At 38.0% G+C, this 144,179-nt stretch overlaps 2 protein-coding genes and 1 non-coding gene across 12 annotated transcripts in view; all 3 read left to right on the top strand.

Annotated features, from left to right (window-relative positions):
• Positions 1–334: 334 nt before the first annotated feature.
• On the top strand, positions 335–523 carry LOC111558617. Its single transcript, XR_002739707.2, has one exon. It is a non-coding gene; the product is annotated as a U2 spliceosomal RNA (small nuclear RNA).
• Positions 524–7,503: 6,980 nt separating this feature from the next.
• DPY19L4 (dpy-19 like 4) lies at positions 7,504–76,412 on the top strand. 8 transcript variants are annotated; one of them, XM_023248143.2, is made up of 19 exons: positions 7,504–7,661; positions 12,391–12,501; positions 20,752–20,876; positions 23,080–23,170; positions 24,024–24,145; positions 24,246–24,391; positions 34,181–34,304; positions 37,468–37,602; positions 40,284–40,415; positions 40,512–40,610; positions 41,046–41,119; positions 46,362–46,520; positions 47,171–47,290; positions 53,190–53,310; positions 55,795–55,851; positions 60,205–60,287; positions 64,460–64,592; positions 71,848–72,006; positions 72,267–76,412. In XM_023248143.2, exons 1-19 carry the CDS (start codon positions 7,646–7,648, stop codon positions 72,429–72,431), a joined length of 2,172 nt encoding a protein of 723 aa, XP_023103911.2. In that variant the 5' UTR covers positions 7,504–7,645; the 3' UTR covers positions 72,432–76,412. The 8 variants fall into 8 exon arrangements, with proteins under 8 accessions (XP_023103911.2, XP_023103913.2, XP_023103912.2 ...); XM_023248145.2 differs by having other exon boundaries at positions 23,080–23,107; XM_023248146.2 differs by lacking the exon at positions 7,504–7,661 and adding an exon at positions 7,773–7,874.
• Positions 76,413–95,608: 19,196 nt separating this feature from the next.
• Positions 95,609–144,179, top strand: part of INTS8 (integrator complex subunit 8) — a 53,691-nt gene continuing 5,120 nt past the window's right edge. Inside the window, exons 1-26 of one of the 3 annotated variants that reach the window (XM_019822905.3) lie at positions 95,609–95,906; positions 97,214–97,388; positions 99,490–99,654; positions 99,982–100,053; positions 100,978–101,029; positions 103,063–103,245; positions 106,736–106,843; positions 108,223–108,378; positions 109,828–109,928; positions 110,369–110,510; positions 115,817–115,887; positions 116,244–116,419; positions 118,273–118,406; positions 119,876–119,986; positions 124,939–125,140; positions 129,095–129,216; positions 134,146–134,330; positions 134,739–134,772; positions 136,016–136,072; positions 136,166–136,227; positions 138,817–138,935; positions 139,767–139,870; positions 140,635–140,685; positions 142,654–142,727; positions 142,808–142,872; positions 143,005–143,048. In XM_019822905.3, the coding sequence (XP_019678464.1) occupies positions 95,777–95,906; positions 97,214–97,388; positions 99,490–99,654; positions 99,982–100,053; positions 100,978–101,029; positions 103,063–103,245; positions 106,736–106,843; positions 108,223–108,378; positions 109,828–109,928; positions 110,369–110,510; positions 115,817–115,887; positions 116,244–116,419; positions 118,273–118,406; positions 119,876–119,986; positions 124,939–125,140; positions 129,095–129,216; positions 134,146–134,330; positions 134,739–134,772; positions 136,016–136,072; positions 136,166–136,227; positions 138,817–138,935; positions 139,767–139,870; positions 140,635–140,685; positions 142,654–142,727; positions 142,808–142,872; positions 143,005–143,048 (2,895 nt within the window). In that variant the 5' untranslated portion in view covers positions 95,609–95,776. The remainder of the gene's footprint in view (positions 95,907–97,213; positions 97,389–99,489; positions 99,655–99,981; positions 100,054–100,977; positions 101,030–103,062; positions 103,246–106,735; positions 106,844–108,222; positions 108,379–109,827; positions 109,929–110,368; positions 110,511–115,816; positions 115,888–116,243; positions 116,420–118,272; positions 118,407–119,875; positions 119,987–124,938; positions 125,141–129,094; positions 129,217–134,145; positions 134,331–134,738; positions 134,773–136,015; positions 136,073–136,165; positions 136,228–138,816; positions 138,936–139,766; positions 139,871–140,634; positions 140,686–142,653; positions 142,728–142,807; positions 142,873–143,004; positions 143,049–144,179) is intronic. The other 2 variants (XM_003999983.5, XM_019822907.3) reach the window with 2 other exon arrangements.

A 144,179-nucleotide genomic window follows, 5' to 3' on the forward strand; every position in this document is an offset into this window, starting at 1 on the left:
ACTTTGGCTCAGGTCATGATCTCGCGGTCCATGAGTTCGAGCCCCGCGTCCGGCTCTGTGCCGACAGCTCAGAGCCTGGAGCCTGTTTCAGATTCTGTGTCTCCCTCTCCCTCTGACCCTCCCCCTGTTCATGCTCTGTCTCTGTCTCAAAAATAAACATTAAAAAAATTTTTAAGTAAAAAACAAAAAAAATTTTAAAAATTAAAAAACATCAATGTAGGAGTTCCTGGCTGGCTCAGTCAGTGGAGCATGCAACTCTTGATTTCAGAGTTGTGAGTTTGAGCGCCACGTTGGGTGTGGAGGAGACTACTTAAATAATCTTTAAAAAATATGAATTGCTTCTCAGCCTTTTGGCTAAGATCGAATGTAGTATCTGTTTTTATCAGTTTAATATCTGGCATGTCCTATATCGGAGGACCATATATTAAATGGGTTTTTGGAGTGGGAGATGGAATAAGAGCTTGCTCCATCCACTCCACCCATCGACTTGCTATGCAGTACTTCCAGGAACGGTGCACCCCCTCAAGGACAACAGTAGGGAAAAAAAAAGAAAATCAATGTGAAATTCTTGGCTTGCTCTGCTTCTGGCCTCCCTTGTGATTCATCCTTCCCTACCTGGAGGTGTTTTTCATGGTTCCTTCCTCAGCTACCTTTTCCATCCATTCATTCTCTGAGAAAACTCATTTTCTTCCACACACACAGGTGTGCCACAGACTTCTATACTCAACACTATAATGGACATTTCCATTTGGACATCTCCCTGGCAATTCAAATTCAACATGCTTAAAATAGAACTTATCTATAACCAAAAACCTGCTTGTACTCTTGCATTCTGGTTATACTCCTTGTATTCTTTTTACTTCAGGAAGCCGTGTAGCGTACCACCAAATGTTAAAGTTAAGAAAGTCATTCTTGGGGTGCCTGGGTGGCTCAATCGGGTAAGCGTCCGACTTTGGCTCAGGTCATGATCTCGAGGTCCGTGAGTTCGAGCCCCGCGTCGGGCTCTGTGCTGACAGCTCAGAGCCTGGAGTCTGTTTCAGATTCTGTGTCTCCCTCTCTCTGACCCTCCCCCGTTCATGCTCTGTCTCTCTCTGTCTCAAAAATAAATAAACATTAAAAAAAAAAAGTCATTCTTTAACTTCCTCTTTCACATGTTTTTGCCTCAATACTGGAGTCCTTGCATCAAATTCTGCTTTTCTCTCTTGGCAGAATGTTTAAAAAAAAAAAACAAAAACCACCTTTTAAATTAACACAGATCTGGGGCACCTGCATGGCTCAGTCAGTTAAGTGTTCAACTTCAGCTCAGGTCATGATCTCTCTTTGTGAGTTCGAGCCCGGCATCGGGCTCTGTGCTGACAGCTCAGAGCCTGGAGCCTGCTTCACATTCTGTGTGTCCCTCTATCTCTGCCCCTCCCCCTCTCATGCTCTATCTCTCAAAAATAAACATTAAAAATAAATAAAGACAGATCTGATTACATGTTCCTTAGAAAAGCACTTATTGAGGTATGATTGAGATACAAGAGCTGTACATATTTAATGCACACAACTTGGATGAGTTTGGAATTAAGTACACACTCACCACAACTGATGTCACAAACATCCGTCGCCTCCAACACGTTCCTCCTGGCATCTTTATTTTTTGTATGTGTGTGATAACACACAATGATTATATACTCCTAAAATCTTTTTTTAATAAATAATTTTTTAAGTTTATTTATTTATTTTAAGAGAGAGAGAGAGAGCATGAGCAGGGGAGCAGCAGAGACAGAGGGAAAGAGAGAAAATTCCAAGCAGGCTCCACACTGACAGTGTGGAGCCCAACACGGGGCTCGAACTCGCAAACCATGAGACCATGACCTGAGCCAAAACCCAGAGTCTTTAACCAAGAAAAAAACAACCGAGCCTCCAGGTGCCCGTTAAAATCTTTTGATTAAATGTTCCCATTTGCTATTGGAAAAAATCGACACATGTATGACTGCATGGTATTGCATGGGATGCCTCCTGCTGCTTCTTGAGCCTTTTTTTTTCAGGGCACTCTTCCCCTCGTGTGCTACATTTTGTTGTTTTTTCTAGCTTTTTGTGGGTTTTGTCTGAAATACCCTTTTTCCCCCCTCTGTTATTCCTCTTTTCACTAACTGCTACTCAGAAATATTTTTCTCAGGGAGGTCTTTTCTGATTCACTGAGATCAACTGCCTAAATTGTAACTTTCATTCCCAGTGTATCGTTAGTGACTAGCCAGTTTTGAAATATGTACACAATAACTGTTGAATGAAAAAGTTTATGTTCATTCCTAAAGAGGAAAACTAATGTGATTCTTTTAAAAAAAAAAAAAAGTAATTCTATACAGTTTTAAGAATTTTTATAAATTGAAGTGTTGCTAAACAGCGGCACCTGGTGGCTCAGTCAAGTAAGCATCTGACTTCGGCTCAGGTCCCACAGTTTGTGGGTTCGAGTACTGCGTCAGGCTCTCTGCTGTCAGCATGGAGCCTGCTTTGGATCCTCTGTCTCCCCTCTCTCTGCCCGTCCCCTGTTCACACTCACACACACACACACACACACACTCTCTCTCTCTCTCTCTCTCTCTCTCTCTCTCAAAAATAAGTAAACATTAAAAAAAATAAAATGTTGCAAAACAGTAAAAATTGTTTTTCTTTAGCACCATTAAAAATGTTTAAATGTCAGTATTAATGCAGTTATTAATGGTACGCTTTTTATTTTGAAGTAAAAATTCAGAGAGTCACTTTGTACATTGTACACATCCAAAGTACACATCCAAAGTGACAGTTTTGTTTAAAATTTACCTAAACATGACGTTTTCGGCTGCTTCTGCCATCTACTGGACATATAGTGCTACTGGATCTTCAGAGTCCTATTCTCAGCCAGAGTGTTTATTCAGGATTCCAATAGGATTTTAAAAATATATTTGTATTTAAATTATGTCATAATTGATTTCTTCACGGTACTTAAAAATATAGGGTCACTTCGGTGGCTCAGTTGGTTAAGCGTCCGACTTCAGCTCAGTTCATGATCTCACGGTTCTGGTGAGTTCAATGAACCCCGCATCGGGCTCTGTGCTGACAGCTCAGGGCCTGGAGCCTATTTCGGATTCTACGTCTCCCTCTCTCTTTGCCCCTCCCCCACTCATGCTCTGTCTCTGTCTCTCTCACTCCAAAATAAGCAAACATTTAACAAATAAATAAATAAATGCTTTGGCAATTTCTCTATTACACATGAATTGTTATGTTGCTAAGTCATAATTTTGAAGAGAAGCAGTTTCCCCCACAAAATCATTGTGCTCTTTTCGATTTAAGATACGTATAATTTGGAAGTGTGATTAGTGCCCAGCAGAGCAGGTCTTGAGATGCCTGGTAAATCATCTGCACTGGCTGTTTGAGAAGTAGTTCAGTGGTAGCTCCAGGACTGGACTAGGCCCATCCAGGTCTGGCCTGAGCCAGGATGGCAAAACAGCAGAGCCAACTTCATGTGCTGGGGCTTTAGAAATGACAGATTTTTTTTTTTTTTTCTGAATTAGTTCAATTGAGGTACTCAGAGTCCACCTGCTATCTAACTGCCTTCCCTCTATCATAAGAAAGAATTTAATCTGTTAATTACACATTCCCAGAGGCCTGAAAGCAGTCAATGCTAGATTGGCTTCAAATGGGGCCGTCTCAATCCGTGTAAATAGGGCTACTGGAATTAGTGGAAACAAAACACCAAGTCAAACTGAATAAAAAAAAAAATCAGATAATTAAATGGGAATTTCAAATAAATAGATAATTTTTATTAAATATGGCCCAAATAATACATGAGACATAGTTATACAAAAGTGTTCTGCATTTTATCTGGCACCTTTAATATATAATTCAATTTCACAAATATTTAGAGAGCATACTATCTGAAAGAAAAGAGGAATGGATCTTGAAAGTCAGCAAACTGTGTCTACTAAAACAGAAGTTTGCTGGGGAAATCTTCAGTAATAGACCACTAAATGCCAATAATGTTTTGCTTTAATTTAGGAGTATTTTTTCATATGACCAATTTGGTCAAAAATCTCTTTCTAGAGGAGTTTTAACACTAGAAAAAACTGAAGTTTAGAAAATGTCCTAAGATATCTAGTTAAAAAATATTTACTTACTTTGGAACACCTGGGAGGCTCAGTCAGTTAGGCAGCCAGCTGTTGGTTCCAGCTCAGGCCATGATCTCATGGTTTGTGAGTTGGAGCTCCACATGGGGTTCTGTGCTGACAGTGCAATGCTTGCTTGGGATTCTCTCTCCCTCTGCCCCTCCCCTACTTATTCTCTCTCTCTCTCTCTCTCTCTTTCTCTCTCTCAAAATAAATAAAGTTTTAAAAATATATATCTATTTATTTACTTATTTTATTTTCAGGAGAGCAAGAGTATGCACATGAGTGTGGGAGAGGGGCAGAGGGAAAGAGAGAATCCCAAGCAGGTTCCATGGTCAGCACAGAGCCTGATGTAGGGCTCAACACAGGACTTGACACAGGGCTCAATCCCACAACCCTGAGATCATGAACTGTGCTGAAATTGAAAGTCGGATGCTGAACCTACTGAGCCACCCAGGTGCCACAAAAAATATTTAAATGTAATATAGATTGTTTAATGTATCTCCCTTGGGAGGACTATAGCGTTCACAATTTGACTCTGTTGGTTTGTATGATTGTAGCCCCTCCTGATCAGTGGAAGAGGAAGACAGCAAATCCTTACAATGAGTGACAATAGAGAAAATGTATTCAGGAGGCGTGGAAGCACAGCTTCAAACAATGAGGAATAAGTGAGGCCTCTGTGAGAAACAACTGAGGAGCAACTGAGAGTGTAACCCTGATTCCCTTTCCTTTAAAAAAAAAACTTTTTTTTAATGTTTATTTTTGAGAGACAGAGAGAGAAACAGAGCACAAACAAGGGAGCAGCACAGAAAGAGGGAGACACAGAATCCGAAGCAGGCTCCAGGCTCTGAGCTGTCAGCAAAGAGCCCGATGCAGGGCTTGAACTCATGAACTGCGAGATCATGACCTGAACCGAAGTCACATGCTTAACCAACTGAGCCACACAGGCACCTCAACCCTGAGTCCCTTTTAATGAAGAGGTACAGGGGGTAAAATTTCACACTAATCCAAAATCACAATCAGAACTAGTGAACAAAACAGCTTCAAATCAAGGGATAGTTCTCATGGATAGTGTAGAATACACAATTTATGTTGGTCTTCTAAGTCACACCCACAGCTAATACTTGCTATTATCAATAACTTTTAAGTCAATTCCCAAAATATTTGTCCACAAAGTGTTTTCAAAGAGTTGAAAGTATGGGGATCAAAATGACCAAAATACAAGCCAGAATATAACTGTGATCAGGGTGCTACATGTTTCAAAAATGAATTGATCCCATTTGGTTAAGAGGTCATAAAGGAGACGGTGTTTGAGAATAATATAAACGTGTTGTTAACCAATGTGCAGTTGAGACTTTATTATATAATAAAAACAAAATTCTGTATCTTTAGGAGAGGAAAAGCTGAACTTACACAAGGATTTTCTATTTCTGTTGTTCCTAATAATAAGATGAAGCCTTTGACAGAAGAATGTTGATGAAATAGACTTTGCCTGTATCTGATTTCAAGTAGCTAAGTCCTCAGGGGCTTTTTTTTTTTTTTTTTTTTCTGAGTTCATTTATTTTGAAAGAGAGGGAGAGAGTGTGCTCATGAGCAGGGGAGGGGCAGAGAGACAGAGGAGGGGTGGGGGGAGACAGAGAGAGAGAGAGAGAGAGAGAGAGAGAGAGAGAGAGAGAGAGAGAGAGAATCCTAAGCAGGCTCCACACTGTCAGTGCAGAGCCTGGGGGCTTGAACTCGAAGTGATCTTTGGACCATGCATCCATACCCATGCCCATTGCCATCTGGAAGCAGCTGGTATTAGAGAATAATGGATTGGCCTTCTGAAAACTCAGATATAATGCCTACTGCAAGGCAACATCTTGAGCAGTTAGGGTTCTATCTTTTCAGATTATGTATATATTTTGAATACAAAATGGCCCATTTCTCTCAAAGCAAAATGAGAGATGGAGGGGAAATAGAATGCTCCATTCTCATTACCCTTATGTGGAGGTTTTAGGGTTCAAGGGAAGAACAATGTTTCTATCTAGGAAACAAACACAATCATGATTCCACTGGTTATCTATCTAAAGATTGAATAATGATCTTTGTTCTTTCATATTTTCATTTCATTTTAAGAAGCTGTCTTCCCTTTCTATCCACTACTGTTTAGAGCAGGTACATTTGTAATTAAGCCCATCAGTCACCTTGAGGTGATTATGAAGGAACTATAGGAAGAATGGTCATCATCACCTCAAGACTCTCAGAAAAACTGTTTTTCCATGAGATGGAACTCTTGCAATGAAGCTCATCTAATAAGGAGAGCACTCTGGTATCTGCTGTCCATGGCATGGGCCCTGCCATAACTTCAGGTTTTCAAGGACCATACATTTTGTTCTCCGTCCTTTGATCTGGGTCTTTTCTGGTCCACTGGCAACCTCCACCGTGTTCCTAACTCCTGGTCCAGAGTTGTTTACGGGCAAGACTTATGTATAGGCAACCAAAGCCATAAAAAGAGTTCTTGGAACCGTTCTTGCTCAGCACTGAAAAACGCTAGCTTCTCTCCAAATATCCTAACTTGACAAAGGCGCTATTAGGCGAATCTTCATGCCTGCTATGAATGGGATGTTCATAATTACCCCATGACTTCAGTGAGTTCTTGTGCTTCTTTCTCTCGCTCTAAAATGAGCATTTTCTCATCTAAATCTACTTCTGGGTATTGTTGGGGGAAAGTTCCTGGCATTTGTTGGAGAATGCCAGCCGTAATACAAGCAAAGATATAAACAGTGTAACAAGTTAAAACTATGTTCGGCTGCTGTGGAATATCTGAATGTATCCGCTCCCCACACTGACCATCGTATTACTGTTTCGTTAAATATCTTGAAACGCAAATGCATTTGTCCAACCAGTTTGGGGAGTTAAAAACAAAGTTCCAAGCACAAGCTTTCTTGTAATGAGCACGTGGCCTACTACACCGAAGCGCCACCCAGAGCGTTTTACCGCTGCCTGAAATCAGCCGGCACGCAGGTACCGAGAGGAGTTCGGAGCCCTGGCTTCCAGATGGCCTCCAGTCCATCTCGGGGGCCTCAGCTTCCTCTCTGTAAAATGGGGCGCGGACGGGGTTCAGATCTGGAAGATGTGGCCGACGCTATTCTCGGACTGAGTCGGAAGACAAAAGCCTCGGCCAGCCCCCTGCACTCCCACCTTTCGGAAGGGGCGGGCGAAGGGAGGGGCTTCGGCAAACGGCTGGAGAGGGCCCGGAGCGAGGGGTGTGGGCGGTGCCACCCGCGGCGACTCCCCTTCCTGCCCGCGCAGGCCCGGGCACGCCCGCAAAACGCTCCGGCTGCCCTTCGCTCCCGGCTCTCTGGTTCCCGCGCCGCCCGGGGGGACGCGGTTGGCGGCGACACCGGAGGGGGGCGGGTCAGGAAGTGGGGGCGCGGCGGCCGGGAGCTGTCCTGGGGCTGCCGAGGGGCTCGGCGACGCTGAGGACCGGCGACTCCGGGCCGCGCGGGAGCCTGAGGGGCGCCCGGACCTCCGCGGAGACGATGGCGGAGGAAGAAGGTGACGGCCCCGGGGTCCAGTGCGCCAACTGTCGCTCGTGGTCGCGGGAAAGAGGGGCGGGGCGCGAGGGGCCCAGAGGCCTGGGCTGCGGGCGGTCAGTGGCCGCGGCCGCGCGGGGTGGGGGGCGGATAGAAGCGGGGCGGCGGCGGCGCGGGGACATTTAGGAGCGGAGTGAGTGGCCTGAAGTTTTGTCCGCCTCAGTGGGAAGCAAAGGTGGAGCTTAAAGTTGGGAATCGGGCTGGTAGAGAAAAAGCTGCGGGTGGGAGGAGTGCTTGAGAGGGGAGGCCACTAGCAGATAATTAATGGGGTGGGGAGCATAGTTTGGTTTAGAAGATGGAGGCTTGGGCACTGAGTGCATATTTGAAAGTGAGAGTGTTTAACCAAATGCCCCTCATTCTGAGTGCCCTCTTTAGAGGTCTGTGGAGGCTGATAAATACGAAGTCACAGGGCGAGAGGAGCCGCACGCCTAGAGTGTAGAAAGAGGCGGGTGTTGGGGAGGGGAAACTGAAGAAGGCCTGGTCACTTACAGGTTAGGGGGAGGTGGCAAAGGCTGAAGGGTGTAAGTATTTGGGGAGGATTAGGAAGCCACGAGTGCTTTGAGGGTGAAAGTGGGTGGGCCGGAGAAAGCTTTCCATGCCCCCACAGGGCCAATGTTAAGAAAATTAAGCCCTTCAGTAATATTTAAAATGATAAGTATGAGAGACAATTGGGGAGTTGGAGGAATTGATCAGCTAGTGATAGATATCACAGGAAGCATTCATGGCTAACAACTTCATAATACCTGTGCTAGTGTCAGGAACAGGTCTATTTGATGGTGTCGCTTGACTGAGCAGTTAGATTTTGCATCCTGATGGGAAACATGACTTTTTACTTCCTTGAGTGCGGTTGTGAATGTGATCTCATTTAGACGTAAACCTTTATTGAACCAAGAGTGCAAGGAGGGAATTTCAAGAATTCGGTGGAAAGTGATATTTAAAACATTGTTTATTGCTCTTTGGCTTTCTGCCTTGTCTCTGTCTATGCTCACACTGACTTCATTATCTGCCTCCTCTTTTTTGAGTTCTCAGAGTGTTAAAGCTGATCTAAATTTAAGACACTCTTCCTAATATACAACTTCAAAAACAGTGCTGTTTGTAGTTGATAAGGGATAAGTAATTCCATTTGTTACCTTGGTTTTATTTTTGGTTGCAGTAGTTTAAAACATTTCTTGATTTTTTTTTTTTTCCTTTTCTGACTACTTGCAAATCTGTGGAGTAGGTTGATAAGCTAGCTTGTATGTTTCCATGAGCCCTTTCATGCTTAATCTAAAGCAGGAAAAAAGTACTGCAATACTAAAAGTCTTTCATATTTTGCATCATGCAAAATGAGAAATTGCTTTAGGATATTATGGTTACACTTAATTAAATCAATACCACACTATTCTGTAAAATTTACTCATGGGATAAAAAAGGAAAAATGATTTTTCATTGTAGAATTACAGATAAGCAAATACATGTTAAATGGAACAATTAATGGATTGAAGTTTTCTTAAAATATAGTTTCATTCAACAAATTTTTCAATTCTGTGAACATTTGGTGCCTACTATGTTAGGTGCTGGGATATAATAGTCAGCAATGAATAATTATATTCTTATTTATTAAAATAATGCTAGTAATGATAATATTTATAGCAAACATGTCTGTGTGCTAGGCATTATTTTGTGTGCCTTCCGTTTATTTGGCCCTCTAAATTTTTTCAAAATACATATTATCTTAAAATTAGTCTACATGGTGTATTTTACTTGTATCCGTATCTTCCCTAGATCCCTTTTTTGTTATCATTCACATTCACTTGGATCCTTTTCATTGTCCCACTGTTACTCCACGTACATAATTTTGAGAATCTCATCTTATGAAAAATGTCTTTCTTGATGCAGTAGAGCCTCAGGTTGTTCATACTTAAGGCTTCCTGAAAGAAATGTTAGAACAAACAAGTGACAACTTTGAATACAGCAGTATTAACACTTCATGTGGAATAGTTTGGATGGACATTTGCTGGCCTATTTGTAGCTCTGCTCACTATCTCATGTGAAGGTCGCTGGACCAGAGACTGAAATACTGGGTTATTTTTGTGGCTATGTTGTCATTTTCGTTTTATTTTTTAAGTTTATTTATTTGAGAGAGAGTGTGTGTAAACGAACCATGGGGGAGGGGCCGAGAGAGAGGGAGTGATAGATAACCCCAGGCAGGCTCTGCATTGCACTGTCAGCACAACGCTGGATGCAGGGCTCGAACTCCCTAACTGTGAGATTGTAATCTGAGCCTGAGTTGGGTACTTAACCAACTTAAGTGCCCCTTTATGTTATCATTTTCATTTAGTTTGACTTTAAAAAAATATGTATTTGTTTATTTTGAGAGAGAGTGCATGTAAGGGCAGAGAGAGAGAGAGAGAGAGAGAGAGAGAGAGAGAGAGAGAGAGAGAAAGAATCTTAAGCAGGCTCTGTGCCGTGACCGCAGAGCTCATGGTTCATGAGATCATGGCCTGAGCTGAGATCAAGAGTTCTATGCTTGGGGCACCTGGGTGGCTCACTCAGTTAAGCGCCTGACTTCAGCTCAGGTCATGATCTCACGGTTTGTGGGTTTGAGCCCACGTCGGGCTCTGTGCTGACAGCTCAGAGCCTGGAGCCTGCTTCGGATTCTGTGTCTCCCTCTGTCTCTGCCCCTCCCCTGCTCACGCTGTGTCTCTGTCTCCCAAAAGTGAACAAACGTTTTAAAAATTTAAAAAGAGAAAAGTTTTATGCTTAACTGACTGAGCCACCCAGGTGCTCCTAATGTTTTTGAGACGGAGACAGAGCACAAGTGGGGGAGAGCTTAACCGACTGAGCCACCCAGGTGCCCCTTGTTGGGTGCTTTTAACTTTTCTTTTATCACAGAGCAGGGGAAAACAAATTTTTTTTTAGTTTAATTTATTTTGAGAGAGAGGGAGAGAGGGAGAATCCCAAGCAGGCTCCGTGCTGTCAGCATGAACCATGAACATCATGATCGGAGCAGAAACCAATAGGGGCACCTGGCTGACTTAGTTGGAGGAGCATGCAGCTTTGTTTCTCAGGGGCATGAGTTCAAGCACCATTTGGGTATAGACATTTAGAAAAAAATAAATTAAGAAAATGTGTATTTGTTTTTTCATTTTCCACAGTAAAGCTAGAGGATTTTTTTAAAGGAATTTTTAAAAGTTTTATTTATTTAAGTAATATCTGCACCCCACATGGTGTTCAAACCCATGACCCCAAGATCAGGAGTCACGTGCTCCTCTGACTGAGCCAACCTGGTGGTGCCCCTCCACTGAGAACCCTTCATCTGATCAACAGTAGCTGATTCATTTTCCTTTTGTGACTTGTCTTTTTAGGCTCACATTTCATAGCCTAAAGTCATTCCTAAGAGAAAAGAAAACTCTCCTCTGCTCTGTTAAGAAGGAAATAAATTCTTTTTTTTTTTAATTTTTTTTTTCAACGTTTTTTATTTTAAATTTTTTTTTTCAACGTTTATTTATTTTTGGGACAGAGAGAGACAGAGCATGAACGGGGGAGGGGCAGAGAGAGAGGGAGACACAGAATCGGAAACAGGCTCCAGGCTCTGAGCCATCAGCCCAGAGCCCGACGCGGGGCTCGAACTCACGGACCGCGAGATCGTGACCTGGCTGAAGTCGGACGCTTAACCGACTGCGCCACCCAGGCGCCCCCCAACGTTTTTTATTTTATTTTTGGGACAGAGAGAGACAGAGCATGAACGGGGGAGGGGCAGAGAGAGAGGGAGACACAGAATCGGAAACAGGCTCCAGGCTCTGAGCCATCAGCCCAGAGCCTGACGCGGGGCTCGAACTCACGGACTGCGAGATCGGGACCTGGCTGAAGTCGGACGCTTAACCGATTGCGCCACCCAGGCGCCCCAAGAAGGAAATAAATTCTTGAACCATCTTATAAGGTTGGGAGGACAGTCTGCACCTACACGACAGTCATAGTCGATTCTATAAGATAATTAATTCTAGGAAGGAAACGTAGTTAGGTTGAATATAGTAAATTCTTGTTTCATTCGGAATTTAGTTTACTAGTTTGGAGGTACTTTTTGCTTTACATTTTTTATCAGACATAGAAAGGGTAGTCTAACATTGGGAAATTTTCTGACAACTTCCCACATATAGGGATATTTATAGGTTCAGCCTATTTCTAACACCTAAATCTATAAAACAGTCTATTACAATGGCAATACCATAGCACTGTGAAATTCTGCAGAGCTTGCAGGATTATTTTAAAAATGAAGTATAATTTTATGATCAATGTATTTTATTATATTCAAATTTAAAAAAAATGGTTAATCCTTGAATGATGAATGTGATACTCTCAGGTAACTAGAATATTATGCTAATGTATTAAATAACACCTTGTTCCCCAGTCATTCTAGAAAGGAGTTTACTTATTTTGGGATATTTTGAAAATAACATCTCAGGAGAAGAGCTTGTTGATTTATCACTAGGATTCTGAAAGCACAGATGGCAGACAGAACCTAAATTTTTTTGTGTGTGTGAAAGATTGTTTTTCAAGAAGTGCTAAAATAATTGTGGAAAAAAGTTATCTTCGAAACTAAAAGATCTCTATGTGACTCATTGCCCTATTATAATAAAAGTGAATTCGTTTGGATTACAGATTAGAACAGCTTGATACACATGTTGCAATAACTTCTTAAATATTTTAAGGACCAACTGTAGAACTGCGCCAGAGAAGAAAGCTGAAGTCTTCAGAAAATAAGGAATCTGCCAAAGAAGAGAAAATTCGCGATACTCCAATGCCTGAAAGAGCTCCAAAACGTAAGTTAGATAAATTTGTTTTCATGCTACTATAAAAATGTTTTTTTATACATTAGGTAGTATATTTTATATTAATGTTTTAAATGTTTATGCCTATTTTGAGATTAATTGTATGGTGTTGGCAGTCAGCTTTCATAGGTTTTGTTGTAGAACAAACCCTAAATCTCACTGGCTTACAAAAGACACTTATTTCTGACTAATGTTACGTGTTGTGGCTGCAGGTTGGCTGGTTTAGCTTCATGTATCTTGAAGGAACAGCCCCTATTTGGGATATGGTTTTCTTATGGCAGAAGAAAAGAATAGGAGAACAGGCAGAATCATTCGGTGTCTCTTAAAGTTTCTGTTGAACTGGCACATCGTTACTTGTAGTCACATTCTGTTGACCCAAGTAAGTCACATAAGTCACATAATTAATCCAGACAATGAGATGGAGAAGTATACTCTGACTACAGGGATGCATTGCAAGTCACATGGTAGTGGGCAGAGATGAATAATCTTTTTATAAGAAAGGACAAAATAAGTGGGAATAATAATAACAGTCTACCACATTCTGTCCTTTTAGTCATAAATATTTGCTTTTCTCCGTCAGACAAAATACTCTCACTACTTCTCTGACCCAGGAAGACACTCAGTCTAACCCGGTCATGGCATCAGTCTTGAGGCCCAAGGTCTTGTTCAGGGCCAGCTATGATTCATTCTAGTCCAGAGACCCATGAATTAAAAAGATAAATTATGTGCTCTGTGTCAGGGGTCTCCAAGACCACCCCCGTTTGGTGATGAGCTAGAAGGACTTACAGCCTCAGAATATTTACAGCTGTGATTTATTACAGTGAACAGTACAAAACAAAATCAGCAAAGGGAAAGGTCTGTGGGCTAAAATCTGTAAGATCTAGGCATAAGCTTCCCTGATTCCTTTCCTAATGGAGTTACACAAGATGTGCTTAACTCCTTCAAGCATCAAATTGTGACATTTGTAAAGTTTTGTCTATCAGGGAAGCTCGTTAATGGCTCTGCACAGAATGTGTGTGTGTGTGTGTGTGTGTGTGTGTGTTTTAATTTATTTTGAGATAGAGTGCGAGTAGGGGAGGGGCATAGAGAGAGTGAGAGAGAGAATCCCAAGCAGGCTCTGCACTGTCAGAGCAGAGCCTGATGCAGGGCTTGAACTCACGGATTGTGAGATTGTGACCTGGGCTGAAGTTGGACACTTAACCGACTGAGCCACCCAGGGTCCCCTGCACAGAGTTTTTACTGTTAGCTGGTCGCCATACCTTTTCCTACCACATACCCAAACTAGATTCCCGGAAGGAAAGCAATGAGCATGAACCACATTGTTTGTACAAACAGGTCAGGTACAGTAAACTAACATGAGAGAATGGTGATAACCCTCCTGAAATCCAAGTTCCCAGATTCCAGCAGAGTTTACCTTGCAAGCAGACCTTTCTTGGCAAAGTAATTGTAGAGCTGCTATGCTATGTTAACTTTTCTTTCCTCAGAGGAAGAGAGACGTACATCAGCCACTGGTTCATAGCAGTTTTGAAATCCTACAAGATAAATATGAGGTCTTACTCTGGTGTAGGGATGTTTCTTGATTAGGCCCCAGTTGTTTACCTTGGGAGCAGCTTCATTATTCTTTGTGGTCCTTGAGTCCACCCTCTAGAGGTCCTTCCTTTTCTGTTATCCTGCTGAACCATATATGAAGATGGCTTTGGAGAACATGCCATCCTTAGGGACTGAAATGCCTTCTCAAATTGCTTCTTGCCCATAAAGAGTCGAAGGCACGTTTATATATTTCTTCTCAAATAAGGTAAAGGCAGTGGGTCATCTATAGAGCTAGTTTAGGGGCTAGCAGCAAGAAAATTTTTTGGAAGCTGGAAAAATAATAATCTATGTTATGCAGTGACAAAACATTTGTATCTGTTTCCTGTGAATAGTTACAATTTTAATACTAAATTTTTTTATTATTTTAGGTAACAAGATTATAAAACAGAATGTTACTAGAGTGCCTTGGTTATCAGCTGCATTTGATTACAAGAAAGATGAATTTAAAACATTTGGCCTATTTGCAAGTGGGAATGAAGAGAAAAAGAGAATCCAAAATTTCTGGGACTTGTAGTGTTGATTTAGAACTGTCTATTTCAGCTAGTAAAATCGAGAAAATTGAGAAATACTTTGAGTAACAAAGGCTGATTAAGATGAATCCTCAGGGCAATGACTAAATCAGGGGCATGGCTGTCAGCACATAGTTTGTTAAAATATATGAATGCATTAAGGTATTTCCTAGTAAATCCTTTCAGTTGGATAAAGTAAGATAGAGTGTGGTTCTACAAAAGCTCAAATACATGTAGTTAAACCTTGCCAAGACTCATCTAGAAATAAAATTGTGGTTACAGTAGTCCCCCACCTTATCCAGTAGTTTCAGTTTCCATGGATTCAGTTATCTGGTCAATCAGAGTTTGGAAGCAGATGATCTGCTTTCTGACGCATTGTCAAAGTATGTACTGTTAGCAGTGTAATACTATGTCACACTCACAATGCCTTGTCATTCTTCTCACTTCATTTCATCACATGGGAATTTTATCATCTCCTATCATCACAAGAAGTAAAGTGAGTACAGTACAATAAGATATTTTAAGAGAGAGACCATGTTCACATAACTTTTATTACAGCATATTGTTATAGTTGTATTTTATTATTAGCTATTATTGTTAATCTCTTACTGTGTCTAATTAATAAATTGAACTTTATCCTAGGTGTGTATGTATAGGAAAAAACATAGCATATCTAGGGTTCACTACTAGAATGCAGTTTGAGGCATCTGCTAAGGATCTTGGAATATATCCCCCACAGACAGTGGGGAGGGGGACTACTGTGTAGTTGTTGGAACATGGAACTGAATAGAATCAAGTAGGTAAAAAGCTAACAAAATTGTTTTTTTCTTTGCAAAAATAAGTGATTTAACTGTTAAAAATTAAGGTACAGGCATACTGCCTTTAATTGTGCTTCATGTTGTACTTTGCAGATTATCTTTTTTTTTCTGTTTTGTTTTTTTGTTTTTTTTGTTTTTAAATGTTTATTTATTTATTTTTTTAACATTTTATTTATTTTTGAGACAGGGCGAGACAGAGCATGAACAGGGGAGGGTCAGAGAGAGGGAGACACAGAATCTGAAACAGGCTCCAGGCTCTGAGCTGTGAGCACAGAGCCTGACGCGGGGCTCAAACTCACAGACCGTGAGATCGTGACCTGAGCCGAAGTTGGCCGCTTAACCGACTGAGCCACCCAGGCGCCCCTTTTTTTAAAAAAAACTTTTTTTAACATTTTATTTATTAAATGTTTATTTTTGAGAGACAGAGCGTGAGAGGAGCAGAGAGAGAGGGAGACACAGAATCTAAAGCAGGGTCCAGGCTCTGAGCTGTCAGCACAGAGCCCGATGCGGGGCTCAAACCCACAAACCTGAGCTCATGACCTGAGCTGAAGTCGGAGGCTTAACCGACTGAGCCACCCAGGCGCCCCTGTTTTTTTGTTTTTTTAATGAATTGAAGGTTAGTGGCAAGCAAGTCTATTGGCTCCATTTTTCCAACACCGTTTGCTAACTTTATGTCTCTGTGTCACATTTTGTTAATTCTTGCAGTGTATTATTGTATTTCTTGTGGTGATCTGTGATCAGTGATTGTGACTCATTGACAGCTCAGGCGATGGTTAGCTTATTTTAGCGTTAATTAAGATAGGTATGTTGTTTTTATAGATGTAATGTTATCGCACACTTAATAGGCTACAGTATAGTGTAAACATAACTTTTATATATACTGGGAAACCAAAAAAATTAATTTGATTCACTTTATGACAGTATTCACTTTATTATAGTGGTCTGGAACTGCACTGAGGTATAGCTGTATAGTTAACATATTAAAAAATGCCCAGAATCTTAGGTGTTTTATTAAATGAGTTTTGACATCTTAGTCCAATTAACAAGATACAGAACATTTCCGTTATCCCAGAAAGTTTCTTTGTATCCCTTCCAGTAGATTTTCCCTGTATCCCCTAAGACACCCACTCTTCGGATACTTACCAATATTGATTAATTAGTTTTGCATGTTGTAGAATTTCATGTAAGTGGAATCATACAACATGTGTGCTTTTGTGTCTGGATTCTTTCACTTAGCATTTTATCCTTTAAAAATATAATCATTTTGGGGCGCCTGGGTGGCTCAGTTGGTTAAGCATCCGACTTCGAAGGGCTCAGGTCATGATCTCGCGGTCCGTGGGTTCGAGCCCCGCGTCGGACTCTGTGCTGACAGCTCAGAGCCTGGAGCCTGTTTCAGATTCTGTGTCTCCCTCTTTCTCTGACCCTCCCCTGTTCATGCTCTCTCTCTGTCTCAAAAATAAATAAATGTTAAATTAAAAAAAAAAAAAATATATATATATATATATATATATATATATATATATATATATATAATCATTTTGAGATTCATTGATGTTGCTGTAATTTTCTAACGATTTTCTTGTTGGACATTTGAGTAGTTTTCAGTATTTAGCTATTATGAATAAGGCTTCTGTGAACATAGTTCTACAGATATTTTTGTGGACATTTGTTCTTTTTTTTCTGTTAGGTAAATATCTAGGAGAATTGCCTGCTAAGCTTTTGAGAGATGTACTGTTTTGTTTTTTTGTTTGCTTTTTTTTTTTTAACGTTTTTCTGTTTTTTGAGAGAGAGAGAAAGAGAGAGGGAACGTGAGTGGGGGAGGGGCAGAGAGAGAGAGGGAGACGGAATCCAAAGCAGGCTCCTCACTCTGAGCTGTCAGCACAGAGCCTGACGTGGGACTTGTACTCACAGACCGTGAGACCATGACCTGAGCCAAAGTTGGACATTTAACTGAGCCACCCAGGCACCCCAAGAGAGATGTACTATTAAAAGAACTATCAGCCTAAATTTAAGAGGATGCAACTATTCAGATCTTAAAATGATGTATACATGCAGGAAACAAGCTGAATAAGCTGCTCTTAGGATGTTTTTCTTGAAAAGCAGTGAGAGTGTTTTGCCTGGGCAGGAAATGAGTGTTTGTGATGAGTGGGGCAGACCCTGGTGGACTCTTTTACTGTTCCCAAATATTTGCTCCCTTCCCTAAAATGAATTATCCATTCCTTTCCATTGCCATGTGATTTGGAGCGCAGTCTCTGAAGCAGTGTTTACTTCACTACCTCATTGTCAGGCTTATCCACGTGACTCACGTGGACCAATGGGATGTGAGTAGAAGCAACACTGTACTAGTTTTGACCAGAAACTGTAAGAGGCATTGTATGCTCTGCCTGTTCTCCTGCTCTTTTCCTCATGAGAATAGCATGTCTCAAATAGGGATTGACCCCAATCTGGAACTCTGAAGAAGATCCAAGAAGAACCACAGCTAATCTGAAGTCTGGAATTGGGTGGAGAGTCACTGCAGACCCAATACCAACAAGTAGCATAAGTGAGAACTAAACCTTTATTTTGTAAGCCACTAATAATTTGGGGTACCTTTTTTTTTAATCACAGCAAAGCTTACTAATAGAGTGGTTATTTAAAACATTTTGGAAAATACAATATAAGAAAGATTAAATTAAACAATCTAGAGATAACTACTATAAAATAGTATTTTCCCCTGACTACAAAAATATATTTTTAGGGCAGAAAATGTGGAAAATGGAGAAAAGTATAATAAAAATAAAATATATGAATAATGCCAGTAGATGGAACTACTCTTAAAAGTTTTGGCAAGTATTGCTTATATTTTTTTCAATGCAGTTATACTTTTCCTTTTCTTTCCTTTTTTTTTTTTTTAACTTTTTGTGAAATTGAATCTTACATTTCTTTTCCTAACATGTTATTAGATTTTTCGTTAGCTTTAAATATTACCTAACTATGACCTGTGTTACTGATACAGACATTTATGTAGTGCTCTTTTTTTTATTCCATTTTTGACTCTTCACAAAAAACTTTGAAAACAGCATATTTAGTATTAAGGTAAGACATTTATATGTAGGATTTGGTTTACATACTTTTTATAATAGCCCCAGATAATTAGGGTTAATTTGCCATTATCTAAGACTTAATGAAAAAAACAGGAAGAGATACATGTTTAGAAACTTGGAAGAACTTTTGTTAAACTGCCACCATTGATAAGTTCCCTTACCAGTTTTTTATAGTTCATATTATGTCAACATTGCTTTAAATGACTATCTTATATATTTTTGCACATATATTTCAACCATAATAGCTAGTATTTACTGAGCTCTTAGTATGTGCCAGGCCAAATGCTTTACACATGCTGTTGAAAACAGTAATTTTATTTATTATTTTGAAATGTTTATTTATTTTGAGGGCCAGAGAGCAAGCAGGGGAGGGGCAGAGACAGAGGGAGAGAGAGAATCCCAAACAGCCTCCACACTGTCAGCATAGAGTCTGATATAGGGCTTGAACTCATGAATTGTGAGATCATGACCTGAGCCGAAATCCAGAGTTGGACGCTTCACTGACTGATCCAGCCAGGTGCCTCTGAAAACAGTAATTTTAAAATGATTTTGTTATACTGATACTAATATTTGATTTATTGAGTAGTGTTTCTAAAGCATTTTTTAATAAAATTTTTTATTTATTTTTTTAACGTTTATTTATTTTTGAGACAGAGAGAGACAGAGCATGAACGGGGGAGGATCAGAGAGAGGGAGACACAGAATCTGAAACAGGCTCCAGGCTCTGAGCTGTCAGCACAGAGCCCGACGCGGGGCTCGAACTCACGGAGTGCGAGATCATGACCTGAGCCGAAGTCGGCCGCTTAACCGACTGAGCCACGCAGGCGCCCCTCTAAAGCATTTTGAATATAATTCTCATAGACTTACTGATATCTTTTTTAAAAGTAATCTCTATACCTAACATGGGGCTTGAACTCACAGCCCTGAGATCTAGAGTCCCATGCTCTACTGATTGAGCCAGCCAGGTGCCCTGACTTAGTGATATCTAACTATTTAGTCTGCTTAATGTCTCTAGTATTATATGAAAACTAGTATTTATTAAATAATATTTTGAAAATGGTTAAGATTTTAGTTTAGCTAAATGAACAAATCAGCAAGTTGAGTTTTTTACAGACCTGTCAGTCATTCAGTAACAGAACACTGGACTTTGGGCCCTTACGCCTTATTATTCCTAATAGCTATAGCAGGACCAAATCATCCTGTGTGTAGAAAATCCAAATGTGTTTTATGTTGTTTCATCCAGAAGTAGTTATATATATGTAACAGTTGTATATGATGTTTTAAATACATAATCATCAAAGATCATTGAATTATATATTTTAAATGGCTATATAATATGTAAATTATTCCTTAAGAAAAAAAACTCCTTGATAAGGAAAAGCTATCAATAGTAATTCTGAATGAACCCCTATCTTTCCTTTAGATATTTCGTAGTACATTACTTTTATTCTTTCTTTTGATTAATAGATTTAATTTTTGAAACCTTTTTTGATTTATAGAAGAACTGAACAGATAGTGTAGAGTTCCCTTGTTATACCCTCCCTCTGCCCACACAGTTTTCCCTCTTATTAACATTTTATATTAGTATGGTATACTTGTTATAATTAACAAACCAATGTTGATACACTTATTTTTATTTTAATTTTTAAGTTTATTTATTTTGAGAGAGAGAAAGCAAGCTGGGGAGGGGTGGGGGGGGGGAGAGAGAGAGAGAGAGAGAGAGAGAGAGAGAGAGAGAGAGAGAGAATATGAATGAGAATGAGAATCCCAAACAGGCTCCACACTGTGTCACAGAGCCCGACGCAGGTCTCAAACTCATGACCCATGAGATCATGATGTGAGCCAAAGTCAGAGGTTTAACCAACTGAACCACCCAGGTGCTCCAATACAGTATTTTTAACTAAAGTCCACACTTTATTCAGATTTGTTTAGTTATTACCTAATGTCCTTTTTCTGTTCCAGGATCCTACATTACATTTAGTTGACATTACATTTAGACTCCTCTTGGCTGTGGCAGTTTTTTTAGGCTTTCCTTGTTTTTAGTGACCTTGACAGTTTTGAAGAGTACTGGTCAGGTATATTTAGGATGCCCCTCTATTGGAATTTGCTGTTTTTCTCATTAGATTAAGGTTCTAGATTTGGGGGAGGAAGAACAGAGTTAGAGTTGGTTACTTTTTAAAAATAGAAGTGCATAAATATAAATATCATCTACATCTGATTACTTTTAATATGCTTTTTCAGATGTATTATTTCAGCGCTTTGCAAAGATTTTCATTGGCTGTCTTGCAGCAGTTACTAGTGGTATGATGTATGCTCTGTATTTATCAGCATACCATGAACGGAAATTCTGGTTTTCCAACAGGCAGGTAAGAAGAAAGAATTTTGAGCATATGGAAGTTGTTTTAGTATTTAATTTTAACTTAAGTAATGTGTTTTACAGGGAGCCAAAATATATGTATGATAAGTATGAAAAGTGCTTTCTTATTTACAGCCATTAGAAACAAAATGGTGTAGAAGCTGTTTTAACATAGTCACAGGGTCAACCTTGAAAAATGTAATACAATATATTTCAAGGCCGTAGAATAGAGACTATGGGTTTCTAAACTAAGGGTGCTTTCCTTCATGTAATTAGCTTATCAGGAGTTTTTGAAGACAGTGAAATGTTACAGTTTAGTCAGTCTTTTAGTTTATGGAGTTTACATTTCAGAAACAGTCTATAGAAATTTCAGCAGTAAAATATTTTAATTTTTAGATGACATGATTAGAATGTTTTGGGGGGATTGGAAATGATTAACATGCATGACAGTATTTATTAAGTTGTCTCTTACATATTAGTATGATTAATGTTTGGTTTTAAGTCATGTGCATTTCACAGACTCTTTAGGCCCTATAGTTACTTAATTCATAATTTAGCCTTTGAATAAGTTTGTTCTCAGACTTAACTTCGCAATCAGATACATCTTTAATATGCGTTGACAAAGTTCACAGTGTTATCACTTGATTCTGGCGACTTTTCTTTTTTGGTCCAAGCTGTTTTGTAGTAGTAGTAGTCGTCGCCTTCGTGAAACTGACTAAATGTTTTTAAGCCGTTGATTGACCTAATCCCACCAAAACATTTAGCTGAATAATTATTTGTATAGTCTTGACAAAAGCTACTACTGTAGTATATCCTCTGTTTCCTTGAAAATGTTATGCAGATTAACCATTAGTAGTTCTCAATACTGGATGTACAATAAAGTCATCTGATGAGCTTTCAAAACATAACCTCCCTCACAGACTCTCAGGTGGGGTACTGGGGAGTGTCTGGGATCAGTATTTCAAAATATTTCCAAGCAGTTGTGTTATTATAGGCAGAATTGAGAACAACCAAAGGTTTGAAAATATAGAAAGCATACATCAAGAACCTTGTTTTTTAAAACATTGTATATGAGCCAGGAACATTGACAATACCTGGGAGCTTTTTCAGAATCGCAGATTCTCAGGCCCTACTTTAGAATCAGAATCTAATCAGAGATCTTTTAATAAGATCTCTAGGAGTTTCATATACACATAAATCTGAGAAGCATTGATCAAAAGTTTACATCTTTGAAATCTTAGAAACAAATTGTTTCCATTCATAAAGAATCATTTTAAGGAAATATATTTAATGAACTCCAAATGAGGGAGAAAAATTCACTGGTCAAATAGATATGGGAAAGGTTTTCTCTTTTGAGATTCACCATGCATAACATATACTGAAACTCTTAAAAGTCTTGCAGTAAAGAAACCCACTAATTTTCTTTCATGCAACCTTTTCACAACTCATTTAACCATAGAACTATTTTATTTACTTATTTTTTTAACTATAGAACTCTTACGTAACACTCATTCATATCTTAGCAAGTTCTGTTGATCAGATCTTGGGGAAGCTGGTCTGATATCTTTTGTATTAATTGATAAATATTCATGAAAATAAAGAAGTTGCATTTTCAAAGACTATAGATTTATGAAACCTTGATTCATCTTGAAATGCACAATTTTTCAGAGTTTTTGAATTACCTATATTCTTGGCTCTGTATAGCCCAATTTTAGGAAATTTAAGATTTACTTACATTACTGGAAGTTCATTTGAAAAGCACTGATTAGGTGTCTGCTGCTCTTGAAAATACTAGTTAAGAGTTTGCAATTCTGGATACATAAGGAAGTGAAATAGCAATAGAAAATACTGGTTTCTTCTTAAACTTATCTTTTTCTTATGCACTTTAACACCTCAACCATCATTTTTTATTACCTGCCTTACTATTCTTGCTGTCCTTAGGGCATTTTTCTGCTTTTCCTTGTATGTAATAGGTAAATGACTTATACCTACAATCCATTTTAAACCTTAGGTGTTTCATTAAAATGATTGCCAGATTATTGAAAAGTTTAACCTCCTTAATGTGACTACTAATGATTAAAGGAAAATTCAAACATGTCTTTGAATGAAATGATAAATACATAGCATTAATTTAGAAGACGAGGAGAGAAAAAGAAGATTACAGTTGAAATTTAGGACACTGGTATTTAAATAATCATTTCATTTTCTTTTAGGAACTCGAACGAGAAATCACATTTCAAGGTGACAGTGCCATTTATTATTCTTATTATAAAGATATGTTAAAAGCGCCCTCATTTGAAAGAGGTATGATAACCACATTTGTATCTTTTTAAATTACACTCTGCCTCCAACATGGGGCTCAAACTCAGGAACCTGAGATCAAGAGTCATACGTTCTACCAACTGAGCCAGCCAGGCACCCCTCACATTTGTATTTTTAATAACAATGTTTTCTAGGGGCGCCTGGGTGGCTCAGCTGGTTAAGCGCCCGGCTTTGGCTCAGGTCGTGATCTCGCGGTCCATGAGTTCGAGCCCCACATCAGGCTCTGTGCTGACAGCTCAAAGCCTGGAGCCTGCTTCCGGTTCTGTGTCTCCCTCTCTCTCTCTGCCCCTCTCCTGCTCATGCTCTGTCTCCTTCTCTCAAAAATAAATAAACATTAAAAAAATTTTTTTTTTAAATAACGTTTTTCTAAAATAAAACATTGTTCTATGTGTGAGCACTTGAATGTGGAAAATTGTCTCAGAATAGAAGTATTACTCTTTTGGGGCGCCTGGGTGGCTCAGTCAGTTAAGTGTCCAACTTCAAGCTCAGGTCATGATCTCACAGTTTGTGAGTTCGAGCCCCGCATCAGGCTCTGTACTGACAGCTCAGAGCCTGGAGCCTGCTTTGGATTCTGTGTCTCCCTCTCTCTCTCTGCCCCTCCCCTGCTTGCTCTCTGTTTGTCTCTCTTTCTCTCTCAAAACTAAATAAATATTAAAAAAATTATAAAAAAAAGTATTACTCTTTTTTATACTTAATAAAGACATTGGAAAAATGAGGCACAGTGTATTGTATTTTGAGATTTTTCTTAATAACTTAAAATATTTAATGACCTCTGACATGTTTAATTATTTTAAAGCAGAATAAATAATCTGGAGAAAAATTTTTCTGTCTCTAGGTGTTTATGAATTGACACACAATAACAAAACTGTATCTCTGAAGACTATAAATGCAGTGCAGCAAATGTCTCTATATCCAGAACTTATCGCCAGTGTTTTGTATCAAGCAACTGGTAGCAATGTATGTTTTCTTTTGACTTTAATATTTATTTTCTTACATGTTTATGAATCATTAAAATTATTTAATGTTCTATTATCTTTTTTTTTTTTTTGCCAATTAGGAGATTATTGAGCCAGTATACTTCTATATTGGCATTGTTTTTGGATTGCAAGGAATATACGTTACTGCTTTATTTGTTACAAGTTGGCTTATGAGTGGAACATGGCTAGCAGGAATGCTTACTGTTGCATGGTTCATTATTAACAGGTAAAAGATGTTTTCTTAATTAAGTTTTACAGTTTTTTATGGCTGTGGTATTTGGTTCTAAAAATGCCATCCCCCAAATATTCTACATCCTAATCCCAACCTGTAAATATGATGAGATATCATTCCTGGTTATGTTATGTTACATGGCACAGTTGACCTTAAGATACGAAGATTACGTGGTGGACCTGATACAGTCATATGAGCCCTTAAAAGTGGAGATCTTTCTCCACTTGGTGCAGAAGGGGAGGTCAGAGATATTTGAAGCATGAGACAGGTTGCCGTGCTGTTGCTGGATTGAAGTGAGGAGGAAATGAATTTTGCCAGCAACCAGCGAACCTGTGAAAAGACCATAAGCGCTGCATGAGTATGGCGGCCCTGGCAGGTGCTTTGATTTTAGCTTAGGGAGTCCCTGAGCAAAGTATCCAGAGAAACTGGGGTAGGTTTTTTAGCTAATTTGTGTTGTTTTAAGCCTATACATTTGTGGTCATTTGTTATGCAACAATTGAAGACTAATAAACTCACCTTGTATCTCTGTATTTTCAGACGTAGTAACATTGGCATATATGGATGTGCCTTTTCTTTCCCTACTTATTTATTTTAAGTTTTTATTTCTTTTGAGAGAGAGAGAATGCAAGTAGTGGAGGGGCAGAGAGAGAGTGAGAGAGAGAGAGAATTCTAAGCAGGCTCCACACTGGCAGAGCGGAGCCCAGTGTGGGGCTCAAAGTCATGAGCCTTGAGTTCATGACCTTAGCCGAAGTCAGATGCTTAACTGACTGAGCTACCCAGGTGCCCCTTTCCTCTTTTATTTAAAATTGATGACACGATTTCATGAAAAGAAGGAAGAGGCATCAGATAGATCACTATTTTTTTTTTCAACATTTATTTATTTTGAGAGAGGGAGAGAGAGGGAGAGAGAGAGAGAATCCCAAGCAGGTTCCACACTGTCCTCGTGGGGCCCAACACGGAGCTTGATCTCACAAACCTCAAGATTGTGACCTGAGCCAAAATCAAGAGTCAGAGGCTTAACCGACTAAACCCCCTAGGTACCCAAGATATATCACTATTAAGTTAACCACCACAGATAAGGATTCTATGTTAATCTGTCACAGAGTGCTTTGAATTAGTAAATCCATCCCTTTTGGTGATCAAAGCAGTCTCAGTTCTTTAATAGTAAGTAAAAAGAGAATAAGCAATGGGGTTTCTTTGAAATGGAGGGCTGATTTGAGACATAAAAATTTTCTTGGCATTGGTCAGTGTCAAAAATTTAATTCTGAATTATGGGTATTTTTTCTCTCCATAGCACTTTTCTCCCCTAACATTTATCATGACTAAATTTTTATTTTTTATTATTAAAATTTTTTTTAACATTTATTTATTTTTGAGAGACAGAGCACGAGTGGGGAAGGGGCAGAGAGAGATGGAGACACAGATTCCGAGGCAGGCTGTAGGCTCTGGGCTGTTAGCACAGAGCCTGACGTGGGGCTTGAACTCACAAACCATGAGATCATAACCTGAGCCAAAGTTGGATGCTTAACTGATGGAGCCACCCAGGTGCCCCATCATGACTAAATTTCTAAAAAATGAAACATTTCTTCTGTTACAACATTTTCTTTTGGCAATTCCCAAATAAAAAATATGATACTTTTCAAGTTATTGAGACTCAGCATTAAGGGCTATATCTCTTACTGGGCTTTGTTTATATTTAGAGTCATATGCTGCCAATAATTTGATATAAAGCATATTTTAAAAATCTTCCTTAGAAGTTTTAAAGTATAGCTGTTCAGCTTTATGGCTTAAACCTATTTCTTCTTATTATTTTTATTTTTATTTTTTATTTTTTTAAAGTACTATACCCAACATGGGGTTTCAATTCACAGCCCCGGGATTGAGTCGCATGCTGTACTGACTGAGCCAGCCAGGTGCCCCTAAACATATTTCTTCTTAAAAACAGGAATGAACCAAACTTTATTATTACAAAAACAGTATATGTCTGTTATGGAAAATTAAAACCAGCAAAAACAAAATAATAACTTTACATTCCCACCACCTGGAGATCACTCGCCATTGTTTATACCTCGGTGTCTATACTTTTGGATCTTTTTCTATGTGAGTATGTATATGTGTATATAGTGTATTTGTGTATTTTTTTTGTCAGAATGAAATATATTACACATACTGTTTTATATGCTACTTTCTTTATTCAGCAGTCTACCTTTCCAATAACTTTTTTATTTTAAAGTAAACTCTATGCCCAACATGGGGCTTGAACTCACAACCCAGAGATCAAGAGTCATGTACTGTACCGACTGAACCCCTCCACTTCAATAACTTTTTTTTTTTTAAGTAGGGTCCACACCCAATGTGGGGCTTGAACTCAGGACCTTGAGATCAAGAGTCAGATGCTGTACTGACTAAACCATCCAGGCAGACACCCCTCAATAACTTTTTATCTTACCTCTTACCCATGTTGACCTCAGAATACCCCAAAAAGCTGGTTTGTCCAAACCAGCATTTAATCCAGGACCACATATTGCATCTGGTTGTTATGTTCTTTAATTCTTTTTTTCAAGATTTAAGAAAAAAAATGTTGATTTATTTTTGAGAAAAGAGAGAGAGCGGAGTGAGGGGGTGGCAGAGAGAGAGGGAGACAGAGGATCCAAAGTGGGTTCTGCACTGAGAGTGGAGAGACTGATGCAGGGCTCAAACTCATGAACCTGTGAGATCATGACTTGAGCCAGGGTCAGATGCTTAACCGACTGAGCCAGCCAGGTGCCCCTCCTTATTTCTCTTTAAATCTAACGTAATCCCTTTTTTCTGTTGAAGAGACCAAGTCAGTTATCCTACAGAATATCCCACCTTATGGATTTCTCTTGTTGCTTCCTGTGGTGTCATCTAGCTTTTCCCTCTATTCCTTGTGTTTCTATAACCTGGAAGTTATATCCAAAGGCTTGATGAGTTCAAGGTAAACAGTTCTAGATAGAATATATCATAGGTGGTATGTTTTTCATGTTCCATGATATTTAAAAGTTACAAGGTATTTACTTGGCCTGCCCCTAGTGAGTCTGAGATTGCTGCTTTGGGGAATGACAGTCAGATTTCTTCATTGAATAGTGTGACTGGAAAATAATCTGTGCCCTTTTCAATGTTAACCATTTACCTAAGGGTTGTAACTCTAGTTGATAATCTGCTGAAATTAGTAATTACATTAGGGTTTATTAAATTATATGTTTCTATTTTCATTAGCTAGATTCTTAATTATTCAAAAGGTAAAATTTTTCTTTATTAATGAAGGTTCTTTAGTTACCTTTAAATACAGTTACTATTAGAAAGTCAGGGGGCACCTGGGTGGCTCAATCAGTTAAGTGTCAGACTCTTGATTTCAGCTCAGATCATGATCTCAGCGGTCATAAGCCCTGGTTGGGCTCCACGCTGAGTGGCTCCGTGCTTAAGATTCTCTTTCTCTTGGGGCGCCTGGACGGTTGGGCAGCCGACTTTGGCTCAGGTCATGATCTCATGGTTTGTGAGTTCAAGCCCCATGTCGGGCTCTGTGTTGACAGCTCAGACCCTGGAGCCTGCTTCAGATTCTGTGTTTCCATCTCTCTCTGCCCCTCCCCTGCTTATGCTCTGTCTTTGTCTCTCTCTCTCTCAAAAATAAAAATAAAATAAAATAAACCTATAAAAAAAAAGATTCTATTAGAGTTCATTCTATTCAGAGTTCATTCTATTAGAGTTCATTGTTAGAAATTTAATAGCCCACTCAAAGTATTTTAGAACTCATAGACTAGGTCTAGAAAGTCTTGCTTTTTAGAATGAAATGTATTTAGTATAAAACTAGCATTATTTAAAATAATAAAAGGATTGTTTTCTTCATTATGTGATGTATTAGTTATTGCTGCATAAAAATCACCCTAAAACTTAACAGCTTAAAACAAACATTATGTCACAGTTTCTGGTGGTCAGGAATCCACAGTGGCTTAACTGGGTGGTTCTGGTTCAGGGCCTGTTATGAGGGTGCAGTCAAGAGTTGTTTAAGGGTATAAACATTTGAAGGTTTGACTGGCCTAGACCATCTACTTCCAGGCTCATTCATGTGACTTTTTACAAGAAACCTTGGTTCTTTAGCTGGTTGTTGGCCCGGGAGACTTTAATTTTTCAACACACAAGCCTCACCATAGGGCTGCTCACAGCTTGGCTGCTGGCTTTCTTTATAGTGAGTGATCCAAAAGAGTGTGGAGTGAGTGTGCCATAGTGGAAGCCAGATATCTTTTTTTTTTTTTAATGTTTATTTATTTTTGAGACAGAGAGAGACAGAACATTAACGGGGGAGTGTCAGAGAGAGAGGGAGACACAGAATTTGAAGCAGGCTCCAGGCTCTGAGCTGTCAGCACAGAGCCCGACGTGGGGCTCAAACTCACAGACTGTGAGATCATGACCTGAGCCGAAGTCAGAGGCTCAACCGACTGAGCCACCCAGGCGCCCCTCCAGATCTCTTTTAAAACTTAATTATCAGAAATGATAGGACTTTACTCTGCCATATTCTGTTGATCATGCAGACTAACTCCAGTGCATTATGGGAAGTAACTACACAGGGTGTTAATACTAGGAGGCAGGGACCATTGCAGACCATCTTGGAGACTGGCTACTACAGGCAGGGAACTTTTTGTTTTTTAAGTAGGCTCCACGCCCAGCACAGGGCTCAAACTCATGACCCTGAGATCGAGAGTCATATACTCTACGGACTGAGACAGCCAGGCACCCAGCAGTGAACTTTTAATATTCATTTTGTTTAATTTCTAGATCTATCTTTATCTTCATCAGAAATTTGAAGACGGGAATCCCAGGCAATTTTTCCTTGTAAAAATAATGGCATTAAAGACTCCTTGCCACATGTTTAAAGTTCATTTGTTTATTTTGAGAGAGAGATAGAGCGAGCAGGGGAGGGGCAGAGAGAGAATCCCAAGCAGGCTCTGTGCTCTCAGCGTGGACTGAACCACCCTGGTGCCCCCCAAATAAGAGTGTTTTAGAGCTCTTAGTGAGAATTGTAAGGAAATTGCCTTATTTAATGACACATTGTATCCTGGGTACCTAGAGCAGGAGTTAGGTAGACAATTTGTGATATATTCTGCTAAAATGTATCTTTTGGTAATTAAAATATTCTTAACAAGTAGCTTTTATTTGTTTTGCATTTCATTCATTTTTTATTGACATATATTTTATACTGGAAAATATATTTTAATGCTATGAAAGATAACTTGCTTTTTTTTTATTCAGCAGCTTTAGAGTTTATATATGAATACCTAGAAAAGTATAAAAAGGTATTAGTCATTCCATTATAGTATGATTATTCGTAGTGTTCTTAGTTGTATTTTGTGTTACTTGTTTCTTAACACCAGAAGGGAAAAGAAGTATTCTAAAACTAAAAAATGTAGGCATACTAGAAAATTTGAGGAAATTTTAGGAAACAGCACTGTATAGACAGTAGTGAGGGAAAACTCAGTGGCGAATGACTCCCTCTTAATAGACGTGATCACCAAAATAGGGTAACCAAAACCAGGCTTTACACATAAACAATATGGAAGAGTCCTACTGATCTTCTCATCTACAAATATATACCTGGGTATCACTTTCAGTAAAAACATATTTATATTTGAAGAACAAAGAAGAAATGTGTAGGATTAAGTGTACTACTGGGTGGTTCAGTCAGTTGAGTGTCCGACTTCGGCTCAGGTTATGATCTTGTGGTTTGTGGGTTCGAGCCCCACATCTGGCTCTGCGCTGACAGCTTAGAGTTTGGAGCCTGCTTTGGATTCTGTCTCCTTCTCTCTCTACCCCTCCCAACTCACGCTCTGTCGCTCTCAAAAATAAATAAACCTTAAAAAAAATGTATGTTAAAGTTAGTCTTTGGCCCCCAAAAAAGTAATTGTACATTGGTAATAATAAAGAGGTTAGGTGCAAGGAAATATCCATGACGTAGAGGTACAGCTAACGGAAAATAACGGTAACATATGCTGGTTCTGTTGTGATGGTATTGGTATACTCAGAATGCTCATGGAGGTATAAGCTTTTTAAATTTTAGGTGGTAGTCTTCCCCAAGAATTCCATTTTATCACAAGACAGTAATCCAGAAAAGGAGGGAAATAACATGAAAAATTAGAAAACCATCTAAATATAGGAGAATGGTTAGGTAAATTGTAATACATCAGTGCAAGGCAATATGCTGCCATTGGAAGTTATACTGTGTAAATGTTTTTCATCTTTCACACATTATACATTGACATACCAAACTGTTTTATATGTTATCCAACTCAGCATTTCTTGGACTTCAGTTCTGTATATTTAAAACTTAATTCTCATGGATTCCATGTACTGACATAAATAATTTGAATTCTGTAATGCTACTTACATATAAAACAAAACTAGGTAATGCTCCATATACTTAAAAGCGCTTATGCTACTATAAAACTGAAACCAATCGGGGTACCTGGGTGGCTCAGTCAGTTAAGCATCTGACTTCAGCTCAGGTCATGATCTCACAGTTTGTGGGTTCAAGCCCCACATCAGGCTCTGTGCTGACCGCTTGCTCACAGCTTGGAGCCTGCTTCAGATTCTGTGTCTCCTTGTCTCTCTGCCCCTCCCCCGCTCACACTTTGTCTCATTCTGTTTCTCAAAAATAAATAAATGTAAAAAAAATTTTTTTAAATAAAACTGAAACCAATCTATTAATGAAATAATGAGCCAGCAAAATATTAACTGAAAAGATAAATTTAACATAAAAGATATTTTGCTAAAACCAGATTTCTATTATCTGTATAAATATGGTACCATTCCAGCAGGTTCTTTTGAATATGGTAAACCTACACAGCTGGGTACTGTGAGATGACTCACTTCTCATCATGTTGCTCTCTTGTCTACTATGGAATCTTTTTTTACCATAGTGATCATGACATCGTTTTGTTTTTATTTGACAGTATATCATTTAGTATTACAGTCATCTCTCCCCCCCCCCCCCCGAATTAACTCAAGCCAATTGAAGTAATGCTATATTGCCAACTACATTGTTAACACAAACACGGAAGCGAGTACTGAAATCCAGATTAGGCTTATACCATGACGTGTCTAAAATGAAAATTCAAAGGGTGCTTGGCTGGATCAGTTGGTGGAACATGCGACTCTTAATCTCAGGGTCATGAGTTCAAGACCTACATTGGGTGTAGCGATTACTTTAAAAAAAGAAAGAAAATTGAAAATGAAACCAGGGCTTCCTGATTTCTGTGAATGTATCAATAGGCCTATGCATCCTAGGTGATTTAACGAGTTATTATTTTAAACTACTGGTTTGTGCTGCTCTAGACTCTGCCACTGGGGGAGAAAAAGTGGGTCTCATCTGATTTAGTCACTTACTTCCTACTATTAGCCTTCTGTTCCTCACAAGGACCAAACATGGTAAAGGCAAGAGAGAGTAGCTCAGGTGTTCAGCAAGGTAGCAGTGGGGAGGCTTGTGTAGGTGAAGAGGGTAACTGGCAGAGATCCTACTCAGTCTGTGTTGCAACAACTCCCCTTCTCCAGTGCAGAGTTTTAAAGATTTTCACTGTACTGATCTGTGATTTAGGCAGGGATAGTGAGTAAACCTTCAGAAAGGTGACTGCTGGGTCCAGCTTCCCAATTCTGGGCTGATGGAGTGGCTGATAGATATCCTCTCCCTCCTCCCCACGTCCTGCCTTATGACACGTGAATCTCTTATTTGTCTTTAGAGAGTTAACTTCCATAATTTCTCAGAGATAATATTATATGAGAATAGATGGTCTTTAAAATACATGATATTCAGTAAATGGTATTGGAATAATCATCTGGAAAAGAAATCTTGTTGCATCAATACTAAAGTAAATTCCAATGGATTAGAGTTAAAAGTAAATAGTGAAACCAATAATTACTATACAGAAACATTGGTTCATGTTTTAAAATTCTTTGTAAAAGATAAGATCTGAAACAATGTAAGTGTATGACAATAGAAATTGGTTATGTTAATAATAAATCTATACAATGATGTGTCCTGGCCATTAAATATTCTTGAACTGTATTTATTGATATATATGTTATGGAAAGATGCTCATTAGATATTAAGTGAAAAGTGGTCCATTACAGAATTATAAAAGAGCCAAGATCTAATACCGTTTACTAAGCTGTAGATATACTGCTAAGTTAATATTTACAGCTTTTATTTTGATCTTCATGTATGATCCTGTTTTTTTCATATATATGTATTCAATCACATATATATTCATAGACAAGTTTTCTTATAATACTTTTTAACTGTTTTACTGAGGTATAACTGTCATAAAATGTACATATTTAAAGTATACAGTTTGATCAGTTCAGGCATTTAGACACACTCTTGAACCCATCAATAAAATCAATGTAATAAACATACCTATCACCTCCAAAAGTTTCTTTGAGCCTCCCTGTAATGCTTCCTTCTTTCTTCTTCTTACCTCACCTCTACTAACTGTTCCATTGTCCCCAGAAAACCAGGAATCTGCTTTCTGTCACTATAGTTTTCATTCTATAGAATTTTAAATTTATTTTTATTATTTTAGAGAGAGAGCGAGAGTGGGGGAGAGGGGCATAGAGAGAGAGGGAATCCCAAACAGGCTCCACACTCAGCATGGAGCCCAACGTGGGGCTCAATCTCATGACCCTGGGATCAATCTTAGCCGAAATGAAGAGTCAGACACTCACCTAACTGAGCCATCCAGGCACCCCTCATTTTCCAGAATTTTACTTAATAAAGTCATATAGCATATACTTTTTGGTCTTTTTTTTTTTTTTTAACTCAGCATAATTATTTTGAGACTCATGTATATTGGGCATATCAATAGTTCATTCCTTTTCATTGCTAAGAAGTATCCTATATCACAGTTTGATGGAACTAACTTACATGCAAATACATTCACCTCTATTATTTAGGAGAATTAATACAACAATTTTCACAAAAATTTTAAAGCAGTAGCACCTTTGTTTCTGTGTAGAAAAAAAACATTGAGCGTGAGTCCTAAATTTGGTGATTGTCGGAAAGGTAATTCTCTTGAGGTGTGAGGATATGCCCAGGAGACAACATGCTCTAGCGCAGATTGAGAAGAAACCTAGGAAGAGCCTGGAAAGACATTCTGTATTCGGCATTTAAGGGTTTCTGGATATATCACGTGAAGGATTACTGTAATGGTAATTCCTGGGAACTGCTGATTGAAAAGATTATTAAACTAGATATCAGAAGATGCATTGTAATCCCAGTTGTGCCAGCTGTATGACATTGATTAAGTCACATCACCTCTCTGAACTTCATATTCTTTACATAAGGGAGGATAAGAACCTTGGGCCTGTCAGGCCTGCTAATTATGTAATGCAGATTGTATTCTAGAGAAGAGTAGCCATCTATCTCATTAAGGGAAGAGAGGGTAGGAGCTGAAATCTAGTGTCCTCTACGACAAGTTGTGTGCCTTAACATGAGGCGTATCTGCTCAGAGCAGAAAGCCTTTTTCAGATTTTCACAGTTGCCCATCTATTCACCAAGCAGTGTACAACCACACTGAGTCTTCCTAGGGAGGAAAGGGGGGTTGAATGAGATGCTTAATTTGCTCCAGGTGCTGTATAGACTGTAGTGGCTCTGTCTATGTCTACCTCACAAGATTGTTACAGAGAACAATGAGATGTGTGTGAAAGTACTTTGAAAAGTACAATGTTACATAAATATAATGTCTTGATATTTTGCTCTTCATCTGTGGTTTACTTTAGGGTAGATACAACAAGAATTGAATACTCCATTCCTTTAAGAGAAAACTGGGCACTGCCATACTTTGCATGCCAAATTGCTGCACTTACAGGCTATTTAAAAAGCAACCTAAATACTTACGGAGAGGTAAGATACAAACTTATTTGTCACAGTTAATTTTGATGTATTGCAAATGTATATAATTTTAAAGTTAGTCATATTAACAGGTCAGTGATATTCAGTGAAGCCTAATTACTACATAATAAAGGATATATTTACAGAGTCTTACTATAACATTATTAGTCTAGTCAGATTGACGGGTAAATTATTATTTTTTTAAAGTTTATTTATTTATTTTGAGAGAGGCAGAGACCGTGCCAAGTGAGGGAGGGGCAGAGAGACGGAGAGTGAGAATCCCAAGCAGGCTTTGTGCTGCCAGCGCAGAGGCCCACATGGGGCTTGAACTCACGAAACCATGAGGTCATGACCTGAGCCAAAACCAACAGTCAGATGCTTAACCAACTGAACCACCTAGGTGCCCCTGATGGGTAAATTATTTTTAAGAGAAAGGAGATGTTGTATCGTTTCAGTGCAGTTACTTGGCAAATAAGTGAAGAGTTTATTATTTTGAAAATTAATCTCTCATTATTTTACCATTTCTTTTCTGTAATATTGATAGCTTTTAGTCATTGCAAGTTAAGAAAATATTAATGAAGATGTATAGAGTGACTACAAATGGCAGCAGTGTTATCTTTTATGGTAGCACCGCATATTTTCTGTTTTTCTGGCAACCACTGCTCTAATTTTTTATCACAATGATTTTGTTATTTTGAAAGGTTATACAAGTGGAATTATATAGTATGTTATCCTTCAAGATTGGCTTTTTTTCTTTTTTTTTTAAATGTTTATTTTTGAGAGAGAGAGAGGGAGAAAGAGAATGAGCAGGGGAAGGGCAGAGAGAGAGGAAGAGAGAGAATCCCAAGCAGTCTCTGTACTGTCAGCACAAAGCCTGACATGGGGATCCATCTCACCAGCTGTGAGATCATGACCTGAGCCGAAATGAAGAGTCGGAAGCTTAACTGACTGAGCCACTCACGTGCCCCAAGATTGGCTTTTTTCATTTAGCCTAATGCCCTTGACATCCACCTAAGTTATTGCATTGTGTCAATAGTTTACTTATTTTCATTGCTGAGTAGTATTGGAATAGGATGTGTATTTTAATCACATATTTGGTAGTTTGCTTCCCATTCTTGAGTCTAGATCTTGTGATCCCTGTTGCATCAGGCTGTCCAAGCTCAGATCTTTGTGCAGTTATTTGGAGCTATGTAGACATATCTGTGGTTGATTACTAAAATACATTTAATGTGTCAAGTAATATGTGTAAAATAGTTAACAATAAAGGCATAGTTGAAAATGAAGTGAGCAGGGTAAAGGATAGACAAAAGTGCATAGAATTTTGAAAATGTTCAGAGAAAGGAAAAACAGCTAATTGTGCAGATTGTGTTTGACATATATTTTTTAAAAATCTTTTTTTTAAGTGTTTGTTTATGTTTAAGAGAGAGAGCGTGCATGAGCAGGGAGAGGCAGAGAGAGGGAGACAGAGGATCTGAAGCAGGCTCCACACTGACAGCGGAGAGCCCGATGTGGGGCTCTGAACTCATGAACTGTGAGATCATGACCTGAGCTGAAGTTGGAGGCTTAACTGACCGAGCCACTCAGGCACCCCCCCCCCCCCGCCCATATATTTCTATCTTATTTCACACTGTATATCCTTTAAAGTAGTTTGAGGGTAAACCCGTGGCATGAGTAATTTGCTTCATTGTACTGTAGCTTTTTCCTAACATCCTTGAAGTAATCTCCATATGCCCAGTAGGTTAGTTAGGCCGGATCTAGACCTGATTTCTGGTACTGTTTTCTCAGGGGATGATGGTTTCAGGTCTGGTTATTAGAGTTCTGGTTGTTCCATGTTAGAAGTTTCCAGAACACTTTCTCTTAAAGCTATGGTGATATGAAGAACAGAAGCTTATGTGTTCTATCAGTGCTAAGCTCTCTAGGCCTTGCAGTTGGTATTCTTTGACCAACTGATAGAATTTTTCCATCTCTTACACTTTGTTTTCTGGTCTTAATCTTATTCAGGGTGCTGGAAAATCTTTATATGTGCTGACGGCCTGAAGTATTTCTCATTTTGGAATCTATTATTTTTTAATTTTTAAAAAGTGTGTGGTTTTTTTTTTTGTTTCTTTTTTTGTTTTTTTTTTGTTTTTTTTTTAGAGAGAGAGAGAGAGAGAGCGTGAGCAGGGGAGGGGCAGAGAGAGACAAAGAATCTGAAGCAAGCACTAGGCTCCAAGCTGTCAGCACAGAGCCTGATGCGGGGCTCGAACTCACGAACTGTGAGATCATGACCTGAGCCAAAGTTGAATGCTAAGCCAACTGAGCCACCTAGGCACCCTGGAAGACTTAGTTTTAGAAGAGAGCATGGCTATTAGGTTTCTTGACTAGACTAGACCCTTATTGCCTTTCTCCTTTGCTATTCTTATCAGAACAAAGGCATGTGATACCATAGCTGATGGAGGAATTGGCAATAAAAATACAGATCCCTGGAGGAAGTAGAGGTTGTTAGAAATATGCTAAGGAACAATGGATTTGTCAGACTTGGGTTTCTCACTAAGGGATCACTTGGGAGATAACATTTGGAAAGACAGAATTGATTTTAGCCAGGCAAGGACAAGAAGTCCTTGTGTTTAGTATGTTAGCAGAGGAAAAAAGAATTTTATATGATTGACAGTACAAGCATTGGGGAAAGGCAAGGGCACACATTTGCTGAGAAGTAATGAAAAAAGAGCAGTGGGCTTTTTTCCTTGGACTGTGGAATAGGCTGAGACATAAACAGACTGTTTAAATGGAAACTCTTAGGGAAGTTTGGAAGTGAACATGTTTTTTAGAGTGAATGGAGTTACTTTCACAATACAAAAGCCCATCGCCACGTCTAGCAAAAACCACCGTTGTCTTATATTTATTACTTTACCTCTTGTGATAAAAGAAAAATGTACTGACTTTTTTCCCTTTGTCTTCCTGAAATTCTCAATATGGTTTTGAACTTTGAGGATTTATTTATCTCTGTGTTTTATTTAAGATCTTATTGTTTATGTAAGGATTTAATAATAATTATGTGACTTAAAAACAAAATTTCTAGAATTATATAGCTTAAAGTTGAACCAGTAACAGGGCTGCAACTTTGAGGTAACATCCTCATGGATTTTTATAGTAATGAAGCTACTGTTATTTAGTTTCTTTCTTTTGTTTTCCCTAGAGGTTTTGCTACTTGTTGATGAGTGCTTCAACTTACACGTTTATGATGATGTGGGAGTACAGCCACTATCTCTTATTTCTTCAAGCAATATCTCTATTCTTGCTAGATAGTTTTTCACTGGAGCAAAGTGAGAAGGTACTTTGAATTTTAAAATTGTGGTTTTAAATCCGGAGAATAAATATTTTTATAGTGTCGTATCTTTAGGTAATTTGGCTTCTAAGCTTTATTTTGAAATTTTTGTTGTTTGGGTTTTGTTTGTTTTGTTTTGGGGGGCAGCGGTGGGATTATTTTGAAATGTTTTAATAGGCTCTGACTTCACACTTGTACTCAAAAGATTGTTAAACTCATTCTCCCAGCCATTTAAGAAGGACTTAGAAATTCCCTTCAAGACAGCCTACTTACCCAAAGTCACCATGTGCTTTTGCTCTTTTGAGCCATTTCTCCTTCCCTTTCTATTTCTTTAAACAAACAAACAAAAAAAAGTGAAATATAGAATAGACACAAAAGAGTGTATATACGCTGTGTAAATATACTATATGGAATGAAACATGACTGTTTGACCATCCAGGCCAAGAAATAGAGCATTTGAATACCCAGAAGTCCCGCTTTTAACTGCTTCCAGTCACATCTTGCTCCCTCCCCAACAGAGGTTCACTGTCCTGAGTTTTGTTAATCCTTTCCTCCTGTTTCCCTGTGGTTTTTACCACCCATCTATATATTCCTTAAAACATGCTGAAAATAATGTATTGTTTACTTTTGTCTGATTTGCTTTTGAGATTCATCCTTGATGATGTACAGACCTACATTTCTTTCATGTTTATGTATTTACACATTCTATTGTTGATGAATATTTCAGGTTTTTTTCCAGTTTATTGTCCATATGACCAATGCTGCTATAAGCATTCTTACCTGGGACATAAGTGTAAGATTTTTCTAGAGTATACACTTCATAGTGGAATTACAAGTCAAAGGATATATGCATATTCAACCTAACCACATACCAAGCCTTTGTCCAGAATGGTTCTATCAGTTTATATAACTGCCTACAGTGGTTAAAGGTTCCCATCAGTATTTGGTTCCTTTTTTTATCTTTATCTTTTTCACTCTTTTCTTACCTTTTATTTATAAACATTTATTAAGTATTTAATATGTTGTCCAAGCCAGAAACTCGTGGGTCTTCTTGCTCTTTCTTTTCTTCATCCTATATATTTAGGTGATCCAGAATCCTGATGACTATCAACATTTAGGTTAATTGAATTGAGGGTGTTTAACATAAAGAGTCATTAATCAAATACAATGCCATTATCTTATTAATTGAAAGGGTAGTAAGAACCCAAAAGCATCATACAGGAAGCAACTGCAGGAAGCAGTTACCACCACTAGAGTTGAGGGAGCAAAGGAGAGAAATTGGAGTTTTTAAAACTTCAAAACTTAGAAGAGGAGCCCCTGTGGAGCTGAAACTCAGGCTTCTAAGGAGGGGCTGCCTCCCAGCTTTGCTGGAGTCTCTGAACTGGAGAAATGGAACCCAGACTTCTGAGAATGGGGGCTCTGTCCAGCTGGCCCTGGGGTCTCTGGGGCAAGAGAATGTGTTAACGCTGGTCTGTCGAGTGTTGGAGAAGCTGCACATGCATTTAGCTGCTTTAGCTGGAAGGAATTGCTCTAGTGGAGTGAAGAAGTATTGCTGATATGATACAGGAACTGCAAAGCAGACAGGAAGCCACAAGCTCCTCCCTTCTTCTTCGGCCTTATTATTTCTCTCTAGCATTTCATATTGGCAGAGTTTAATAGGGAGCCAACTGGAAAAGCAGAGACATAGAAAGCAGAGTCCTCAACCCCAGCATTACAAGACAGTGGGTAGAGGGATAGGTTTGGAGCTAAGAGACAGTCACTCAATAACTAGCACACATCTCCAGAACCAGCATCCAAAATCAGGAAGTAGAATTTTTTTAGCACCTGGAAGATCCCATTGTGCCTTCTCCCAGTCAATGTTTCAGCCTTCCTACAGTGAGGTATTTCTTTTTCTTAATGGCTCTGGCCTTCTAAGAGGCCAGATATTTTTTTTCTGTTTTTCTTTTTCTTTCTCTTTTTCTTTTTCATTTTCTTTTCTTTTCTTTTCCCTTTAATACTCTGTCTTTTGATTTCCTCCCCTAACTAATGTCAATATTTTGTCTTAGTTTTCCCTTTCCAAAAGGAATTAATCTTATGGTAGAGAAAATTACTATATTATTGAATTTTAGAAAAGAAATTTTTTTTTTTTTTTTTTTTTAGAAAAGAAATCTTCTAAGACAAACAACTTTCTTGGGAGATCTTCTATTAGGATATTGAATTTGACTTTCTTATGCTCACTTAAATGGACCAAATCTAAAAATACTGGTCTCTGGTGCTACATTTCATGGCAATGTTTTTACTAGGTGGTGTTTGGGAACTGCTGCTAAAGATTATAATTTTTGATGTATGCAGTTTGATGATGTATAGATGGATTTTAATAACAGGGCAAGCAAGCCAAGTAAAATTAAATCAGAGCCTAGGACTAAGATTTTTTTCAGTCTGATTTAGATGTCCTTGGTTTTAAAGCTTTTTACTTTGCTTATAAGAGTTATTTCTAAGAAAATAAGAAATTCATTTCATACCATAACATTAAAAATACAGATTAAACATTTGTATAATATATCCTAAATTATAGTAGAGCATTTACTTTATAATTGGATTATAATATAATTGGATACTAATAATTATAATCTACTCTAAACAAAACCAATGAAAAGATGTACAGTAAGATTCATTTTATTCTCATTCATCTTATTTTGTTTCAACAGGTTCATGAAGTTTATAAAATCTATATATTTTCTCTCTTTCTGGGATATTTACTGCAGTTTGAGAATTCAGCTTTATTGGTGTCTCCTCTATTAAGTTTAGTAGTAGCCTTAATGCTTGCTAAGTGCCTTCAGGTAATAAGAATTGCCTTTTTATCATTCTTGTGGTAAATTTTTTAATTGTTCATTTTTCATGCCTCACTTCTTTGTTCATGGTTGTTTTCCCCACAGCTGAATGTGAAAAAAGGAACTTTTATAGCCAAAATAATGAAAGTGATTAATTTTTACTTGGTGTGTACTCTGACAGTGACACTGAATATTATAATGAAGGTAAATAACTCTGGGTCTGAAATTCATGTAGAAGAGCAAGTTGAATAATGAAAGTACGGGGCTAAATTTTAATAAGCATGATAACATAGCATGGTAATAAAGTTTTTACAGTAAAATTACAAGTTGAACAATGATCATTCTTTCATGAGAATATAGGATTCTGATTCTTTTCTAGATACGCTTAAAAGATACACCTTATTTTCCATTTCATTTAAAATATTAAGTAATATATGGAGTAAATTGAGATGAGTAAAAGTGTTCAAAAGAGTATGTCAAGTCTCCTTGCTTCATAGTTATAGCATGTATTATTTAATTCCTTTTTAATTCATATTTTTTGTTTTATAGTCTTGCTGTGTTTTCAATTTCTAGACAGAAACATATTGCTGTGAGCATAGCTAATAGTTCTTTGTTGTAACTAGTGTTTTTTACTTCCAGATGTTTGTCCCACACAAAGAAAATGGGCACATGCTGAAATTCCTTGAAGTAAAATTTGGATTAAATATGACTAAGTAAGTTTTATTAATTTTTTTAAGTTTATTTATTTTGAGAGGGAGAGAGTGCATGCACAAGTCAGGAAGGGGCAGAGAGGAAGAGAGAATCCCAGGCAGGCTTGGTGCCATTAGCACAGACACTGACACAGGGCTCAAACCCACAAATTGTGAGTACATGACCTGAGCCGAAACTAGGAATTTCGGCTGAAATTGACTGAGCCACTCAGGCACCCCAGTAAGTTTTAGATTATATAAAAATTTATCTAGGGGCTCCTGGGTGGCTCAGTTGGTTAAGCATGTGACTTTGGCTCAGGTCATGATCTCCTGACTCTTGAGTACAAGCCCCGTATCAGGCTCTGTGCTGACAGCTCAGAGCCTGAGCCTGCTTCAGATTCTGTGTCTCCCTGTGTCTTTCTTCACCCCCCCCCCACCGCCCCCCATGCACGTGTGCTCTCTCTCCTTCTCTCTCTCTTTCTCAAAAATAAACATTAAAAAAATTTTTTTAAAAATTTGTCTAACTCTATACCACTTAGAAAATATAGAGCAAAAATAATCCAAGGGGTGGTAGACACTTAATTACATACCACTTAGAAAATAAATAATTTGGAAAATTACAATATCTAGGAGAAATGTATTAATATTTTTTCTCATTAAAAAAATCTCATTTAGGGGCACCTGGGTGACTCAGTTAAGTGTCTGATTTCAGATCAGGTCACGATCTCACGGTTTGTGAGTTCAAGCCCCACGTCAGGCTCTGTGCTGACAGCTCAGAGCCTGGAGTCTGCTTTGGATTCTGTGTCTCCCTCTCTGTCTCTGCCCCTCCCCTGCTCATGCTCTGTCTCTCTCTGTGTCAAAAATAAATAAAAACATCAAAAAAAAATCTCATTTAGGTGTTTTATAAATTAGATGTACTTAAACCCTAATAGTGTGACAGCGTTTGAGAGTATTTTTTCTCTTAATGCAGAACAATGATACAGTCTAAAGTCAGAATAAATTAAAGATATAAAATAAATAAAGAACCAATGTAATTTAAAAATTTTTTTTTAAATGTTTATTTTTGAGAGAGAGCGAGCGAAAGAGAGTGAGAGAGAGAGAGACAGCATGAGTGGGGGAGGGGCAGAGAGAGAGAGGGAGACACAGAATCTGAAACAGGCTCCAGGCTCTGAGCTGCGGGGCTTGAACTCAGGAACAGCGAGATCATGACCTAGACTGAAGTCAGACACTTAACCGACTGAGCCATCCAGAACCCCCAAGAACCAATGTAATTGTAACCACTAAAAATGTTTGCATCAAAAAGAGGTGGGCAGTAAGATACTTATTTCATAGCAAAGAAATGAGATCATAATAGTGGATTAGATCAGAAGCTGACTTTTAAATTCAAGAATAATGTACCTTTTGTTTGTTAAATGCATTTTTTAAATCTAAAGTGAAATAAATGACTTATGCACTGATGGAGTCCACTTGCATAACAGAAAAAATATTTACACATTTTTCTAGTTCTTCTAATATACCTTAGAACCTTATAATTCACTGTGATTACATGGGATTTCAGATGCTGTGCATGGAATTTCATGTGTGTTATATCACAGTTAATAAAGCTTTTGACATGGTTTAAACACTTCAGAAATCTTCTGAAGTTTGTTAAGTCAGGTATGGATATCTACTGAGGTAAAATCCTGTAAGAGGCCATATGCTCCGTAAGGGCAGGGATCATGTCTTTTTCAGGGATATTTATAGGCCTGACACTTAGCAGGCAATTAGGAAAAATTGGTTATAGATCTCCATAATTGACTAGCCTTTCCCCTGACTTTTTCTTTAACCTTGGAAAACTCTAGAGTTCACAAATAGGATTAAGGGCTGCTTTTGTCTAGCATTTCTTAGTTGGTGTTATGTAGTGCCCCTTTCTTCAGCATGTCAGGTACTAGATTTGTTTCACTGGGTAATATAATAGGTATTTTAAGAGTAAGGTAGTGTCTCTGTCCTTAAGAATATTGACATCTCACTTGGTAGTTTTTGTACAGTTAATAACATGGGTGGTATAAATAGTAAATGCCTTACACTCACATGTGCCAACTGGGTATTAGGATTTGTAGTTCACCAGAATGTCAGGAAACATTTCTTTTTTTTTTTAAATATATATTTTTTAATTTTATTTTTTTTAATTTACGTCCAAATTAGCGTATAGTGCAACAATGATTTCGGGAGTAGATTCCTTAATGCCCGTTACCCATTTAGCCCATCCCCCTTCCCACAACCCCTCCAGTAACCCTCTGTTTGTTCTCTATATTTATGAGTCTCATCTGTTTTATCCCCCTCCCTGTTTTTATATTATTTTTGTTTCCCTTCCCTTATGTTCATCTGTTTTGTCTCTTAAAGTCCTCATATGAGTAAAGTCATATGATACTTGCCTTTCTCTGACTAATTTTGCTTCGCTTAATACCTTTTAGTTCCATCCATGTAGTTGCAAATGGCAAGATTTCATTCTTTTTAATTGCCAGGTAATACTTCCTTGTATGTATAAACCACATCTTCTTTATCCATTCATCCATCGATGGACATTTGGGCTCTTTCCATACTTTGGCTATTGTTGATAGTGCTGCTATAAACATGGGGGTGCATGTATCCCTTCGAAACAGCATACCTGTATGCCTTGGATAAATACCTAGTAGTGCAACTCCTGGGTCGTAGGGTAGTTCTATTTGTAATTTTTTGAGGAACCTAGATACTGTTTTCCAGAGTGGCTGCACCAGTTTGCATTCCCACCAGCAGTGCAAAAGAGATGCTCTTTCTCCACATCCAACATCTGTTGTTGCCTGAGTTGTTAATGTTAGCCATTCTGACAGGTGTAAGGTGGTATCTCATTGTGATTTTAATTTGTATTTCCCTGATGATGAGCGATGTTGAGGATTTTTTCGTGTGTTGGTTGGCCATCTGGATATCTTCTTTGAGGAAGTGTCTATTCATGTCTTTTGCCCATTTCTTCACTAGCTTATTTGTTTTTTGGGTGTTGAGTTTGATAATTTCTTTATAGATTTTGGATACTAACCCTTTATCTGATATGTCGTTTGCAAATATCTTCTCCCATTCCATCAGTTGCCTTTTAGTTTTGTTGATTGTTTCCTTCGCTGTGCAGAAGCTTTTTATTTTGATGAGGTTCCAATAGTTCATTTTTGCTTTTGTTTCCCTTGCCTCTGGAGACATGCTGAGTAAGACGTTGCTGCGGCCAAGATCAAAGAGGTTTTGAGGAAACATTTCTGTTGAGACAGATTTTCAAGAACCAGTAATGAAATGTTAATAAATATTGGATGTGCACGATACTAGGCCAGGTATTCTGAGCTATTAAAAAATGACTATAATCTTAAACTAGCAAATTGTATTAAGTGCTATAATAGAAGGATAAGTAAAGTGCCATGGGAATATGGGGAAGGAAAGATTGAGACTGGGTGACATGGAAGAATATTCATGAGATTGAAATTTGAATTGGATCTTACAGAATTAGTACCTTTAATAGGCAGATAAAAAAGACATGAATTCATCATACAATCATATATACAAGACAGTTGGATAGCAGCCTCTTTGATACAGTTGTATTGCTGCTTGACACATTGTGAAACTTTGACCTTTAATTCTAAACCCAGTGATTTGTGAAGCAGGCATTCTCAGGCCACCCATGAGCTCTCCCGAAGATCACTCCATCTCTTAGCTCCTTTCCCAGGGTTAGGATTAAGGATAAAATGGTGGTTGGAGATGGGTCAGATGTTGAGAATGCAGATAAAACTATATATAAGCAGGAGCCTTGTTAATCATATTTAGCTTAGAGTCAAAAGAAGTTTATCTTGATTCTTATAGCTTGAAATGTTTATGTGTTAAGTCTTATGACTTCTGTCGTAATAATTAGGTTACTCTCTTAAAATGAGTCCTGTGGGGCACCTGGGTGACTTAGTGGGTTAAGCATCCAGCTCTTGATTTCAGCTCAGGTCATGATCTCATGGTTCATGAGTTTGAGCTCCATGTCCAATTCTGAGCTGACAGCATGGAGCCTGCTTGGGATTCTCTGTCTCCCTGTCTCTCTGTCCCTCCCCGACGCACTCGTGTGCATGCTCTCTCTCTCAAAAATAAATAAACTTAAATATTTTTCAAAATGGGTCCTAGTTGAATTACATTTATCCATATAAAACAGGACTGTCCAATAATATAATGTGAGTCACATATGTAATTTTCTAGGAGCCACATTAAAAAAAGTAAAAAGAGGGGCACGTGGGTGGCTCAGTCGGTTGGGCGTCCGACTTCGGCTCAGGTCATGATCTCACGGTCCATGCGTTTGAGCCCCGTGTCGGGCTCTGTGCTGACGGCTCAGAGCCTGGAGCCTATTTCAGATTCTGTGTCTCCCTCTCTTTCTGACCTTCCCCCGTTCATGCTCTGTCTCTCTCTGTCTCAAAAATGAATAAACGTTAAAAAAAAAAAAATTAAAGTAAAAAGAGGGGTACTGGGTGGCTCAGTTGGTTAAGCATCCAACTTCAGCTCAGGTCATGATCTCACAGTTTGTGAGTTCGAGTCCCGCATCGGGCTCTGTGCTGACAGCTCAGAGCCTGGAGCCTGCTTCTGATTCTGTGTCTCCCTCTCTCTGCCCCTCCCCGGCTCACGCTCTTGCTCTCTCTCAAAAATAAATAAACGTTAAAAATTTAAATGAAGTAAAATAAATTTTAAAAAAGGTAAAACGAAACAAGGGAATTTTATTTTAATTATAAATTTATTTAATCTGATTTATTAAAATATTTTAATGTGCAAACAGTATAAAAATTACTAATGAGCTATTTTGTATTCTTTTGTCCTTTTTCATTTTCTTTTATGTTTGAAATCCGGGATACTTAAAGTAGATCTCCATTTGCATTGGCCGCATTTCAAGTGCTAATAGCCCCATTGTAACTAGTAGCTACCATGTTGAGCACTGCAGATGGAAGGGTTGGACAGCTGAATTTTTTGTTGTTTCCAGATAAAAATAGAAAGTGAAACTCTGTTGAAACCATATTGAATTCTAGAGATGGTCACATTACTGGATAATACAGAGCAGCAGTTTTACATTTATTAGGGCAATTTGTTGAGAAGAGTTACTAATGCTATTATCTTCATTATAAAGGGTACTGTTACAAGTGAATTTAGGAAATGTGTTTTGTGTTTTATATTTTTATTGAGATAATACTTTTATGTTCAGTAGTTTATAACATCTGTGATTTTAACATCATGCTTTTGTTTTCTCAAGGAATTTTACAATGAATTGGCTCCTGTGTCAAGAATCCCTGCAGGCACCATCTCAAGATTTTTTTTTGCGATTGACACAGTCTTCTTTATTACCTTTCTATGTTTTAGTGTTAATTATTTGTTTTCTTTCTATGATGCAAGTTATTTTTAGGAGAATTAAGTAAGTACCTATGAGAATCATCACATTGCTAACTAATACCTTATGGAAATATGTAAACTATCAATTTTTAGTATCCTTCCAATATTTGTGTATTTGTTTTAGAGTTTCTAGTTCCATTCTCTTGTTATGAACATGTACAATGTCGTTATAACTTAACCAGATAATATTCAAATTTGTTTATACATCTAAATACATGATGTACAAATTTAATGTAGGAATAATATTCATTTAAACTGTTAGACTCCTTCACTAATTTAGTCATATTTTTACTGAACGTAAGAATAATTTTTGTAACCTAAATGAAGCTAGTAATGTAAGTGATTTTAAATTATCAAGACTATTTTAAAATATTTTTGTCATGGCTGAAAGCAATAACTAGTTAAGTGATAATCTTGGAAAAGGAACCTAAAAATCTTTTTTGTCATATTTCCTGAATTTTCATATTTAGTCTTCACTGAGTCAGTGTCTTCAGGTTCTTAAAAGCCCTTTCAAGGACTTGGAGATGTATATAAGTTAGGCATTTGACTATCAGAATATACTTTCAGATTTCAAGAACCACCTGTATTTCTTTTTTTTTTTTTGAAAAAGTTTAAGACCTTTGATTATTTAAAAATGTTTTTTCAATAGTAAAAAACATTTCCTTTGTGTAGTGGCAAGTCCTTGAAAGAAACTATTACGCTTGAAGATGGACGAATTGGAGGAAGGCCAGAAATAATTTATCATGTGATTCATACTATTTTATTGGGCTCTCTTGCAATGGTTATAGAAGGGTAAGTGTACTTTATTGGAGCTATTTGTTTTTACAAACAGTTGTCCTTTCTAATGGTAATAAATGGATACTTTCAAGAATATATTTATGAGGGACGCCTGGGTAGCTCAGTTGGTTTATGTGTCTGACTCTAGATTTTGGCTCAGGTCATGATCTCATGGTTCCTGAGTTTGAGCCTGGCATTGGGCTCTGCCCTGACATTGTGGAGTCTGCTTGGGATTCTGTCTGTCTGTCTGTGTGTCTCTCTCTCTTTCTCTCTCTCTCTCTCTGTCCCTACCCTGTTTGCACTCTCTCTCAAAACAAAACAAAACAAAACAAAACAAAAACAAAAACACTTAAAAAAGAATATATTTATGAAACTATAAAAACTCAAAATCTACAAACTTTCTTAATTTATCTGGAGTTTACAGAGGTGCTTATAGTACAGTGAACTGACATTTATTTATTCACTCATTTGTTCAAAAACTATTGAATGTTTTCCAAGGACCAGGCATTGTACTAGGTGCTGAAGGTACATTGGTAAGCAAAAGTGGACATACAGTTTCTAACCTTATGTGACTGTGGCCTAATGGAGGTGACAGATATTAATCACACAAAAATAAAATTACAACTTTGTTAAATGAAATAGAGGTAAATCGTGCTGTGAGGTTAAGAGTTCAGTAAATGAGGGGCGCGTGGGTGGCTCAGTCGGTTGGGCGTCCGACTTCGGCTCAGGTCATGATCTCACGGTCCGTGTGTTTGAGCCCCGTGTCGGGCTCTGTGCTGACGGCTCAGAGCCTGGAGCCTGTTTCTGATTCTGTGTCTCCCTCTCTCTCTGCCCCTCCCCCGTTCATGCTCTGTCTCTCTCTGTCCCAAAAATAAATAAAAAAACGTTGAAAAAAAAATTAAAAAAAAAAAAAAAGAGTTCAGTAAATGATACCCTTTAAAGTTTGGACTCAGATGTAAAATAAGACACATGGGTATAAAATGATTTTGAATACTCAATTTCAATTTGAGGAGGGGCTTTTCCCACAGTAACAACAAGCAATTGTCCAGGTACCAACTGAATGTCCTACACTTTGACTTAATTCTGGCACTGTCCACCTAGAGGTTGCATCAGATTCCACAGTTCAAGATTGCCCCCAACCCACTTCATGTGCCAGTTGCAAGTCCAGGTTATTACCTGTGCTTCTGACCAACTGGCTGTAAATCAGAAGTTCTTAGATCCCCCTCCTCAGGTTCAATTAACTTGCTAGAACAGTTCACAGAACTCAGAGAAACATTTTACTTACTAGATCACTAGTTTATTATAAAAGGATATAACTCAGGAACAACCAGATGGAAGCTCGGCAGAGGGCAAGGTTTGTAGGAAGGGGTCCGGAGCTCCCGTTATCTCTCTAGGTGTACCACTCTCTCCAGGTCTACATGTGGTCGCCAACCCAGAAGCTCTCCAAACCCTGTCCTTTTGGGTTTTTATAAAGCCTCACATAGGCATGATTGATTAAATTATTGGCCATTAGTGATTGAACTCAACCTCTAGGCCCTTTTCCCTCCCCAGAGGTTTGGAGTGGGACTGAGTTCCAACTCCCTAATCACATGGTTGGCTCCACTGGCAACCAGCCCCATCCTTGAGTGTCTTCCAAAAAGTTACCATTAACATTAAAAAAGATACCTTTCCAGTTTCATCACTTAGGAGATTCTAAGAATTTTAGGAGCTGTGAGCCAGGGACTGTACAAAGACCAAATATATGAGAAATACATTTCAATCATCTGAATGATTCTGATTCTATAAAGGTTGCATTGGAGACCACTTCTTCATGTGTGAACAAAGGGCTTCTATTTGCCACCCCAGATTGACCTTAGTCCTCAGACTTTGGGCTTTCCCTCTTTAATGGGTAGAGCCTTGGTAAGTTTATGCCCCTGTCTACACCTACCTTGCAAAAGGAAGATACAAAATATAGATGCCTAGAATGTTTAAGCTGGATATGCTCAATTCTCCCTCTTAAGACACAAATCAGATAAATCACTGCCATGAAGAGGAGCCATTAAGATTCTGAGGTAGAGGGATAAGAGGGGAAGTAGGGAGAGATGAAAAGTATTGATCCTTGTATAAGATTTCTCAAGTTAAATTTTCTTTAATTATGAATATAGATACTGAATCACAGTCCCGTGGTGCTTTTCCAAAAAGAAAGCTTAGCTGCTTTCAAGTATTATATTAATTTTTTATCTTGAAATACTATATACATCACAACCTCAAAGTTACAGTTATTATTGGGCCTGCATTTAACATCTTAATTAATAAGCACAAATGTGCTATATTATAAATCTATTATTTGATATCAGTATTTCAGCATAATTGGTTTCCTTTGTAGACCTATGTACTTCATGCATTTAAAAACATTTTCTTGGGGTGCATGGGTGGCTCAGTCGGTTAAGCGTCCGACTTCGGCTCAGGTCATGATCTCGCGGTCTGTGAGTTCGAGCCCCGCGTCGGGCTCTGTGCTGACAGCTCAGAGCCTGGAACCTGTTTCGGATTCTGTGTCTCCCTCTCTCTCTGACCCTCCCCCATTCATGCTGTCTCTCCCTGTCTCAAAAATAAATAAACATTAAAAAAAAAAAATAAAAACATTTTCTTGGGGCATCTGGAAGACTCAGTTGGTTAACCGACTGACTCTTGATTTTGGCTCAGGTCATGATTTCACGGTTTGCGGGTTCGAGACCTGTGTTAGGCTCCACACTGATGGCAAGGAACCTGCTTGGGATTCTCTCTCCCTCTCTCTCTGCCTCTCCCCCGCTCGCACACATGCATGCTGTCTCTTAAATAAATAAACTTAAAAAAAAAAAAGCCATTTTCTTATAAGTCATCCGTACACTTTATCAGACTGCCAAACCCCTGACCAATGGGAATCTTTTACTGAAATATTGAGAATAGTGGTTCACACTAATAGTTAGCATTCCATAATGCCTAGTAAGTGGGATGAAGAAATGTGTTAAACCATGAATATTCTAAGTGATTCATGTTTTGATTCTCATCTCATTGCCTTGTAGTACTAGAATTTTGGTGCATGGGTTACCTTTTTCCCCCTTTGTACTCTCTCAGTTTTATTTCTCTCTGCAGAAGAACATTTTATTATCCTCACCATTCTTCATTGTTGGATCTACCATTTTCAGTTCAAGGTCCTGTTTTTGAAGATGTAATATGCATTATTCTTTCACTCATCTTTACTTCTTTAATTTATTCACTAGGCCTATAATACTGTGACCACCTGTTCATGCAAATAATAAGCATAGTCACCCAGAATGTGCCAGGCACTCTATTAAGTAGGCAGTAGGGATTAAAGAAATACAAAATCTACTCTTTTGCTTCAAAGAGTAAGTAAACCAAGAGTTAGAATAAAGTAAGTACTATGAGAAAGGTATACAAAGGGTGCTTTAATCACTCAAGAGGAGAGGTACTAACTCAATTGTAGAGGGTGGACAGAGGAAGTAAATTTAAGGAAGATTTCCTAAATGGGGCAACAGCCTTCAGAGATAAATAGAGGTTGGCCAGGCTGTTCATTTTCTTGTGTGTTTGTGTGTGTGTGTAATAATCTGGACAGAATAAATGTCAGGGGTGCTTAGGTGGCTCAGTTGGTTAAGCATCCGATGCCTAGTTTCAACTCAGGTCATGATCTCACAGTTCGTGGGTTCAAGCCCCACATTGCACTCTGCAATGACAGTGCAGAGCCTGCTTGGGATATTCTCATTCTCTCTCTCTCTCTCTCTCTCTCTCTCTCTCTCTCTCTCTGTCTGTCTTTCAGAAATAAATAAACAAAAATGTTATATCAGATTTGTTTTTAGTAAGATCTCTCTGGCAGCAATAATTGAGGAAAACAAGATTAAAGGAAGACAGGCTGGTTAAGAAGGTGTCATAATAGAATATAGAAAAGAGTAGCCATAGAGATGGAGGAAAGGGCCAAAACTAAAATATTTGGGAATTGGAAACTGAGTAAGTAGCAGTAGGGACTGTGGCAGAGGGACTTTAGGAGGAATTGCAACTCAGAAGTCAAAGGAGTTTTTAAAGGAGTACATAATCAGAGAGTAGAAGGCAGGAAGAAGTGGTAAGCATGGACCTCAAGGGGTCTGGCTATAAAGGGAATCAGAGCCTAAGGCAGCACTAGACGAGGATGGATGGGCTTGTATCAAGAAGGAGAAACTTATGTGCATTATGGAATGGAACACTTGAGATTGTTATGCAAACTCTGGCTAGAACACTAATCATATTTAGGGAAGTCCTAGGAGAAAAACTGAAAAGGTGCATCAACACCATATTTTTGAGGGCCCTGAAATTTAGATGAGTTTTCATTTATTTCAGTAGATTCTGGGGAACCACTAGAGACTATAACAAAAAGTGTCTTGTAATTATGTTTGAAGAAGGTTCATCTGGCATTTGGTTGAAGGAGAGTCTAAAGGTAGAGATGTAGGGCACCTGGCTGGCTCAGTGGGAAGAGTATTCAACTCTTGTTCTTGGGGTTTTAAGTTCAAGCCCCACATAGGATATAGAGATTACTAAAAAACAACAAAAGGTAGAGATGTTAATTATCAGGCTGTTGCAATAAAATGGTAAGGAAGAGATAGATGCAGAGAAATCATTGGACTGGACATAGTGGTCTAATCTCTAGAGCAGTTAGTTGGTGTTCTAGGGAATGTTACGTACATATAATTCAATGTGAATGGTGTCTCCTGGAGTTCTAAACCAGACTCTAGTTTTGATTCTGGGTGACTTGAAGAATAGCAGGAATGGGGGTAATTAGGAGGAAATATTGGTTGACCAGAGGAAACTAATACAGTTCCTTTGTCTTAGCAATATGTATTCTATATACACATACACTACTTCTGTCAAAGTCCAAGTCAGTTTTCATTTTTCTTAAGATTTTATTTTTAAGTAATCTCTATACCCAACATGGGGCTCAAACTTACAACGCTGAGATTAAGAGCTGCATGCTCCACCAACTGAGCCAGCCGGGTTCCCCTACATTTTTTTTAAATCGCCAAAAAGCTAGGGTAGCAGTATAGTACCTGCAATTTTACATTTTGCTTTTATATTTTTCATAACTATTTAATACCTACTGAAGGACAGGTTTCTAGTTTTTTTTCTACTAAAACAACATACTGCAGTTAAAACTTTTGTATCTTTATATACGTATACTAATATATCTGTTAACTAACTTACTAGAAATGGGGTTCTCTTGGAGTACTTAAAATTTGTCTAGGTTTTGGGGTGCCTGGGTGGCTCAGTCGGTTAAGCGTCCAACTCTTGATTTCAGCTCAAGTCATGTCTTGCAGCTCGTGGGTTCAAGCCTGTTGTCGGGCTCTGCACTGGCAATGCGGAGCCTGCTTGGGATTCTCTCTCTCTTTTTCTTTCTGCCCCTCCCCTGCTTGCATGCTCGCTCTCTCCCTCTCAAAAATAAATAAACATGAAACAAACCAAAACTAAAAACTTAAAAAAATTTTTTTATAGATTTTGCCAAATTGCCTTCTGGAAAAGTATAGCAGTTTATATTTTCTCCAAGAGTACAATCTTACTACACTCTCATCTATATTAATGCTCTTATTCCATCCTCATTTTAGTAACCTGCATGTTTTCTTGATTATTTAAGAAATGAATAACAATCTGTTGCTGAAAGAGGCTAAGCTTTTCATTTTCCCTTAACATGTGGTATTTTCATGGGTAGTAGGAGAGAACTGAGAAAAGAGAAATTGGGTTGCCTGGCTGGCTCAGTCAGTGGAGCATGTGACTAATGATCTTGGGGTTATGAGTTTGAACCCCACATTGGGTGCAGAAATTACTTAAAAAAATAAAATCTTTAAAAAAAGATAGAGAAATTAGATAGTAATGAGGTTCATGGGATATCTGATATGTGACTCCCATTCTTTTCTAGCTTGAAATACCTCTGGACTCCTTATGTATGCATGTTAGCAGCATTTGGTGTATGTTCTCCTGAACTTTGGATGACACTTTTCAAGTGGCTTCGATTACGAACAGTACACCCAGTGTTATTGGTGAGTCGTTGTTATTTTGTGTTAAGTACTTGTTTCTCTTTCAATTACACAAATGGAAACTACATTGAATACAATTGAAATGGTGTGAGTAAAGGATATTATGACTTACAAGTGAAAAAGAGATCCCGGGGAAAAATTTTTTTTTAGAATTTCTGATTTAAATGCAGATAAGTAAAATAGAAGGTAAAAATACGAGTGAATCAATAATGTTAGAGGCTATCAAGAATTAATTTTTAGGGGCACCTGGGTGGTTCAGTTGGTTGAGTGTGTGACTCTTGGTTTCATTCAGTTCAGGTCATGACGTCACGGTTTATGAGATCAAGCCCCACGTTGGGCTTTGTGCCGCCAGTGTGGAACATGCTTGGTATTCTGTCTCTCTCCCTCTCTCTCTCTCTGCCCCTCCCCTGCTTGCATGTACTCTTTCTCTCTCTCAAAATAAATAAACTTTTAAAAAATTTATTAAAAAAGAACTAATTTTGAGTGGTTGGGCATCTGACTTCAGCTCAGGTCATGATCTCATCGTTTGTGAGTTTGGGCCCCCAGTCAGGCTCTGTGCTTGCAGCTCAGAGCCTGGAGCCTGCTTCGGATTCTGTGTCTCCCTCACTCTCTGCCCTTCCCCTGTTTGTGCTCTGTCTCTCAAAAATAAATAATGAAACATTAAAAAATAAAATAAAAAAAAGAATTTTTATAATATCATTCTTGATTTGATATGGAACTATTATATGTTTTCTTTTTTGTTGTTTAAACAAAACTTTTTTTTTTGGTTTTTTTTTAATTTAATTTTGAGAGAGAGAGAACGAGCAGGAGAGGGGCAGAGAGAGGGAGAGAGAGAATCCCAAGCAGGCTTTGCACTGTCAGCATAGAGCCCAATGTGGGGCTCAATTCCACAAATTGTGAGATCATGACCTGAACCAAAATCAGGAGTGGGACACTTAACTGCTTAACCAACTGAGCCACCCAGGCAAACTATTGTATGTTTTCAATGTGAATACAACATTTTCACTGTGCCTGCTATGTGCAGTGAGCTTACAATGCAAATTAATTTCATCAGGTAGATTACAGTCTCCTATTCATAAAAATAATAAGTATTGACAGGGTACTGTTAGAACACAGAGTAGGGCTACTTAATTCAGTCTTGTTAGGGATTCAAAGACTTTTCAATCTGAAATTTGAAAGATGATGAATTATTACTTGGATGGATGGGAAAGAAAGGGTGGGCATTCATGGTAGAAGGAATAAACATAGATAGGCAAAGAACATGTTGTAATCAAAGGGAATAAAAACAGTGGCAAAGAAAAAGCATGATATATTTACTTTTCTTGGCACATGAAATGTGAGATAAGAGTGGTCAAGAAATGAGATTGGGGAATTCAAGACGTGTAAGGTCATGGAGGCCTTTGAATATCATGCAGTAACACTTGGTCTTATCCTATAGGAAGTGGAAAAATCATTGAAATGTTTATGTGTGAGTGTGAGAGAGTCAGACTTCTGTTTTCTCTCAGTTCACACTTACAATTCTTTGAAGGATAGACTTGAGGGTGACAAATTCAAGCCAAAAAGGTAAGGTACTGGCCATGGTGAATGGAAGTGATAAAAGCTTCAATATATTGAGTGTTCACCACGTGTCGGGTACTGTTTATAAAATACTTTATGTGCTATTCAATGCTTACAAAGGCCCTAACAGCTAAGTTTTATTGTCTGTATTTTATAGACAAAGAAACTAAGGGTTAATCTGGTTAAATAACTTGCTTGAGATCACACAGTTTATAAATGTGGAAATCATGATTTACACCCAAGTTTTTCTGACTCTGGGGTCTATGAAAAAAATTAGAAAAGAAGGTTAGTGAGACTTGGTGCTTCAACAGTATGGAGAGACAAATCATAGATATTTCCTAGTTCTCTAGTTTGTGTGACTGTGGATTTTAGGGTTACCAAAATAGGGTTATGGACATAGGACAATAGGAAGAACAGGTTTTGGCAAAGGGATGATGAATAATTATCTTTAGTAATAGTCATGTTGTGTTTTGCTGGTCTTTTTCCAGAGGAATTTATATGTTTTTGTTTTAGCATACTTGTATATTGATATGTACTGGTGTTTTTCTTGTGTTAATTCATTGCCTTTTTGTTGCTAGCTTTTTAGGTAGCACGGTGCAGTGTCCTTTTAAGCTGTTCATAACTTAAATTCCTGGCAGAATTGTCAAATATTGATTTATTATTTGAAATACTACCATAAGTGTTACCTTTTTTCTGTTCTGTCTTAAATTTATATAGTAAATATGTATGTCTCACTTTATCTCCTGCTTAATATGTCTTAAATTCGTTAATCTTCACCCATTTCACTCTGTGAAACTAGCTTCCACATTGACTTCAGTTTCTCTGAAATTTTATAACTCTAAAAATCTGTGATTGATCATGGAGTCAATGTCTAGTACCTCCAGTACATTCTGAAATGTATCCACAATCATTTTTGTTTTAATATTTTAGGCTCTTATTCTGAGCATGGCTGTGCCCACTATAATAGGTCTCAGCTTATGGAAAGAGGTAAGAAAGGTTTTTATATTATGAAAATGTACTTTACAAGGTAGTGATAAATTTACATGTGTGTAGCATATTTATATTGAGATACTATTCTAACCAAATAAAGTGTGATATTCTTAGTATGCCTAATTTTTTATCATTAGGAGCACAATACAAGAGTTAAAACATTTTTAGAATGCCACATGATGCAATTTTCTGTGGTTTCCTTATTTATTTATTTATTTATTTATTTATTTATTTATTTATTTATATTTAAATGTTTATTTATTTATTTTGAGAGAGAGCATGTGCATGTGTGTGCGAATAGGGGAGACGGAGAGAGAGAATCCCAAGCAAGCTCCACGCCTTTAGTGGGGAGCCCATCGCAGGGCTCAGTCCTATAAACCCAGGCGCCCCTCAATTTTCTACAGTCTAATTCTGTTACTAATTCAGTTTATAATTGGCAAAGGCCATTACTGAATAAATAGGTGATAATATTAAAAAGCAATTTGGGGGGCGCTTGGGTAGCTCTGTCAGTTTGGGTGTTTGACTTCAGCTCAGGTAATGATCTCGCGGTTCGTGAGTTTGAGCCCTGCATCAGGCTCTGTGCTGACAACTCAGAGCCTGGAACCTGCCTCAGATTATGTGTCTCCCTCTCTCTCTCTGCCCCTCTCCCGCTCACACTCTGTCTCTGTCTCTCTCAAAAATAAATAAACGTTAAAAAATTTTTTTTATTAAAAAGCATTTTGTAATGAAAAACCCACAACTAACATCGTACTCAGTATTGAAAAACGGAGGTTTTCTTCTAAGGTCAGGAACAAGACTGACTCTCACCACTTTTATTCAACATAGTACTGGAAGTTAGAAGTCCATAGCAGTCAGACCAAAGAAAGGAATAAAAGGCATCCACATTGGTAAAGAAGTAAAACTTTTGTTATTTGCAGATGACGTGATATTATATATAGGAAACTCTATTGGAGCACCTGGGTGGCTCAGTGGGTTTAGTGTCTGACTCTTGATTTTAGCTCAGGTCATGATCTCACATTCGTGAAAATGAAAAAAGAGGGACACCTGGGTGGCGTAGTTGGTTATGCGTCCCAACTCTTGATTTCAGCTCAGGTCATGATCTCATGGTTTGTGGGATTGAGCCCCACATTGGGCTCCTCGCTGTCAGCATGGAGCCTACTTGGGATTCTCTCTCTTCCTCTCTGTCTGAGCCTCCCTCATTCATCCTCTCTCTCTCTCTCTCAAAATAAATAAATATGAGAAAGAGAAGTTAAACAGCAGAAAGAAATTAAGAAAACAATCCCATTTACAATTGTACCAAAAATAATAAGATACCTAGGAATAAACCTAACCAAAGAGATGAAAGACCTGTACTCTGAAAACGATAAAACCTGATGAAAGAAATTGAAGACAACACAAAGAAATGGAAAGATGTCACATGCTCATGGATTAGACAAACAAGTATTGGGGGCACCCGGGCGGCTCAGTGGGTTAAGCATCTGACTCTTGAGTTCGGCTCAGGTCATGGTCTCACAGTTTGTGAGTTTGAGCCCTGCATCAGGCTCTGTGCTGATGGCATAAAGCCTGTGTGAGATATTCTCTCTCTCTCTCTCTCTCTCTCTCTCTCTCTCTCTCTCTCTCTCTCTCTCTCTCTCTCTTTCTCTCTCTTTCTCTCTCTTTCTCTCTCTTTCTCTCTCTTTCTCTCTCTCTGTGTTCCTCCCCTGCTTGGCTCTATCGCTCTCAAAATAAAAATAAACTTATTAAAAAAAAAAACAAGAACAAATATTGTTAAAATGTCTATATTACCCAAAGCAGTCTACACATTCAATGCAATCTGTATCAAAATACCAGTAGAGGGGCGCCTGGGTGGCGCAGTTGGTTAAGCGTCCGACTTCAGCCAGGTCACGATCTCGCGGTCCGGGAGTTCGAGCCCCGCATCGGGCTCTGTGCTGACAGCTCAGAGCCTGGAGCCTGCTTCGGATTCTGTGTCTCCCTCTCTCTCTGCTCCTCCCCCGTTCATGCTCTGTCTCTCTCTGTCCCAAAAATAAATAAACGTTGAAAAAAAAATTTAAAAAAAAATACCAGTAGAATTAGAACAGACATTCCTAAAATGTGTATGGAACCAAAAAAGACCCCAAATAGCCAAAGCAATCTTGGAAAGCAAAACTGAAAGTATCATGACCCCAGACTTCAAGTTATATTACAAAGCTATAGTAATCAAAACAGTATGGTACTGGCACAAAAATAAACACATAGATCAATGGAACAGAATAGAAAGCCCAGAAATAAATCTACAATTTTATGGTCAATTAATCTTCAACAAAGGAGGCAAGCATATGCAATGGGAAAAGGACAGTCTTCAACAAATGCTGTTGGGAAGACTAGACAGTTACATACAATACAATGAAACTGGACCACTTTCTTACACCATACACAAAGGTAAACTCAAAATGGACTAAGGACCTAAATGTGAGACCCGAAATCATAAAAATCCTAGAAGAGAACACAAGCATTAATTACTCTGACATTGGCCATAGCAACATTTTTCTAGGTATGTTTCCTGAGACAAAGGAAACAAAAGTAAAAATAAATTATTTGGGACTACACCAAAATAAAGAGCTTCTGAACAGCAAAAGAAACAATCAACAAAACAAAAGGACAATCTACTGAATGGGAGAAGACGTTTGCAAATGACATATCTGATAAAGGGTTCATATCCAAAATATATAAAGAACTGATACAACTCAACACCTAAAAAACAAATAATCCAATTTAAAAGTGGGCAGAAGACATAATTCTCCAAAGAAGATATACAGATGGCTAATAGACACATGAAAAGATGCTCAGCATCACTCATTATCATAAAAATGCAAATCAAAACCATAATGAGATACCATCTCACATTGGTCAGAAGAGCTAAAATAAAAATTACAGAGACACCTGGGTGGCTCAGTCGGTTGAGTGCATGACTTTTCTGCTCCCGTCTGGATCTCATGGTTTGTGAGTTTGAGCCCCACATTGGGCTCCACACTGACAGTGCAGAGCCTGCTTAGGATTCTCTCTCTGCCTTTCTCTCTCTCTCTCTCTCTCTCTCTCTCTCTCTCTCTCTCTCTCTCTCTCTCTCTCAATGTAAATAAATAAACTTAAAAAAAAAACTAAAGGGGCGCCTGGGTGGCTCAGTCGGTTGAATGTCTGGCTTCGGCTCAGGTCATGATCTCACCGTTCGTGAGTTCAAGCCCTGCATCGGGCTCTGTGTTGACAGCTCAGAGCCTGGAGCCTGCTTCAGATTGTGTGTCCCCCTCTCTCTCTGCCCCACCCCTGCTTGTGTTCTCTCTCTGTCTTTCAAAAATGAATAAACATAAAAAAAAAACTAAAAAACCAAAAATAAAAAACCAAGTGTTAGTGAGGATATGGAGAAATAGAAACACTCATGCACTGTTTGTGGGAATGCAAATTGTACAGCCACTGTGGAAGACAGTATAGAGGATCCTCAAATAATTAAAAATAGAACTACCTTATGATCCAGCAATTGCACTACCAGATATTTACCCAAAGAATACAAAAACACTAATTCAGAGTGATACATGCACCCCTATGTTTATTGTAGCATTATTTACAATAGCTAAATTGTGGAAACAGCCTAAGTGTCCATTGATAGATGAATGGCTAAAGAAGATATGTGTGTGTGTATATTATATATAATAATATATATGTATAATATACACACACACTTATCTTGATGAGCACTGAGTAATACAGGGAATTGAGTAATATAGGGAATTGTCCATTGATATATGAATGGCTAAAGAAGATATGGTGTGTGTGTGTATATTATATATATATATAATATATATATTATATGTATAATACACACGCACTTATCTTGATGAGCACTGAGTAATATAGGGAATTGTTTAATCAGTATATTGTACACCTGAAAGGAATATAATGCTGTATGTTAACTACACTGGAATTAAAAAAAAGTGTTTTGGCAACTCCAAAATTTGAATATTTATAAAATAATATAAATTCTTTAGTTTATTGTAGTATAACATGAAACTAATTGCCAATAAACCTGTTAAATTAATTGTGTGTTCCTGAAAGATGAAACTGATGATTGTTTGGTAATGATAAAATTATTTATTGAGTCTAGGCAGTAAATTAACCATAAAATAGATTATTTAGATTATTTGGACTGAGAAGAATGAGCAGCTCACTGAAAGAAAGTAAAAAGATCCGTGATATTTTTTCCATGAGAATGACGTTATAATATTGTTTGTCTTACGTTAGTCTCGTAGTAAATACTCTGGAGCAGTTTTGAACTTTTTGGATACTTATACATATTTTTGGGAATTTTGTTTTGCATTTTAGTTTTTTCCAAGATTAATGACAGAACTAATGGAACTACAAGAATTTTATGACCCAGATACAGTGGAACTTATGACCTGGATAAAGTAAGAATTGAACTGCTTAACACTTTTGTTAAACCATTGTTGCATGCTATCTCATCAATTCAGGGGAAATAATAAATTAATCCTTTTCCAAATTGTTCTCATAAAACTTAGAATTTTGCCCCATGCTTTTAGGGATATTTAGTTTTTAATTGACTTATAATTCTGATTTTCTAATTGAACTCCTCTCCATTGGAAATACAGCATTAGGTCACCTGGGTAGCTTAGATGGTTAAGCATTTGACTCTTGATTTCAGCTCCGGTCATGATCTCATGGTTTGTGGGTTCAAGCCCTGCTATTGGGCTCTGCGCTTACAGTTTGGAGACTGCTTGGGATTCTCTGGCTCCCTCTTTCTGCCCCTCCCCTGTTCATGTGTGCACGTTCGCTCTCTGTCTCAAAAATAAACTTAATGGGGCGCCTGGGTGGCGCAGTCGGTTAAGCGTCCGACTTCAGCCAAGTCACGATCTCGCGGTCCGGGAGTTCGAGCCCCGCGTCAGGCTCTGGGCTGATGGCTCAGAGCCTGGAGCCTGTTTCTGATTCTGTGTCTCCCTCTCTCTCTGCCCCTCCCCCGTTCATGCTCTGTCTCTCTCAGTCCCCAAAATAAATAAACGTTGAAAAAATAAATAAATAAGTAAACTTAAAAAAAAAAAGAAAGTAGCATTCAGGGGCAACTGGCTAGCTCAGTCAGAGCATGTGACTCAGGGCGCGTGGGTGGCTCAGTCAGTTAAGCATCTGACTCTTGATTTCAGCTCAGTTCATGATCTCAGGGTCATGAGATTGAGCCCAGTTTTGGGTTCTGCACTGACAGCACAGAGCCTGCTTGGGATTCTCTCTCTGCTGCTCCCCTGCTCACAAGCGTGCGCACTCTCTCTCTCAAAAATAAATAAATAAACTTAAAAAAAAGCATGTGATTCTTGATCTCTGGATTGTGAGTTCAAGCCCCTTACTTAAAGAAATAAAAAGCTAATATATATAGCATTGATAAGTTTGAGATTTGAGACTCTTTCTGTGCTACACCTAGAAATGTAGAATATAAAGAAACAAATATTCCTTTATTTAGATAGTCAAGAGGTTGTTTCTTTTACCCTGGCTTGGATAAGTGGTGGATTACTAGTCTTGTTAATGAAGTTTACCAAAATTTAAGATTTTAATTTTAATAGCCATACATATTTTATTTTATTTATTTATTTTTAAATTTTTTAATCTTTATTTATTTTTGAGAGAGGGAGAGAGAGAGACAGAATGTGAGCAGGGAAGGAACAGAGAGAGAGGGAGACACAGAATCCAAAGCAGGTTCCAGGCTCCAAGCTGCCAGCTCAGAGCTCGACCCAGGGCTCAAACCCACGGACCGTGAGATCATGAATCTGAACCGAAGCCGGCCACTCAACTGACTGAGCCATCCAGGCGCCCCTAATAACCATGCGTATGTTAAAACCCACACAGGACAGAAGATATGGTCTTTGGCCTATGGATACAGGGAATTGCAATTGAGACCCCGTTTTCCCTCTCTCAACACACACATATGACTAAGGGACGCTCAGAGGACTACACTATCAGTGATAGAATAGACCCACAAAATAACCATCCAGTGGTAGGGAAAGCATATCTTCCTTGGCCTCAGCTATTAGTCAAACAAAAGTCTCTCCTCTGAATTTGCAGCAGTGGATCTGAATTCACACGGGTTTGCGGTTTGAAATTATACTTGTCTAATCCAAGAAACCCCCAGTCAAAAAATTATCATAAAAAGTGGTCCTGTGTGGTTTAGAGTGTCTGATATATTCTCAACCCAGGCTACACAGGTTTCCACAAATAGGACTTCATGAAGATGAGCTCTAAAATTAAAAAACACATGACAAAACGGTCCAACACAGTGAGATCAGCTGTTGTTTGTGATAAACAACAGAATTAGATCTCTAACAATTTTTCTTTTTCTTTCTTTTTTTTTTTTAGTTTACTTACTTACTGAAGTAAACTCTATACCCAATATGACCCTGACATCAAGAGTCACATGCTCTTCTGACTATGCCAGCCATGTGCCCCAGAGCTCTAGAAATTTCTGATAATAAAATTTATGTGAGTTGGTTTCTGCTGCATAATAGACTACCACAAAAGTTAGTGGCTGCAAATAATAAACATTTCTTATTTTTCACTATTTTGGCAGTCAGTGAGTGGGGGGTGGGGAAGAGTCTTCTGGTCTGGGCTAGCTGCTCTGGGACTGAGTGGTCAGGCATGGCCTCTCTCACATGTCTAAAGGTTGGGTAGGTACCAGCTGGGGGAATGGAATTGACTTGGCCACAGGCCTCTCATCCAGCTCAGGTAGCCTGGGCTCATTTAGAAGATAGTGGTTATAGAGTTCTTAAGAGTAACAAGAGAGGGCAAATCTCAATGTCAAACATTTTAAAAGTTTCTGCTCACATTATGTTTCTGTTCTGTTGGCCAAAGCGAGTCACATGACCAGGACCACTGTTTGCTCTGAGAGCATAGGTATGAGGTAAGAATCATTGCAGCCATTTTACAACTAGTCTACCCTGTGGGTAGACACTATGAAATAACTACACTGAAAAATGTTTAAGACATAGAAGGAGAAAATAAAACATGAAAAAATGAAACACTATCAAAAAACAGGAAAATATGGGGGGGGGAACAAAAATGTTTCTATAAACGAGGAATAGGTATATAGAAATGAGAATTGGTGTTATTACAAGTTTTGTTACTCTAAATACACATTTCATATGTATAAAAATTGTTTTCTTTAGATCACCTTTATTGCCTATTAATATTTTTTGTGAATTGTGATTACCATTGTAGGACACTGACTATATAGCTTTGCATTGTCATTAACAAAAGATGAAGTTAAATCTGGGTGTGTGATTTATCACATTATTTTTAAGCATAGGGGCTTGAACATTGGACATTGTACATCAGGCAGTTAAATATATTACTGTGGTATAATTATCCTGTTTCATGTTTGTTTCCCCATTACTGGGTGCTCCCTGAAGACAGTGGCTGTGTGCCATCTTTTATTTCCAGAGCTTGGCATTGACTCTAGCGTGTAGTAAGTGGATGCTGAATGTTGAATTGGTTGGATTGGTTAGTGAAAACATTGGAGCAACCCTTTGGGATCTGCTTTTAGGTTTCCTAGTCTTGTAAGTGACATCTTTCTGGGGCTTTGGATCATCGTTCAAAATGGAGAAGTCCTACATGTGTTATCTGCAGACAGGTACATGGTAAAGGTAGGGAAGAAGCAGGAGATGGATGGATTGGGAAAGATTTGGGTTGTGGTGGTTAATATTTTCAGAAGGATAAATTTGAGAATTCACACTCACCATTGAATTGATTACACTATATAAAGTAGTAAATTCCTGTCATTATATATACCCTGCATTATTTTTTAGTAGTAGTATTACCACCTGGCCTATATCCCTCCCATCTCTCTCAAAAGCCAGGAACCTTGGGGTGCCTGGGTGGCTCAGTCGGTTAAGTGTCTGACTTTGGCTTAGGTTATGATCTCATAGCTCATGGGTTTGAGCCCCGCATCAGGTTTTGTGCTGACAACTCAGAGCTTGGAACCTGCTTCAGATTCTGTGTCTCCCTCTCTCTGCCCCTCCCCGGCTCATTATCTATCCCTCTCTCAAAAATAAGTAAACATTAAAAAAATTTTTTTTGTTTTAATTAAAAAAAAAAAGAAATGCCAGGGACCTTGTCTCCACACCACCTTTAAATTGTTTTTCTGTATTAGGGCACCTGGGTGGCTCACTCATTTAAGCATCCCGACTCTTCATTTTGGCTCAGGTCATGATCTCATGGTTCATGGGATTGAGCCCCATGTCAGGCTCTGCACAAACAGCCTGGAGTCTGCTTGGGATTCTCTCTCTTCCTGTCTCTCTGCCTCACCCCCACTTGCTCTCAAGTTCTTTCTCACTCTCTCAAAATAAATTTAAAAATGAAAATAAAACTTAAAAAATTTTTTTCCATATTTTCAGCATTCAAAATAGTTCCTGGCACTTAGTAGGTGCTTATTTTTTTTTTAATTCATCAGTGAAACAAATGCTGATATAGAAATTCAAGTATACAATACATGATTGGTTGCCTGCTGTTTCAGAGTTGATATAAATCATTGATCTAAATAGTACACTTACCTTTTCAGTGTGTAAATCTTTATGTTTCTTTACAGAAGGCAAGCTCCAGTTGCAGCTGTGTTTGCAGGGAGTCCACAGTTAATGGGTGCGATTAAATTATGCACGGGATGGATGGTGACCAGCTTACCTCTTTACAATGATGATGATCTTCTCAAGAGAAATGAAAATGTAAGGCATTTTAGATTACATATTTAAATCTTTTAAACATCCCTCTTCTATTTTAGTATAGCTCTGTAATGATGCATGTGTTCCTGGTTAGCTAGGAAAATCCAAACAATTTTAGAAAGAGTTGATTATTAGCTTTAGTCTTTGAAAAGCTGTGTAATATATTTAACCAAGAGGAGAGCCAAAATTAAAATACTAAGTTCTTTATTTTATGAATGGTATTGATAAGTTTCTAGAAGAAACATTTAATTTTCCACAAAGTTTCAAGGGAACTCATATGTAATATTTCACAAAGAGAAACATTCTTTGGAAAATACGATTGTTCTCAATCAAATTACCGAAGGCAGGCAGACTGTCAGTTAATGTCTTGATACACTTTGTATTTCCAAGCTAAAGTTCTGTCTCACTGTGGTTTATTTTTCAGTATGGGCTGTTATTAATAACTTAGTATAACATTACAATATCTAATAATACAATAGAATGTATTATTTTGACTGGTCTAGATGTAAATGTTAACTTCGTATCTGGAAGCAGTGACCAACTGAACCTAAATTCCAAATATTCTGTTTTTCAGTTTGAGAGAATTTTATGTAGTTTTTAAGTATGCTGTAAGCTAAGGAGGTAATATAGCAATATAGAATTTAAACTGTAAGAAGAAGACTCTGGAATTAGAATACCTGGATTCAAATGCTACTCCTGCCATGTGCTAGCTCTGTGACCTTGAACAAGTTTGTTTTCCTTTTTTTTAAGATTATTTTTTAAGTTTTTATTTAAATTCCAGTTAGTTAACATACGGTGTAATATTAGTTTAAAGTGTACAATGTAGTGATTCAACACTTCTGATCTCTACACCTATCTTGGGGCTCAAACTTAAAACCCTGAGATCAAGAGTCATATGCTTTACCAACTGAGCCAGCCAGGAACCACCCCCCCCCTTTTTTTTTGTATTTCCACAATTCCTGTTTTATTTAAAAAAAATTTTTTTTAATGTTTATTCATTTCTGAGAACAGAGAGAGACAGAGCATGAGTGGGGGAGGGGCAGAGAAAGAAGGAGACACAGAATCTGAAGCAGGCTCCAGGCTCTGAACTGTCTGCGCAGTCCCCCATGCAGGGCTCGAGCTCACAAACCATGAGATCATGACCTAAGCTGATGTCGGATGTTTAACCGACTGAGTCACCCAGGCGCCCCACACAATGCCTTTTTAAAAAAATTGAGGTATAGGTGTGCCTGAGTGGTTGAGTCAGTTAAGTGTCTGACTCAGCTCAGGCCATGATTTCACAGTTTGCAAGTTCAGGCCCCACATTGGACTCTCTGTCAGCACAGTGCTACTTCAGATCCTCTGTCCCCCTCTCTCTATGCCCCTCCCCTGCTCTCTCACTCTCTCTCAAAATAAAAAAAACCTTAAAAAATATGGTTAAAAAATTTTTACAATAAATAAATAATAAATAATTGAGGTGTAATTGAAATATAACATTATATTAATTTCATGTGTACGATGTAATGATTTGATATTTGTATATATTACAAAATGATTACCACATTAAGTCCAGTTAACATCCATCAACATACATAGCTATAAAAATTTTTTTCTCATGATGAGAACTTTTAAGATCTACTTTCTTAGCACCTTTTAAATGTGCAGTACGGTGTTACTAACTGTGTCATTATGCTCTACATTAGGTCTCTATGACATACATTTTATAACTGGAAGTTTGTAGCTTTTGACTCCCTTCACCCATTTTACCCACCTCTGGCAACCACCAGTCTGTTCTCTGTATCTGTGAGTTTGGTTGGTTTTGGTTTTGCTTTCAGATTCCACATATAAGTGAGATCCTATAGTATTTGTCCTTCTGTGTGACTTACTTCACTTAGTATAATATCCTCAAGGTCCATCCATGTTTTTGTGTGTGTGTGTGTGTGTGTGTGTGTGTGTGTGTGTGTGTGTGTGTTTAAGCTTTATTTATTTAAGTACTAATCTCTACACCCAGTCTGGGGCCCGAATTCATACCCCCAAGCTCAAGAGACACATGTTCTGACTGAGCCAGCGAGGCATCCCAAGGTCATCCATATTGTTGCAAATGGCAAGATTTCATTCTTTCTTATGGCTGAATAATTTCCTATTTATAAATACACACACACATATACTACATTTTATCTATTCATCCACTGATGGACATTCAGGTTGTTTCCATATGTTGGCTTTTGTAAATAATGCTGCAGTAAACATGGATGTGCATATATCTCTTTGAATTAGTGTTTCCATTTCCTTTGGATAAATACCCAGAAGTGGAATTTTTGGGTGATATGGTAGTTTCATTTTTAAGTTTTTGATGAACGCTTAATACTGTTTTCCATAGTGGCTGTATCACTTTACCTTCCCATCCCCAGTAAGAGGGTTCCCTTTTCTCCACATTCTCACCAGCATTTCTCATTTCTTGCCTTTTTGATAGTACCCATTCTAACAGCTGTGAGGTAGTATCTCTTTATGGTTTTGATTTGCATCTCTGTGATGATGAATGATGTTGAGCACCTTTCATGTACCTGTTTGCCATCTGTATGTCTATGTTGGAACAATGTCTATTTAGATATTTTGCCCACTTTTTAATCAGATTTTTTTTCTCTTATTGAGCTGTATGAGCTCTTTATATATTTTGGGTGTTAACCTCTTATCAGATATGTGTTTTGCAAATATTTTCTCCCATTCAGTAGGTTGCCTCTTCATTTTGTTGATGGTTTTCTTTGCTGTGCAGAAGTTTTTTAGTTTGATGTAGTCCCACTTGTTTATTTTTGCTTTTGTTGCCTCCACTTTTGCTGTCAAATCCAAAAGAATAATCGCCAAGACCATTATCAAAGAGCTTATCACCTGTGTTTTCTTCTAGAAGTTTTATGGTTTCAGGTCTTACATTCAAGTCTTTAATCCATTTCAGTTAAGTTTTGTGTGTGCTGTACTATAGTAGTTCAGTTTCATTCTTTTGCGTGTGGCTGTGCAGTTTTCCAACATCATTTATTGAAGAGATTGTCCTTTTCCCATTGTATTGTTTTGACTCCTCTGTTGTAAATTAATTGACCGTGTATGTGTGGGTTTATTTCTGGGCTGTTTTATTCCACTGATCTATGTATCTGTTTTTGTTTTTAACGTTTATTTATTTATTTTGAGAGAGGATGGGGGAGGGGTAGAGGGAGAGAGAACCCTAAGCAGCCTCCGCACTGTCAGCACAATTTCATGAATTGTGAGATCATGACCTGAGCTGAGATCAAGAGTTGGACACTTAACCGACTCAGCCACCCAGGTGCCCCATATGTCTGTTTTTATCCTGATACCATACTGTTTGGATTACTATAGCTTTGTAATATAGTTTGTAGTTAGGAAGCATGATTCTTCCAGCTTTGTTTTTTCTCAAGATTGCTCTGACTATTCAGGGTCTTTTGTGGTTCTGTACAGATTTTAGGATTGTTTGTTCTATTTCTATGAAAAATGCCATTGGAATTTTGATAGGAATTGCACTGAATCTGTAGATACCTTTAAGTGGTATGGACGTCTTAACATTCTTCCAGTTCATGAGCACAGAATATCTTTCCTTTTATTTGTGTTTTCTTTAATTTCTTTAATTTTGAGCAAATTTCTGAATCTGGTTATTATAATAAGTTCTTATCTTCTGGTTGTGAGTCGGGATGCTTAAATGAGTGAGCCACCCAGGTGCCCTAATACAGAAAAAAAATTTTAAAGGTGGGGTAGAGACAAGGTCCCTGGCATTTCTTTTTTTTTAATTAAAGCAAAAAAAAATTTTTTTTAATGTTTACTTATTTTTGAGAGAGGGATAGATAATGAGCCGGGGAGGGGCAGAGAGAGGGAGACACAGAATCTGAAGCAGGTTCCAAGCTCTGAGCTGTCAGTACAAAACCTGATGTGGGGCTGGAACCCACTAGCTGTGAGATCATGACCTGAGCCAAAGTCAGATGCTTAACTTACTGAGCCACCCAGCCTCCCCTAGAAGTTTTTTTTTTTTTTTTTTTTAATGCCCCATGAGTGTGTTACACCTTCTTAAAATTTAAAGTAAGTAAAAAATGTATGTGAAAAACAATAAATAGATACAGGCTGGATAGAAATATTTCCATTGAAACCTATTTAGCAATTAAATGAGATAATGCACTATGCCTGAAACATAGTAAGACTTAAATATTAGTTATTATGTTCTGATTTACTATTAAATTGTATATGTACACACATAGAAACATAGAAAGTACAAAGAGGAGCACAAAAGCAGGAATAATTGGGGCACCTGTCTGGCTCAGTCTGTAGAACATGTGACTCTTGACCTCAGGGTCGTGAGGTCAGGCTCCACATTGGGCATGGAGCCTTCTTTAAAAAAAAAAAAAAAAAAAAAGGCAGGAACAATCCATTCTGCCTCTACAAATCCAAGTCTTCATAAAAGGCATTGGCTTGATCTGGGCTTTGAAGGACTAGTAGAAACATGATTGGAAAAAGAATGCATTGATTCCAGGATGAAAAATGACATGAGCCATGAAATTTGTATAGCCATGAAACTAAAAAAATAAACTAGGGCCAAATTCTAAAGGACCTGGAATGTCATGCTGAAGAATTTAGACTTACCCTTGAGGCATTTGGGAGTTATCAGAGACCTTTAATAAGCCTGGGAATGGAATGCTTAGATCTGTTTTAGAGAGTTAATTATGGTCACAGCAGAAAGAACATATTGAAGCAGGGGAGAGGTCAGAGATGAGGAGATCTATCTGGGTGTGATTTACCTGAGAGACAACAGCTGCCTTTGTCTAGTATTTGCTGCATTTTGAAAAGGTACAGTCGCCTAGAATGTAGATGTACATAGCATATTCCTGAACTTTTTTTTTTTTTTTTAGTTGTTGTCTTATGATTGGTCTTTTCCTAATACAGAATTTCAGAATCACTTATAATTAGGTCAGACTTTTAATTAGGTTCTAGTTAAATTTAAACATTTTAGAGTTTTATGTTTCATGTGATTTAACTATGAGAATAGGAACCATGTTTCTTTTCAAAACTTTGTCTTTCTCTTTGGTGTCTAGTGCACAGCAAGTACTGACTGAATAAATTTGTTGTTAAACTGAAATTCAAATCAGACTCCATAAATGAGACCATATCATTTGAATTGCATTCTATCTATGATTCATGACCTGTGACTAATCTTCGTATAATTCCTAGGCCAGTAATTCTCAAACCTGAGACTATTATGCTCCTAAGGGACATTTGGCAATGTCTGGAGACATACTGATCATCACAACTGTAGGAGGAATTCTTCAGGCATCTAGTGGGTAGGGACCAGGAATACTGCTGAACATCCAACACTACACAGAACAGTCATCCTCTGTCCCAACAAATAATTCTCTAGCCCCAAATGTCAATAATACTTAGATCGAGAAACCCTGTGTTGTTGCCACTGCATAGAAGTGGTTTTCTTGTGTGTATGTTTAAAAAATGTTTATTTATTTATTTTGTGAGAGGGAGAGGGAGAGAGAGAGAGATTATGGGGGGGGGGCAGAGAGAGGGAGAAAGAGAATCCCAAGCAGGCTCCATGCTGTCTGCACAGAACCCAATGTGGGGCTCTACCTCACAAACCATGAGATCATGACCTAAGCTGAAATCAAGCAGACGCTTAACCAACTGAACCACCCAGGCGCCCCTAGAAGTATTTTTTTTTTAATGCCCCATGAGTGTGTTACAGCTTCTTAAAATTTAAAAGTAAGTAAAAAATGTATGTGGAAAACAATAAATAGATATAGGCTGGATAGAAATATTTCCATTGAAACCTATTTAGCAAAGAGAAGCGTTTATTAACATTCTGTGTACCACAGAATATCAGTAAGTACCTCTATCATGTTGGTGGACATTGGACCTGAAGGTGCCGGAATGACAGAAATCATAACATGTAGGAGGTGGCTGCTGAGTATCAAATAGGTTGGGATCTTGTCCAATCTAGATATCAAATCTCAGTATTTCCAGGACAAATAGCATGTGATACTTTTGGCCTAACATTTGTGATTCTCTTATTTTGTATTTTGTAACAAGAGCTAGTCCAATGTTAGCATCTCAGAAAAACTGAACAAGCTTATTATTTAATAAGATCCAGAACTTATTATCTTATAAGTTCAGCAAAATTGTAATGGAAAATACCATGGAATCAGGAGTTTTAAGCATTCTTGTTTATTTAGTATTTTGTAACAGTGGTCAAACTATGTTTAACCTTGCTAACTTTATTTCATGTATAAGTGAGTATAAAATACACTGTATGTGGTATAAGATTAAAGGACCTATTATAATTCAATAATAAAAAGACAAGTCAGTTAAGAAATGGGCAAAGCCCATTGCTGAGTGAAATAAGTCAGATAAAGACAAATACTCTGATTATCATTTACATATGGAATCTAAACAAGCCAAACTCATAGAGAGTAGAGTGGTGGTTACCAGGGGCTAGAGGGTAGGGGAAGGAGGAGTTGTTGGTCAAAGTGTACAAACGTCCAGTCATGAGATGAATAAGTTCTGGGGATCTGATGTTACAGTATGGTGATTATAGTTAATAATACTATATTACATACTTGAAAGTTGCTGAGAGAGTAAATCTTAAATGTTCTCACCAGAAAAAAGAAATGGTAATTATGTGACACAGTGGAAGTGGCAGCTAATGTTGTAATGGTAATCATTTTGCAATATTTAAGTGTGTCAGATCCACAGGTTGTACACCTTAAACTTGCACAACATTGTATGTCACTTATATTTCTTTTTTTTTTTTTTAATTTTTTTTTCAACGTTTTATTTTTATTTTTGGGACAGAGAGAGACAGAGCATGAACGGGAGAGGGGCAGAGAGAGAGGGAGACACAGAATCGGAAACAGGCTTCAGGCTCTGAGCCGTCAGCCCAGAGCCTGACGCGGGGCTTGAACTCACGGACCGCGAGATCGTGACCTGGCTGAAGTCGGACGCTTAACCGACTGCGCCACCCAGGCACCCCTGTCACTTATATTTCAATAAAGCTGGGGGGAAATGGCCAAAGGACTTGAATGGGCATTTCTCCAGAGAAGATATTCAGTGGCAAGTGAATGAATTATGAATATAAGCTTCCTAAGGGCAGGAATCAAGGCTTAGTGAATATCTTTATTTTCCATAGATAGTGCTTTATACCAAATAATAGTAGATGCTCAATGTGTAGTTTCAAATAATACATTTTAAATGTTTTGACATCACTGTTTTAATTATATTCTTCCAGATCTATCAAATCTATTCAAAGCGATCTGCTGAAGATATTTATAAAATACTGACATCCTACAAGGCTAATTACCTAATTATAGAGGATGCTATCTGCAATGAGGTGGGAACCATGAGAGGCTGTAGGGTTAAAGATTTATTAGACATTGCAAATGGCCACGTAAGTAATCATTTGAAAAGTTAAATCTTTTTGACAAAAATGACTTTTTAGTTTAGTTTAATCTTACTCTTTTTAAAGTTTATTTTTTTATTTTGAGAGAGAGAGCAAGCACGCCCAAGCGGGGGAGGGGCAGAGAGGAGAGACAAAATCCCAAGCAGGTTTCACGCCATCAGCGCAGAGCCCAATGCAGGGCTCAAACTCACAAACTGTGAGATCGTGACCTGACACTTTTTAATATGGTGTTTCATACCTTTTGACAGGTGGTTTGCGAAGAAGGTGACAAGTTGACCTATTCAAAATATGGGCGATTTTGTCATGAAGTCAAAATTAACTATTCTCCATATGTGAATTACTTCACTAGAGTATACTGGAACAGATCCTACTTTGTATATAAAATCAACACTGTGATATCCTTTCAGTCTTGAAAATAGCAGAGTCTTCATTTCAAAGACCTATCACTTGAAGTAAAATGTGATTTTCTTCTACTTACATGGTGTCTTTTGGAAATCAGAGGATGGACATTTGAAATGTTGCTGCTGCTTTTCCCCTCCTGCTGTTAACTGGATCCAGAGTTCTGCAAGAATAGAACATCAAGCATTACTGTCCTTTGGTAAAATGTCAAATCTGCCACAATATTCCAGTCAGGTGTTTTCCTTATCATTACATGGTCTTTGAATACTTTATCTTTTCAGTTATTATAAAATTGCCCTCATAAATCTTCATTCTGTCATAACATAGGTCTTGAATTTGAATATGTTCAAGGTCAGAGTATATTTCCCAGACATAACATTTAATAAATATACCATTTAATGTCATAATTATGGACTAGAAGGGAAGAACTCTTCTTACCCTTGAGGCAGTTTCTGAAGGTATTTCATGGTTTATAATAGAACTGAAATATTACAATAAAAATTAATTTAAATGTTAGCTGAAAATATGTGACATTTAAATGAAAATGTGTAAATTGTGTAAAGGAACATGATTTTGAAGGATATATATAAAGATATATCCAGATTTTCCATGATACTGCTCTCCTCACCTGCTGCTTATATAAATGTGCACTTTCTTAGTAATATAGAGGACATAATATTGCATTTTATTATTTTATGACTATTAAGTGGTTAGCTTTTTTCACTTATACCCATAAATTTAATACCAATTTAATCATGATAAAACAGTGTAACTCTTGTTACCTAAATATTTTTGAAACATTTAAAAGAATGTTGTTCAGGTTTTTAAAGGGGTAGAATGGGGTATACAGTCTATTCACATATTTTCTACTGACGTATTAAATAAAAAATTGTCTTTATCAGAATGAGAATATTCTGATATTAATGACTAAAATGACAACACTAAAACGAACAATTTCCTGAGATGGGGCAGAGGCTATTAAACATACTTCTTCATGCAGATATGTTTACCATAAAGCACAAATGCTGTTATTTATGAAACTATAGTACAGTCTTCAACATTAAGAACAAAATGACAATTCTAATAAAATTCACAACACAGTTTCACAGTCTAAATGCTACGTTCCTTTAGGTTAAATGTTTTCATATTTTTAATCATTTATTAAAAGAAATTCTTAAATGATTCATTGGGGCATATAAAGAGATTCAGGATAGATGTATCATTTTAATAAGATGGGATGCATGTTTAGTTTTACCTTATGCATATGTTTAGTGAATAGATTTTTAAAATTTTCACTTGTTAGAGTGTTGTAAAAATTGCAGTTTCAGCACTCTGAATTACTACTTTAGAAGGGAGTATCTTTTCACTATCCTTATTTTCGGGTATATATATGTGGGGCTTTTTTTTTTTTTTTTAAGTGCAAAAGCACATGCACTCTTAGACTAGCTTGAGGATGCTTTGCTTTTTTAGAGCTTCAGAATTAATTGTTTGATGGCAGTGTCATATATCTGGTGTACTAGTTTTATTTGGTTCTCATTTCATGCTTTTATATAATTTTTAACAATTAACATATTTCAAGGCAGGGCATTTCAGGTTCTCTGCATTAATAGTGAGTCATTAGTATTGAATTTCAAGCCTTATGAAAATATTACGGTGGTTACCTAAGTACACAGCAAAGGGTCACCTGGTAGTCCTTGTGATTAGAGCATGTAAAACAATGTAACTTCAGGGTTAGCTTGCATATGTTGAAAGGGAAATAGAATAACCTATGTAGCGTGAAATATTTAATTGAATTTGTATTGATTTATATTATCAAATAAGCTGAATTCATTTTGATGTGTGTTTTTTGACTTTGTTTTGGCTTTTGACATAAACATATTAGTGAGTCGCTTTTGCTTCTGCCAAAGCAAATTTATTTATTTCTTAAATAAAATTGATTTGGAGAAGCTTTTAATTTAATTTTTTAAATGATAAGTTCATTCAGCATCAGTTGAAAAGGAAAATGTGAGCTTTATTATAGAAGTAATAATATTGGATACAAGAGATTAGCTTCTATTTTAATTATAGTTAAGACAGTAGTAGTAGGAAACTTTCAGGAACATTTTATTAATTTCCTTGCTTATCTGTAGGGTAAAAACTGATTAAAAGTTCTGTAAGTAATTCCATTTGGGTAACTTACAGTTGTTAGATTTTCATAGGTTATAAAAACCTATGAAAGGAGCAAAGTTTACGGTTTTAGGATGAAAGGAATTTCTCAAAGAAATACAAAACATACTTTGCCCTTGATGTTGCAAAACCATGGAAATAAGTGCCTTAGCTTCTTTATTTCTCTTTACTTTTTATTTTCAAAAACTATTATCTACTTTTTTCTATAATTTGGTATCTGTTTCCTCATCATTAAGCACAGAGAAAAACTCCTCACTAGGCTATTTTTAGTATTGACTTTAATTCGTTAATAAGCAAATCTTTGGTAAGGGTAGCGATGGGATTTTTAGCCTGCTAAATTAATTTATTTAGCTTCCCAAATGCCAAACAGTCTAACAAATAAAACTTAATTGATATGGTTTATGATATTGACTTTGTGCTGGTTTATATTTTTTCCCACTTTGGCATCTTGGTGCTTTTTGTTAGACTGGTGGGGTTTTACAGCCTAGGAAGTATGCATTATACTTTAGAACTAACTGTTTTCTTCATTACTTTCTGTGTATATGGACAGCATATTTTTTCAGAACATTAACCCAAACTTCACATAGCCTCAATGTTGTGGCACTCTTCCATACACTCCAGGTTGGTTTAAGGAAAAGCAGAAATGGAGGTCAAAGTGTGTTACAAGTTGGGGCTGGAAAATAGACTTTAAAAAAACAGGTTCTTAATTTCTTGAAGGGCACAGTGATGGCCATCTTACTAAAACTGTTTTGTTTTTGAGAAATCAACTGTTTTTTCGCCCTGTTTTTGAACTGTTAAAACATTTTATTGCCTTTAGTGGATAGATAAAAAGTAGTGCCTCTCTTTATAAAATTGGTGGGGTTTCTAAAAGTTGTATGTAGGTCAATCTTTTTGGTAGATTTATTTTAAATGCATGAATATTTAAACATCACGTGTTATGAATTCTGTATATTTAAGAACCTTTTGTAAAGCAAATAACTACTTCCTGTACATCTCAATATAGTCTCACTTCAATTGTCCACTTTTTAAATATATAGTCTCTATTGTTGCTATCTGCTAATAGTTTTAGATCCCAATATGTGTTAAAATTACAACTTTGAAAAGTGCAAGTAAAGTTAAACAATTCTTATTGAAATAATGGCTCGTTATTAGCTTTTTGAATGTTTAGAGTTCACACTTTAAGTAAAATTAGATGTGCAAATTGCAAAGAATATATTTAACTCAACTATTTTCCATCTATTAAGGTTTCTAAAATTATACTTGTTTTCTGTAATAAAAAAGGGGCATTGAAGAATCAGATTTGCTGAATTTAGCATAAAGTCATCTTTGAATCACTTGTTTATGTCTCTTAGAATTTGCAAAATTTTAATCTTGGCTTCTGTAATCCTATGTGCAGTTCTATAAGAGATACACTAAACATCTGACCACTGTATTTAGTGGAATAATGGTATCAGATAGAAACATGCATTCCAAACTTATAGTTTGAAATATCTCATAAACAACTTTTTAATATTTTAAGTGAATAGCTTTGTACAGCTATTTAGCAAAGATGAATACAGCTGCTTTTATGTATGTTGACTTCTGAGTCATAGTACCTATAACAATGTATACCAGATTAAATGTGTTCCTCTTGTAACTGTTACATCTTTCCAAAAGAATAAAAGTTAATTTCAATAAATAGAAATCCTTTAAAAGAGTTGGGTTATAAACTAGTTTACTTCAGATTTTGTAACATTAAATATACTTTTATCAAGAATGAAATTATTTATTTCATGCTTAATTACACTCCTTGTTTTGTTTCTATAATAAAACTCTTTTTAGAATTTTAAGTTGTCTCTTATTTCTATCTTTTTTGTTGTAGCTTTATTGGGATATAATTTATGTACCACACAGTTCACCCATTTAAAGTGTATAATTGATCAGTTTTTAGTATTGAATTGTGCAATTATCGCCACAGTTTTAGAATATTTTTATTACCTCAGAAACCCCAAACCTTTTGGCTATCACCCCTAACCACTCTATTCTTAGGCAATCCTTAGTAATATACTTTCTGTCTCTATATTTGCACATTCTGGACATTTCACATAGATGGATGGATATACCACATTTTGTTCATACGTTCATCGGTTGTTGGACATTTGGGTTTCCACTTTTTGGCTATTATGAACAATACTGTGAGCACTCGTGTAAAAATTTGGGGGTGGATATATGTTTTCATTTTTCTTGAGTATATGTCTAGGAGAATTTCTGGGTTCTATTAGAACTATAGTGAGGAACTGTCAGAGTGATTTTCAAAATGGCCGTACCAGTTTAACCATCCCTCCAATAATGTGTGAGGTTTCCAATTTCTTCCTATCCTTTTCAGCACTTGCTTATTACCTTGCTTCTTGATTGTAGCCATCCTACTTGATGTGAAGTGGTATATTATTGTGGTTTTAACCCACATTTCCATCATGGCTAATGAAGTTGAGCATATTTTCATGTGCTTACTGGCTATATGTATATTTTCTTTGGAGTAATGTTCATTCAGATTCTTTGCCCATTTTTAAATTGGGTTGTCTTTATTATTGAATTGTAAAGGTCTTTATATATTCTAGATATAAATTCCTCATAAGATAGATGATTTGGAAATATTTCCTTACATTCAGTGGGTTTACCTCACTTCCTTGATAGTGTCCTTTGAAGCACAAATGCTTTTAATTTTGATTGCATTGTTAATCACATTTGATAACTGATAAAGCATTTTTACTATGATGTGTTTGAAGTAGTTCTTGCATGTATCCTACTTGGAGTTTGTTGAGCTTATTGGTTGTATACATTAAGAATTTCCTTGGGGCGCCTGGGTGGCTCAGTCGGTTGAGCGTCCGACTTCGGCTCAGGTCATGATCTCACAGTCCGTGGGTTCGAGCCCCGCGTGGGGCTCTGTGCTGACCGCTCAGAGCCTGGAGCCTGTTTCAGATTCTGTGTCTCCCTCTCTCTCTGACCCTCCCCCACTTGCACTCTGTCTCTCTCTGTCTCAAAAATAAACATTTAAAAAAAATTTTTTTAAAAGAATTTCCTTTAAATCAAGTTTAGAACTTCTTATATTCCTATTATACCTGTGTTGGTGTGTTTAATAATGACCCATATTTCTTTGAGGTTCTGTTCAGTTGTGTGTTTTGGTTTTCTTTTTTTTTTCTTTCATTTTTTTCTCTTAAGATGCTCTTTGAATTGCATAATCTCTATCAAGGTACCTACAAGTCTGCTAATTCTGTCAATTCAAATCTACTTTTGAACCTTTCTGAATTTCCATTTGTGTGTATAATTTCCATCTCTATTGATATTCTCTGTTTATAATAACAGTGGATGTTGGTTTCCCTACCCCCTAATCCCCCATCCCCTGGAGCCAGTTCTTATAGTTGGTTTGGTGTTTTCCTTGGTGTTGGATGGACTATTTTAGTGATGTCTGTTTCCTACACATTATGGGGCCTCTGATGTTGGTCCTCGGACAACACTGCCTTGATTATACGTAGTCACCCTGACAGTGGTTTTAGCAGGGATCCATATTGTCTCTTTCCTTGATGTTTATTCAGTTGTGAAACTTCACTAATTCTCCTCTGATTGTTCTATTGTTGAAAACAATACCCTGGGGCATAAATTATGCCACAACCTGATCTAATTAAATCCTGTCTACTTTGAAGGGGTAATGGGGAGGGTGGTCAATGATTGTGGTTTGTTCTAATGCCAGGAAGGCTGTTTGCTGTCTCTCTCTCTCCTTGCCTCTGGTAAACTATGTGATCTGATTTAGCTTGTATCTTTTATGAAGCTACCAGTTTAACTGCTTTCCACCAAAATCTGTTGTTTTGAGTACCCTTAGGCTTGAACTTCCCTACACCCTGTTTCACATAAAGTGTATTCCTTTGGGGATAGCAGTGGAGTTCTCTGTTTTACATCCTGGTTTTCTCCGTGGGCAAAAACCCCTAAGCCACGGCTCTGTAGCTGGTAGTGTAGACAGAATTGTGGATCTGTGTGGTACTCCTACTTTAGGAGCAGGCTTCTGGGTGGGGATGATAGGTTCTCTGGTCTTGACTCCCAATTTGGAAACCACTCTACACGTTAGCTGGGATGAGAATGACCAGTGTGTCATGCCTGAGTTAGAGTCACTACTCTGAAGAGTGGGGATCAGGTGTGACATGAGAAAAACTCTCTAAGGCTCGATAATACAGGGGAAGCCATTTTAGATTTCCTTCTAAGTCAACATGACTGTATATAAACTTTCTTCAAACCAAAAGCATGATTTGTGGCCCTCCGTGCATGCATTGTACATCTGCTTTGTGAATGAGTAGCCTAAAGGAAAGCCATCTCGTCCTTGAGGTATCTATTGATCAATGTTTCTACTTCCTGCATTCCTTTACACTGCAACTTATGATTCCTGCCTATATGCAAATCTGTATAGTCTTTTGCACTTTTACAGGTTGTGAAAAAGTATATAACCCTGTGAAAACTTCATTCTCCCGAACACCTTCTTCCCTGTGAAGAGTGTGTTTCCTGGACGGCTGTCCTAACTTGGGCTCAGATAAAACTCTTCCTTACTTTTAGAGATTCTACAAGGTTTGTTCAAGTTGTATCTCTCGTGGGATCCTCCCTCTTTCTTTCTCTGCCCCTCCATCACTGGTGCCCTCTCTCTCTCAAAAAAAAAAAAAAATGTGTGTGTGTGTGTGTGTGTGTGTGTATATATGTTTAAAAAAAGTAAAAGTTTCAATTCCTGCCACATAGCAAGTGTTTTATAAATTTAAGCTATTATTTTCTGAATATCAATGCAATATTAGCACTTTCACAGCTCCTATTCAGTATTATCCTTTAAAATCATTAAATATTGGGGTGCCTGGATGACGCAGTCAGTTAAGCAACTGACCCTTGATCTTAGCTCAGGTCTTGCAGTTCATAAATTCGAGCCCCGCATCGGGCTTTGCACTGATGGTGCAGAGCCTGCTTGGGATTCTGTCTCTCTCTCTGCCCCTCCCTACTTGTGCACACACACTCTCTCTCTCTCAAAAATAAATAAACTTAAAACATTTAAAAAATAAAACCATTAAATATTGCATTTGAAATTAATTCTGCAAAAGTTAACCCTATAAATCAGCTTATTAAATAAAATCTAAGCGTATTGGACCAAATAATGACCTATAAGTCCATCAAAGACATTCTCCAGTTTTGTTACAGTATTTTTTAAATGTTTATTTTGAGAGCGTGCGCACACATGCAAGGGTGGGGAGGGGCAGAGAAAGGGAGAGAATTCCACATTGTCAGCACAGAGCCCAACTTGGAGCTCCATTTCACGAACTGAGGGATCATGACCTGAGCCAAAATCAAGACTCCGATGCTTAACTGAGCCACCTAGGGGCCCCTGTTACAGTATTTTTGATCTCTAGCATTTCTTTTGTTTTTATCGTAGGGTTTTCGTCTCTCTGCTTACATTGCTTATCTGTTCTTGCATGCTGTCCACCCACTAGAGCCCTTAGCATATTAATCATAGTTGTTTTAAATTCCTTTAAGTTATAGATAATTCCAACATCCCTCCTATGTCTGGTTCTAATGCTTGCTCTGTCTCTCCAAACTGTGCTATTTGCCTTTGAGTATGTCTTGTAATTTGTTCTTGATAAGCAGGCATACTCTGGGTAAAAGGAATTGCTGTAAATAGGCTTTTGGTAATATAGTAGTATGGTGGGGGGAAGGGGAGGCATTCTGTAGTCCTATGATCAGGTCCTGGTTTTTTAGTGAGCCTGTGGCTCTAGACTGTGAACTTCACAAGTGCTTCTCATTTTACTCCCAGTTAGGTGGGACAGGATGGCTAGAGTGGGCTGGGGTTGGATAGTTCCCTTCTCCCTGATCAGTCAGGCTCTGATTAAATCATTTCTCCTGAGGGCAGAATTCCATGTATAAATTAGCTGTCCTTTATCAAATACATCTTTTGCAAATATTTCCTCCCAGTCTGTGGCTTGTCTTCTCATTTACTTGACATTGCCTTTCACGGGGCAGAAGTTTTTAATTTTAATGAAGTTCAGCTTATCAACTATTACTTGCATGGATTGTGCCTTTGGTATTTTATCTAAAAAGTCATCACCATACCCAAGGTCATCTAGTATTCTCCTATGTTATCTTCTAGATGTTTTATAATTCTGTGTTTACACTTAGGCCTATGATCCATTTCAAGTTAATTTTTGTGAAGTACATAAGGTCTGTTACTATATTTGTTTTTTGTTTGTTTCTTTGCTTGTGGATATTCCAGCACCATTTATTGAAAAAACTATCTTTGCTCTATTGAGTTGTCTTTGCTTCTTTGTCAAAGAGCAGTTGACTATATTATATGTGCGTCTCTATTCTGTCCCATTGATCTATTCGTCTATTCTTTCACCAATACCACACTGTATTAACTACTGTAGTGTTACAGCCTAAGGAGGCTTTCAGGAACACTGAGAAAAAGATAGGCAGGAAAAACAAAATCACACCATGGAACTATTCTAGAACAAAATTTACCGCCTCTACTTGGACCTTAGGTCACATGCAGAGCTCTAGATGGGAATCTGAGAAATGTAGACTTTAGATTTCCTACGAAGCCAGTAGTAGGCCATTAGGATGAGTGATGTTGAGCCAATTTATTATATATGCCACAAAGATGATCCAATTTTTAAAAAGTATGCATACAGTTGAATAGAAAAGACTGGAGCGATATGTAGGCTTTCCTTGCTTTGCATCATTCTGATAAGCAGTGATGTCAACTACCATGGTTTAGTTAACACCAGTCCTTCAACAATATGGTTCAAATTTCACATGATGGTATAGTAACTGATTGCATAAAGTACCACAAGGCAGTATGTGAATAAGAGATACCTGTCACAGTCACTTCTTTCGAAATCTGTGACTGGTAACTGCACATCTGTTTTTCAGTTTACACACAGCAAAGCATGTGATGATGTTGCCTCTTTGTCTCCCAGTGACAAACCTAGGTGACATTTTACAGAAATGGGTAATTGAAAGAAGGAATTGGCCGAAGATAAAGGTACACCAAAGAGGGTTGCTTGGGTGGCTTGGTCAGGTAAGCAACCGACTCTTGATTTCGACATAGGCCACGATCCTATGGTTTGTGAGGTCCAGCCCTGCATCGGGGTCTGCACTGGCAGTATGGAGCCCACTTGGAATTCTCTATCTCCCCACCCCCGTCTCTTTCTCTCTCTCAAAAATAAGTAAATAAATATATTTTTTAAAAGTACACCAAAGAAACCAAATGATAATGTTTGAATGAAATTTGAACCAAATGTAGATAAAGTTATAGAATAAATATCTAACCGTGGCTGTGTCAACACTGCCACTGTTCAGAGACTCCAGATATGCTGCCAAAGGAGCTTCATGAATATATTGATATAAATGAGAAAGATGATGATGTCCCAGAGGAAGTCACAGTAGCCAAAAAAAACCCAAAAAACAACAAAAAACAAACAAACCCTTAATGTTAAAGGAGTTCTCGGAGATAGTTTATGACATTGAAAACACAAAAGATAAAATTACAAAAGCTGATCCTAACTTAGAAAGGGATATGAGAGTTAGTCAAAATAGAATACATGCTTGCTCCATATGGTGAGTTATATGCTGAGAAGAAGACAAGCACTGCTGAAACTACTTTTGATAAGTTTTTTTTTTAATGTTTATTTATTTTCGAGAAAGAGAGAGAGCATGAGCAGGAGCAGGAGAGGGGCAGAGAGAGAGGGAGACACAGAATCTGAAGCAGGCTCCAGGCTCTGAGCTGTCAGCACAGAGCTCAACATGGGGCTCAAACTCAGGAACCGTGAGATCATGACCTGAGCTGAAGTCAGACGCTTAACTGACTGAGCCACCCAGGCACCCCTACTTTTGATAAGTTTTTTAATGGAGAAATAAAATGCTTTAATTCCCAATGTTTTTAATGTTTATAGTTTAAATGTTTAAATAAATGTTACTTTTTCCATTCTTTTACTTCCCTGTTCATTTATAACCACCAGTTAGAGAGTTTTTAATGTTCTGGCAAGATTTTTCAAAGTTTTAAAAATTAAAGATCATGGAACAATAGTAACTATTTCCATTGATTGTTGAGATCACTTTTGCATCATTTCAGCTTGCATGTTTGTACCTATGGTTCTGCACTAGTGTGCAAAGCAAAGACTACTTGCACATCAAAATGTTGATAATGGCAAAGTGGTAGAATTATTGGCAATAGGTAATTCCTTCTTTTCACTTCTCTGCATTTTCTAAGTTTGATGCCATAAACATGTATTGATTTTGTAATTTAAAAAGCAACAGAGGTGCCTGGGTGGCTCAGTTGGTTAAGCGTCCAACTCTGGCTCAGGTCATGATCTCACGGTTCATGAGTTCGAGCCCTGCATTCGGCTCTGTGCTAACAGCTCAGAGCTTGGAACCTGCTTTGGATTCTGTGTCTCCCTATCTGGGTCCCTCCCCGGCTCAAGCTCTGTCTCTCTCTCAAAAATAAAAAATAAGACGTTAAAAAAAAGCAACAAAACATTATAAAAATTTTAGAAAAATAAAACTGTACAATATTGCTGTAGATATCAATACTTGAAAATGCCCATTAAAATTTTTTTTCAGGTGGGGAGGAGGCTCTGAAGAACTAACACTGATCTTTTCTGGCTAAATACAATTGAGATAATGGAAATGTATCATGATTGATTAAACCTCATTGTCTAAAAAAAAGTAGAATCAACAGTCCAATATTTAAAAAAAAAAAAATTTAATGCTTACTTATTTATTCAGCACAGAGCCCGATGTGGGGCTTGATCGCACAAACCATGAGATCATGAACCATGACCTGAGTTGAAATCAAGAATCAGAGGCTCAACCGACTGAGCCACCCAGGTTTCCCTTAAGATTTTATTTTTAAGTAATCTCTAACACCCAATGTGGAGCTTGAACTTACAGCCCCAAAGTCAAGAGCTGCACGTTCCACCAATTGAATCAGCCAGGCACTCCTCATTCCAATTTTTTTTTTTTTCAACGTTTATTTATTTTTGGGACAGAGAGAGACAGAGCATGAACGGGCGAGGGGCAGAGAGAGAGGGAGACACAGAATCGGAAACAGGCTCCAGGCTCTGAGCCATCAGCCCAGAGCCCGACGCGGGGCTCGAACTCACAGACCGCGAGATCGTGACCTGGCTGAAGTCGGACGCTTAACCGACTGCGCCACCCAGGCGCCCCTTCTTTTTTTTTTTTTTAATTTTTCAATTTGGTTTTTAAAATGTTTTCTGCAACAAAGGAATAAGGACTCCTGGTAATTAATTTCACACCCGAAGGAGGGGGAAAAATCAAGATGGAGCTAGATTAGCATCGCCTAATAGAAATGTAATTCAGCACAAATTACTGAACATCAGTAAGAAAATAGTAAATTTCGTAAGCTGAAAAACTTCTATAATAGGCCAAAGTTCATCATGATCCTCAAACGGGAAAGTCAATACAAAGTGTACAATTTGGCGGTTGTGATATGAAAGAATAATGGATGTGACAGGATGTGATTGTAGTAGGATAACCTGTGTTGTTTAAATAAGTAAGGGACTGTTAATATACAGGTATTCCATTTCTTCTATTAAGTTGATGACTGTCATGTATAGCTATATATACTCTTCCTGTTAAGAAGAATGAATATGAGGAACTAGAAAAATTCAAGATCATAATGATTCTAAAATGCACATTGTTCCACATTTTAACTTCTCTAAAAGTCGGATGCATCTTATAATAAATGATGTCATAGATTTGATATATAGATTAATCCCAGAAAATAGCAGAACCTACATCAAGAAAAGGAAGCACTGATCATTACTGGCGGTCACAAAAAGAAGGCAGCGTTCGAAGATGATGGGTCAACTAATGTCCGCAAGAGGGCGTTAATTGTGCCAAATTCACATCTCCCAGGAGGGGAAGTCTCTAAATAACCCTACAGACCATGAGATATTATTGAAGCATAAATAAACCTGCATTGATGCAAACAGTGTACCCAGAATGGTGGATAGCGCAAAGTTTGTTGGAAACTTCTCATTTCAAGGAAGATACCAGTTTGTGTAAATAAATAAACGGTTGTATACGTACATATCTACACATATCCTGTGAGAAAGGTATTAAGCTTAAAAGTCTTATGAGCAAGCAAAGGCCAATATAAAAATGGACCCAGATGATTGTAGCTTGCATTTCAGTCATCTAAGGAAAGGCAACTCCATCTGGGTCCCATCCTCAAACCTGTGACCTCCCTTTTCCTTCTGTGTATTTAGATTCCTATAACCCCAGGAGGAAATGGAAGTAAGTGTTACTATAACTCAGCAAGGTAGCAAAACAAGTATTGTCACCCTAGGAAGGCATATAAGGGGGAAATGAAGAAATTAATTAGAAGAATGATGTCAATATTTCAGAATAGATTTAAGTGTAAGGAGTAATACGTTTTGTAATTCTTGTGTGTTTGACTGCTTTTTAATATATTTGAACCAGTCACGCTAAATTTGTTAATAGTAGTTTACATTCTTTTTTCCCCTATTTTGTAGTTCACATTTTGATGAGATGAACTTGTAACCAATATTTAAGTATTTAAGAAAAATTAATTTTCAAATGTGTTTATTACATATGTAGATTCAACCGTGTGAGCAACAAAGCACAAATAGTAGTGAATGCTTCTTTTTTAAGCACAGGAAGTCCTTGGATGATATAGAATTGTATCCACAGGTACATGGAAGGGGTTAGTACTCTCAGTAGCCTTAAGGGGCTTGTGAACAGACCATATGTGACATGTTGGAGAATGAGGCCACTTTTAAATCCTTTTAGGACAAGGTGGATGAATGAATGAATGAACTTTGTAAATTGTATCATTGGTAATTAAACAAGAACTTCTATAAAATTGTAAAATTCTGCTCAGAATAGTTTTTCCAAAAATCTCAAATGCCCAAAGGAATGTAGCCTATAATAGTAAATTAGCTCATTTTATAGTTGAAACTAATTCCTGCCCTTACTGCAAAACTCATGATGGTATTCAAACATTCTTCTTTCCTTTAGTTATATAATATTTTCAGAAGATGCTGGTCCTAATACCTTAGTAGTTACTGTCCATACTATGGATCCTGAGGGCAACAGCATGTCAGAAAGGTAGAGGAAAGGGCTTAAGAATGAGGGCAAAGCACAGTGATATCCATAATTTTATTTGATCCAGATGACAACTCTATAAAAGTCATTGTTTTTAAAAAATTTTTTTAAATGTTTATTTATATTTGAGAGAGAGCAGAGAGAGATAGAGACAGAATCGGAAGCAGGCTCCAGGCTCTGGGCTGTCAGCACAGAGACTGATACAGGCTCGAATTCATGAACTGTGAGATCATGACCTGAGCCAAAGTCGGACACTTAATTGACTGAGCCACTCAGGAGCCCCTGAAAAGTCATTGTTATCCTCATTTTACAAATGATGTTCAGAAACAGGGGTTCAAAATAGAGGTTCAGAGAGATTGATTTGCTCAACTTTCCACATCTGTGCCAGAACTGAATCCAGAATTGAAATTTCAGCTTCTATCTCGTTTAATGTTCTCTACTCCATCCCATTCCATGTGGAAAACTCAGGATTTAGCTTGAGTCTAAACAAATGTTTCTCAACTTCTTGTTCTTTTTATGGCCCTCTAGGAAGCCTTTTTAGGTATCTTTTTTGGAATGGCCTGCCCCATTCCAAAAAAACTGCATTCCAACTCCTACATTCCAAAAAAAACAGACATAAACTGCATGTCTGTTTATGTGCTAAATGTATATTGTAGTTTTCACATAAAAAAACTTGATACCCCTCCAAAGACCGGTTGTCACCCCTTTGGGTCTGATATCACCCCTTTGAGAATCCAGTCTAGAGAGCCAGTCTCTTTCACTGTGTTCATTTAAAGGAGAAGGTGAACACAGCTGGTCAGTGAGATTTGAGTATTCCCGGGGAGATCCTGCTGGATCATACTTCAAACCCTAGGAAACACAGTTTAAAACCTCCTACTTTTTATTTATTTATTTATTTATTTAGAGAGAAAGAGAGAGCTTGAGTGAGCAGGGGAGGGGCAGAGAGAGAGGGGGAGAGAGAATGCCAAGCAGGCTCTGTGCTGACAGCAGAAAGCCCGACGTGGGGCTCAAACTCAGGAACCATGAGATCATGACCTGAACCCATGTGGGATGCTTAACTGACTGAGCCACCCAGGTGCCCCATTGTTCTAGGAATTTCTATGCGAATTTTGTTGTTGTAATATTAATACTATCTAATTAAGTTTATTATATCGGCATTTAGGAACTGCTATGTTGTGGCAATAAGACGAGTCTTATGTTCAGTTAGGAATTGGACTCTTGAAAACAAGGAATACGTCACAGTCCTCAGAGGCAACACCATCCATCCTATTGGTTGAGACGCATTGTGCACAGGTGTGCTGTGACAGGCAGCATTGTCCAATGAATGCCTTGTGGAGATGGATGACAGATATGACAGGATTCTCATGATGGAATTTCCCCCACTGGGAGTTGGAAATGGTGAGGAATGCCAGAGTTTTAGGGATTACAAAGAACAGAAACTGTCATGGTCATGGAAAGAAACAAATCTCCAGGAATCTGAGGACAGGAAACTCAGGGTAGGAACAAAACTGCTCAGAATCTCTAATCCTATACCCAGCAATAGGCCTGAAATGGATACTAAAAAAATCTTCAAGGTGCACCTGGCTGGCTCAGTCAGAAGAGCAGGTGACTCTTGGGACGACTGGGGGGCTCAGTCCGTTGAGGGTCCAACTTTGTTTCAGGTTATGATCTCGTGGTTCCTGAGGTTGAGCCCCGCATCAGGCTCTGTCTGCCAGCTCGGAGCCTGGAGCCTGCTTCGGATTCTGTGTCTCCCTCTTTCTCTGCCCCTCCCCTGCTCTGCTCTCTGTCTGTCTGTCTGTCTGTCTCTCTCTCTCTCTCAAGAAATAAACATTAAAAGCAAAAAAAAAAACAAAAAAAGAGCAAGCAACTCTTGATCTTAGGGCCATGAGTTTGAGCATCACGTTGGGTGTAGAGATTACTTAAATAAAGAAACTTTTATTATTTTTTTTTTAATTTTTTTTTCAACATTTATTTATTTTTGGGACAGAGAGAGACAGAGCATGAACGGGGGAGGGGCAGAGAGAGAGGGAGACACAGAATCGGAAACAGGCTCCAGGCTCTGAGCCATCAGCCCAGAGCCTGACGTGGGGCTCGAACTCACGGACCGTGAGATCGTGACCTGGCTGAAGTCGGACGCTTAACCGACTGCGCCACCCAGGCGCCCCTAAAGAAACTTTTAAAAAAATCTTCAAGCAGTTACCTACTCTTTGTCATTGGAGTTAAACTTGGTGTCTTATCTCTGCTTCTCTTTGTATGTCTGCTGCATTCAATTTTCTCTGTAGACCGGCTTCCTCTGATCAGAGATGACTGCTTCCGACCCCTCCTCCTTATGATCTTCCAGGTTCAGCGCCCACCACAAGCTAGTGTTAGTCTCTGAGCCTCTTAGTGCATGCATTGAAGGCATGTGGCAGCCGGCTGACCAGCCAATGGACAGCCTGCTTTTGGAGACTTGACTCTCCCTGGTTCTCCCAGGTGTTCTTGGGAGGGAACACCACTGGGACGGTCAGGGTCCCAGAAGTGACCTGCTTGTATTATCAGCACAGAAGTCACCAAAAGAACAAGTGCCCTGCTCCTAGTTAGGGCCAAGATTTGCAAAAGGGACATGGCACTTGGTGATAGCGCTGCTGGGTTGGAGTTATTCCAGCATGGAGGTTTCTAGTTCCCCATGACAGTCTGGTGGTTCCTCGCCCCCAGCCCTTTGTTTTTCTCTTGTAATGTAAGTTGCACACATGGTGTGCAGCTAATTGAAAGAGCTTGCCTCTGGACAGTAAGAATTGGGAGTTCACCGAGCCCATGGGCAGGCACACATCACAACTGGTTGCTACTCCTCCGTCTGCCACACGAAATCCTTTGCACCGTGTGGGCTTGGAGAAAGCATGAGTACTCTTCTTTCCTGCCTCACTGCTGACCTTGCCTCCAGACTGAGGTCACGAGGTCACGTGGCTCCCAAAGAAGCATATGAAGGAGTAGAGATTACTTAGAAAACACAAGAAAAGCCATACACAGAGAAGTATCTGAAGGAATTCTGGCGGTTCTGGTTTTGCTGGAATGACAAAGTGAATTATTTTTTTGTAGAAGGTTCATTGTGGATTTTGTTGTTTATTGGGCACAGTGAACTTCAAGCTTGTTGAATGTGGCTGAGAATATTTTTCTTTTTTTCTCTTTTTTATTATTTTTTAATATTTTTATTTATTTTTGGGGCGCCTGGGTGGCGCAGTCGGTTAAGCGTCCGACTTCAGCCAGGTCATGATCTCGCGGTCCGTGAGTTCGAGCCCCGCGTCGGGCTCTGGGCTGATGGCTCGGAGCCTGGAGCCTGTTTCCGATTCTGTGTCTCCCTCTCTCTCTGCCCCTCCCCCGTTCATGCTCTGTCTCTCTCTGTCCCCCAAAAAATAAAAATAAAAACGTCGAAAAAAAAAATTAAAAAAAAACATTTTTATTTATTTTTTTAATTTTTTAATGTTCATTTTACTTTTTGAGAGAGAGAGTGTGTGTGTGTGTGAGCAGGAGCGGGGCAGAGACAGAGGGAGACACAGAATCTGAAGCAGGCTCCGGGCTCTGAGCTGTCAGCACAGAGCCCAATGCAGGGCTTGAACCCACAAACTGTGAGATCATGACCTAGGCCGAGGTTGGACGCTTAAATGACTGAGCCACCCAGGTGCCCCGAACCCATTCCTTTTCTTAAGTGAATAGGGTCTACATTCAGTTATCCATTCAGCTAGAAATGTTGTAAGAGTATTACAAAGACAGAAGTTTATGACATGAACACTGCCTTCTAAGAGCTTTAAGTTCACTGCTATTTGTAAAACATAGACCACAGCAGTGAATCATATCTTAGGAGCAATTAGTAAAGGTGTAGGTCAGATAAAGGAGAGATTAAGTAAAGGTTTATAGTTCTGGTTTATACTGTTTGCATACATGTGAAATGTAGGTGCTACATGTTCAATCAAACTATTTATTTAGTAAGTATTTATTGGGTGCCTCTTATGTGCCAAGGACTGACCTAGGTAAACACTGCAACCACTCTCCTGCTCCTCCCTGCCCCACCTCCCAGGAGCTTAGAGTCTAGCAGGGAAGTTAGGCTGCTAATTAATTGCAAGAAGATGAGCCGAGGGCCAGAATGAGGACATGCAGTGTTATGGCAGCGTCTAATAGGGTGTCTACTTGGTCCAAAGAACCTAGAGGAAATAAATAGAAGCGTAAGGAAGTAATTTTTGATAGCTAAAGGACTCATTATCTTTCTTTGAAGATATGATTCAGTTAGATGTAGCCAGATAGCTTATGTAAGGAATAGATAACTTCCAAGCATAAGCCTCCGGTCATGTTTCTTTCTTTCACACTGGGGAAGTATCAGGAAAAGGTGATCTAGTACAACCAGTAGATATGGACACTACCCCCAAAGGCCACAAGATGGCAGTGTAACCACTAACATAGTTCTTTACACCAACAAAACACTATATTTTAAAGTAACTTCTATGCCCAACGTGGGGCTTGAACTCTTGATCAGAGTTGTGTATTCTACGACTGAGCCAGCCAGATGCCCCACCCCCAAGATACTTATTGAATAAAGTTTTAAATTAGCTGCTCTTATTGAATTGTAGTGCATTTGCTTTTTAAAAAATATTAAATATCTGGGGCGCCTGGGTGGCTCAGTCAGTAAAGCATCTGACTTCGGCTCAGGCTATGATCTCCCGGTCCGTGAGTTCAAGCCCCGTGTCAGGCTCTGTTCTGACAGCTCAGAGCCTGGAGCCTGCTTTGGATTCTATGTCTCCCTCTCTCTCTGCCCCTCCCTTGCTGATGATCTATCTCTCTCTGTCTTTCAAAAATAAACAAACGTTAAAATTAAAAAAAAAAAAAAGAAATGTTAAACATCTGAACTGAATTCAAATTGATTTTTACTGATGTGATTCTCAGATGATGTAAAAAACATCTTCATCTTTAGGTTGCATAATAGTAATAATATCTCTATGCATTTTTTTTTTTCATTGCAGCTCTAGTTTCCTATGCTGTGTTGTCAGTGGCCCAAATTTCAGAAGGGAAGAGTTTGTGACCTACCTGAAGAATCAGAATGCTGGGAGGATGTAAGGGAAAATACTTTAAACTCTCCTAAAGAAGGAAGAGGAGACTATGACCAGGTACTGCAATTTATTACCAGCATAAAACCGAGACTCCTACTTGAATAATTGTTGAACACAGACAGCATATGAACCTTGCAAGGTGTTCTGTAATTACATAATGATCATTGTAAAAATGTTTGCTAGAATTCCACTCATGCTTATGATATTACTAAGTCTGGAACCATTGAATTTGTGATTTTCCCTTATTCTAGCTAGAGTTAAGCACTCTGGCACCTTTCAGGCCCTTTGCTTAATTAATAATTAACTGCAGGCTTCTCTTCCCATCCTCCTTTTACTTCCCATCTTCCTTCTCCAAGTAGAGATAGCAGCCCCCAGCACCCAAGCAACCGGAAGCAAAGTGAGGGGGTGCTGTTGCACAGGCAACATGCCTAATGCTAGGGTTTGTCCGGAAGGAGGGGAAGGAGGTGCTGGGATGTAGGATTTTCACTGTTAAAACTGGGGCAGGCCTGGCCAAATGAAGATAAGTTGGTATCTAAGCAAGCAGGGTGATACACAGAGGGGTTGTAGAGAGAGGGTGATGGAGAAAATGTGGTAAGATATTAACAACTGAGACATCTGGGCAAAGGGGGTGTAAGAGTTCTTTATATTGTTCTTGCAACTTTTTTGTAGGCTTATGACTATTTAAAAAACAAAAAAGTCAACAGCAAGATATATTTTTGATGGAATGGTAAGTTTGGACTCTGCGATCAGATAAAACAGGGACTCAAATCCCTATTTTACTACTAAATAGGTGTATGATACTGGGCAAGTCACTTAACTCCTCTGAGACACTGTTTTCTCATTTATAAGGTGGGCATAGTACTGTTAATAGTACCTTTTTATTGTGTGGTTGTTATGAGGCTTAGATGAGATGGTGTGTGTGAAATACTTGGCACAGTGCCTGTTTCATAACTGATAAAGAGCCTTTATTTATGAGCTATGTCTATTGATATTTACCATATTAAAAACTAAAATTGAGAAATTAAAACAAAATTTAATTCTTGGGGCACCTGGGTGGCTCAGTCAGTTAAGTGTCTGACTTCGGCTCAGGTCATGATCTCACAGTTTGTGAGTTCAAGCCTTGCATTGGCCCTTGCGCTGACAACATGGAGCCTGCTTTGGATCCTCTGTCTTCCTCTGTCTCTGCCCCTCCTTCTCTCTCTCTCTCTCTCTCTCTCTCTCTCTCAAAAATAAAAATAAATATTTAAAAAATATATTTAATTCCTTTGAAAACCTCAGGGATCTAGGGATGAAGGCCAGGTTTAGGACATCCTGGAAACCCACACAATCCAAAATGGTGGCATGGCCCAATGGAGCTGGGGATCCTGAATTCATTAAAAATAAAAATCTGTTGGGGCACCTGGGTGGCTCAGTCAGTTAAGCATCCAACTTCGGCTCAGGTCTGATCTCACCATTTTTGAGTTCCAGCCCACGTCAGGCTATGTGCTGACAGCTCACAGCCTGGAACCTGCTTCAAATTCTGTCTCCCTCTCTCTGGCACTCTGTGTCTCTTCTCTCTCAAAAATAAATAAACATTTTTTAAAAATTTAGATAAAAAAGTCTGTTGAATCATGATTTTGTACACCTGAAATTAACATAACAATGTGTGTTACCTACACTGGAATTAAAATAAATAAATAATGGATAATAAATAAAAATAATGAAAAAAAACATAAGCCTATTATATGTTGACATAAGTTTATACAAAATAACTTTATTTTCATTAAAAAATCTGGTAAGAAGATGGCTTTGTTTTACACTTTTGCTAATCTCTTTCTCATGTATAGAAATCAGTGGGTTCTTATATCTGCTTTTGTACCAAACTAGTACTATATGTCCTTTTGGTAGAAATATATGAAGAAAATCCAGCTTCAAATAGATAGGTAGTTGAAAAAGGAATATTTTTGGGTGCCTACCTGGTTTAGTTGGTAGAGCGTGCAACTCTCGACGTTGGGATCATGAGTTCGAGCCCCATGTTGAACACAGAACTTACTTAAAACTTTTTTTTTTGAAAATGGACTCTCATTAAGGGTCTTTTCAGATAATTGTGGATTTCCTTCTTTGACACTACACCAAAACTCAAGAAAAGTGGTTTCTTGGCTTAGTCAGTTAAGCATCCAACTCTTGATTTTGGCTCAGGTCATGATCTCATGGTTTGTGGGTTTGAGCTGTCAGCCCAGAGCCTGGGATTCTCTCTCTTCCTCTCTCTGCCCCTCCTTGTATGTGTGTCTCTCTCAAATAAATAAACATTAAAAAAAAAAAAAAGGTTAGTTGCAGTTTGGAATCTGCAATCATGTCAATTAACTTTTCAAACTCTGCTTATTGATTGTTGATGAGCCTGAATATTTCATTCAGTGTTTATCTGGGATTCATATATCTTCTTTTATAGACTGGATTTTCCTGACCTCAGCCCAGTTTTCTATTGGACTGGGTTTTTGTTTTTTGGGTTTTTTTTTTGTTTTGTTTTTTTTTTTTTGTTTTTTTGGTTTTTTTTTTGGTCTTTTCTTAGAGAGGTATATATTTGGTGCATGGGGTAAGATTTCAGTCTCTGAGGTCATGCTGCTTAAATTCATGCTTAGCATCTGGCACTTAATAGCTATGCGGCCTTGGGAACTGTTTTAAAAAATATCTCTGTGCCTGTTTTATCACCTGAAAAAGAAGACGATAATGAAACCCACCTCACAGGGCTTGAATAAGAGAATATGCATATTAGGGACTGAATGTGCTCCCGCCATTCATATGTTGAAATGTTGAAACTCTACCACCTAACCTGATGGTATTAGTAGGCAGGACCTTTATTTGGGAAATAATTAGGATTAGATGAGTTCATCTGATTGAGATGAGTGAGTGAGATTAGTGCCCTTCTGAGTGAGATTAGTGCCCTTCTGAAAGAACTTGCTCCCTTTCTGATTTGTCAATTGAGGATACCATGAGAAATTGGTAGTCTACCCTCCAGAAGAGGGCTGTTACTAGAACTTACCATATTGGCACCCTGATCTTGGACTCTGAGTCTCTAGAACTGTGAGAAATACATTTCGTTGTTTACAAGCCATTCAGTTTGTGGTATTTTGTTATAGCAGCCTGGATAGACTAAGACAATGCATAAATTAGTGTCCACATATAGTGAGTTCACAAATGAGCAGGTGATGCTCTTAGATTTTTTTCCCTATATACTAGTTATCTAAAATTCAGCCATCTGGACATTTCCATTCTGACACCCCACAAGTGATGCATAGTCAAACATTTCTAATATGAATTTCAAACCTGTCCCTTAGCTATCCACTATACTGATAAAGGATCGAGACATAGGTAATCTACCCTTTTCACTGGAGTGGAGAACATGGGATCCATCCTTTCTCCCCTCATCTTTTTATGCCTGAGTAAAACACACCAAATCTTCCATGAAAATAACTGTTTAATCTCCCTATTGGTATCTTCTTAATTTAGTCTTCATGCTTTTATTAGTCTCATACATGATTTCTTTAGAGGCTAGGACAGAATTGCAGGAGCTGGGGGGGAGTGACCCAGGGATGGCTTCTATAGTGAGAAGAGGGCAAGGCACAGGACCCAGGGAACACTAAAATGAAAGACGAGACGCAGCACACAGCCCAGAAAGAGGACTGAGCAGGAAGAGAATAAGGCAATGATTGCCACTGAAGCATTTGGATTTACTTTCACTTAGGGAGGAGTTACTTCCATTTATTTTTCTTAAAACTTGTGAATGCCTTCCTTCTTCATTCTGGAAAAGACCATAAGTGATTGATCTTATCCTTGCTATCTATCCTATGGTGGAAGCAGCCTGGGTACAACTGAAAGTTCATCAAAGCTGTGGTTTAGCCCCTTCTTTGTTGGGAAATCTTGGGCAAATGATAACTCTGAAACCTTAGTTTCTTCATTGGTTAAAAGGTGTGTAATGAGTTTGTTTATGGGAGAAAATTAGACTTGTGTATGAAAATAATTTGCAAAAACAGCACTATATGAGATCAGGTAACATTTATCAATGCTTCTAGATGCCAGGCCTTGTCTAAAAAGCTGAACTATATTAATTCATTTACCTGTATTATCTCAAGCTCCGCCTTGAATTTTCTTATCAATCCTAAGATAAAGCACAAATATGGAAACAAAGGTCCAGCGAGGTTAAATAGCTTAACCTAGAGTCCACACTCTTAGGGCGTGTGCACCATCTTTGAATACACTTTTTCCTCTTTTAATTGGTAATTAAAAAACACAAGAATATTACAAAATGGAGGTAAAAGTAAAATGGGGTTAACAATATCCCTAGCTGGTATATCAAAAGGATTAATTAGGCGCTAAATATTGAGAGATGATCCTGAAAAATAACAGAAAAGCTGGGCCATCATTCTCATCCTTCGAGGAAGGGGATTGGGGCGCAGGTGCCCAAGACAGCAGGGCGCCTCCGCCTAGAGGACCTAAGTGCAAAGAAATCTAGAAAATGGAAATAGGGAAATTAAAGCACCGAAGAAGACAAGCTTTGTCTGGATCACGTTTAAACATGTAGTGTTCGCTGTCTTTTATGAGGACATCGAGGTCCACTGTAATCCTAGATGAGACTGTTCCATTTTCTCGCTGAGAATCCCCCAGGAAAAGGGGAAACTCCACCGGCGATCCAGCTTCTTTGCTAGACGTCTCCTATGGCAACCAGGACGAGGCGTTATTTACGGATTGGCCCCGCCCTCTTTCTCTACAAATCGAACAACGATTGGTCCGGAGGCGCGGCGCTGGCGCAAGGAGGCGGACTTAGGCCCCTCAGCTCAGGCTGGGCCCCGCCGCCATTTTGGGTTGTGTGGGTTTCCGAGACGCGCTGAGCTGGGCCTCGCCCGCGGAGGTTCCGCAAATCGCCGGCCAGTGGTACGCGTCCGAGTGTCAGGTTGGAGCCGGGAAGCGTCCCTGGGGGTACCGGCGGCGGGGGCAGGATGAGCGCGGAGGCGGCGGACCGGGAGGCAGCCACCTCCAGCCGGCCCTGCACCCCGCCGCAGACCTGCTGGTTCGAGTTCCTGCTAGAGGAGTCGCTGCTGGAGAAACATCTGCGCAAGCCCTGCCCGGGTAAGTGCGGCGCCTATACCCGGAGGGAAGCGGGACCCGTCCACCGGCACCTGGCTCGCCGGGCTCTCAGGACCCGCGCCTCCTCGGCCACATAGCTGGGGGCCCAGGAGGCGCGAATTCGAGCCAAGCTCTGGCGGGGTTCCCTCGCTAAACATTAAGCATCCCAGTGCGGGGGCACCGCCGGGAAGGGTTTAAAAACGCAAAACAAAGGCCCTCCCGCTTCCCTCCCCTTTGGTCCTTTTACCGTTTGCGGTTTTAGCTCCTTTGAGGTGGTCTTGTGAGATTGAGTGCGTCGGGGAGGCTGGATCTGACACACCCCTACAGAACTCCGTGCTGTGATCAATTTAGAGACGGAGAGTAATTGCTGTTCTAGTGCTGATCCTGATGCTAATTCTTTATATTTTAGGTTCTTATTTAAATGTTTTGTTTCTCAACGAGGGGATTTTACCGACTCCTAATTATTTTTTTCCCCCAAGTTGGTCTATAAATTAAAAGGAGAAAACCTCCGAGAGCAGAGAATGTTATACATTTGTAACATGGTTGTTTAATGATGATCATGATTAATATCCCAATTAGTGGGTGCTGTTAGAGAAGGAGAGAAACGGCAGGCATTTCTGGAAAGAGGTGCTGGTATGACCAGGTAAGTTTCTTGAATAGTATTTTGCTGATACAGTTCAAATCCAGATGTAGCTTGTTGAATCTTTGTTAGCCTTAACTGATGGAGACAACTGTGGGAGAAGTTAGTGGTTTCATTCAAGCAGTTTTACCACCTGTATGATGTTATGTTGTTTTAATTCTTTGCTTTTCGTATTTATTGAATGTTCTGGGTGCCATGCTTAATACTTCACATCTGTTATCTCATTTAATTCGGTGTTCATAATCACAGGTAGGTGGTGGTATTCTCTATTTGCATTGATGGAAACAGGTGCAGAGAGGAAATTTGATGCAGGTCGCACTAATTGTTAAAACAGTAATTCCAAAGATGACATCTCTGTTCTCTTTCCTCTAATTGATATTGGTTATTTGCTAAACTGGAAATCTATAGTCATCATGTTCTTACTTCTAAAGTGTTTTCTTCTTCATGATTCTGTTAACCCTTTCTCCTTACGTACCACCCTTCCTCCTTACTTACCACCCTTCCTGATCTTTCATGTAAGCCCTAGGCACTCTTATAAATCATATTCCTTAGTCATCATAACTACACAGCTGTTGGGATTTTTTTTTGTGGCCAAAAGCCAGTATAGTGAAACCTTTCGCATCTTTGTAATTGAAAGTTAAAGTTAAATTTATTTTCTTTTAAACCCTAGATCCTGCACCAGTTCAACTTATTGTTCAGTTTTTGGAACAGGCTTCCAAACCTTCAGTAAATGAACAAAACCAGGTGCAGCCTCCACCTGATAACAAGAGAAATCGTATTTTAAAGCTACTTGCTCTTAAAGTTGCTGCACATCTGAAGTGGGACTTAGACATATTAGAGAAAAGGTATACAAGATTTAAAAGAAATTTATTTTGAAATACTATTTAGATTTTTTGTTTTATTTTTATATATGCTTTTCTGATACCAGCCCTTAAAATGCAACTTCTATTTCTGTATGTTCCTGGTAATATATGCACCTGTTTTTCAAAAGGTATAAAAAAGTATTTGAATGTTATGTGAATTTAAATCACCTTTTCATTTTTTTTTTATTTGTTTATTTTTGAGAGAGAGCGCACAAGCAGGGGAGGCTCAGAGAGAGACGGAGTCAGAATCTGAAGCAGGCTCCAGGCTCCGAGCTGTCAGCACAGAGCCTGATGTGGGGCTCGATCCCATGACGCTGGGACCGTGACCTGAGCCAAAATCGAGTTGGATGCTCAACACACTGAGCCATCCAAGCACCCCCTCACAATTTTAAAAGAAATCCTTGTAAGGGCATCTGGGTGGCTCAGATGGTTAAGCATGTGACTCTTGATCTCAGCTCAGGTCTTGGTTTTAGGGTCATGAGTTCAAGCCCCACATTGGGCTCCACACTGGGCATGGAGCCTACTTAAAAAAACAAAAAAAAAAAGTACCTTGTAAAATTCAGAAATCAGAAATAAATAGAGGAGGGAGACAAGTACTTTTAACGTTTTTGTGTAGTTTTTGTTGTTTTTCTATTTTTTAGAAGTACTCTTTATACCCACTGTGGGGTCCAAACTCCTAACCCTGAGATGGGTAGTTGGATGCTCTACTGACAGCCAGCCAGGCACCCTTCTTCCTATATTTTTAAACAAAGTTGTGATCATACCCTAACCTATATACACTGTTGTGATTTGTTTCTTTTTTTCCCATATAACAGTAACATGAACATTTCCCCATTTTGTTTTTTGGAGATAATTCCATCATGTGGATAATTGATTAACTGTCTTCCATTGATGTTTAGTTTGTTTCTACTTTTTAATTTTAATAAATCACAGAGCCTTAAATACCTTTGTCATTAAATTTCATCTGAGTTTTTGGTTACATCCTTAGTACAGATTATTAAGTTGCTGACTCAGGTGGTATAAACATTTTTAAATCCCATGATGTATACTGCCAGATTGCATTCCAAGAGAGTTGTACTAGTTCACGTTCTCACTGGTAGTGTTTAAACACTTTGCTTTCACCACCCTTCTCCAGATTAAAGAATTCTTTAATCTAAGGTGAGACTATACATTAATAGACTTGAGGCCTGTCAAGAGGTAGTAATGTGGACCCACAAAGTATGATGTATATGATGCAGTTGGAAATTGAACACTGGGGTATTTGATAAGCAACTGAAAACTTTTTGTAAGGTATTTAAAACTTTTTTAATGTTTATTTTTGAGAAAGAATGTGTGTGTGGGGGGAGGGGCAGATAGAGAGGAGGACAGGATCTGAAGCTGGCTCTGTGCTGACAGCAGACAGCCCGATGCAGGGCTTGAACGCATAAACCTTGAGATCATGACCTGAGCTGAAGTTGGACGCTTAACCAACTGAGCCACCCAGATGCCCCATAAGACTTTCTAAGTTTATTTTTACTTATTTTTTTGAGAGAGAGAACAAGCAGAGGAGAGAGAGAGAGAAAGGGACAGAGGATCTGAAGCAGGTTCTGAAACACGGAAGAAATGATTTAATGTTAAAAATTTGCTTTATGATAGTATGGGAAGGGGAGGAAGTGAGCAAGAGTAGAGATGAAAGCATATTAGCCATCAGTCCATAATTGTTGAAACTAGATGATGGGCACATGGGGGTTCATTATATTCTGACTGCTTTTGTGTATGTTTAAGTTGTTTTCATAAAGAAAATTTTAAAAATCTTTAAAAACGTAGTATTTTTTTTAAAGGTTCATTTGGAGGCAGAGAGGGAGCGAGAATCCCAAGCAGGCAATGCAGGGCTTGATCTCATGAACCATGCTTGAGATCATGACCTGAGCTGAAATCAGGAGTTGGATGCTTAACCAACTGAGCCACCCAGGCACCCCTGAAATTAGTATTTTCATACAAGTTGTTGAGACAGATTAATAAAATAGCCTCAGATTTAGTCCTTTAACAATGTAATTATTTTCAGTGAAAATACTGAATTGTGTATTTTATGCTTCTTATGCAGATGTGTACCTTTTGTTTCTTTAAGTTTGTCTGTTCCAGTATTGAATATGCTGCTAAATGAACTGCTGTGCATCAGTAAAGTTCCTCCTGGGACAAAGCATGTGGATATGGATCTGGCCACTTTACCTCCGACCACTGCCATGGCTATCCTTCTCTACAATAGATGGTAAATTTTTGCATAGACCTCAAATGTGTTGGGCAGCCTGTGTGTAATTGCCCTCTGGCTTTCAGGGATGTGCTTTTAAGGGTCCCCTATACCCTGGAGAGCTCTTGGAGGATCTTGGAAACTGGGAGTCTGATGGTAGAGAAAATTATGACTGCATATATGAGAAAAGCATTCTGATAAAAATGTGGATGATTTATGAAGGTTTTATTACATATCGAATAAAAGTTCAGCTAATTAATAATAACAAATGTTCTAAGTAGTACTTAAAAAATAATTTAAGTGACATTTGCAATGTGTTAAATTTTCTTTTTCTTGTCTGTCCTTCAGGGCAATTAGGACAATTGTTCAAAGCAGTTTTCCTGTCAAGCAGGCCAAACCTGGACCTCCTCAGTTAAGTGTGTAAGTCGGCAGATGGGACCCTTGGTTGACACTTTTTGTCATCAGAATTAAAAAAAATTTATTTGCATGTTTTTAATAACCTCTGGTACCGAAGGAGTAGAGTTAGAGGAGGGCACAAGGCCTACGTGCAGGTAGGTTTGGGGAGTTAGAAGGGTGACAGAATCAGGCAGTGCTCTGGATATCTATAGTAGAGAGCTCTGGAAAAAGGAATGCATTGTGACTTGTGCCTTTCATCTTAGTGTTAATTCCCCTGCTCCAAAGTATTAAAATTTTTTTCATTTAATTAAATTTACATGAAGTTATATTCTGTATGTAGGGAAATTGTTTTAATATGTAAAATTAGTTTAGAATACGAAAAATTACCAGAGTTATCATCTGTGGAGTTTTAAACCTAATTCTTACAATTTTTTTTAATGTTTATGTTTGAGAGCGCACGGGCAGGGGAGGGGCAGAGACAGAGAAGGAGACACAGAATTTGAAGTAGGCTCCAGACTCTGAGCTTCAGCACAGTCTGACATGGGGCTCAAATCTGTGGACCACAAGGACGTGACCTGAGCCAAAGTTGGATGCTTAACCAACTGAGCCACTCAGGCACCCCTAAACCTAACTCTTAAATTCTAGGTTAGCAGCTTACCCAAATTTGGAGCTAGAGAGCATAGTTTCTAACTTGATAGAAATGAGCTTTTGCTGCCAATAAGGTTTAGTCTTAAATTGAGGGTTTTGTTTTTGTTTTTTCAACACAAAGCAAATGAAAAAATAATGGTAAATGAACATCATAATTGAGTTTTTGTTTTTTCAAGAGTGAAAAGAAGTAGTATTACCATTTTTGTTTAAATTCTGCCTCATTTTGAAGAATGATGCTCTGAAGTTTAGAATTTTTAGTCTTGAAAAATGTTAAATACTTCTCAATCTTTTCTCTTTTAGCATGAATCAGATGCAACAGGAGAAAGAACTAACAGAAAATATTTTGAAAGTAGTGAGTATCAGCATCAGTTACACATTTTGGGGTGCATTCAGAGCATGTTCACATGCTTCCTCTAACCTTAGATATGCAAGAGTTGGCAGGGTCTGGAAGCAGTGATGTATAGGTTTTTATTGTTAGAACATAGTTTGGTAACAATTGTAAATCATACAGCTTTTCAGTGTAGTGCTTTACCACCAATTCTGTTGTCCAATTTTTATACTTTAGCAGATAAGAGAAATCACAGTTACAGATGATATCTTCATATTTTTTCCCCCAAATTTTATAATTAACATAGATTTTATTTTATTTTTCTTTACAACAAAGACTTTATTTTATATTGTTATTTTATTTTATTTTATGTTATTTTATTTTATGTTATTTTATTTTATGTTATTTTATGTTCTGTTGTTTTATGTTATGTGATTTTATGTTATTTTACTCTGTTATTTTGTTATTTTATGTTATGTTTTATTTTACTTTGTTTTATTTTATTTTACGTTATTTTATGTTATGTTATGTTATTTTATCTTATTTTGTTATTTTATGTTGTTATTTTATGTTATGTTATTTTATGTTATGTTATGTTATGTTTTATTTTGTTACGTTTTATTTTGTATTTTATGTTATTTTATGTTATTTTATGTTATGTTATTCTATTTTATGTTATTTTATTTTGTTATTTTATTTTTTTATTTTATGAAATTTATTGTCAAATTGGTTTCCATACAACACCCAGTGCTCATCCCAGCAGGTGCCCTCCTCCATGCCCATCAGCCACTTTCCCCTCCCCCCCCCCACATGTATTATATTTTAAAATTACTTTTGCAGGCGCGCCTGGGTGGCTCAGTCGGTTGAGTGTCCAACTTCGGCTCAGGTCATGATCTCCTGGTCTGTGAGTTTGAGCCCCGCATCAGGCTCTGCGCTGACAGCTCAGAACCTGGAGCCTGCTTCCGATTCTGTGTCTCCCTGTCTTTCTGCCCCTCCACCACGCATCCTGTCTCTCAAAAACTAAATAAACATAAAAAAAAATTTTTTTTAAATTACTTTGCAGTCACAAAAATACAGTAGTTATTGTTTAAAAGAATTTTTTTTTAAGTTAACTTGTTTTGAGAGAGAAAGTATGAGCAACGGAGGGGCAGAGAGAGGGAGATAGAGAATCCCATGCAGGCTCCATGCTGTCAGCGCAGAGCCTCACACAGGGCTTGATCTCATAAACCCGAAAGATTATGACCTGAGCCAAAACCAGGAGTTGGACGCCCAACCGACTGAGACACCCAGGCACCCCTATAGCAGTTATTTTTTTAATGTAGTTAATATAAAAGTGGAAGTGTGGGAGTTTCCATAATTTAAAAATGATCTCTGTAATTCCATGACACCTACAGTGCACCAGAAACACTGTGTAAAGTCTAGTGGCTGGGAGAGGAGAGAAACATTCTATATTTATATAAAGTTAATGTGCTGTAGTATTTTGAATGCTTATTTATATTTTTTGTGAGACATAGAGCAAGTGGAGGGGCAGAGAGAGAGGGAGAGAGCCTCTGTCAGCACAGAGCCTGATGCAGGGCTTGACTCACAACCACGAGATCATGGCCTGAGCTATAATCAAGAGTCCAGGACCCTTAACCGACTGAGCCACCGAGGCGCCCCATTATGCTGTAGTATTTTGAATGTGGAGAAAAAAAACCCTGCATCATTTTATTTTTGTTACTAGTGCCTACTAAAACGGTGGCTGACACATTGATGCATATAAACATTTCTTGAATACATCAGTGGAAGCAAATCTTTAGAGCACTTTTATCTTTTTTTTGTAAAAAAAAAAATAAATAAAAAGGTACCTTTTCTACTTTGTATTTTCTAATTTCTAAATAGGAACTTTTACTGTATTTTTAAAAATTTAACTATTTCAACATATTTAATTACACTCTTGCTGTGTTAAATTTTTTTAATAGCTTAGTACACCAAGTTATTGAGTGTCCTGTGTATATATTTTGGTTAGTTTTCTGTGATGTTTGTATTTTAATAATTTGTTTATTGAATTTTTGTAGCTAAAAGAGCAAGCTTCTGATTCTATTTTGGTACTAGAGGCAGCCCTTAAATTAGACAAGGATCTTTATGTCCACACAATGAGAACACTAGATTTGTTGGCAATGGAGCCAGGCATGGTAAATGGAGAAACTGAGAGTTCTACTGCTGGATTGAAAATCAGAACTGAGGAGATGCAGTGCCAGGTACTTATTTCAGTATTCAATCAATGCATGGCAAAGTTTTAGAAAATCTTACATGAGGTCATTCTAGTATTTTTAATTAGAATTCCTCCCTTTGTCTTTTTGATTTTTGACTTAAGATGCTGTAAAAATTTTGACTCATAATTAATTTGTAAATTTTATGACTTCACTTGAAATTTTCCTGAAAGAAATGGAAGGGAAATTCCATTTGATTTATGGTCTCTGAGATAGTTTCCCAATTGTGTTTAAGAGACAGACTCTGAATACTGAGAATGCAGTGAGTATGTAAACAATTCTACAGTTCATTCATATTGTTAGATAATTAAACCAAAAAAACCCCTGAACCCCAAAACAAATACTATGCTAGACTTTGAAAAATGTTGGCCCCTAGAGAAAATAACTAGTTTTTCAAGGGTCTTTATTGAAGGTGGTTCTGTAACTCTGGGCTCTAGTTCCTTTGACAGCTTTCAGTTGATATTGTGAGATACTGCGTATTTGTGTTGTCTTTTTCTCCGCTGGATTGTAGACTCTCTGAGATCCCTCTCTTTTTTAACATGTATTTTGCATCTTCCTCACTTTTTAGCAGAGAAACTTAGGTATAACAAATTTTAAAATATTCAAAAACTGCGTAAAAAGGGCCACGAAAGTAGTGTGTTTTATATTCTGTATTCTCTTCTTTGTGGGAGTTGGCGTGTCATCTTCTGTTTTTAAACAGGCAGTTCTTTTTTTAAGTAAATTAATTAATTAAAGTAAATTCTGCCTCCAAAGTGGGGCTTGAGCTCACAACCCTGAGATCGAGTCACGTGTTCTACCGACTAAGCCAGCCAAGCACCCCTTGCGTGATTTCTTTTTTTTAAGTGTATTTATTTCTTTTGAGAGTGCACGTGTAGGAGAGGGGCAGGTGAGAGAAAGAGAATTCCAATCAGCTGCGCTGATAGCACAGATCCTGTTGTGGGGCTCGATTCCACAGACTGTGAGTTCATGACTTGAGCCAGAATCAAGAGTAGGACGCTTAACTGACTGAGCCGTCCAGGCACCTGCTGATTTCTTCAGTCACTGTTTCCCATTCCTGAAATGGGCAGAAGTAGCTATGACAACGTGTTGGGAGGTGCCTTTTCAGATTAGCTGGTTGTAGAGTTGAAGATAATCATTTTTTCAGTACCTGGTGAGATGGCAGTCACAGTTGGAATAGGAGTAATGAGGATTGACAATTGGGAACATCTTTAAATAGTAGTGAAACTTACATATAAGAGGGTTTATGGTACTATATTGTAGTCACAGAGTGTATTTAAAAATAATTGGCAATGTTTCTGATTTTCACGATCTAGTGGGTGATACAATCTGAAAAACAAAACAGCTGTTAATAAAACATGTCAGTGTGCTAGGTAAACTATCAAATACTTTCTTAATTATATAGCTGAGTCCCAATTCTGTGCCTTGAATGGCAAATTAGCAGCAATACTTATTTCCCAGCACGTTAATATTTAAAGCACATTCTTTACATTACTAAAATTTACCTGATTCTAAAGGAAAATCTTTAAATTCTTCTCCCAGTAAAAGCAAAAATATTTGCTGTCAGGGCAACTTTGTTATCAGGCTTTTTGTTTGTTTTAACTTATTAACTACCTCTTAATTATAGAATTTAAACTTGTTTTATGTATTTATGTGGGGCTCAAACTCATACCCTGAGATCAGGAGTTACATGCTGTATGGAGCCAGCCGGGCATGCCTAGAATTTAAACTTGTTTTAATGGGGGTGCTTGGCTGGCTCAGTAGGTAAAGCATTTGACTCTTGATCTCAGAATTGTAAGTTGGAGGCCCACTTTGGGTATAGAGATTTCTTAAAAAAGAAATCTGAAAAAAAAACAAACAAAAAAAAACCCCTTGTTTTAATGTTAGTATAGTGATACTGGAAAATACCTTTTTGGTATCTTGTACTGTCTGCCTGGAAAGGGGAATTACATGTAACTGTAATGTCTGTGTGTGTATAAATACCTGTATATCCTTTTTCTGTCTTTCTTTCTCTTTGTCTTTCTTTTCTTTCTTTCTTCCTTCCTTTCTTTCTTTCTTTTCTTTCTTTTCTTTCTTTCGTTTCTCACCCTTTGATCCAGATGGGAGGAAGCACTCTAGAATGAAAATCAGCCACACATTTAATGTGGACTAAATAGTAAGAAGCAGTATCCTACAGGCTGAGAAGAATTCATCTTGATTAGCTCAAGAGGACAGAATATTATATATGATACATATCAGTAAAGAGTAGTTCTGTGATGTGTATCAGACTGTTAGAGGTTAGAAGTTTGGAGGAGGAATAAGTATCTGTTTGCTAAGATTGGTTTGATGTAGATGGAAATAAGAGATAGGGAGTGAAGTTTATTTCCAGGATCTGATAAGAATTGGGAATTGAGAAGACTGGTATGGTTGAAATAGAGGAGAATAGAGAGTTTTGAAGAGAGAAGTTAGTCCAGATTCTGAGATCGTTAAAGATCGGGCCCAAGGGGTTTGAACTTTATCCTACTTGGGATAATTTGAAGACTTTTTAAGAAAGTCAGATCTGTCAGCACTGTGTAGAATAAACTTTTGAGGCAGGATATTAGGAGCCTTAGGGATCTGGGTTTGAGCCTGGGCTCTGCCAGTACTTGGTTATATGCCTTTTAGCAGACATTGTCACTTCTGAGCCTTATTCCTGTCCATAAAATGTTCAAGTTGAATTAAACAATCTGAGTCCTTGAATTCTGCATTTAGTGAGTCTAGGCATTGATTGAAGAAGGTTCTTGAAGAAATACACAATTTTTTTTTTTAAGTAGGCTCCACATCCATCATGGGGCTCAGACTCACGACCCTGAGATCAAGAGTCGCATGCCCTATCAACTGAGCCATCCAGGTGCCCCAGAAATTACAAATTCTATTAGTACTTTTTTAGTTGTCTTTTTCTATCCTTTCATTGTCATTAATTCAGATTTTTCTCAGTGTTCACTCTGGCCAGGCAGTTACTCTCCCCCACTTTGAAAGAAGCATAGATGATAGAGAATCCGTCGTGATGTTGAATAGCAGCAACGGTGACAGTAAAATCTAGTTGACAGGGGCAGCCCGAGCAAGAGTCTAGCTAGCTGCTGCTCTTGGCATGTAGTGCTGGTGGCTGCAGGTGAGAAGAGTCCAGTGTTGAGATGACCGCAGCACTCACTGGGTCAGTTTTGGCTCTTATCTTGGCTCTTTGCATCCCTTGCCCTTTTGTTTCCAAAGGTCGATCCTTGGGCCAAGTAATTCTGTAGACCACCCTAAATCTTACCATTTAAATCTGTTTTCTCCTTAAATCAGTCCACTGGATTCTGTTGCTTGTGACTAAGAACACTGACTATTCCATTGCTTACTGAAATGCAGTTTTTTTTCCTGTATATGTACTAGCGTTTTGCTGAGATAAACATAATTTTGAGTTTTGTTAGCTCTTCAGTTCATGAAAATTTACTAAGCAAATTGGTATTCATTACCATTTTAGGTGTGTTATGATTTGGGTGCAGCATACTTCCAGCAAGGCTCTACAAATGCAGCTGTTTATGAAAATGCCAGAGAAAAATTTTTTAGAACCAAAGAACTAATTACAGAGGTAAATACAGTGATAACAGGCACATAATATTTAGTTCTTAAAGAGTCTATATATGTTTTTGGGTTTAATTTTTCTGATGATTAAAAAAACAAATGTTCATTGTGGTACATTTGGCAAGTTTTAGAAAGTACTAAAAGCGTTTTGAAAATCTGTATTACTACTGCCTAGTAATTACCCCTTTTGCCATTTTAGCTTATTTTCTTCCAGGTTTCAGTCTTTGTTTTTCTACAGTTAAGGTTATATTAACTATATATACTATATTGTTATCATGCTTAAATCTTTGAAAAGACATTTAAAGATCTTCATGTAGATGTGCTGTGATTTACTTCATTTCTCTAATGTTTGGGCATTTATGTTTACTGTTTTTATTTATCATAAAGCTATAATATTTCTGTCTCCAAACGTAAGACTTTTTTTGGTTTTTAGATGCTTTCAAGTTAAATTCCTACAAGTAGAATCATCATGTCAGTAAATTGTAATGTCAGTAATCATCATGTCAGTAATTTTGTAAAGGCTGTGAAACAAAACCAAATTGCTTTCCAGGTACATTTCTCTCGGTACTCCGATCAGCAGTGAGGGTTTCTTTGTTTTTGTTTTTTTCCTCCAGTTGCTAATTTGGTGGGTGAAATACACGAACTTTAACACATTTACATTTCCTTAATTCCTGGTAAAGGTGAACTTTTCATATGTTTATCACTTGCATTTTTCTTCTTATGATTCTGACAACTGAATTTTAAAATATGTAACTAGGTTTTTGTTTGGTGCCTAGAAAAATTCCCACTTCAGTCTCTCCTCTTCAGAAAAATTGATTAAATGCTCAAGAGATTTGCTTTAAATCTATTCTAGATCTTTTGGGAATCCACATTTTACTTTGCCCAGGCAGCTCATCAGATTTGCTCTAACATATTTTTAAATGTTTTAAGCTTGTTTTAAACAGCTTTTTTAAAGTGTTTTAAAACACTCTTTTTTAATGTCTAAATTGTTATACATACTTTGATGATGATGTTTACCTTTTGTATGTTGGCCTGAAGTCTGCAGACTTTTTGGTAAAGGACCAAATAGTAGATATTTTAGGCTTTGTGGGCTATATGCAGTTTATGTTGCATATTCTCATTTGTTACTGTGTTTTTTCCCCTTTACAACCTTAAGTATGATTTTCAGCTCAAAGGCTGTATAAAAATAGGCCACAGGCCAAATGCCTGTGAACAATACTTTGCTGACCCTTGCTCTAAACTTTCAACTTTTTCATTTTTTATGGTACTTCCCAGCTCTGAATTTTCCATTACATTTTATTGTACTGTTAAAATGCATTGAATGGGTACTATACTATTGTTTTCTGTTACATTGATGGATAATGATGTATACCTCTTACTTTACAGATAGGTTCATTATCTCTTCATTGTACCATAGATGAGAAGCGGTTAGCGGGCTATTGTCAAGCGTGTGATGTTCTTGTACCTTCTTCTGATAGTACATCTCAACAGTTGACACCATATAGTCAAGTCCATATTTGTTTGAGATCTGGCAACTATCAGGTAAGATATCTGATGGGGAAGTAATAGGGTGATTGGAAAGCTTTGGAAGCCAGACAGAACTCATTTTAAATTCTGGCATCGCCATTTACCAGTTGTGTGATTTGGGGCATGTAAAACTGTCAGATTGGCCTATAAAATGGTAATAATTACCCCATTTCATAGGTCTTAGGAGAATCAAGTGACAAGTTATAAAGTCTAAGCAGTGCACTGTAGAGATGTTGAGTCATTATTGATAATTTTTCTTGAAGGTATAGAATTTGCCTGTGTTAAGTAAATTCTTCAAGAAACTGTAAGCAGGACTTTTAACTTTTAAAATTACAGGTAAAGAATTGTTAGTTTTATGGAGCCTTAAGTCTGGTGTCTGACTTGAAAGTGTGGCTTTTGTAGCCCAGCCTTATTAGCCACTGTAAGACTGGGGGTAAAAATGAGCAAAGTGGTATTTGTAGGTTTAGATGGTCTATTCTAGAGACCGCTTTACCAGTGAGCCTGGTTATCGTCTCGATTTTTACCCATGGAAAACACTTAAATTAATCTGTTTATGTTCATTGCCTTCTGTGGATATATATTTTTAGGTTTGTAATGAAAATTACTGGGAATTCGAAATTGTACTTTTGAGGGGCACCTGGGTGGCTCAGTGAGTTAAGTGTTTGACTTCAGCTCAGGTCATGATCTCATGGTTCATGAGTTTGAGCCTCATGTCGGGCTCTGTGCGGATAGCTCAGAGCCTGGAGCCTGCTTCAGATTCTATGTCTGTCTGTCTCTCTCTCTCTCTCTCTCTCTCAAAAATATATAAATATTAAAAAAATGTTTTTAATTTTTTTAAATGTTAAAAAAAATTTTGTACTTTTGAAATCTTTATCAGAAAGCCTTCATGCTAGAAAATGAATAGTGCCTTCATGTTACTTCACTCAAAGTAGGAGTCATGAAATGACAAAGCTACAGCCTTTATTTCTAAGAAAAAAAAATTTTTTTTTAATTTTTAAATATTTATTTATTTTTGAGAGAGAGTGAGTGGGGTAGGGGCAGAGAGAGAGGAAGACCCAGAATCCAAAGCAGGCTCCAGGCCCTGAGCTGTCAGCACAGAGCCCGATGAGGGTCTTGAACTCCCGAACCATGAGATCATGACCTGAGCTGAAGCTGGATGCTTAACCGACTGAGCCACCCAGGCGCCCCTTGAATTTCCTCTTATCGATTGATTCTTCACCTCTCATTTTTGGTCTGTGGTCTTCAATTTAAAAAGGCAGGGTTGGGGGGCAGGTGAGATTTTTACCCTCAATCTTCATTTTAATATTTTAGAAAAGAGTTTTGTAGTAAGTTATTTTCATTATTTTCTTCAATATATATTTTCCATTGTAGAAAGACTTTTTTTTCTTTTTGGGAAGACTTTTAAAGTAAACAAGCTTCGCCATGATTTTTGAATTGGATACAATTTTATGTCTTGTGTTCTAGGATGTAGTAAAGATTTTTATTGAAGATAACTTAACCTTCAGTTTACCTGTCCAGTTCCGGCAGTCAGTACTAAGGGAACTCTTTCAGAAAGCTCAACAGGGGTAAGTAAGTAAATTGAAGAACTACCTTCTTATTTTTGAATAAAAGAGCAAATGCATTTTGGGTGTATAACAATAGACCTCTAAATCACCTGTAAATCTGTGACAGTACTTTCATCTTTGTTAGTATATGGGAAATTAACATAGCCAGAAGAGCCACTTTAATGTTCATCTGATCCTTAGTAAAAGCATTTGGGGGACAGAAATTAGTGGAATTTGATTATATTACCTAATCTGTAGTTTAATTGTCCCTTGACAGATTAAAAACTTTCCTTTTCTGTGCTACCCTCCCACCCCGTGTGTGCCTGAATAATCTAAACTTTTACCTCTCAAAAATAAATAACTCATTCTCGTGAGTGATTTTGGTTTTGTGAAATGTACCTTACTTTTTTTTTTTTTTATTAAAGAGAATGTATTAGTAGATCTACTTTTGTATTCTACAGAAATGAAGCTCTAGATGAAATCTGTTTTAAAGTCTGTGCCTGTAACACAGTCCGCGATATATTGGAAGGTAGAACGATTAGTGTTCAATTTAACCAGCTATTTCTTAGACCTAATAAAGAGAAAATAGACTTTCTTCTTGAGGTAAGACATTTTTTCCCTTTTTGATTTGTAATTTTGCTGTCAGCTTACCAGTGAACTCTTAGTTGCCAAATCTAGTGCCCTCTTTTCTGTCTTCATCTGACTTGCTAATAGTTGATACTGCTTACAGACTCTCCAACCTTCTCTTCTGCCAGAGCTCTTTGCTCGTTCTCTGTTACTGCGTTTTCCTTCATCCTTCATCAAGACCTCTTGTGCTCTCCCTTTAGTGTTTCTGTTTACAGTAGTTCTGTTTTTGGTGCACTCATCTTCTCATATCATTTTTTATTCTCATTTAAAGCTTCAGTCATCAGGGGCGCCTGGGTGGCTCAGTCGGTTGGGCACCCGACTTCGGCTCAGGTCATGATCTCACAGCTCATGAGTTCGAGCCTCGCATCGGGCTCTGTGCTGACAGCTGGGAGCCCAGAGCCTGGAGCCTGCTTCGGATTCTGTCTCCCTCTTTCTCTGCCCCTCCCCTACTCGCATTCTGTCTCAGTCTCTTTCAGAAATAAATAAACATTAAAGCTTCAGTCATCTGTTTATTGAACATTCCCAAATTATAATTCTGACCTCTCCTGTGAGCTCCAGAATCTGTGTTTCTGTTGGGTTTTTTTGATGTCTGTCTTTAACTGTTTTAATATAAAAGATACTGAGAGAAATACATAAGCATAATCAATATCACTTAGTTTCAAAAATACTATATTGTCAACATTCTGGAAGTCCTTTTTTTTTTTTTTTTAGAATTTTATTTTTAAATAATCACTATACCCAATGTGGGGGCTCGAACTTACATCCCTGAGACTAAGAGTCACGTGTTCCACTGACTGAGCCAGCCAGGAAACCCTCTAGAAGTCCTTTTTTTTTTAATGCTCTTTACTAAACCCTCTCCATCTCTGCTTGAGAAAATCACTGTCCTGCCTTTTGTGATCATTTCCTTGTTTTTCTTTGTACTTGTATCACCTTTGCATCCTTAAGGAATATTCTTTGTTTTGAACTTGATATAAAAGCATACAAAATACTTTTTTAATTTTCCTTCACTAAACAGGTTTATGAGCTTTTTTTCCAAGTTGTATGCATTTATAGTTTGATTTTTTTTCATTGTTGTGTTACAACATGACTATTGTGCAATTCATCCGTTCTTATGACATTTATGTTGTTTACATAATGTAAATGGCTATTTTGCTGCTTGGAACATTATGTATATCTTAGTGTACACATACATCAGATGTCTACAGAAAATATATCTCTAACATTACTTTGTAATATCAGTGTTTTTGTCGCCAGCATGCATTGGTCACCATCCTTGTCAACACTTGGTATTGTTAAATTTACCTATGAGGTCATTAAGATTTCAAATTCCAGGGGCGCCTGGGTGGCGCAGTCAGTTAAGGGTCCGACTTCAGCCAGGTCACGATCTCGTGGTCCGTGAGTTCGAGCCCCGCGTCAGGCTCTGGGCTGATGGCTCAGAGCCTGGAGCCTGTTTCTGATTCTGTGTCTCCCTCTCTCTCTGCCCCTCCCCCGTTCATGCTCTGTCTCTCTCTGTCCCAAAAATAAATAAACGTTGAAAAAAAAAATTTTTTTTAAAAGATTTCAAATTCCATTTCTCTTATTACTAAGGAACTTAGCAGCATTTCTTTTACTTTTTGCTCATAATGAATTTTGTCTTTTGAGGAACCTGTTCCAAGTGAAATGCCTTGTTTTTTCTTTTGGATTCTCTGTTTTTGTCTTTTTTTGGTACAAGTTCTTCATGTATTTTGTCCTTTACTGATTTTAAGTACTGCAGGTATCTTCTCTGAGTTTGACTTCTTCTCTTTTAACTTTCTTTATATTGCTTTAAAAGCTCTTAATTTTAGTATAATAAAATTTATCAGTCCTTCCTATAAAGGAAAAGATTAGTGAACTCTCTCTTGTTTAAGGAAGCTTCCTATCCTGTGGTCATGAAGATAGTGTTATATCTTCTAAAAGTTTTGTAGCTTAGCCTTCCTTTCACATTTAGGTCTTTAATCCACTTATAGTTGGTTTTTGTGTATCATGTGAAGTAGATGGTCTGGTGTCATTTTTTTCTCCTATGACTATCCATTTCTTCCAGCGCCAGTTTTTTTTTTTTTTTTTTAAAGTTTATTTTTAAGAGAGAGTACGCACGTACATGGGTGAGGGGCAGAGAGGGAGAGAATCCCAAGCAGGCTTCGCACAGTCATCACACAGCCCGATGCAGACTTGATCTTGTGAACCTGAGCCAAAATCAAGAGTCGGACGCGTAAGCAACTGAGCCACCCAGGGGCCCGTCCAGTACCACTATTTTGGAAGGCTTTTTTTCCCTACTGATCTGCAGTGCTTTACCTCTATGGAATGCCAGGTGTCCATGCATGTGTGGGCCTGTTACTGGGATCTATTCTGTACCACTTTTCTGTTTGTTCACAGGTCAGCATCCCTGTCATGATAACATTTAAACATAAGCCTTGTTTTTCAAAGTTGTATTGGTTTATGCTTATCCTTTGCATTTTCTTTGCATAGACTCAAATTGTCAAATTCCACAAATAAGCCTGTTGGATTTTTGTTTGAAGCTATGTAATGTTTAAAAACCAGTTTGAGAAGAGTTAATATCTTCATAGTATTGAGAATTCTGTGAACTGGTACAGTTCTTCATTTATTTGGACATTGCTTGATGTCCTTCAGAGCTTTAGAATTTTTTCCATAGAAGTCTTTTTTGGTTTATGAACTTGAAAATGAAAGTAATTTATGCATTGGCATAGAGGTAGACTTGAACTTTGTGTAATGTGCTAAACTTTTTTATCTTTTTTATCCAACAGTATCCAACTACTGTGCTAAACTTTTTTTTCTTTTTTAAGTTTATTTTTGAGAGAGTGAGTGAGAGCACAAGCAAGGGAGGGGCAGAGAGGTAGTATATTTTTCCTGATTAGTTTTAAGAGGTTTTATAAGAATTTGTCCACTTAAGGCAAACTATAAGAGACTCTTAAATACAGAGAACAAACTGAGGGTTGATGCGGGGGATAGGGGAGAGAGGAAAATGGGTGCTGGGCAGTGAGGAGAACCCTTGTTGGGATGAGCAAGTGCCAGTGGGTGTTGTAAGTGATGAACTACAGGAATCTACCCCAAAAACCAAGAGCACATGTTACACACTGTATGTTAGCCGTTTGACAATAAATTAAATTGAAAAGTAATAAAATCAGAAGAAATGAAAAAAATAACTGATTAAAAAAAAAAGAATTTGCACACTTAATCTAAATATTTAAGTTTATTAAGTTTTTTTTTAATGTTTACAGTATTCATAAAGATGTCTCCTATTTCATGTTCTAAGTAAAGAATTGAGCTTAATTAACATTTGTTCTATTGTTTATTAAAAGTAACACCTATTCCCTTTGTTTCATGACATGTTTACAGTGCATCACTGTGTATGAATAAGTTGTTACGAAAGCATATTTGGGTATTACTTATTAATATTATTACTTATTAATATTACGATCATTAATATTAATTTATAGTGTGGAGCACAATTATTACAGTGTAAATATTTTATACATCAAGATGCTCAGATGTGATATATGCTATTAGGGTAACCTGTTCATTTGAACATAGTACTTTTACAATACTCTTTCTGAGTATGGTACTTTAAAAATTACTATTTTTTTTCCTTTTAATAACAGTTTCATTGAGGTATAGTTCACATATCATACTGTTTACCCATTTAAAGTGTACAATCCAGGGTGCCTAGGTGGTTCAGTCAGTTGAAATTCCAATTTTGTCTCAGCTCATAATCTCGTGGTTCATGAGTTTGAGCCTTGCATTGGGCTCTGTGCTGATGGCTCAGAACCTGGAGCCTGCTTCAGATTCTGTGTCTCCCTTGGTCTCTGCCTTTCTCCCGTGTTTGTTCTCTCTCTCTCTCTCTCTCTCTCTCTCTCTCTCTCTCACATAAACATTAAAAAAATTGTTTTTAATTAAAAAAAAATAAAGTGTACAATCCAGTGATGTTTTAGTGTGTGCCTTGATTTGTACAGCCACCACCTCAGTCAGTTGTAGAACATTTTCATCCTCCCTCTTCTACCCCACAACAAAATCTCGTACCTGTTAGCAGTTGTCCCTCATTTTCTCCTAGTCCCTTAACCTCAGGCATCTACGGATCCACTTTTGTGTCTCTAGATTTGCCCGTTGCCTATGCTGGGCATTTCATATAAACAAAAATATAGGTGGTGTTTTTGTTTTTGTTTTTGTTTTTTTGCTGGCTCTTTACTAAATGTTTTCAAGGTTCATCCATGTTATAGCATGTATTAGTGCTTCATTTTTTATGACTGAATAATACTCCATTAAGTGGATATACTATTCATTGTTCATTTTGTGTATCCATCAGTTGATGGGCTTTAGGGTTATTTCCACTTCTTGACTATTACGAATAATGCTGCTGTGAACATTCTAGGATTTATTTTTTTATGTTAACACGTTAGAGAATATTTGACAATTTCCTTAGGTTAGGGACTTTGATACTTATTGCTTTATTTTGGCTTCTTGTAAGTAATCTATGGGAGAAATCCTAATCTGATGAATAAACTCAGAATATTACGAGACTGTTATTTGTAAATAATATTTCCATGACTAGTTTTTGTTATTCTTTTCATTTCACTGGTTATTTTAAAACCTTGGTTACTCTTAATTGTTGGGTCTATGTACATTAGCCATTACGTATCATTCAGTTCTCTAAGATGAATCTCCTCTTACTTTTCTGACTGGAGCTGCTGCAGAGTTCATCATCTCATATAATTGGTTAGTGTACTTTATACATTCTGGGAGAACTCTATACCAGGCTAGATAGCTGCTGCTTTATTTCATAGAAATGACTGCAGTTGTTGAAATGATCACATTCCACTCCCTTTCCCCATGGTGATTCTTTTTTTTTTTTTTTTTTTTTAATTTTTTTTTTTCAATGTTTTTTATTTATTTTTGGGACAGAGAGAGACAGAGCATGAACGGGGGAGGGGCAGAGAGAGAGGGAGACACAGAAGCGGAAACAGGCTCCAGGCTCCGAGCCATCAGCCCAGAGCCTGACGCGGGGCTCGAACTCACGGACTGCGAGATCGTGACCTGGCTGAAGTCGGACGCTTAACCGACTGCGCCAACCAGGCGCCCCCCCATGATGATTCTTAATTCACAGTCTCATCTTTTAAATTACTGAACTAAATCTGTGATTGATAGGTGGCTGAAGAAGGAATATTTGGTTGTTTTTAAATCGAAGCTTTTCTAACTGTAGCATGCATTTTTAAAAGTGCCAGTATTCAAATAAAAATTGCTCAAATTCCTAGGTGTGTTCAAGATCAATAAATTTAGAAAAAGCTTCAGATTCTTTGAAAGGAAACATGGCTGCTTTTCTAAAGTAAGTGCCCATTTCTCCTTAATTTGAATTTAGTCTTGTGAGAAAAATAACTTTTGTTACTTTTTGTGTTTGTCCTGCATGTCTTATAAATAGGCAGTCATTTGAGAGCCAGTTAAGTTCAGATTTGTATAGTGACACAAAATTTAGAATTCTGTTAGTTACTCTTTTTGTGTATGGTGACATGGACATCACAGTTTTAGGACCAAAAAATTTTTAAATCTGTTTCAAATATTGTTACATAGTTTATGAAATGGTAGCTTGTTAAATGGCTTATTAATAAAGATTCGTTAATATGATTGTTTTTCCCAAACTAAATTATAAACTTTTTTTGTTTTACACTATTTTTACTGATCTAGGAATGTGTGTCTGGGGTTGGAAGATCTGCAGTATGTTTTCATGATTTCTTCACATGAGCTTTTCATTACATTGTTGAAAGATGAAGAACGAAAGCTACTTGTTGATCAGATGAGGAAGAGATCCCCTAGAGTAAATCTGTGCATTAAACCTGTAACTTCATTTTATGATATCCCAGGTTAGCTCTCTAGTCTGCTAGCAAAAATGTTGGCACATTTTGCACTTCTGTTATATTCGCCCCTCAGTGTATTTGAGGATGCCCTCTCATGTGTTTTAGTTTATATTTATGTCCATAATTAATTCGAAATTTACCAGTCTTCTGTAGTCCTACTTCTGTCTAAGTAGTGAAGTGCTGGGATGCTGCTCAGTCTGTGTTTAATGGAGATTGAGGCCTAGATATACAAAACTTTTAGTTGGTGAAAATAGACCAAGGTTCTATTGCTGATACATTCTTGGAGGTAAAATGAGAGCTGGGAGGGGTGCCTGGGTGGCTCAGTTGGTTAAACATCTGACTTCGGCTCAGGTCATGATCTCATGGTTTATGAGTTTGAGACCCTTGTCGGGCTCTGTGCTGACAGCTCAGCTTGGAGCCTGCTTCGGATTCTGTGTCTCCCTCTCTCTCTGCCCTTTCCCCGCCTTCTCAAAAATAAACATTAAATTTTTTTCAAAAATTAAAAATAATTAAGAGCTGGGAGGGGAGTCCTGAGATTCAGGGAAAGTACAGGCTTTCATGGATTTGAGCCTGCATCACTGTGATCTGCTGGCTAAGCTTCCACTTGGACAACATTGCCAGTTGTTACCTTGTTTTTTTGATGATTTTTTTTTTTTCCATTTTTGGTTTTATTTTACAAATACAAGTAGAAAACGTAGTGCTATTCATTAATAAGAAACACAAGCTTTAGAGCTTAATATAAATGAGACCGAATTCAGTCAGTTTAACAAAACAGAATTGTAGCTGCTGTGAACCTCGCTACATTTAAACTGGTTGACCAGTTGTAAAGGAAAATGAAATTAGACCTAAAATGCTGGGGATGGATTAATGAAGACTATCTGAAAGTTGAGTTGTAATTAGGGATTTTAATGATCTTTTTGGTTTCTCTGGGAAGGCAGTCCCTCCTCTTTTCCCTTTAAAAAACATTTTTAGTGTTTATTTTTAATTTTTTTTTAATGTTTATTTTTGAGGAGGAGGAGGGAGACCGAGCGCAAGTGGGGGAGAGCCAGAGAGAGGGAGGTACAGAATCCAAAGCAGGCTCCAGGCTCCGAGTTTTCAGCACCAGTGTGGGGCTTGAACCCACAAACCATGAGATTATGACCTAAGCCGAAGTCAGGCGCTTAACCGACTGAGCCAGCCAGGCGCCCTCCCCACCCTTTTTAAAAAAATTTTTTTTTTTAACGTTTATTTTTGAGAGTGAGCACGAGTGGGGGAGGGGCTGAGAGAATATTTTTTAAAATGAAAATATATATACATGCTTTTGTTAACACATTATGTTTGAAAGTAGGAGACTATCTACATAAGTGAATTTTTCCTTGTAGCCCACCTAGTTCTTTCTATAGCCAGTTACTGCTTTTATTTTTTTTAAGTTTATTTATTTATTTTGAAAGAGTGTGAGTGAGCAGGGGAGGGGCAGAGGGAGGGAGAGAGGGAATCTCAAGCAGGCCCGCACTGTCAGCCTACAGCCCAATGCAAGGCTTGATTCCACAACCCTGGGATCATGGTCTGAGCTGAAATCAAGAACCAGACTCGTAACCAGCTGAGCCACCTAGGCGCCCCCCAGTTACTACTAATTTTTATCTTCGTTTATAGTGTCATCTTTATTAAATGCAGACCTAATACATATTGTTACATTTTTCTATGTGAGAATAAAATTAATATATAATTTATACTATATTGAATTTTCTATATTGAGTTCTCAAGATGAGAGTGGTATTTCACTTATAGATATAATACTTAAACACAATTTCAACAAATTATTCTTATATTTGTAGGATTCTTTGGAATTGTCATTATTGAAACAAATCTTTCTTTCTTAGCCTCAGCAAGTGTCAACATTGGCCAGTTGGAGCATCAGCTGATATTGTCAGTGGATCCTTGGAGGATTCGACAGATTTTAATTGAATTACATGGTATGACTTCAGAGCGCCAGTTCTGGACAGTGTCTAACAAGGTTAGAAACGCTTTGTCAACAGCAGATAAGAAAGTTACTCTTTTTTTCTGATGTAATTTAATAGAAGAGTTATTCCCTGAACTTCTTAAAAATAAAGACCCCTATTTGCCAACAATATTAGGACCTTTACATGACAATAACTACACTTTGAACATCCATTGTTGGATAAAATACAAAATATCAAAAAGGATACTTTTAAATCCGTAACCTCTAAAAATAAGTTTATGTGATATTGTTGTGGCGTCTCCATATATTTTAAATACAGCTGTAAGTGTATGTATAAGGTATATTTACGCAGTCTGTAGCTGCTACTTCCTATGTGTTTATAGAGTATTTTTGTTTTTATTAATGCCCTCTTGAAGTCTAAAGCCTAAAGGTTGGAACCGATTCATTAAAACTTTTTTATAGGGCATTTCTGGCTTTACCTGTTCATTTAAAAATTCCCAGCTAATGTATTTACTTGATTCTGAAGTTATGTATTTAAAACCTTTCCTGCATGCAAAGTGTGGATGAAGATAGCTTTTCGAACACCATTTCAGTGGAACAGAGCTAAAGCTACAGGGAAAGAGTCCGTGTATGCAGGAGAGAAGTATGGCGGTACTTCTAACTCATGCGTACCGCTCTGCTGAAAATGTAGGAGAAAAGCAGCCGGGCATTCATGTATATTTTATGGGATTTGAACACAAAAGTGCAGTGAAGTGAAAAATTTCTCTGAACGTTAGTGTTGGGCATCATTAGTGTTGACATTATTGTTAGTGCTCATTTTATAGATGAAGTAGAATAGCATAGAGGGAGTTCTGATCTGAATGCCTGAGTTTGAATCCCAGCCTCTATACTTATTAGCTGTATAATCAATCTTGCGCAAGTTAATTTGACATCTGTGTGCTTCACTTTTCTTGTCTGTAAAATGAGGTTAATAGTACCTACTTCATAGTGTTGTGGTGAGGATCACATAAGTTAATATATAGTCCTCGTGCTTTTTTTCCTTCTTTTTTCCTGTGGACTATCCTTTAGAAAGTTCCAACCCATTTAATTTATTACTGGCTTATAGTGAATATGTCTGTTTTGATTAACATTTCATTATAGCTGTTATTTTCCTTTTTCTATGAAAGTGATCTCTGCATGATTATTATTATTTTTATTTTTTTCTTAATGTTTATTTATTTTTTGAGAGAGACAGAGACAGAATGTGAGTGGGTTAGGAGCAGAGAGAGAGGGAGACACAGAAGCAGAAGCAGGCTCCAGGCTCTTGAGCTGTCAGCTCAGAGCCTGACGCGGGGCTCAAACTCACGAGCCGTGAGATCATGACCTGAGCCGAAGTCGGACGCTCAACCGACTGAGCCACCCAGGCGCCCCTTTGCATGATTATTTTAAATGTGATTGAAGATTATTGAAAGATTCTTCTCTAGATTTGGCTTTCTGTGTGTGTATTGTGTGCATGTGTATTTATATATTTTTATTTCTTCTAGTGGGAAGTACCTTCTGTTTATAGTGGGGTCATCCTGGGAATTAAAGACAATTTAACAAGAGATTTGGTTTACATTCTGTTGGCCAAAGGTTTACACTGCAGTACTGTTAAGGTGAGTAAAAGCATATGTCAATTACTGGTTAAAATATGCTTTATCAATTTTATCGTGAAACCCAGGAATCAGAATCTCCTATATTTTCCTTGATCTTAAAAATACAGCCCTAGGCCTAAAGGGTCTTTCTCCCCGCTCTTAAAGGATATTTTAAAAGGTGTTTGGGTTCTTTTTCCTCTACCCTCACAACTGTACCAAAGTGGTCTTGGATATACAGATACTGCTCCATTCCTTGAGACCATGAAAAATTATTTAGTGTATCTTTTAGGATTAACTTAGTAAAATTGTGTTCCAGGCTGTAAGAACAAAACAAAATCCCTTAAGATTACTTTTGTAGTTTATTTTACACAAGGAGTTTGTAACCTGTTTGGGAAGTTGAGACCTAAGTGAAATGTTAAATGATATAAGATGGTAAAATTGCACAAGTAATAGTATAGTAAATTCTATAGGCAGGTTAATAGCATTTCCAAATTTAGTTCCAGCAGAAATCCTGCACTAAAGCCCGAAGCATGAATAAGTTAGCGAGGTAAAGGGGGGATGGCACCATGTGGAAAAGCTCAAAGATAAGAAATGGGATGGTACACAAGGGGACCGGAAGCAGTGAGCTGATGTTAAGAGTATCATTTGGTATGTGAGGCTAGAAGGGGAAATAAGATGTAGCCTGTACAGACCCCGTGAGCATTGCTAAGGTGGTTGGTTTTTCTAGATGAGCACTCTTCTAGCTAGAAGTCAAGTGTGTAGACATCACAGTTTGTTTGGTTTTGTTAGATATAACTTATTGTCAAATTGGGATACATACAACACCCAGTGCTCATCCCAACAAGTGCTCTCCTCAGTGCCCATTAGAAGGGAAGTGGTATCCAGCCTTTTTTCTTGTCTTTCCTAAAATTGATCTGCCTGAAAAACTCTTTATGGTTCATGTGTCCTATTGTTTTTCCTTTTCACATTCCGTTCTTTTTCACAATTGCCCTTTTCTAGCTTACTTTAAAAAGGTGGAGGGAGGGGTGCTTGGGTGTCTCAGTCGGTTAAGCGTCTAACTCTTGATTTCGGCTCAGGTCATGACCTTGTCCTGAGATGGAGCCCTATGTTGGCCCCGAACGGAGTGTGGAGCCTGCTTGGGATTCTGTCCCTCTGCCACTCCCTGCTCGCTCTTGCTCTCTCATTCTCATTCTCTCTCATTCTCATTCTCTCTCATTCTCTCTCTTTTTCATTCTCTCTCTCTCTAAATATTTAAAAAAAAGGGGGGGGCCATATTTTAGCTTTATAGTAAGTTTTGAAACCAAGTGCTGTCAAGGCTTCCTTTGCAAGTGATTTTGGCTAGTCTAGGTCTTTTGCTTTCTTATTTATTTTTAAGATTTTATTTAAGTAAACTACACCAAATGTGGGGCTTAAATTTATAACCTTGAGATGAAGATTGGCATGTTCTACCAACTGAGCCAGCCAAGTGCCCCTCCCCTTGGCTTTTTTAATATAAATTTTAGAATCAGCTTTTCAGTATTTACTGGGAAAAAAAAAAAAAAAAGCCTGCTGGGATTTTGATTCAGATTGCAATGAATCTATAAATCAATTTGGATACAATTGATAACATTATGTCTTTCAGTCCATGAACTTGGTATAGGTTTTCATTTATTTAGGCCTCTATTTATTTATGTCCTTATCTTGTTAAGTTTGGTAATTTTCAGCATACAAATTTTGCATGTATTTTGTTAGATCTATCCCTAAAGGCATGTATATTTTAAAATAAAAATAATGTAGTTCATTATTCAAAAAGTATTTGCACTACACTTTAGCATCTCCTTAAATTCTTCCTAAAACAATGCTTTTTATTTATTATTATTTTCTAAAGTTTATTTTGTGAGACAGCAGGAGAGTGCATGTGTACGGCATTGGGGCAGAGAGAGAGAATTCGAAGCAAGTTCTGAGCTGCTGGCGAGGAGCTCGATACGGGGCTTGATCCCATGAACCGTGAGATCATGAGCCATAATCAAGAGATGGATGCTTAAATGACTAAACCACGCAGGCATCCTTCCAAAATTACTTCTAAGCTTAAAAATTTATATCAGGAAGTGAATATTATATAAAACTTTTTAAGAGGGCGTTGAGCAAAGAACCTTTTGTAGATAGTGCTGTAAACCAGAGGTTCTCAAAGTCTGACCCCCACACCAGCAGCATTGGCTATATTTGGGAACTTGTTAGAAATGCAAAATGTTGGACCCCACTTAGACCTACTGAATCAGAAACTGCAGATGAGGCACAGCAGTTTGTTTTAATAAGCCCTCCAGGTAATTTCTGATGCATGCTAAAGTTTGAGCACTATTTCTAGACCAGTACTGTCCAGTGGAAGTACCGTGCAAGCCACATATGTAATTTATGATTTTCTTGTAGCCACATTTTTAGAAGTACAAAAGTGATTTTAATACATTTGAACCCACTATATCTAAACTATTGTTTCAACAAATAAGCAATATAAAAATTATTGAGTTTTTTTTTTTTTAAATGTGTGTGCTAGGTTTTCACTCAAAATCCAGTGTTTTATGCTCAGAGCACCTCCCAGTTTGGACTGGTCACAATTCACATGCTCAGTAGGCACATGTAGCTCATGACTACCATATTGGAACGTACAGCTCTAGACAGTAGTGAGCTGTTGAAAAGTTTATAATGGGGCATGCCATTAGCCCCTTTTCTCCTTCCACCCCTAAAATAACTAACATTTATTGAGCATGGAGACTGTTCTGCAGTTTTCTTATATATTTATTCTTTGACTTAGTGGTCACACACACAACTGTGTAGAAGGTGTTAGCTCAGTTTTATAGGTGAAAAATCAGAGACTCAAAGGTAATAAATTGAGGTCACACAGCTAGTAAGTGGCACAAGTGTTAGAAAGGGTAGAAGTGGGGGCGCCTGGGTGGCTCAGTCGGTTGAGCGTCCGACTTCGGCTCAGGTCACGGTCTCGCGGTATGTGAGTTCGAGCCCCACGTCGGGCTCTGTGCTGACTGCTCAGAGCCTGGAGCCTGTTTCAGATTCTGTGTCTCCCTCTCTCTCTGACCCTCCCCCGTTCATGCTCTGTCTCTGTCTCAAAAATAAATAAACGTTAAATAAATAAATAAATAAATAAATAAATAAATAAATAAATAAAAAGTAAGTAAATAAGTAAATAAAAAAAGAAAGGGTAGAAGCGAACAGACAGACGTTAAGAAGGTAAAATCTAGAATTGATTGTTTCCTCATGTGCTGTGGAAGGCAAGAGGGAGAAAAGAATGGAGAGAGATGTTCAGATTTCTGCTTAGGTTTCTGCCAGCTTGTGAATATGTAGAAAAACATTTTTGAAGGACTGATTATCCATTTTAAAATGTTTAGTTTGGGCCTGCAGTTGGAAACAGCCTGAAGCTTGGGAAATGGTCTGGGCTAGATATAGAGATTTGGGAGACATCAGAGATCACCCAGGGAGAATATACAGAGCCTAAGGGATACGACATTGTGTCCCAGAAACAGTGGCAGGATGGGTATGAGGGCCAGACACAGGTGGAGTCGTGATAGCCAGGGGAATAGAGAGAATGTCAGGCACAAGGGAGTGGGCAGCACGGGGATGCAGCCCCTGGGTTCTGTAAGATAACTAAAGAGTGTTTAGTCAGTTGAACAGCTAGAAGGTCTTTGTTTAGTTGGAGCTATTTCTTCCTTGTGATGGGGGTAGGAGTAAAGGAGACAACTGTGGGGAGGGAGAGAGAACGAACAAAGACTGCTCTTCGGAAAAATTAGAAGCGGACGTGTAAGAAAGGGATTGGATTGTAGTGAGTTTGATTTATTAGTCAATTATGTGGACTAAGGTCGTGTACAGAGATTTTAGAATGTAAAACCTTGTTGGGGCGCCCGGGTGGCTCAGTCAGTGAAACGTCTGACTTTGGCTCAGGTCATCATCTCCCGGTTTGTGGGTTCGAGCGTTGGGCTCTGTGCTGACAGCTCAGAGCCTGGAGCCTACTTTAGATTCTGTGTCTCCCTCTGTCTCTGCCCCTCCCCATTCATGCTCTCTCTTTCAAAAATAAACATTAAAAAAATTTTCTAGAATGTAAAACCTTGTTGAAGAGTATAAGATCCAATTCTTAATGGGTTAGGTATAGAAGGGTACTTGTCATGGAATCTGTATGGATTTTGTGTATATGTATGTATAGAAGATGTATAATTTATGTGTATTCTGTATATGTATATAACATGTATGGCTCGTATGTATAAGATAGGCATATAGGTATATAATATACATTATGTATATGTAATATGTGTAGCTTATATAAAATGTATGTATGTGATGTGTATATAATTATGTGAAAGTTTTTTTGGTTTTACCATTTATATAAAACTAGTTTGAAAATACAGCATATTTTTATGCTGTTTATTGGATATTTTTAAAAAATTATTTAAATTCAAATTAGTTAACATACCACTTATATCAGGAAGTGAATATTATATAAAACTTTTTAAGAGGGCATTGAGCAATGTCATATCCCCTAGGCTCACGTATAGTATTGTTTTCAGGAGTAGAACCCAGTGATTCATCACTTCCATATAACCCCAGATGTTCATCCCAGCAAGTGCCTTCCTTAATCCCCATCACCCATTTAACCCATCCCCTGCCTACCTCCCTTCCAGCAACCTTCAGTTTGTTCTCTGTATTTAAGAGTCTCGTATGGTTTGCCTCCCTATTTTTATCTTATTTTTCCTTCACTTCCCGTGTTCATCTGTTTTGTTTCTTAAATTCCACGGATTTTTTTTTAGACTACAAAAGAATTAAGTATTGGAATAAATCAGTGACACAGATGATAAAGATAATCTGGCCTCTTTCCAAGACATCCGGTGTTAACCATTTAAATTAATCCTCCTCCTCTTTGCTCCGTTCTCATAAAGATGCACATTTTTCGATTCCAGAGGAAAAGCAATCCAGTGATTTCTTTCTTTCTCTAGGACTTTTCCCATGCCAAACAGTTGTTTGCTGCTTGTTTGGAGTTGGTAACAGAGTTCTCGCCAAAACTCCGTCAGGTCATGCTGAATGAGATGCTGCTTTTGGATATTCATACGCATGAAGCTGGAACAGGGCAATCAGGAGAGAGACCTCCTTCTGATCTTATTAGTAGGGTGCGAGGATATCTGGAAATGAGGCTTCCTGGTAAGACTTTCACAAAGCCAAAGTTCAGAAATACAGTACTCCGGTAATTGTGGGGAAGAATCTAAAAAAAACATTTGCTTGACTTTTTGCCATCTATAAAAAAGTTACCTCTCTCCTAAAACAGAAATCTGACGTGGAGTTCACTTGAGAACATTGAGGATAATGTAGGAAACTATTCATTTCCAAGAATTTCCATAACAAAGTACCACAAGCTAGATGATGAAAACAGCAGAAATTTATTCTCTTATACTTTTGAAGGCCAGAGATCTGAAATCAAGGTGTCAGCATGGCCATGCTCTCTCTGAAGGCTCTGGGGAGAAGCCTTCTAGCTTCAGGCGGCTCCCAGCAATCTTTTATTCACTCCCATCTCTGCCTCCTTTGTTACGTGGCCTTCTCAGGGAGTGAGAGTGTGAGTGTGTGTGTGTCTTACAAAGGCACCAGTTACTGGATTTAGGGTGTGTGCTAATTCAGTATGATTTCATCTTAACTAAGTAGATATGTGAAGGTCCTGTTGTCAAGTGAGGAAACTCTGAGGTCTTAGGTGGAAATGAATTTTGAGGGGACACTGTTCAACACATTACAAAATTATATTGCAGTTTTAAGATACTTTGTTAAAGGATCAAAATGTCATTGAAAGTACAGATTGAAAGTTTAATTCCTCATTACTATCATAGAAGTAATCAGAATGGTTGCCACTGGGTCAGGAACTCAATTGTCACTTCAGGAACAAACCTTGTGTGTCCAGTTCTAAGTATAAATATGCCATTATGAAAAGGGCTTATCGTAAAAATTATCTCTGTTGTATGTAAATCTTAAAGTAGTTTCTTAATTTTACATGTTTTAGAGTAATTAAATCATACTATACACATTTAAAGCTGTAAGCAGTAAAATTGAAGTGTAACGGAAGGTGCTAGTAATGTGTCAAAGCAGAAATTGCCACTGGCCCTCTTGGGTCTTTTGGAGTAAGTTAATTGTTAATGCATTCTGATTTCTAGCAGAAATTACAACCATGGGTCAGGATAAGGGAGGGGTGCAAAAAGGTGTTATCTGCCATCATCTCCTCCCTCTCTTTTTAGGGAAAAAAATTGTTCCCTGGTGATACTGGGCTGATTTTGATCAAATTAAGTGCATACGCTCTGTAAAAGACAGAGGGTGTTAACGTGGCTTGGTCTGGCTCTACTATCAGGAACAGGAAGTGATCTTTTTGTGTGTGTGTGTGTGTGTTTATTTTTGAGAGAGCATGAGGGGGAGGGGGTGGGCACAGAGAGAGAGGGGGACAGAGGATCCAAAGCAGGCTCCATGTTTACAGCGACAAGCAGTCCTTTATGTGGGGCTCGAGCTCATGAACAATGAGATCATGACCTGAGCTGAAATTGGACGCTTAACACTGAGCCACCCAGGCATCCAAAGGAAGAGGAAGTGGTCTTCATTGACAACAAATCCAACCTTCATTCATTCATTCATTCATTCATTCATTTGTTTATTTATTTTCAACATTTATTTTTGGGACAGAGAGAGAGCATGAACGAGGGAGGGGCAGAGAGAGAGGGAGACACAGAATCGGAAACAGGCTCCAGGCTCTGAGCCATCAGCCCAGAGCCTGACGCGGGGCTCGAACTCCCGGACCGCGAGATCGTGACCTGGCTGAAGTCGGACACTTAACCGACTGCGCCACCCAGGCGCCCCCAACCTTCATTTATAAATAAGGGCTACTTCTTCTAAACTAATTATTTAGATTAATTATTCTAAAACCACTGATGTCTTTTGGGAGAAATTCCCTGACTTTTAATACTTTGTACTAAAAGGTAACTTTGTGTTGAGACACGTGTCTTAGTTATGTTCCTTGGATTTCAGCAAATTTGAATTCTAGGCCTGGTAGAGATAATGATGAATTGTATATTGCAGATGCTTAAAGGGAAGTTTAATCTCCAAATCATTGCTTCTCGGGCTGTATCAGAATTCTCCCTAGATTCTGATTTATCTTTAAGAATTGTTGCTGTACCCTCCCCCACTCATGCTCCCTCAAAAAAAAGAAATAAAAAAGGGCACCTGGGGGGCTCAGTTCGTTAAGTGTCTGATTTCAGCTCAAGTCATGATCTCATGGTTCATGGGATTGAACCCCCTATCAGGCTCCATGCTGGGTGTGGAGCCTGCTAACATTCTCTCTCTCCTTCTGCCCTTCCCCTGCACACGGGTGCAGTTGTTCTCTCTCTCTCTCTCTCAAAAAAAAAAAAAAAAAAAAAAATTAAGGGCGTCTAGGTGACTCCGTTGGTTAAGCTTCCAACACTTGGTTTCGGGTCACGTCTGATCTCGCGGTCATTGAGATCAAGCCCTGCATGGGACTCTGCGCTGGTAGCATGGAACCTACTTGGGATTCTGTCTCCCCTCTCTGCCCCTCCCCTGCTGATGCTCTCTCTCTCAAAATACACTTTATGGAAAAAAAAAAAAAAAAGATTGAAAAAAATTAAAATTAACAAAAAATCCAAACCATTGCTGTATTATTAATAGGGAATGTGGGTGAATAAATGAAGCCTTGGAGTCAAATGCTGTGTGGTCTGCCTTTGGCAAAAGGTAAAGAACTCAATGACATGCATGTGTTGGAGATACCAGTTTCACTTCTGTCTTTGTTCTTGAAGGTGATGCAAATAGTATATTTTGTTTTGCTGTGTTCCTATGCCTGTCTTTGTCGTTGCAAATCCTCTTTTGGGTAAGGTGAGATATAAACAAATAGCCATAGGCAGTTTTTTTTTTTCTTTTTTAGAAAGACTAAACAAAATATATTTACCTAAGAAGTTTAATAGCTCTCCCTATTTCAAGTGAACGTTGTTATTTAGCATTCTTTGGGATTTTTCTTTTTGCTGAAGTATGTTTAAACCTGAATATTATATACTTTGAGCTACAAAAATTTGCAACATATTTAATACTAAGGTATATTTATTTCAAAGGAAACGATGTGCGAAACTTTTTTTTTTTTTTTTTTTGGTCCAAAAGTTCTGAGTGATTTTTTTTTTTTTTCTCATTACTTTTTGCTTAAAATTGTTTCTGGGGTGCCTGGGTGGCTTAGTCGGTTAAGCAGCTGATTCTTGATTTCGGCCCAGGTCATGATCTCAAGGTTCGTGACTTTAAGCCCCACATCTGGCTCTTTGCTCACAGTGCTGGGTCCACTTCGGATCCTCTGTCTCCCTCTCTGCTACTCCCCCATGCGTGCACGCATGCACTCTTTCTTTCACAAAAATAAATGTTAAAAAAATTGAAAACTAAAAATGTTTTTGGTACAGTAAATATTTTTTGAAAGTAAATGATTTCATAGAATGCTTATTACATTTTAATCAAAGAAATATTTAAAATGATACATTCACTCAGATTTGTTAGTTTTATTATATGGTATAGCTATTTCTGTGCTCTAAATGTGCTAAAAGTTTATACTGTACCATCGTACTTGTTTTGTGTGTGTGTTCTCTGCTCACTTGGGTTACAAATTTTATAGAGGACAGGTAACGCGGACTTCCACAAGAGAGTGTAAAGTATTCTTAGTAGGTGAGTTTGTTAATTAGTAAATAGTAGGGACCATGCAGTCTGTTGTTGGGAAAACTTAACTTTTTAAAAAAATTTTTTTAACGTTTATTTATTTTTGAGAGAGAGAGTGGGGGAGGGCCACAGAGAGGGGAGATACAGAATCTGAAGCAGGCTCCCGGCTCTGAGCTGTCAGCACAAAATCCCACACGGGCCTCAAACTCTGACCTGGGGCAAAGTCAGATGCTTAACTGACTGAACCATGCAGGCACCCTGAGAAACCTTAACTTTCTAAAGAAAAATATAAAACATTAGAATTTTTCTGTTGTTTCATCTGTAACTGTTGTTTTTAATTTATTCAACTGAAAGCTGAGTACATGTTTGCTTTGTTCTGTTTTAATGTTATGATGGTAATTCCAACTATTTTCTTTGTCTTTTTAGATATTCCTCTTCGTCAAGTTATAGCTGAGGAATGTGTTGCTTTTATGTTAAACTGGAGGGAAAATGAATACCTTACACTGCAAGTTCCCGCATTTCTGCTTCAGAGTAATCCATATGTAAAGGTAATTTGTGTTTAATCTAAAAGGATTATTAGGATGAGATCATTGTACCTGTTTCTTTAGATCTATACTAAGGGAACTTGTCCAATTTCTATGATACAATGGAAGATGGGACGAATGTTTGTTGGTGTGTGGTTAAAAGTATAGTTTGAGATAATTTGGGTGCTTGGGTTTGCCCTCTGATATTTTTTTCAATATCCAGTAGTTCATGAGAATGCAAACAAAAATTAGTTAATGGACATTTTGGTATAACCATAAGCTAGTGAGAGGTTAGTTCTCTTTTCTTGTTTTGATCAGTATAATCAAACTCTAGTGTTAACCTCTGGAATACATGGGTGTACCTGCATGTGAGGGGTGCACTTCCAGCTTTTTTCCATCTGAGCACCTGACCCTTCCTTAGAGCTTATTTCCTCCTCTCGATTTGTGCGTGGTCCTTGGTCATGTAAATGTTTGTTAGTAATTACACCCAAATGAAAGAATCCATTCAGTGAATTGGTGGTGAGTTGTTTATTCACCTTTCTTAATTATATCTCTCTTGTGCAACTGAAAATGTTTCTGGATGGAGAAAATAAAAACAGAAACTTGAATTTTCCCCTAAGACTATGTTTGTCATGTGTTAATATTATGTGTACCTGAACAAGCAGTGGACTTTTCTCCCTTTCTGGTCTTCAGTTAAAACAAAACAAACAAAAAACAAAAAAAACCATGTAGTGATTTAACATTTCTTTGTGTGTACGTTTGGTTTTTCAGATTTCCTTATTGCTTGTATACTTTATGTTTATCTCCTCTTACCTTTATTTTTTTTTTCAACTTTTTTTTTGGGGGGGGACAGAGAGAGACAGAGCATGAATGGGGGAGGGGCAGAGAGCGAGGGAGACACAGAATCGGAAACAGGCTCCAGGCTCTGAGCCATCAGCCCAGAGCCTGACGCGGGGCTCGAACCCACGGACCGTGAGATCGTGACCTGGCTGAAGTCGGACGCTTAACTGACTGCGCCACCCAGGCGCCCCTCTCCTCTTACCTTTAGTACATAGTCTCTTCAGTCAATGGTTATCTGAGAACTCTTGCAAGACTCCCTGTTTTACATTTGTCTTGGTTATTTGTTTTTTCCTCCTAATTTCCTATATGTCCTTTAAAAAACAGAGATCATTTCATTTCAGCCTTTTGAAGATTTGCTGATTTCTTTTGTGTTTTTACTCCTTTTTGTCTTCTCTGTAATTGTTCACAAAATTTATCTCATAACTTGAATCATCCTTCTCTTTGGAATTTTAGACATTGGATTAGATCTGTTTTTTCACTGAATTTTCTGAAATGTGAGTTTCTCCTATCTGGGATACTTGTCTGATTATGCCCAGTAGTCTTGGTCTTTGCTAAACCCTTAGATGAAAGAACCATTTCGGGGCGCCTGGGTGGCGCAGTCGGTTAAGCGTCCGACTTCAGCCAGGTCATGATCTCGTGGTCTGGGAGTTCGAGCCCCGCGTCAGGCTCTGGGCTGATGGCTCAGAGCCTGGAGCCTGTTTCCGATTCTGTGTCTCCCTCTCTCTCTGCCCCTCCCCCGTTCATGCTCTGTCTCTCTCTGTCCCAAAAATAAATAAACGTTGAAAAAAAAAAAAAAAAGAACCATTTCGTTCCAAAACAGTAATTTCCACTTAGGATCATAGCTTGTTGTTCAGCATTAGGACCGTACAGTAGCTTTTCTTTGCTTTTCTCAGCAATGAATTCTGTGGAGCTGTGCACCAGCAAGGCTGGGTGTGTGTTTCAGGGCCTGCAGTGTGGAAGGGTAGGAGATACTGTGCTGGAAGTTGCCTGAACTTGGGCTGGGTTATGTCACTGCTTCCTGTAGCCCCCTGATCTCGCCCAAAAGGAGGAAGGATATGTGGTGACCTTGCTGAAGAGTCATTGAAGTATTTCATCTTATCTGGTTAGGGTTTATGTGTCCCCTTTCCTAGTTTGGCCCTGTGCTCCCTTGTTTATGTCAGGGAAAAAGGAATCAGAGAAAGAGGTCTAGAGTAAGGGATCGTGTTTTGGAAATGCTATAATTTGGAGCAATTTCCAAACTTGGAATTTGGCGTGGAATACATATACATATGCATAGGGAAAAGTTTAGAAGGATGTTAACAGTTACCATCTCTGGATAGTGGAATAGTAGGTGGTTTTAATCAGTTTATTTTCCATTTTATTTTCTTATTTGAATATTCTGTAATCACAAAAGGAAAGGGGAAAATCTTAAACATGTAGCTAAAATATGACCTTTTGAAATAACACAGAACTGTATAGTCTCCGCTTTGGATCAGGATAGGAGGCAGTGTAGCTAGCATATTGGAAAATGCACAGGATTTATGGAGCTTGGTGGTAATAGTAGTAATAGCATCAGATAAAAAGACCAAAGTTTGTAATGTAGCCTCCAAGGCCTTTTAAGGTGCAGGTGCTTCTTCCTCTGTTTGCTCTCTCTTCCTCCTTGTCCTGCTGTTCCGTGCTCGTGGTTCCACATTACTCACAGCTCTCTATGTAGGATGCTTTCTCTGCTTCTGCACTTGAGCATGTGCTGTGAATCACTTAGCCGGGATGCCCTTCCCACTTTTGCCTGTTGGTGTGGTTTCTTGGAAGCTTATTCTTATTTCTTTCTCTGCAAAGGAGTAAATCACTTTCTCCTTTGTTACCTTTGAACTGTGCTACTAAGTAGTCCTACTTTTGGGGAGGCATATATTTTTGTTGCACTTACACTATGTGATAAGTTATTTTTCACTTGTCTTCTTATAGAACAGTGAGCTTCTTGAGGACAGTTACTTTTTATATTCTCAGTGCTTTATTTGATGTCCACACATAGTAGATGCTTAAGAATGTTTGTGGAATTCAGTTGACTTCGAGGGGCCTAAGACTTTTTCCTTTCCTTTTCTTTTCTTTTTTTTAAAGTAATCTCTATATCCAGTGTGGGGCTCAAACTCAAGGACCCTGAGATCAAGTCATAGGTTTTTTTCTGAGCTGGCCAGATGCCCCTGGGGCCTAAAACTTCTGAAAATTCTTACTTTTAAGTAAATTAGTGCAGTGACCTCAACCAAGCATGTGATTCTTAACAACAGAAAATGAGTGGAGACAAGGAGCTACTCCAGCCCTGTATTGCACTACAGTAAATAGCTGCATATATGGTGGTCTTAGCTGATGGAGCAGACTTGTATTCAGTAGGCATGCAAGATGAAATGTTTTTTTTTTTTATTGTTTTTTTTTTTTTTTTAATGTTCATTTATTTTAGAGACAGAGCACCAATGGGGGAGGGGCAGAGAGAGCCGGAGACAGAATCTGAAGCAGGCTGCAGCTCTGAGCTGTCAGCATAGAAAACACATTCCCATAGCACAGCTAGGGTTTTCACATTGTTTTTACTACCTTTAGGAAGCACGAGTGTTATAAATTTTCTTAGGTGTGATCATGGAGTTATGGTTACTCAGGAGAATCTTCTAGCCCTTAGAAGATACATAGTAAAGTCTTTAGGGATGAGGTGTGGTGTCTGCGGCTTATTAGTTAACAAAGAGCATATGTAGGTATATAAAGTAAATACAGTAGAATATTCACAGTAAGTCCAATATACAGATATTATTGAATTCTTCAAGTTTTCCATGTTTGTAATTTTTTATTATAAAAAATAGGGAAAAGTATCAGTTTTCATCTTTGTCATAATACTGCTGCCTCTTTAAAGAAGTTACCTGAGGTGATGGGGACCTCCTTATGAATGTTTTCTAGGTCCAGTTTAGGGATCTGGGCTTTCCTGATGGACTTGAAATGATCTTTGCCGCTTCACTGTTGAAAAGAGCAATGATGTGTAAGAGTTAATATGAACAAAGGATAGAGGGGTCCTCTTTTGTTTGAAATTACAGAGAGAAACACTGAATTTGACATAAGCCTGTTTTTTTCCTCTGCATTTTGGGCCTGTGTTTTCTCTGCCTTTTGCTTTTAGCCCTTCCACTCTTTTATTTGTGTGTTCTTCCAGCATTTTTGGTCCTTTTAAAGTCGCCTTTATTCAAATCATTCACTTTCAGTAAGCTGTCCTTCCTTCCTTCTTCCTCACATCAGTAACTCCATCTCCAATTGCTCCCATTTTTTTTAGAGAAAGGTGGTTCTACATCTTATTCCCTTATCCTGCCAACTTCAGTTTCCAGATTTCTCCCCTTATTTTTTCATTAAAAAAGAATTTTTTAAATTTATTTTTACTCAAAAAAAATTTTTTTTTACATTTATTTATTTTTGAGAGAGAGCACAAGCGGGAAAGGGGCAGAGAGAGACTAAGACGCAGAATCGGAAGTAGGCTCCAGACTCTGAGCTGTCAGCACAGAGCCTGACGTGGGGCTTGAACTCACAGACTGTGAGATCATGACCCGAGCCCAAGTCAGATGCTTAACTGACTGAGCCACCCAGCTGCACCACCTCCCCCACCACAACTTTTTTTTAAATGATTACAGTGAGTGTAAAGTTAAAGCACTATTTTAATTGCACCTCTGGGCTTTTACCACAGTTAACATTGTGTGTATATATATACTTCCCATTACATACACCACATACCCTGCCCCCTTCTTAAGTGGGATCATACTATTTACTAGCTAGGTGCCCGTCCCACACACACTCTTAATAAATCACATACCTCTTTGCATTGTCTCAGTTTTGTTCTTATTAGACTATACTTGTTTTTGCCCTGATTAGACTTTTATTGAAGGAAACAGTGAGCTTTATAATATGGCAGAACCAAAGCATCCTCTTCCCCAGTCAGATTCCAGTCTGTTAGACAGTGAACTCTAAATTCCTCCGTGGTTGAATGGAAGGTATAGCATAACATACGTGTTGGTATGTTTGGGTCACTATCCTTTCTTCAAGTGCACCTTAAAATAGAACTTACACGTATATTACAGATTATCTTTTGTGTATTTTCTGTTTTTTGTGTTACAGCTTGGACAGCTTTTAGCAGCTACATGCAAAGAACTTCCAGGCCCTAAAGAAAGTAGACGGACTGCTAAAGACCTTTGGGAAGTTGTTGTTCAGATCTGTAGTGTATCCAGTCAACACAAACGAGGAAATGATGGCAGAGTTAGTTTAATAAAGCAGAGGGAATCTACATTAGGTATAATGTATCGGTATGTTTCTGTCAGTTTATTTTTTGTACTCAGTTTGTACTGTTTCAAGAATATCTACCATTATCCTTGTATATCCTAAAGATGGACAGTGTAAGAGTTCTCTGGTGCTGATCTCTGATGGACTAACATGGCCACCTTTGGAAATACCTCTTACTTATATGTTATTTTAAGAGATTGTTAACCATTTAATATCTATTGGAGTTCAAAGTCGTTGATGTCTATGATTCCATAGTACTGAAGAAGTCATATGTGATTAAAACAGAAGAAATTGTATTAGGTTATTATGACAATAGAATGTTATACTCTTTCATACATGCAGAATTGGAGAGTTAGGTATAAACCTTCACCTATAATTTACTTTCTTTTTAATTTCTGATAGTAAATATGTACAAAATTTGTTTTTTGTAGGAGTGAACTACTTTCTTTTATCAAAAAATTACGGGTAAGTTTTATTAAAAGTTATCTAATTCTCATTTTTGTAAAATATGACTGAAAATATTGAGTGCTTAAATGCTGGTTGTTTAAGTGCTCTCTCTGTATGATGTGCTCATTATCTTCAGTGATCATTTCTGAAGATGGGATGGTCTAAATGGAGAGGTTTATTTTGCATTTATCTTAACATGTGTTAGTGAATAATTAGGTTTTTTTTTTTTAAGTTTGTTTTGAGAGAGACAGACTGCACAAGTGGGGGAGGGGCAGAGAGAGAGGGAGACAGAATCCCAAGCATGCTCTGCACTGTGAGAGCAGAGCCTGACACGGGGCTCAAACTCATGAAACAGTGAGATCATGACCTGAGCTGAGACCAACAGTCAGACGCTTGACTGAGGCACCCAGGTGCCCCAAAGGAGGTATTTTTTTAATTTTAAGGAAGTTTTCATAATAGGGCAGGATGTGTGAAGCCTAGCCTTAATTTTTGATGATAGGATTAATGTTACACTTATTTACTCACATAACCTAGATTCCATCCTTTAAGTATTATTTTAAGGAATAAAAATTTGATTTTTTTAGAGCTAGCTGGAAGTACTAATTGGAAAGAGATGTATTTACTCAATTTCAAAAGTCATTTGAGGAGTTGAGCACCATAAGCCAGTCACCTAAATATGCTAATTTTTGTGTAATTGTGTGCTGTGACTTCTTTCATGAGATTAAAAATAAAGTTGACCTGTAGTGTGTGCTTTAAACTAAAGCAGATGGTAGATTTCAAAAGTGAAACAATCTTTTTTTAAATGTCTTTTTGAGAGAGTGAGTGCGTGTGCATGCTGGCTAAGTGGGGGAGAGGCAGAGAGGGAGACGGAATCTGAAGCAGGCTCTGTGCTGACAGCACAGAGCCTGATACAGGGCTCGAACTTCTGAACCGTGAGATCAAGACCTGAGCTGAAGTTGGGCTTTTAACTGACTGAGCCACCCAGGCTCCCTAGAGTCTTTTGACAGAAAGTCTTTTGACTTTGGGGCGGGGGGGGCACCTGGAGGGGCTCAGTTGGTTAAGCATTTAACTTTGGCTCAGGTTCTGGAGCCTACTTCCAGATTCTGTGTCTCCCCCTCTCTCTGCCCCACCGCCGCTCACACTGTCTCTCTCAAAAATAAACATTAAAAAAAAAAAAAAAAATCCTTGGTATCCCTGAGGTTGACAGGAGGAATGTTAAATATATATAATATTTAATGATTCTGTATTTTCTTTCTGATAGGAACCTTTGGTTTTGACTATTATTTTATCACTCTTTGTGAAACTTCACAATGTTCGGGTCAGTATTTCATAATGTCATTAAAAAAATCTTCAAAAGAAATTTCCTTTAAAAAAAATCAACTTAAAAATCACTTTTTTTTTTTTTTTTTAGGAGGACATTGTGAACGATATTACAGCTGAACACATTTCTATTTGGCCATCCTCCATCCCGAAGTAAGAAGTATTATAGCTTGAATTTATTTTTTATGTATTTAGAGATCATCCTGATACAGATAATCTTGAATAATTTCACTAAAAGGCTGCAATCTATAAGGATTCTACAGCCAACTTCATTTCTCTGTTGCAGTAATTATTTCTTAAAAATGAATAAGGCATAACTAAGAGCTAAGGCACACCAGCCTTAAGTTGAACAAAAGATCCTTAAGTGGTCCTGATGACTTGTCAGTGGGTAGAGTTAGAGCATCGAGGCAAAAACGATCTTCTGTTAGGGTTCCTTCATCTTACCTCTTTTATAAATATCTATTTGAAAAGGGCATCAATAAAAAAAAATTATTTTGAGAGATAGTGTGCATGTGGGGGAGGGACAGAGAGCAGGGAGAATCCCAAGCAGGCTCTGTGCTGTCAGCACAGGGTCAGCGTGGAGCCTGATGCAGGATTGGTGAACTGTGAGGTCATGACTTGAGCCAAAACCAGGAGTCAGCTGTTTAACCCAGGTGTCCCGAAAATGACTTCTTTATAATTATTCTTTGTAGGTCTCTTCTAACACTGTGACTGTCAGAGGGTCCCAACCCCTTTTAGTTACTAAGAAATTCTTGGATACTTTAAGAAATATTCCCTCTTTCTTTCATCTCCTGAAAAGCACAGTAATATGGGGAGAAGAAAACGTTCTTTTTCTGGAAGAAGAAACTATTTACATATTTCTTTTCCTACACATAGCAACTTCTCATTCAAGAGTCCCATTTCTTCCCTCCTAAAAGTTATTTTTCCTATCCTCCCTACCCCCAATTTTTTTTTTTGACTTTGTGCCTAAAGGGCAGGACTAGGCCTTATTTTATTGCCCTTAGTGGCATCTTTGAAGAAGAAAAGATTTTAGTAGATAGATAAGCAGGCAATAGAATGAGAGTAATTTGCTTTCATCTTAATCCTAGAGATTGAAAGCAGTTGTGCATCTCCTATAGAGGCTTGGAAGGTCAAAAGTGAGTGAGTGACCTCATATTGAGGCTTGTTTCCCAAAGGATCACCATGCTTCAGAAGCAAATGTGCATCCTAAATGACATTGTAACTGCAGATTTCTTTTTAAGATTTTATTTTTAAGTAATCTCTACACCCATGATGGGGCTCAAATTTACAAACGAGAAGAGTCACGTGCTCTGCTGACAGGGCCAGCCAGGTTCTCTGACTGCAGGTTTTTCTGTAATATTTAGTATGTTACATAGCAGTCCAAAAATCAGATAGAGATCCTTCTGCCTAACTCATGGTTGGTAGCATCTCTGGGGTGTTGCTTCTTTATCCCAATGGTTGATTTTCAGTGTGTGTTTATAAATGAGGCAAAAGAATAGTTTACCATAGAGGCTCTGAGCTAGATTGGTGGAGTTTGAGTCCCAGCCTCTTCTTCACTTACCTGGTATCAAACCCTGTATAAGTTGCTTTCTTTGATAGTTTCCTCATTTATTAAATGGATATAAGAAGAGTATCTACCTCAGATTTGTGAGGATTAAATAAAATAGTACGTTTCCAAGGTAGGTGTTTATAAGGACTGGCTTGTAATAGGCTTAACTGTTACCTTTGTGATAAAGTTACTTTAATGTAAGTTGACACAGAGAAAAAGTGACTAAATATTTGAAAAGAAAAAGTATTTCTCTTGAGCACGAGTTTTTATTAACTCTAAGAATAGTGTGAGAATGGTATGGATTGAGTATGACTATGTTAAGATCAGTTGTTTGATATGTAGATCGAATTCTTGTTAACATTTCATAAATTTCTATAAAATCACAAACCAGTTTAACTCATTTAGCTGTAAATGAATAATTGAGTATTTGCTAATAATACCACAGTTCTGTTCCTACTACACTGGGAACATTGGTGAATTATGGTTAGATCTAACTCTGGGGCAACAGGAGGACTTTGTCCAAGTTCACCTTGTAAGCGACAGAGCTAGGACTTGAACCTTTTATGTGTCTGAATCCAGAGCCTACGTTCTCTACCTCTATGCCTTACTGCTTCCGGGAGATAGGCACTATGAGCTTTGTTTCTTGTGTGCTGGGCTGGCTTTTATCCTTACAGCTCCATCCTCTAATTCTGTATCACAGGACTTCCAGGTTTAACGAGGCTCACAGCGGCTGGCCCCGTTCCCTCCCCTCCTCTGCTTCTTTACAGGCACTTGAATATACTCAAGTGGTACACTTGCCACAGGTAGCCCCCGACCCTGTGAGGGCCAAGTGAAGCCTCTAATCCAGGGGACTTTGTTATTCTCACTAGGAGTCATAAGGTGGACTCGAGGCTGCATAGTATTGTTAGTATTCAGGCTCTTTAAGAGTGACATTTGGGGGGAAAAAAGGAAACAAAAATCAGATTTGTTTTCAACTTCTTATAAAAAGTGAAGCTTATCACACTTCATACTTCCTGCACTCAGCTGTTATAGTTTTAATAAACAGTACTTTTACTAATAATTGGCATTATATTTATGGTCACTTAAATTTTGGCTAACTCTTTTTGTTTTTAATAAATGTGCATGGAATTTGAAGTTGCAAAATAGAGATTAATGTTCGTTGTCTTTTTTTTTTTTTTTTTTTTTTTTTTAAGCCTCCAGTCAGTGGACTTCGAAGCTGTGGCAATCACAGTGAAAGAGCTAGTTCGGTATGCCCTCAGTATAAGTCCAAACAACCATTCCTGGTTAATTATTCAGGCAGACATTTATTTTGGTAAGTGAGATGTATGGTTCTTTTGCATTTTGTTTTTGTAGCACTTTTAGAAGTGAAAATAAATACATATTTTTCCTAATAGTTATTAAACTGGTCTTGTTTTTGATGTCTATTCTTCCTAGATACATTGCTATACATTCATTTTCTGTATTGTGCCTTTGGTTCAGATACTTCGAATTTTTATGTTGACTACGTTTTTTTTTTAAGTTTGTTTATTTTGAGAGAGTGTGTGTGTGTGAGTGGGGAAGGGGCAGGGCAGAGAGAGAGAGGGCAAGAGAGAATTCACGCAGGCTCCACACTCGGTGCAGAGCCCAACACGGGGCTTGTTTCCACGAACCATGAGATGATGACCTGAGCCAAAATAGTCGAATGTTCCACCGACTGAGCCACCTAGGTGCCCCTGAAAATTGCCAGTTTTAATGCTCATTTTCATCCTGACCCTCCAAAGAATTTGTTATCAAGATCTTAATATCTATGTTTAAAATAGATTTACTGATTCTAAACTACGTCAGAAAATTCAGGTATGTTTCTAGTATGGGCATTTGGGAAACAAATACCTCCAGTACTAAGTTTGACAAGAAATCTGTGCTAAATTTTTGGCTCATCAGTTTTAGAAAGCAAGGAATATATTCCTTCTTTTAAAGTAGTTTTAAAAAATGTGGTTTTTCTGTGTTGTCCCAGATAAGTGTTATCCCTAGCCCTGTGGTTTGAATCTGCTTTTGTCAACTCATGAAGTTGACATCATACCCTGCTCTTCACAAAAGAGTCCATGTTTGTCTTTCCGGCCGTTATGTCTAATGTTAGGTCATTCTCTATTATTTTCTGCTTCAGCAACAAACCAGTATTCGGCAGCTCTTCACTATTACCTACAGGCAGGAGCCGTGTGTTCTGATTTCTTCAATAAGGCTGTGCCTCCTGATGTTTATACAGACCAGGTAAGTTGTCTCGTGGGCTCTCTTTCTTGTCTACCTTTACATGTTCCTTTTTCCCTGGCCCCTTTTGGGTGAGCTGATTCATTTCCATATATGTGGTAAATTGAATGCTCTAGACCTGATTGCTCTCCATATTTCCAGTGCCCATAGATCATTGCTGCTTTGATTTCTCAAAACACCTAAAACTCAACCTGTCCAAAACTGATTTCAGCATTTTACTTTACAGTCTCCCTCCTGATGCCCTTTTCTCACATACATGAAAACACACACACACACACACACACACACACACACACACACACACACGCCAAAATACCAAACGCCTTGTTCAGCCATTTAAGTTGACCAAGCCCAAATCCTCAGTATCCTCTTTTCTTTATTGATGGCTCCCACTGAAATCCATTCAGCCTTTAAGACATAGTGATTCTATCTCCTAAATCTCAAATTTATTTCATTTTCTTTTATACGTGTCGCTCTTTCCTGTTTTATGCCATCAATATCAGAATCTATTAAATGGTAGATTATAATACGTGGCTTTTAAATTAGATCTTAAATATTTTAGTAATGTGTTATTTTTAATTACAAATTCTATTTTTCAGCGCATTTTTAGATTCACAGCAAAATTGAGCAAAAAGCGGAGTTTTCTATACCTGCTGTTCCCACATATGCACAATTTTCGCCACTCTTGACATTCCACATCAGAGCAGTACATTGGTTACAACTGGTGTTAACTAGTTTTTGAAAATAATCAGGATTTGTTTTTGTAGGTAATAAAACGAATGATAAAATGCTGTTCTTTGCTGAATTGCCACACACAGGTTAGTTTATGATATGTTGGTTTATTTTCATGTATATTGGAATTTGCAGTAAATATAAAGCATTGGACTGGGAAATTGCCTTTATTTTCTTTACCATAATTGCTTAAGTTTACGGTATTTAAGAATTTGGCATATTAAATTTTTTTTTTTTTTTTAGTTTTTTAATTTATTTTGAGAGAGAAGCAGTGTGAGTAGGGGCGGGGCAGAGAGAATCCCAAGCCGCCTCCACACTGTCAGCCCAGAGCCCAGTGTGGGGCTCAAATTTATGAAACCATGAGATCATGACCAGAGAGCCAAAACCAAGAGTCGGATGCTTAACCAACAGAGCCACCCAGGCACCCCTTAATTTTTTTTCTAGGAAATTTTAACTAAAATGAAAGTATGAATTAGAAAACATTGGTCTTAGAACCTTCTAAATGGAAAAGAAGCATTTTTAAGGTGTGTGGGTTTTTTTTTTTTTTTAATATTTAAGAGTCGATATGCATGTGAGTCACTAGGGAAATACAAATCAGCACCACATGAGGTACCACTTCACACTTGATGGAATGGCTGTAATTGAAAGACAGGCGCCTTGGTGGCTCAGTCAGTTAAGTATCCAACTCTTGATCTCAGCTCACGTCATGATATCATGGCTCGTGGGTTCAAGCCCCATGTCGCGCTCTGTGCTGATGGCACAGAGCCGGCTTGGGATTCTGTCTCTCCCTCTGCCCCTCCCCCACTCGTGCAGCCATGCGCTCTCTCTCTCTCTGAAGATAAACTTTAAAAAAATAGTAACCAGTATTGGTGAAGGTGTGGAGAAATTGTAACCTTCATACGTTGCTGGCAGGAATATAAAATGGCATGACCTGCCAAACAATTTGGCAGTTCCTCAAAAATTTAAGCATAAAATTACCATGTGACCTAGACCTAACAGTTCCATCCCTAGGTTTGTAACCAAGAAAATTGAAAACATGTCCACAGAAAAATTTGCACACGAATGTTCACAGTAGCGTTACTCATCTTAGCCAAGAAGTTGAAATAACCCAGATGTCCATCAGTTGAGGAATGGATAAATAAAATTTGGTAGATCCTACGGTGGAATATTATTTAGCCAGAGAAACAAATGAAGTGCCGATACATGCTACAACAGGGGTGAATCTTGGAAGTATTAGGTTGAGTGGAAAAAAGCCAGATACACATGGCCTTGTTATTATGATTTCATTCATATGAAATGTCCAGAATAGGCAAATCTATAATCAGAATGTAGATTAGCAGTTGCCAGAGACTGAGGGTGGAGAAATGGACTAGCTGTGACAGGTCTGATTGCAGGTTCTGTATGTCCTTGAAAGGCATTATGTAATACTTTTGTTTTGCAGTTTTCCATTCCTTTTCGTTTTTTGAATGGGCTTTTAAAATGAACAAAGCTCTAAAAATTTATGATTTAGATCATTGATTTAAAAATTGGGCAGACAGGGGCACCTGGGTAGCTCAGTCGGTTAAGCATCTGACTTTGACTCAGGTCGTGATCTCCTGGTGTGTGAGTTCAAGCCCCGTGTCGGGCTCTGTGCGGACAGCTCAGAGCGTGAAGCCTGCTTCGGATTCTGTGTCTCCCTTTCTCTTTGCTCCTTCCCCACTTGCAGTCTGTCTCTTTCCTCTCAAAAATAAACATTAAAAAAATTTTTTTTAAATGGGCAGATGCGTATGTAAAGGTTTTTGCAATTAAAATTAGATGGGATCCATAATTATGAGCTGATCTACTCAGTATGATCTGCAAGCCCTCTTTAGTGTGTTCTTGATGTAAGAATCATTAAAAATTGCCCTTCCCAGGGGCACTCAGTCAAAAGAGCCAAACCCATGCTGGGTGTACAGATTACTAAGAGAATTAAATAAACTTAAAAAAAAAAAAAAAAAAAAAAACATTAGGCCTCCCAAACCAGGAGAGTCCTTGTTGACACTGGTTACGTTAAATCATTTTCTTTGTTTATGTAGGTGGCAATTTTATGTCAGTTCCTCAGAGAAATTGACTACAAAACAGCCTTTAAATCATTGCAGGAACAAAACAGGTATGAATGATTTTTAAAATAAAATGAAGTTGAAATTTTTCTGCTTAATAAAGAGGAAGTAACTAAAATCTGTTTTTCAGTCATGATGCTATGGACTCCTACTATGACTACATATGGGACGTTACCATTTTGGAATACTTGACCTGTATCCTTCTATCAACAAATGTGATATTAGGACAGTTCACTTCTGTAAATTAAAAAAGTACTGTAAATAAACAGTTGAGATTTTGTCATGGTATTTAATAATATCAGATTTATTCTTAACTGATTTGTTTAGATCTTCATCATAAAAGAGGAGAAACTGATAAAAGACAAATTGCGGTAAGTTATTTTATGCCTTTCTTCAGTAATGCACTTAATTTCCCTGATTGTAAACCGTTGTTAAGATTTGGACCCCCCCACCCCCCCAAAAAAGATTTTGTATGCCTAGTTACTGTCAGATTTTGGTTATCAGTGTTTACTTTTTAACAGACCTATTTTCATCTAGAGCTTTATCTCTCTTTTATTTTAAAATATTGGATCACGTCCTCTCTCTGTTCCAAACCTTTGAATGGTTTCCTATCTCCTATAATCTCAAAGTCTTTATAATAGCTTACAAGCCTGCATATGACCTCTAGCTGTCCATCCGACTTTCTTGCTAACTTTTGCTACGCTATTAGCCCTACTGTTCTTTGAACATGCTGAAAACATTCACCACCTGAAGGGCCTTTGAAATTTTCCTTTCTTTTTTTTATTTATTTATTTATTTATTTATTTTTAATTTTTTTTTTTAATTTTTTATTTTTGGGACAGAGAGAGACAGAGCATGAACGGGGGAGGAGCAGAGAGAGAGGGAGACACAGAATCGGAAACAGGCTCCAGGCTCTGAGCCATCAGCCCAGAGCCTGACGCGGGGCTCGAACTCACAGACCGCGAGATCGTGACCTGGCTGAAGTCGGACGCTTAACCGACTGCGCCACCCAGGCGCCCCTGAAATTTTATTTTCCATAAACATTCTTTAACTTCCCTCAGGTCTCCTGGAATGTCATCTTAGTCTTCACTCAGGTCATGATCTGGCAGTTCATGGGTTTGAGCCCCACGTTGGGCTCTGTGCTGATAGCTCAGAATCTGGAACCTGCTTCAGATTCTGTGTCTCCCTCTCTCTCTCTGTCCCTCCCCTGCTCATGCTTGCTCGCTCTCTCAAAAATAAACAAATGCTTAAAAAGAAGAAATTAAAAAAAAAAGTCATCTTAGTGATCATTTCCTGAGCATCTTATAAAATAGCCATGTCTTTCTCTACCCTTTTTCCTCCAACACTCTTTTTCTCATTTCCCTTTTGAAAATGTCCTCCATTATACTTCTGATTTACATCTGACATACTATATATTTGCTAATTTATTGGCTGTTTCCCCACCAAAACCTTGGCTTTGTCATAGCTGATACCTAGAATGGTGCCTGGCACATTATAGATGC

The sequence above is a fragment of the Felis catus genome, chromosome F2, assembly GCF_018350175.1.
Source record: "Felis catus isolate Fca126 chromosome F2, F.catus_Fca126_mat1.0, whole genome shotgun sequence".
Lineage (NCBI taxonomy): Eukaryota > Metazoa > Chordata > Mammalia > Carnivora > Felidae > Felis > Felis catus.

Bases quoted from the DNA above. Each gene is read 5' to 3' on its own strand.
- DPY19L4 (XM_023248143.2), top strand. The intron at 34,305-37,467 runs GTAAGATACAAA...TGTTTTCCCTAG, and splicing joins ACCTAAATACTTACGGAGAG to AGGTTTTGCTACTTGTTGAT. The intron at 40,416-40,511 runs GTAATAAGAATT...TTTTCCCCACAG, and splicing joins TGCTTGCTAAGTGCCTTCAG to CTGAATGTGAAAAAAGGAAC.